The sequence below is a fragment of the Lonchura striata genome, chromosome 5, assembly GCF_046129695.1.
Source record: "Lonchura striata isolate bLonStr1 chromosome 5, bLonStr1.mat, whole genome shotgun sequence".
NCBI classification, from domain to species: domain Eukaryota; kingdom Metazoa; phylum Chordata; class Aves; order Passeriformes; family Estrildidae; genus Lonchura; species Lonchura striata.
The window spans coordinates 52,222,364-52,327,568 of NC_134607.1; the positions used below are offsets into that span (position 1 = coordinate 52,222,364).

A 105,205-nucleotide genomic window follows, 5' to 3' on the forward strand; every position below is an offset into this window, starting at 1 on the left:
AAAAGATGCGTAGAATTCAAGGACACATGGGCAGACATGATAACCTCAGTGCATGAATGCTGCAATGCACACATTAAGTACACTAAACACATATGGTTTCATAATAATAATTGATGTAAAACAATACATAAGCATAAGGGGCAAATATACCAGCAATATAGTAGCCCACCAAAAATTCTTTCATGTCTAAAATGAGGTATTTTATCTTAGTGTTAATCCTACTTTAAAATAAAAGTAAGAACCCCAACGGTAATTATGTGGCATCCTATTGGGAGCAGCTGTGTTGCAGCAGAGCAGTCCAGGCTGCCGAGAGGCCTCAGGAGGTCGTGCTCTGTCACTAGAGGGGAGTGTGAGATCTGCTTTGCCAGCGTGGTGTTACCCCACCGCCGGTATTCATCCATTATATGCCGGAAGAGAATGTAGTCCAAGGGCACAAAGATTTAATTGCAGGATGTCTTGCTGTCGTAGAACTATTATACCTTATGATCTTTCCAACATCTGATCCTACATTTTTTTTTTCTCCTCCATCAAAATGTTTGTGAAAATAAAATAAATATTAAATCTATGAGATAACTTGTGGAGTTATGTTGGTTTTTTGCCTCTCTTGAAATTTTCTTATCAAAATCCCATTAGAGTCTGTTTGCCAACAGCAGCAAGAGAAGGGAAAATAATATCAAGTAGGTACATAGCAATTTGAAATACAAGGATGATTTGGAAAACATATGATGTTACTTTTAGTCTAAGAAACATCCTGGGGTTCTGAGGGAATTGGCAATTGCAACAGCAGAGCCATGTTTCCATGATATTTGAAAAGTCTTGATAGACTGTGACTACCATTCAGGGACTAGAGTGACACTGCCTGTAACTATCTCAGGCACTCAGGAGGGAAGGGATTATCATACCCAGAACCTGGGAACTGCTGACCAGTCAGCCTCACCTTTGTGCCCAACAAGATGGTGGAGCAGATCCTGCTGGAAGTTATGTCAAAGCATATGAGGGGTGATTGTATGAAGGTGGTTAGAGACAGCTGACATGGCTTTGCCAAGAGCAAATCATGCCCAAATAACCTAGTGGCTGGCTATGATGGAGTGACTGCATCAGGGGACAAAGGAAAGGTAAGTGATGTCACTTCTGTAAAGCCTTTAGTACTGTCCCTTCCAATGCTTTTGCCTCTAAATTGTTTTGGATTTGGTGGATGGGCTGTTAAATGGCAAGGAATTGTATGACTGCAACTAAAGAGAGCTGAGTGGTATCCTCCCAGGGGTCTGTTTTGGGGCCTATAGTATATAATATATTAATGACATAGATAGTGGGATTGAGTGCACCTTCAGGAAGTTTATGGGTGTCACCAAGCTGAGTGGTTCAGTTGAATCAGGGGAAGGGATGCCATCCAGAGGACCTAAATAGGTGTGAGAAATTGGCATGTACAAACATCATGAAGTTTAAAATTGTTCTGCACCTGGCTTGAGGCAATGCCCAGTATCAATATACACTGAGGGAATGAATGGATGGAAAGCAGTGGAGAAGGTACTGGGAGTATCAATGAATGAGAAGCTGGACATCACCCAGCAATGTGTACTTCCAGCACAGAAAGCCAAATGTATCCTGGGCTGCATCAAAGGTAACATGACTACTGGATTGAGTGGGGTGACTCTCTCCCTCTGCTTTGCTCTCATGAGATCCCTCCTGGAGTTCTGTGTCCAACTCTAGGATACCCTACATAAGGAGGATATGGACCTGTTGGAGCAGGTCCAGAGGAGAGCCACAAAAATGATGAGTATTGAAGTAGATAGATGTTTTGAGATTTTTCTTTTTTCACTGTAGGGAATGTATTTTTACAGAAGGATAAATAAGAGAATTTATCTCTTATTACTGATGCCTGAAGGGAAACACGTGTGAAAGAAAACTGCATAATTCAAGACCAGCACTTTAAAACAAACAACCATCTGGATTAGAAGCTGAGAGAGACAATTAACTCTGTCAAAGAACCTAAAGTCATTAAAATTTGTATAAAAGTGGGTGTGTTATCCAAAGGTCCTTTTTTGTTTTTTCCTCTTAATTAGATACTTTTGTGTAAAAGATACATATCTTCTTAATGACTATGGGGATTAAATCCCTTAATGTTCCTCCCTTAGTACACAAACTGCACAATAAAAACACTGACAGAGTAATATGCAGCATGTGTTGAGCTGCATTTAAGTATTTTAGTGTTACCTTAAATGCCAGACTATAACTCTTGCTCTCTATAATATGTGTGCATTATTTGAATCTCAGAAAGTTTGCAGTCACTAATTGTTTTTTGGATAATTGAACAGGTTTTACTATGAAATTTTCTGGGATAATGCTATTATGGTGTTTTATATCAGTAGCATTGCTATGTGGATGGATACCCATATGCAATTCCAAATTTAAAGAACATCTTCCTTTTTTCCCCCCTAATGTTTTAATGGATGATCAATACCAGTAAGGTTTCGTGTGTTGCCAGTAACATGGGTATGTCGGTAAATACATTTTTATTTCAATGCACTTTCATCCAGCTTTTCTAAAAATAAGTAAAGCAGTTATTTTTTTCTAAATAGATATGTAGTATGCTGTCTCTTTGCCATACAATACCTGAAATTCTGTCATGTTGCGAATCATGGAATCAATACATGATTCCATGTGTTGGAATCAAGTTACTTTAGCAAATTGTTTGGTAATGTTCACTTAAAAATCAAAAACTATTCCTGTGTCTTACTGAATTCATGAGAGCTAGATCAGTTTTGGAAGGATTTAGTACAACATAGCAAATTTATTCATGCTTCAGAAAATGATATATAGAATGATTTAGGGCATCTTCACTTAGTACTTAGGATCATTTATCTGCTATAACGTGGATGTTAGCTGCAAAGGTGAACAATGAAAACTGGTGAATTGTATGGAGATGCCTAGTTTGGTGAAGTATCTCTTTTGGTATGTACTAGAAGGCATCATTTCACCTAAAGGAGAATGATCTAGGGAATAGAATAAACATGAACAAAGAATTTAAAATGAGAAATCTAACTAGAAAAATGAGCTCTTGATATCAGAGCTTGCCTAAATTTCCAGGAAAAAATGTAACTGCCCAAGTGGAACTATATTATGCACGTTTATAGGTAATTTTATCAAGTGGCCTTTAAAAAAAACCAACTCTTATAACTCTGAATTTTATTTATTTTCAGGAGTAAGTATTCCCTGGAAACACACTAGTAATTTCTTAGAGTACTGAAATAAGAATTGTGAGTTAGACATTAATCCTGTTTGTGATTTTTCTATAATCCTCCATAAAATGAGTTTCTTTAGAGTGCATGTTTCAACAGCAGTCTTCAAATAGCAGTAAAGCTAAAATAAGTGCTTGAAACCAATGTTTGCAACTGCCAGGTACAAAGTAAGACAAATGATAACAATTGTAATTACAAAAACAAGTGAGGAAAAACAATATGCCACAATTATTGAAAAATAAGGAACCTAATGACTCTTGAACAACTGCAGCTATAACATCAGTGATGTTAATTTCTTCTGCTAATTGCTTTCTGAGGGGTGAGGTCTGACCCACCAGAGATTCCAGGTGCTGAGCACAGGGCTGTGCTCTATGCATTTGTTTGGCAATGTTGTAATGCCAATCTCCCAGCTCCACACCACCCATGCATCCTCTTAAATGATCCTTGACTCTGTATCTCATGAGCAGTCCAGAAATTACTTGGGCACTGATTTAGAAGTGTCTAAATGCTCTCTCCTCTGCTGCCACTTTGTGGCATCTATCTAAGGATCGAGTCACCAGTTTGTTTTACCAGGGTTGAACCAGACTTCTCTTAGTATGTTGAAAAGAACTAAGAGACTTTGGTTCTCTTAGGTTAGCTACCTAACCTCCAGTGGCACAGGAGTCAGGCAGCAGTGGCAGCTGCTTTATTCCAGGATAGCTGCAGAGAAGATACAAGAGATAACATTAAAAATTACATCTGTGTTCATCACTACTTTACCAGAGTAGGGTGGGGACTTGTGTCTGGACAAGGAAAGCCTGCATCTGAACTCTTTTTTTTTTTTGCTTCCTTTTTTTTTCTGTTGCAGCACTGGCTGCTTGGGCAGGAAGAACTTTCCAGCATGACAGTTGGCAAACCCACAACATGACGGACTGCCCTGCCACAGATGCTTCCTGCTGCTACCATATAGATTTTCTCTTGACTATTACTTGTGTGCCTGATGCAGAGAGAAAAATGGAGTGTTAGTAGTTTCAGACTCTCTTGTTTTACTATTAAATACATTATTCTGCTTGTGTGCTTGTATCAAGTACAAAAGCTGACACTATAGATGAGACAGCTAGACACTTGTCTGATTCCAAAATGAGTGGCATTGTTACATCTTATCAAATCATGCTTATAAAATGGTAAAAATCTAATCAATAGACCCTATTCCACTCGTGAGGCATGCACATATAGTAGGTCATTTGGGAGGTAGAAAGTCCGAACTGCAAATACCTTACCCATTCCATGCATTCTTTTTTAAGATTCCATTATCTCTCTTGCAGGAGGGCTGTATTCATACAAAACTGTATGTATGTCAGCTTGTTTCAACCCCTTCTTGCAGTGGCTCTAATATTGTGAAATTTTATGCTGCTCTGAGAATAATGACAGGTTCTGTTTCAGAGAAGGTAAATTCCTGAGTGGCTGAGCAAGCCATGTACTATAGAGTGGAGTGAAGCAGAAGGAGGAATCTGCTTAGTATCACAAAACGAAGGCAGGAAGAATGCCCCTAGTTTTCTCAGTAGAACAAGTTTTCAGAAAAATCCCTCAGGTTTCCTGTAGCATTCTGTTGTATTACAGAACATTAACTGTTTTTATCATCTTGCACATTACTAATTGCAAGCCTGCAGCATATGGACACACTATATGCAGAATCTCCATCAGAATCCAGTTGCAATTAACAGTACAGGTACTATGGAGACTGGTCCTAGCTGCAGGAGGAGCCAATAGGGCCACATAGGAGACAAGATATGCAGCACATTGCTGCACTTCCCTTTCAAAGTTACAAGGAAAACCTGGGTGCCACAACTTTTGCAGATGCAGTAGCAGGAATTGCCAAGGAGCATGGTAGAGAAAAGCCAGGCAGTTTTCCATCAATATGCTGTAAGGCTGCAAACTAAGAAGTATTTCCACACCACACAGTCTTTCTGAATGAGATAAAATACTAAATTCAGGCTAAAATTATCAGAAGGAAGCCTGTTGGAGATGAGAGCTCTAGCTTACTCTGTGCGCTCTTTACTTTTTTCCTCCTAATTCTTACTTAAAAATTGTTGTCTGGCTATTTTCACTCTAGTTTAAGAGAGTTAATCTTTAACTAGGTTTATATTTTGAAGAACATAGCCTGTCAGTAGTATAAGCAGCTTATTCTTGCATCCATGAAACAGACACTGCCTTTTCAGTTCCCCAGCTGTTTCCAGAAAAGGGTCTTACACGATTGTTACAAAAGCTGCCTCTAAGATCACTCCTGCTGCAAGGAAGTATTCCTGCATTAGTATTCAATATGATCATGAAACTTTGTCTTCACTAAATATATATGAACACTTGCAGATAAGCACATTTTACACATGGTGACACACCATTTAATTATACTATCCAAGTTTCATTTTGGTATTCTAAATAAAAAAACACTAGATTAAGTTTCTTGCACCAGTTTACCAAGAACAGTTTGTGTTCTAGTTTTGTTACACTCCCTCAAACCTATCATCACTTATGTGAAATCCTACAGTGATCCACAGTGGTTGTTAAATTTTGGTATTCAGTTCACAGCACAGATCATCATTGGTTCTTCTCTCAACAAAAACAAAAGTAAAGGTGACTGAAATACTCTAGCATAAGTAGAGGGCATATTTAGTGCCTCAAGCTGGATAAATCTGCTTTAAACCACAACCTTTTCAACTTTATATTCTTCTCTGCTGCATTTTTTGCTGTGCAGAGAACCCCATCCCACATCACGAGCCTGCAGCAGCAGTTTACCCAGAAATGGCTCCAGTGTGGTTGACCACACTGTCACAGAAGTTGTTGAAATGCACAACAGAGGGAACATTGCAGGAAGAGAGGAGCAGTAACCTGTATAGCATCACATGCTACATCCCCACTCTGTGAAAGGCTCAGTTTCAACCCAGTCACATCCCTGCAATGAGGCAGAACAATTTGCTTATAAAAGCTACAGCTTATGGAAAGCCAACAAGGCTGAATGTACAGATACTTATAATTTGAACTGCTGGGATAGCAAAAGAGGTCCCCAACACTAGATCCTCATTGACAGGTGGCAAAGCTTGTTCAAAAGCTTGGAGATAGTAGACCAACAGGCATGAACAGAAAAATGACAAATTTCCTTCTTAGAAATGGCTAAACCCTTCCATTTCATAACATAAAAGTAAACCACTTGAGCTGTATAATTTTATTAGGGTGCTTAGTACATAAATAAATTTTTCCATTAAGTTTCCACTGAGGCCTGATTTCTGAGTTACAAGAAAATCATCAAGACTTGCAAGACTAAAGCAAGGCAAGAAAGCCACAGGATTATTTCTGCGTTTTTTTGGCAATATCTCAGATGCAGTCAGTTTGGAAATAGCTATCTATGGCTTAACTGTTGGACTTGGATTGATTCCAAGAGTGATGTTCCAAATTTGGTATATGATAGTATGGATGAGTGTGTCCCAGTATTTCAGTCTTTTTGACAATGATTGTCAGAGATGAAGCATGACCTTTGAAAATAAATACTGAGGGGGGTCTATTGGTTGTGCTGATTGTCTTTGGGAACAGTAATGAAGAAAACCAATGGAAAATCATATTCTCAAGTGGTATTTTATCAGCTCATACTCCTCATCCAGTGATCAAAAAGCCTGTAGCAATTCTTCATTCAAATATGTAAAATGCTGATTTTGTAGATTGGCATCAAGCTGACGATCACTTAGTTGATATTCAGACTTAGACTTTTTATGGCCCTTTTGAAAAAAAACTGAAGTCAGTGAGATTTAAAGTTATAATTACTGTATTCAAGTACTGACATGCCTATAAAATTGGCTGGGCATCACAAAGGCTTTAAAATGGTAGTTCAGAATACTTTTAACCTCCTGCTATAGAGTTATCTTTTATTGAATCATTAAGACTTTTGAAATGAAACATGCTTCAATATATTGACTCCACAGATGAAAATTCTAAAGATTCCTGCACCTTTAAGGTATAAAGCCATTATACAGCATATTGGAAGTTAGTGTTGTAGGTACTCCTCCTCTAAACATACTTGTTTTAAATATGGTTTAGTTTCAAAAGGAATGTATTATTTCTAAAAAAAAAAGACCATGTTTCTGTTTTGCAGAAACTCAGCTATTTTTTCAATAGTTAGAATGTCAAATTTTGGGTTGAATAATCTCATTCCTATAACACTTGATCAGCCAGGCAGGTAGTTTTACTATGCAGGTTATGCATAGACTCTTGGAAACTTTTTCGTATTGCAACTTTTTTAAGATCAGAATGGCAGTTTCATAATGTCTTCCTACATTAGCATGAAAATTTTATAGACAATTATATGACCACCAATATAAAGAGAATCCAACTCTGATATAACACTAAGTTCTTTAAGTGTAGCAAAATATTTCTGAAACTCCAGACAGAAGAAGGGAGCATTTGTATGCAAGATCAGAACTGATAATGGCATTTCATTTAATTTCACCTATACTTTGCTCAATTAGATAAAAGCCTGTAACACCACCACTCCATGAACTAAGGTAAGGAGAAAAGTTAGCTTCTCAATTCCATCTAAATTATGGTCTTTTCAGTGCTCTTTGTCTTGATCTATTAGAATAATATAAATTTCATTAACTTTATATGCTTAAAAGAGAACCTTCTTTTTTCAAAATGTGATCTTAAACGCTTGAAACCAGAAAAAAAAATAGTAGCTTTGAGAAAAAGGACCAGGTTCTTTCAAGAGAGTCCTAAGTAGAGAGCAGGGCAATGAAACCACACAAATCTTCAAATAAGCTGGAATTTAATTTCCCTTAGAAACGGCTGTTATTTTTTTCTTTCTACACCTGAAAGAGGCAAATAACAAATTGAGAAATCCTCTCCTTGAAGAGAAGCTGATTTCCACAGGTCTGCAGCTTTCTAGAGGTTATGTTAAAATCTGTGGGCTTTCCTATGAACAGCCAGTCATCATTCAAAAAGTTTTACTAGAGCAGAAGTGATCCAAACTCTGCTATCACAGTAAGGATTACAGCAGGCAAATATCAGCAAGCCTTTTGGTCAGGTCAGTTTAAGATAAGTGAAAGAAAACAGTTGCTTCCTTGATTTGCTTTAGGTTTGATCGTTCCAGTGACTGATGTCTTTGTTGAATTCCATCTATGTATAGATATATGTATAGATATAGCCATGAGGATAATGAAGAAACCAAATAGAATTATACCTCCAGCTCAAGAATTTCAGGATCAGAAATTCTGAGGTTGGCAAGGACCTTTGCAGGTTATACTCCAAACCCCTGCTAAAAGCAGCATCAGCTACAGCAGGTTGTTCAGGGTTGTGTCTAGCTGAATTCTGAGTGTCTCCAAGGATGAAGACTCCCTAACCGCTGGGTGTTTTCTTGTGTTCAGGCAGTTTCAAAAGTACTGTCACTTTTGACTGGCTGGGAAAAGCAGAAACTAACTTCTTATAATGGCATCAATTGAACTATGTTCTGAATCTTTATGGGCTAATAAGCCAAGCCATTCTGGTGATATTTGGCCTGCAAATTTTTTTGGGTTGAAAAATTTCGTAATGGACCTCATGCTATTGTTTTTCTAATTGGAGAAAAAAACTGTCTCTTTCATTCTTTCTTTTTCCAAAGCCAGTTCTTTCCATAGATCTTGTTGAAAGAGCTCTCCTATGAGTTGCTCTGGGCTACAGCACCAAAAGATGCTACCATATAAGAAGTACTCCCAAAATTTACTGAAAGTGGGTGAGATCTTGAAGAAGAAAGCAGAAAAGAAGATAAAAAGGCAAGATAGAAATATGATAAAAGAGACAAATCCACAACTGCATATCTTACCCCTCTGTCCTTCACTGATTCCCTATAATCATCCTTGGCAGACTGGAAGGGGGAAGACAGGAAAGAGTTATCAAGTTGTAATTCATGTCTATATACTGCTAGATTTATTAGAACAGAGCCTAGTTGATTTGGCAAGAAGAAGCTAAGAATGACTCATCTTTTGGGGAAATTAAAATATGACAAAAAAGGTACCTTCTTCAAAGTTTTCTTTTTATTTAAAAACACTTGTTTATTAGAATGCTTTTTGAATTATTGTCCTTAATAAATTAAACTGTTGCACTGATCAGAATATTAACGGCCATTACATGGCAAGTGATTAAAGAGAAATCTTCCCATCTCTAAAGCAGTGTTGTCCAAAACAAAATCCTGGTTTCTACCAAAATATCATTTTGAATAATTTCCTATTTCAAGCATTCTGTGCCAGACTCACATATCCTTATACGGTCCTATTGCATAGATCTGATTTTTGTAAATTGTTCATTTTGTAGATTCTCTCCTAAAATACATAGCACAAAACACTATGCAGTAACTGCCAGCACAGTATTCAAAATAAGCTATGTATTTCCACACGAATATCTGCCAAATACAGGCTTACCTTCAGATCTTGCAACACCCTTAGGTCATAACTGAAGAGGCTTTATACCTAGCAGCCATCAGAGCAACCAACTTGTGGAAAACTGAGATAGTCAAGTCAAGTCCTGTATTTGTAATACTGAAATTTTCAATGATAACAAACATATGTTCTAGGGTTTATTTGTAGAGTGGCTTTGTGCTTTTTATTGAATCTTAAATCAAAAGCTTTGGGAGCCTTTTCACACAGAGCATTTGAACTGTACACCCTAATTCTCTACAAGAGACTGAGAGCTTTAAAACAGGAAAAGCCAGTATTCATTTTGTGCCTGAGCAGTTACTGTACAGTGAATGCAAGACTGTGCCTTTGCCAAGGAGGAAGACATAGAGAAGTTTTCTGTATGATCATACTTACAGTCTTTCAGCATAATTCTCCCTGCAAGAGAGGCAGCCTAGGAAAGCCAATGAAGATGTTCAGAATAGTTAAGATACTGCTACATTTGCAAGGACTCAAAGGGATCCAGAATACATACTTCCATTTTAGTGAGCAACTGCTGTTTCAGGTTTGGATTGACACTTGTTAGTACATCGGAATGTGAGATGATGTTCCAGTACTCCAGCATGTACACATCCACCAAAAGCTATTAATTCCCAGAAATACTCCTGTTAGTTTTTTTTTCCAAATTTAAATTCCCACCAGCTTCTGTCTGGAGCAAGTCAAAGAACCCTTTTCAAACAGTTAATTGTATGGATTTTATAGAAAACTCTAAGTCAGGTGTATACCTAACAGTAGCAAAGGGTCACTATACAGTGTGCTACCTTTTACATGTGTAGTTTCAGTTGTCTAAGACCATCCCATCATTTTCTTAGCAAACCCTCATCTTTGAGCACAAAGGACAAATAGTGCCTGTAGGAGGCTTCTGTTTTAGAAACTAAGTCATATCTCCTTGATGGATGCTGCAGCCTCCTGAGGAAGGTAGTTAGGTATTTCTGTATACAGTTCAGGGGAGAAGACTGGCAAGAACAGCTATAAGGCTCTTTATTCTGGCCCAAAATTTCTCATTACATGGTCCTGGAATAAGCAGGCCTAATCAGTCTGGAGATAAATTGGAGCTAGACCCTTCATGCTGGCCGGGCTCATCCCACAGAGTTAAGGTACTTCAGTGAGGGCTTGAAATCTGCAAGATCAGAAGAAATGCACTGCTGGGGGAGGGGGTGCAGGTGGAAAAAAAGCAGCAACCCTTTAAACCAAGTATTTGCATCAGAAAAGTAGTACAGACATTAAGATATCCTACTTTAATTTATGTAATGCTTATTATGATCTGGATCATTCTAGAGCTCTGCAGAGGCTAGAACTACTGGCAGTAAAAATAGAACACATCAGACCTTTGGAATCACTTTCCAATACTCAGTATACACAAGTTATCCTTCCATGAATAGTACATTTTCTCGCTTACTTCCTTCAAAACACATTGCAAAATTTGCTGTTATTCTAAGAAAGCCTTCAAGTATGTTATTTCATATTTTTTGACTGCTTGTACTTGCTATTGACCCCTGCATTTACCCACTTGTTTCCATTATTCTCTCCAGACTACTCCATGATGCAGCATTTTCCTCTTCCTGTTAAGGCCAATATAGAAAAAAGAAAAAAAAAAAAAAAGAGTCCTCTAATATTAATTACCATTTTCAGCCTTCCTTCAGAGCCTAGATGAGGTGTTCTAACATATACACAGCTATAGTAGACATCCCACCCAGGAAACCACTCCAAACCCATTTTAAGCCACCCAGTCTAGAACTGAGTTTCTGTTCCAAGGCACTATTGCTCAACCATGTACACTATATATCATGACCTCTTGAAAGCAAATGAGCGTAAAATTGTAGCAAGAGCTGTTTTATATAACTGGCATGCATTTCAGGTTTAAATCACTACTGTACTGACATTCAAGAATTTCAGTCCCCATACAGACTGAGATGAACAGCACTTTTATTTATTTCAGTTACAAGAAGACAAGTAAACCTTACAACCGGAAAGGCAATGAAGGCCTCATGAGCCTAGTGAAAACCATTTCATAATCTACGCAATGTTATGATTTCTTGAGATCACAAAGAAAGCATACCCCCCTCTTAAACAACTTTTCCTTATTTCTGTAAGGATGTTTCCTGTAAGAACAGCACACTGATGTTAACAGAATCAAGAGGGACCAGCGATGTACAAAGCCTACATTCACCCTCCCACCCCCCACAAAAGGTTTAAGTGTAGATTTTATTCCAAAAAAGATTAACATGCAGTCATGATCACACCTAGAGAAGAGGGTAAAATTAAAGTCTGTTTTGAAATGAAGTCAAATCATTACTCATTAATGAAGTTAAATGAAGATACTTTTCCACATGGCAGTGTAATTCACAGATAAAGAAAACTCCCTTTAAGCCAGTGCTTATCTGACTTCCCTAGTAAAGAGAAAATAGCTTACATAAAAACTGACCGCCCCTACCAAGCACTCTAGATAAGAACTATGATGTAAGAAAAGTGCTAGAAACATGTGGGAGAAATTACTATACAAAGTGTCAAGTGCAACCCCCCCCCCCCCCCCCACCCTCAACCCCCTTGCCTAGAATTCAGTGTATTTACTGAAGTACAATAGAAAAGATGGAATTCAGGAGTGGTTGACAGTAGGATACAGTGCCACAGGTTGAACAATATCCACTAAAGGACAACCCCAAGCATGCATGTACCCCAACACAAGGGAAAGATGTGCTTGAGCTTCCCAATGTGCTCATTTCTGCAGATAGCTCCACTATTATCTCCTTCCTCATTACCAGCTTAATTCTTGCAGTCCTTTGTAGGGACCACTTAAAAAAAAAGTCCATAATTCTGGATTATTTGACAAAAAAATTAATTTGCTATTTTTAAGAACACAGAGCTGGAAAAAGAAAACCTTACAATTCATGTCTTCTGTTGTTCTTATAAGTAGTATTGGACCGAGAAAAAATGAGGAAGTGCCAGACCAAGTACTGTTTCATCATCCGCTGTCTGAACAATACAGTAGAGGCAGACCATAACTTCTTCAGTCAATCTCTAGTCGATCAGTTCTGGTGCATTTCACCTGTGCTTTATATGTCAGTTCTCAGTCTCCCTCACTTAAGCAGTCAGAAATACATTTATTACATGGTACTCACAGTAAGTCTCAGAATTTCAGGCAGACCTATTAATTCCCCAGGACTATCGTTTTGGCTCAGTGAAGACTTTTGAGTACCTTAACTTACATTCATTCTGGAGGCAGCCATCATGATTCCATTTACCCAAAGAGCTATTTGAAGTGGGGCTGTTACCATCTTGAAATTGCAGTTTAAAGGTAACCAGTAACACAAAAGAGTACCTTCTGTATTTGCAGTGAAGGAGCTGAGAGAAAAAAATCTGTAAGAAACCATTGCTGCAATTTTATTTTAACAAAAGGGCAGATTTATTCATGTTTACAAACAAGTTTCAAAAACAAAAAGGAGAACATGTATGCTACCCACTAACAACCTTTCAAAATGCCAACAGCCCTCATGCTGCATGAAGGATTCTATAGATTAGAAAAAAATCACAGTTCCACTCACAGTTCACCAAGACAGCACTAAACTAACATGATTAGACAAAAACAAAGGACTAAGATTCTGATGTATTTTGATTTAATCCATTTTGCCCGAGATAACAGAAATATTTCAAGCAAGTTCCATCACGTATTGATGTCCTGCATTAAACAATCCTACTAAGTTCTGAACAAAAGTTATTCATTAAGTTTCTCAAAATTTTTAAAAATTAAACAGTTGTTTCAAAACCATTAAGTAGTAAATGTATTTAAGAAACTAATTAGGACAGAGGCCATAACTTCATTAGAACACCACTGCTCATGTTTTTACAAAGCATTAGTGTTATCTATTTGGCTATTAGTAGTAGCAATTTATCTACAATATTTAACAAGGTAAATTGCAGGCAAAATTTAGTACAGTTTCAATAGAAACACCCTTTTCCTGAAAATACAGCAGTATTTGAAGGACTAGTTTTTTTGGTTTTTTTTTGTTTTTCGTCTTCTCTGCATCATTTATAAGGAAGCTTCCCATCTATGAACAGGAACAAAAAAGTATCTACAAACCTTGTAAACAGATCTGTATCATTTATAAACATAAATAATCCAAATTATTAACAGCCAACAGCAGAAATTAAAGTATCAATTCAATGATCCAGGGCCTCCTTGCCCTTCCCAGCTTTCCCCTCAGAAAAGGATCATGATAAACTAAAGCTCTGCTAACACACTCTTCAGGACCATTCTTAGTACAACAGATGATCCACAGGTCACTTATGCTGAGTTACTGTTTATCTGTCAGAGTTCATTATTACTCCCACCCCCAGAAAAGCACCCTCCAGTCTGGCAGAAAGCTTTTTTTTTAAAAAAATAAATCTACATTCGTACAAGTGTTTCTTCTGTTGAAGTCCAAGACAAGAATATCATCTTGTCCATCATAATGTGTGAAGAGACCCAGTTTCAACTTCTTTACAATGCAGCTAGTGTGTTAACATTCAGCTTACAATCAGAGTGATGTTTCCAAACTATGTAGTGGGCTCCCTGGGGATGAAGAGGTAGCAGACTTGTTCTTGTCTGTTGTAAGGTGAATTCCACTGTCAACCGCATTGTTATTTCTATTGGGAGAGGGAGGGGGACTAGAGTTGCGTTTTGTTGGAGCATCATCTTCAGCATCAGTATCATCAATTAGGGGAATATGAGGCTCGGAGTCTTCTATTCTAAACTCAGGATGCGTCATAAAATTGTGAATTGAACTTCGTGTCTCAGGTTTCTCCAGCCCCTCGTACAAGGAGCTACGAAATGCATTCACCACTCGGATCTGTAAACAAAATAACAATATTGTTAAAATGCTGCATATTTCCTGAGAACGGCATGGTTCTTATGAGTTTGAATCCACAAACAGCTAGACATGAGTGAATCAAATTTGTATGATGCAGTGGAACTTGCAATAAACTGTAAAAAATGAAGAGCATTTCAGTAGAGCACTGCCAGTCTACACAGTAGGAATAAAAATTGTGGAAGTACTGCAAAAAGCAGAAGGGCCCTAAAATTCAGACATGGCACTAGAATTGTTTAATTATTTAACACGGGCTAAGCATTTTTCAGAAGTGAGGCCGACAAATATTTACTTATTCAAAAATTAAATAAATCTCAATGAGTGTTTTATTGAATATTTGGGTGAGATTGGAGGGAGGGAAGGAGAGACTGAAAATAAGTTAGGGGATAAAGGGGTCACTAATTCTCATGCTAGGAATTAGGATGTCAACTGACTATGAAAAAGCCAAGCAAGTGTAAGCCAATGTCACAATGAACGAACATTTACAAAGTCATGCAAAAAAGGATACCGCTGTAACGGCTGTAAATATTCGAGTATATAGCCATTTACCACTCTAGAGAAAGCTCCTTAGTGAACAGTGCTTTGGAAACTTAAGACCAGAACTAGGAAATTGAATACTGTATTGTACAGCTTAGTAGCCAGGACAGGTTGTAACTTTGAAGAGACTACTTAAGTAGCGCCAAGTATGAGAAACGCAGGATGATCAGCCTTTGCACAAGTCTTCAATTTACATTGAATTCACGGACGCAGTTCCCAGGCTGAGGACTGTTTTGTGTCTTTTTCTTGTTTAATATTTTCTGAATCAGAAAGCTATGCTAACAGATTTCATAAATAAACCTTTCATAGTTAAATTAGATACAAAAGAAAGTACAGCTTTATTTTGCAAACTGTGCATGTCCAGGCTGACTTGAATTTAAGCTTCCCAAACTATTATTTGAATGATGAAACCAGCTGCCCACACCCCCCCTTTCTCCCATGCCTCGTGTTTCCCTGATCAACTAGGGAAATTGAGGATTCATTCTTGAACTGATAAAACAAGTAAGGTGAGGCAGAAGTCATTGACTCATTTATACAACACTTTTCCCAAAACAGTTTCCCCCTCCTGTTGACTCTTTATACAATTCTCAACATCCTAACCCTGAGCAAGTCTCCAGCAAAGCAGTGTGAAATAGTGTTAAATAGTAAGCAGCAGAGCAACTCTGTAGTAAACAAGAACTTGCTGTTACAAACAGCAAGTCAAATTTAAAGCTTTTTTTAGCACATCCAAGATGACTTGTTTCAAGCTGAGAAACACATCATGACTACAGCTTCCAGAGTTCCTCAAGAGAAAAAAATAAAGTGACTCCCAGGTGAAGGAATGAAGCTGGAAGGTCAAGCAGATCAAGAGCAGACACTAGAAAACAGCTAAGATACACCAGGGAAGTTTGCTGTAAACAGAGTAGGGCTCCCCAAAAGCAATATGTTAAATCAAATTGGTTATAAATGGAACCACTGCACATGATAAAGTCTCATGTCTCGACTGTGTACTTTGAAATCTAGAAATAGCATAGTTTCCCCACCTCTGCTCCCTCAGACCACTTGCATGAAGAATTTTACTCCAAAATGATCATGTCCCCATTTTTATACTGGAGGTACATGCTGGGCCCAATTAACCATGGAGGCAAGGGAAGAAGGCACAGGGAATAAGGGGAAACAGGGATGGGGCACATGATCAAGGGGAAGGACATAATTACCAGTAAGGGGAGGACAGAAAAGAGAGCAAATGTGCTGTAGAAAAGATTACAACAGCAGCTAGTACTTTACTGCTCTTTGCATGAAAAGAATTGAGCAGAATGTCAAGGAGATGATGCATTATACGAGGTTTAAATAAGTCCAGCCAGCTGCCGAAACTGGATTTACACTTACCAAGAAAATTAGCAGTGACAATACCAGAATGAAAGTTTGCAATGACTTTATTTGGCATGTTGTATCCCACTGTGCCATTTATGTGTCAAAATGAAATATGAATGTCTCATGGCACTGTTTGTTCATTGCTTACACATGAGAATTTAGAACATCAGCAGCAATGAAAAACAATTATAGCTTAAGAAGACAGCTGTAATTATCACAGAATATGTGCATACCCACAATAAAGGCTTGGTTCCCATGCAGAATGCATGCTATGCAAGTGGACTAGATACTACAACTACAGCAAGCCTGGGACCCTCAGAGTCCAGCCACAAAGGCAGAAATCAAACTTTCAGCACTTTAAAAGGGAAAATACAGTGTTTTGAAGGCTCTATTTTCAACAACTCAAGATAATTAAACTAGAGGCATAACTATAAATAATTCATGTAAGTGAAGTGCAAACAAGACAATTTGTTAAGTGTAATTCATACTGTCATCAGGCCTTCCTCATATTAGTACCAGAATAGCAAGGAATGCAGTTGGCACTCCAAATCCTCTTAACCAGATGGCTGCTTAAGAGTTGCAACCTTACTTCATAGGAACTATTTTCCAACAAGCAGCTCTAAAAAAGAGACAATAACACATCTGCTTCCTGTTAATCTACATGAGTTCTCAGAAGCTGTTCTTCTGGAGGGTGTAGCAGAAGGCTGCAATGGTGAGGATAAAAAACTAGTTCTCTGCTATGGTAGCTCTGTATCTGCATTGGTCATTTGATGCAATGAGATGCTGCAGTGCCCAGTAGATTCTGCTCAAATAGCAGCATGGAATGACATTGCTCTCTAGAGAATTCTGAATGTCTAATTAATGTTCTGGAGTGTAGTTAGGGATACAGGTTACTAATTAGCATTTTAACTAGGAGATGCAATCCTGTGCATCTTTAAGTGTTAAATCTACTTTTCATTTTGTGTTCTTGAGGCATGCAAATTTGTGAGTTGAGCTTCTCAGCACTACTGCTAGGTAGGGAAATACCTGTCTTGCCACTGGAGAATAAATACAGAGGTAAATACTTGTGCAAGCTCACACGTGAACTCTGGCCAAGCCCAAAAATAATTAATTAGAAAAAAAAAAAGTCTGAAGATTTCACCATTTCACTTAAGACAGCTCCTGAAATTAAGGGTCTTCATCCATCTGGCAATCTGAAAGTTTAAGCAGGGAGGGGAAGGGGGAGAAGAAGCCCTCTCAGAGTTATTTTAAAAAACCAGTAATTTAACCTGTCTCTAGGAAGTTAGAGAAGAAAGTTAAACATGTATTAAGATGGAAAACTGAACAAAGATACTGGCTATCAGTATTCAACTACAGCTACTAAGCATCTTCTGGCTCCAGAGTTTAGGCCTACATCCAAGAGTAAATAAATCTCCAGCCTCTACAGAGAGGAAGGCTGAAACTGAAATGCCGCTTAGAGCACAAGATAGAGACAGTAGAATTGAGATGAGACAAACTTCACTTTCACTGATGGCTTATGAACTGCTCCCAGAAGAACCTAGAGAGAAAAAGAATCCTTCAGATTTGAATTAAAGTTTTGCCATTTAATGCTTAATTTTTTTTCCTTTTTATATAGCTAATTCATATTTCTTCTGACTTGTATGCATTTTAGAAGCCTTGTTTCGCCTCCTGAATCCTGATGTTGAAAAAGTTGTTATTCAGTAAATAAGGTCCAATGAAAACAGAGATTCATAAAGTTCCTTACAGGCTACAAAGAAAATGCATTTAGTGCTCCATGTTCTAACAATATTCATATCTTCAAATACCATTTGCTTCCAAATCAGCTTGCTTACTTAAGCATTGTTTGTGCTGCAGTACAAGAGATCTATTTTTGTTGACCTGGGTCCATGATTATACAGTATATTCATTTATTCAATGGAAGTCATCCTAAGAGGCATATACTCGAAAATTTACAACAGTTTTCCCTTTTTGTCTTAAAAATCCCTCTGTACACGAATGGATGAAGGCACAGGATGTGCAGGCTCACAGCTTTCACATTAAAGTCTTTTGTTGAAACTGTTCCACCTGTTCTCAGCCCTCTAAGAAAAAAAAGTCTTGAGGACTCCACTTTGTGGAAGAGCTCTATAAAAGCCTGAACGATGATTTTAAGTACTAAGGAGAAAATGAGAAACGTTAGGTATGTGAATTAGGAAATGTTAATTTCATGCACTTTAGGAACACACACTCACACCCCACAGTAGTAGAAGCAGTAGTAGAGGAAAACACTACATGTGTAGGGGTAGAAATATTTGTTACATCATGGTGCTGGCTGGCGATGGAGGGTTGCCGCCTTAGAGCCCCCTGAATGGTACTTCCACTCTGGAAAGCATTCACTACATCCATCTGCAAGGAATCAGAGATTGTGACAGCTTGCTCAGCAAGAGAGAGAGAGAACAAGAGAAAGGACCATCCCATCTATAACACACAAAAAGTAAAGAAAAAAAGGCACTTTTTAAAAACAGAGCAGATACACAGGCAAGAGTTGCATTTAAAGCTGAAGAAAACAGAGGACCCTGAGAGATTACACATCCATCCATACCCCCCTTTTGACAGTCTCAATCACACCAGTTAGAACAGCCACCTTAGTAAAAAATGGAGAAATCTCCCTCATAACACCCATTGCATCCTACCTTTTTTAAGACCATACCTGAGTTTGTATCCTGTTTAAGCCCCTAAACCACAAAATCTGACCACGACGCAATTCTCTCTCAGCATGATCAATCTCCTCTACATCTTCTGCTAGCTCTTCTTCAGGAATCTCTTCCTTTTGTGTTCCATGACCAGCTTCTTTAAGGAATTTCAGTCGGCTGGTTGGAATTGTTGAAATCAACTAACAGTGGATGAAATACATAAATCAGGATTATTCTTTCTTAACAAAAAAAAGAGTAATACCAGTCTTAAGGCTTAACAGATATCCTGCATACAATTAGCAAAGTAAAAACTAGATTACATAGATAGGATGAGTGCATCAGTGTAAAACAATCACTCCAGCTGAATAGCTACAAAGCTGTGAATATACTTAGTACCTCAACCAAGGTGCAAAATTAAACTTGGACTACAAAACAGCCTTGCCAGAGACAAAGAATTCCACATTAACATTACATGACAATGCCAGGAAGGAGCAGTACTGAAGCTACAAAAGCCATTAATCCTGTAGATTGTTCTTGTATCTAGAGCTTTTAGAGTTTCATCAGTTTGATGAGCATGACGTGTCACCTCAAGTGGGACCTCCATCACCTAAAGTAACCACAATTAATTCAAGAAATACAGGAGAGACATTCACTCATTTGTGACCTGGGAGATATCAATCCATTTGCAAGGTGAATAATGTTTCTGGAATTGTATCTATCTCAAACTGTTACTTTGCTACTTGGTGTATAGCAATCTATATATCTTAAAGAAAAACTACATATGGTTAAGGGAGTCATTTTTGGTACATTATATCTAGCAGATTCAGATCAATTCCAAGATTGCGTTCCTTGATCATCACAAACCTAGAAGATCATTTCTGCAGCTGCAGAGGAAAAAAATCTGCTCCAAAAGCAACATAAGCAGCCCTTTATGCTGAAACTGCTACTATGAATGCTCCCAACTCACACTTCAGTTTCTATTATTCTAAGAAAATTAAAGCTCTTTGACTTTAATGAGATGCTAGAGCAGCATGAATGGCAGTAGAGAAGCTTTGCCCTTGCAAGATACTTTGGGTCAAAGGTATTTCAAGCCATCTCGATTCTCTTCTAGGAATCACCTCAGAGTGACTCTATTTGATTTTTTTAAATAATTAATTTTCCAAAGAATCTTGTTAAAAAGCTTAGTCACTTTTAGAACATATGTCTATGTATGTATTTACAACTAAAATTCATCCTACCAATTTTATGGTGCAACACGAAGTGTCTTTTACTTAGTGGAAGGAAAGAAACTGTAATGGAAAACTCTTCATGTGGTATGAAAAGTTTAGACAACTATGTCATTAAATAATAGAAAACTCTGTAGCTCTAAAGTTTCACGTAAATAAGCTTGCTGCTTACAAGCACTGTTGTGCATGCAATAGTAATGACACTCAGGGGGGAGGGGAAAGGAAATAAAAGTCCAAATGTAATGGCTTACTACTAGGTGGGAAGACTTTTCAATTATGCCACAATTATGCAAGTAAAGATTAAAGAGAAAGTTGGTTTGAGTTTGCTGCATTTCTAGCTACTCCAGGAAATTTTTAAATCAAGAAAATACTGCCTAATTTAGCAATTTTGATTTTTCAAGAAAATCATTAAGCACCAAGTTAAATATATTTTAACATTAGCATGTTCATTGCATTTTGTATTTTTACCACATTTTCTAGTGCTCATATTTGGCTGAAGATAATTTAATATTTAAAAGGCAACTACAGCAGCTTCCAGTTAAAAATTGCTAAACAAACCAGCCACAGGATCTAGTCACAAAATGTTAATAGTTGACCCACTCTGAGGAAGGAATATTCAACTAAAGACTTTCTATATCTATTGAACAAGTAAATTGTAATTAATATTTACTGTTAGTCTTCATATATTCATACAGTCCACCTGAAATATCTGAATTCTAAAGACAGTGTGTTTGCTTTTTCCATTTAAAGTATACTGTTGCAAGTAGAAATTCGGCATTTTGAAAAATCCTAGTTTACCTGGCCCCAAAGTAGTGTGCCCATGCCCAGGAAAATGGACCACAGCCACTGTTCAATTGAGAGTTCTGAGCAACTGAAAGGCTTTCCACCAAACTGCACAATAATTATCTGTGAAGGAAAACATGATTAAACTTGTATCAGTGACCTGTTACTAGAAAATTCCCTAATGCTTTAAGATCACAACCGACAGCTCTGCAAGTGAACATGGGACTTCCCATCTTGTTAAGCATATTTTTTCACTGTCTCAGCAGTTCGAGCCAGTTTCCAAACCTATGCCATTCTTCTGCTTTTCAGCATTCCAAGAACTACCCATTCATTCTTCAGATGTCACACTCATGAAAATTTGCTGACTCCTCAATTTTGCTTGCCACGTTTTTCCCTTTATTTCACAATTACAGCATGTATTTGATCCTACAAATATATAGTGATTACTTTTGCTATGAACACCCATCTTGGAACTAGATCCAAGATTCATAAATTCATAGATTCATAAGACATGAAATATCTCAGAAGTAATTCTACAGGATATTACTATTTATCACATCAGTGTTAAATATCAGACTTTAAATCACCACATGTAGTAAATCTTAGGGGAAGGGGAAAGAGTTCTCAAAAGCTAAAATTAAATGAGATCCTACTGCCTTAGCTATTACAACAAGCTGTACAGGCCCTAATGAGCAAGGTATCCCTCTGCATAGGAATTATATGCATGAAAGTCTGCCCTGGAGAATCAACAATTCAAAGCAGCAGGGCAGCTATGAAAAGGAGACAGTCTTGACCATTAAGTAGGACACCTGACAGCTGAAAAAGCAAAGAGAATCTTCTGTTATTAACTCCAAATTAAATACTGAGATAACAAATCAGGAGGTGGGAAAGCATTCAGTCTGCCAAATTTATAAAGGGAACACAGTGGCAGTCAGGAGTAACTTCTCAATGTTTGGCTTAGTTGCACAACAACAGTCAATCTGCTGCATTCGTAACCCCAAAAATAAGAGCAGTTTCTGAAGAAGTGTCATCTCTAAAAGTCTAAACCTGAGAAAGTTCCCTGACTTAATGCAAAGCAGCAGTGCATACGTTTCCAATGCTTAAACTGATGTAACTTCAATCAATTTGATGTATTATCAACTCTAAGGAGAAGCTTAATATGTAGGTTATATGTCCCAAATAACTTAATGCAAAATGAAAATGGATTCTGAAATTAAATAGCATATTGATTTGTTTGTTATTTCTTATGACTAACTAAAGTGAAGGCTATTTAGAGGGTGAAAATATTTCTTGCAAACTATTTTTTTTTAGATTCATGTTTAAGTTGGTGTTTCTCAACACCAGCATGTGAATACAATCAACTGAAGATCATTTCATTTCCTTTGTTAATATGTAGTGAGTTAACTAACTAGCTTTTATGAGTTTCCCTATGTCTTGGAACAGAAGGCCCCTAGACATCTGGGGTTTTTTTCACTTAAAACAGTACTTCTACAATATATACCAGTAGGTATCACTGGTTCCTGCACCAGTAAGGTAAAAACTGATATTTAAATTTCTAAAGCTTATTCATGTCCTAATCTCATTAAGAACATAAAAGAAGTTGCTTTTTTTCTATAATTGTTTAAATGGATTCTCGTTCAGATACACAGGTAGATATTATAAGAAACATTTTATAGGAAAGATTTAGGGGCAAGGAAGAGGTGAATGAACAGATGACACATACAATTTCTTCATATTTTGCCAAGAGTTTAGAACACTAATATAAAATTGAAGATGTAGGAAATTCAAAAGTTAACTACAAATACAATATTCCAGCATTACCAGCTTCAAATAGGTTTGAAAATTCCATCAAGCTGCACTTACAACTTGCTTATTGTGTGCTTGACCCTGGAGGTTTTCAACATTGCAGAAATTGGATCTTAGGCACTAGTTGATTGGCATTTCCAAGGTAAGCAAGTACATCAGTGCACTAAACGCATTTTCTCCCCACCCTCCAATAATCTGCTTACCTGCACAACAAATGTCCCCAGCACAATAGAGCAGAAGATAGCGTTGTTAAAGATTCCTTCAAAAACATTTCTTTCACCATGAATCTTTCGGGCATTAATTTCATTAAAAAGCTGCATCATCACAAATGTATTAAATACTATAGTATAATGCTCTGAAGGAGGAGCATGCAGAGGTGCATTTCTTCCACTATCAATATCAAAAATTTTCTCACCTGTATATAAAAGACATTTATTAACAGCTTGATTAGTGTCTCTACACACACAGCAAAAAAAAAAGCTTTAAAAAACACCTCTCTACAACATTCAGAATAACTTGGTAAAGTCTCAGTATTCTTACCAGCAAACAGGAGCGTGAAGACCACTACAAGCTGGTAGAATGCATGACCCAAAATGTTCTTCATCATTGTACGAGAAATCAAAGGTTTGTTTCTACCATAAGGCTTCCGCAGCAGAAGAGCTTCAGTGGGTGGTTCTGTTGCCAGGGCAAGAGAAGCTAATGTGTCCATTATGAGATTTACCCACAGCATCTGCACGGCTTTAAGTGGAGAATCCTATAAAAATAGATACATAAACCCTCCAATAGAAGTGCAGAAACTACAGCTATTAAAGGCACCTATCAGACAATATCAGCATGTTTTGAAGAGCATTATGATTTTTGGACTACTGTTTAAGTGAAAATTTGAACTCAAGAATTCATCAATCATGACTCTTTCAACCTTTATTAGCTGAAACAATTCCCCACTGGTACGTACTTGTGTTATGCAGGCTCCTGTAAAAGCAACAATTACTGCTACTACATTGACAGTAAGTTGGAACTGAAGAAATTTGGAGATGCTGTCATAGACATTTCGTCCCCACATAACTGCTTTAACAATACTGGTGAAGTTGTCGTCTGTAAGGATAATATCAGAAGCTTCTTTAGCTACATCTGTTCCAGCAATACCCTGATAGAAAAAGAAAAACATGAAATATAACAGGATGCATTGACTTTTTATGACAACAGCTCTTACGTCATTTGGATGCACAACATCTGAAGGACTCCTTTAATGTAAGCATACAGAGGTGTATTGAAACAAGTTCTACTTGAAAGTCTTAGGAAAATGAAAACAAAGTAATGCTCTCTTTAAAATAAAGACCTTGATGTAAATTTGAGAGTTGACAGTAAAGACAATGTAAGTTCTCCCAAAGAAATGTCACTGAAACCTGTTCAAGCTGAAGGCCACCAGATGGTGCAGTGCTACAGTTCAAGCTCTGCCCTAATTATATTGTTGTATGGATTCCAGCAGCACAGTAGGATGGTAAACACTACCAAAAACCTTCTGCAGAAGGGCATTGGCATTGAACAGTAGACTATGTAATGCCATTGCATATGCATTGCAACATGACATTCTTAAATTTTAAGCACCTCTAGTCTCCTACAGTACCCAAACAGCTGTGTACTGCGTAATGATGCCTGAAGACACCTACTTAAAAAAAAAAAAAATCTTAATTTTTCTTTTAGCATTCAAAATCCACTAGCTCAATAGCAGATTTAATGATCCCTATTCTTGATATATTATTTTGTCAAGGAAATGAGTCACCTGCACAGCTATATGTACACCGTAAAAGGTACCTTTAGATATCATATGGTGTATTTTAAGTGCTATTTAGGTAAGCAGAGAAGATAGTTCCTTACACAGATGAACACAGACAGCAACTGCAGGAAACATTTAAAACAGATAAACAAATCTGCCCCTGACAGTAGTAACTACAGCAGCTATACAAAGATACTTGTTACAAGACTGTTACAGCCTAGAGAACATTTCATATGTAGCCGTCAAATTTTTAAGTTATGTTTTTGAAAAAAGCTCCTTGAGAATGATGTGAAATATCTTTCCCATTTCTTCTCTCAAGAGTACAATCTGAGTCAGTGCTTCTTTTTCTGCATGTGGTATAGGAAGAGAATGGTCTTCATTTTTTCATTCCTTTCAATTTTTTTTCAAGCTTTAAGACTACAGTGACCTGCCATGACCAAAGAGTACCTCTTACATTTAATACTGAGAAGGAATCCTGTGGCAAAAGGAAGCTTGAGGAATCTGTCTTACTCTGTGTCTTGAAAGAAAGCTGAAACCCACATACTTAAGGCACGAGTCTATGCAGGCTAAGCACTTAAAAGCCAAGACACTGGCAGCCATGTGAAAAGGCAGCTGAGAAAGCCATGTAATCTAACAAATCATCCAGACAAGTGCAGATCCTACACTATCATAAAATGTTATTGCTTCAATTGTACTCCAGATGTACAAGATATGGCCTCCAAAGTAATTTTGAACATCAACTGGCAGTCTCTTTCATTATCATCTCCCTGTTCATGAAACAAGGTTCTTTAATCTGAAGTGATTTGATAAGTCATTGATAAAATAATGAGGATGTAAAATAAAAATCCTACCATAGCAAATCCAACATCTGCTTTCTTCAAAGCTGGACCATCATTGGTACCATCACCAGTTACTGCTACAACTTGCCTCTGGTCAAAGACAGTGCTGTCAATTATACCTAAAATAAAATTACATACAAGTGTTACAGTTCTGAATAACAACACAGAAAAGACTTAACCTGAAAGAGAAGAAGCACAGGAAAAAAATCCAACTTTACTTCGAAGCTCAGAGAATTTTTACCCACCTTTTACTAGAGTGTGTTTGTCAGTGGGAGAAGATCTTGCAAGAACACGAAGCTTTGGCCAAATTTTATCTATTCGCTCTTGCTCTATCTGCAGGAAGAGCATTGGTTATATTTTACACACATAGGAGACTTAGACTATCTGTTGATCTACTTGATGAGAGAGTCAGTATTCTTACCTCGCCTTTTTCATTGCGTATTCTCCTGTTAAAGTCTTTGCCCTCTAAACACAGGAAGTCTTCACCGGGATTCAGAATACCACATTTCAATGCAATAGCACGAGCAGTGTTAATGTTATCACCAGTGACCATACGTACAGTTATGCCTGCACGCTGACACTTTTTTATTGCATCAGGTACCTGTAAAGAAGGGAAAAAACCCCACAGGCTGAGAGACGGTACATTAGTTAAATAAATGTAGACATGTGAGTGAAAGGAATGTTTATGGCTCAGTACAGGATACCTGTTATTTTAAAATGAAGACTGTAGTTATGGAACATTTACAAAAAAAAAATGAAGTAGAGTACCACAATTCTTCTCGTAACAGCCACACAAGCTGCGATTCTGGTAAAAGGCTTTGTGCCACTGCTATGTCTGTTCTCCTCCCTCCTGCAATTTTTCAAATACTGCAGTATTCAAAAGACCACAAAAATCCTCATGGCATATTAGTCTGTACTGAGTACTGGCATTTTATTTATGATTATGTGAAATAAACCACAGCTCATACTCCACTACTTCATCAATAACTTTTACTGTAAAGTGACAATAGTGCAGATCAGCCCAAATTTCCACGTGCATATGGTATAAAAGGTTTCCCTATTGAAAAACCTTACACCTCAAGACAAGCCATACTCCTTGCACTCAGTTCTCAGGTGACAAGCTCACCTCTCTCCACCCCCCATGAGAAGTGGGTAACAAGAACAATGGCTAATCTTATCCAAACCAAAAGTCCTAATACTCCAAGTGGTAAAAAAAATAACAAGTTGTTTCATTTACTGAGATCCTGCACAGTAAGTATCTTAAGTTATTAGTTTGTACAGAGCTTCAGCAATACAGCATAAGTGACATTAAGTAGTTTTAATCTGCTTTTATAGCTCCATTAACTTCCCCTTCAAGAAATTAGATTTTCATTTATTAACTATGCTTAAGGCATACAATTGCAGTTCAGTTCCTTGTACTCCACATGATGAAAAACATGAATCCCATGAAATAAAATCACTGCAGCTTTGCTGGTGACCCTACCTCAGGTCTCACAGGATCTTCAATCCCAACAACAGCAATGCATGTCAGCCCAGTAACAATATCATTTTCGTTGTCCCATTCTGGCTCAGGCTCCCCTGCTGGGAAGTCTCTGAATGCCAGGCAGATGGTTCTGAGACCTTCAGAAGCCATTGGCTCAATTACAGTTTTCACAATATCATCGCGGTCCCTAGGTCTAAATACCTTTGGTTCTCCATTAGCACTCAGTATTTTGAAGCACCTGGAAAGAAAAGTTTGAAGAGTTATCAAATTTTAACTAGAAATTCAGCTCACTGAGCTTATCAGTCAACTGCAATAAGTTTCTATAAGCTGTGTTTTTGCTAGACTCAAACACAAAAGCACAAAAAGCCAGTAGGGTATCTTTAAGGTAATCTTCTCCAAATGCACTTTACTCCTTCAGTTGAAAAACATACTTTCTGTAGAATGTTAAACTGAGCCTATCATCCTAGGATGAAAGTAATGCCCAACAAATTTCACATACAAACATCAGTCACCTCCCAGAAATATCCATTTCTCCACTGTATGTAAACAGACTGTTGTCTGCACTGGTTGAGTCAGGCAATCCAGTTTCAAGCTCACCAAAATAATCCCATCTTGTTAACAGCAATACAGTCTCAGAAATAAGTACACTTTCAGAACATGCATGCGCTGCTTGAGCAGCTGCAAGCACTAAACTTACAGCACTATAAGCAAACTGCTACCCTTAAGAACAAAAAAGTTTGCAGCCCTTCCCCTTCCCCCCAGTCTAAGTGCAGAGAATTCAGAGAGCATCTGGTATGTGAGGCAATGTGAAATATTAAATTAAAAACAAACATTGAAACTGATTTTTAAATGTTTGTATAGGAGACTAGATTCACCACTATGCACTCTAGCATTTCAATACATGCTCTCCTAGTTATGTTTCTTCATGCCAAAAATGCCACTGCTTTCATGGAGAGTATATATATTTCATTAATATTGATGCCATGAATATAACACTACCAATGATTTTGAACAAGAAATTAAATTTTTCTCCTATGTTCTTTGCAAAGTTTTGCCATAAAGTAACGCTATTATCCATTAGTTTTACAAATTAGTACTACTACAGCACCTGAAAAAAAAAGGAATTCAATACTTTCATTAAATATCAAGATCAGACCTTGCAGACCCGCAAATATGAGAAATGTTACACTCAAGTGTACAGGATTTAGGGAATTCCCTAAAAGTTTGTACCTAATACAGAAAATAAAAATGAAGCAGTCCCTTAGAGCTTCAAAATTCATATCATAACAGAAATTCAAAGTCTATGTGACTTTTCTGATTTTACTTATCTATTCAAATGTCATCAGTCACTAAGGATATCTAGAATTAGCTGCAATCATAAGGCTGGTGACAAATTCAAACATTCCAAAATGACTAAATACACATAAATAAATTCTATGCAAAACTGCACTGGAACTCACTTCAAATATTTGACTTAGTGATAAGGAAAGAAAAAAGAAAGTGCTCTACCTGAAAGCATTTCTGCATTTCTTCTACACTCATTAATGACTCATTTGTGTCTTATAAATGTTCATGTTTAAGTTTCAGTATTCAAGTGTAGTTACATATGCTATAATAGAGAAGGAGCAGCACAACTGACAAAACAGATTACAAGTACTGCATAGGAAGGAGCTTATGATGGCTAAATCCTTGTCCTATTCAGTCCATACTCTGAAGTAGTTTCCCACTTAGACACTATTCCTATAATATCCAAATCAGTCTAGGTTTTCTTGTTCTTTGCCAAATGCCCTTATTATTTATTTTATTATTTCAGTTACTAAGTCAACTACGTGAGTCTGGGATGGCTGAGTTCTAGCAACTTCTACAGTTCATTTGTCCAATATTATAAGCTACAAAAAGCTTCAAAAGGTGGAAGTAAGGTGAATATAGGCAGACCTATTCATTGATAAGGTTTGGCTTAAAATCTAGCTATGCAAAAACAAGTACAAATTTTAAGTTCCATATTAAGAGGAACAAGAGTCCTTTAAAGACTGACATTTTGCTCTGAGCACAAAAATTGAAGAGAAGGAAGAGTTAGTATTTTTTCTTTAGTACATTAGTACTTTCCTAGGCAATGCATTGGGGAGCTATTAACAAGCAAAAATGCAAATTTAACTCATTAATATAATCAGTTATGTGCTCCTCAGACTAGAAAGAGTTTGACCTCAGAACCAAAGTGGGCCTGGCTACCAAATGCTGTTCCCAGAGAACATGATGCATACATGTTTGACGCCTCTCCACACCTAGTTAAGAGTTACCACAGCTGTCTTCACATCTATAAAGGTTTGTCCCAGTGGTACCTAATCTCTCTCTAAGTCTAATCTTATCCTAATAAATCCTTTATAGGTGGGCAGATGGATAAGGAAGCAATTGCTTTGTCACATTAAAACCCCTCAAGTTGCTAGAACATTCAAGTTCAACCTCCTGTTAAAATTATCAACTTCAACATAAAGTTGCAAAGTCTAAGCAGTAATATGCTAAAAGTAATCACTTTTCAAAGGTACAAGCCCTTCCTGGAATTTACGCATATCAACTGATGGGACTTTACTATAAGGCAGGTGAGCATTTTGTTCAATCACACCTAAAAGTAAAATAGCTTAACTAAAGCATGAGACCATCTCATTTTGGTTTTTTGTTTTGAGGGGTAGGGTTGGGGTGTTTGAAGTAAAATAACTAAAGTGCTAATGGCCCATCTTACTGTAGAAAGTCAAACACCTTAAGGAAACACAAGGGTATAGGACTGCTGCACTTAACTGTGATTAGAGAAACAAAAATTTCACAGACTATGTCACAATGTTGTTTAGCATGTTAGTCTCTCCACCTATCACAACATTTAGTGAAAGTTAAAGTGCTGAATCACAGTAAGAGTTGTTCTTACTTTTTAAGAACTATCTCAGAGGCACCTTTACTGAATATCCGGAAACTGCCATCAGAGTTTTTCAACACAGTACTCATCGATTTTCTAACAGAGTTGAAGGTGTACACTTTATACAAATCCTCTTCTGGTATCTCATTTCTTACGTCCTGATAATCACGTTTTAAATCCAAGAGCAATCCCAGCAAGGCACATTCAGTTTTATTTCCAACATGACGTGGTAGGCCACCTTCTTTTTCAGGAGGCTGCAAGAACAGGAACCATCACTGATTAGGTTGACTTATAAACCACTGAAGCACAGCACTTAGAAAACAAGGAAGGACAAACTTAGTTCTGGGATGGGGAAGTTTTCTTTTTCAGTAATTACTTAATAAATTCCTATGAGTCATAATCCAAAGTTATACTGCTGCTTTTTAAAAGTACATTCTGTACCTATTTAGGATCTTTCAATCCTTCAGAAAACACCCATTAAGTTTGTATCAGTCCCAACATGACCTTTATAAAAGAAATTTTCTATTACTTTAAATATTTATCTGATCAATTGAGTGTAGACCCTGAACAATTGTTTTGGATTTTAGAAGTACAGATAAGTTCACATATACTGACTTCAGCAAGATAAATGGCATTATTTCTGCTGAATTAAAGCATTCTCTCCTGTAATAATTCGTCAATGACTTAGACTATGACCACATCACCTGTTAGCCTTCTTCTGAAAAAACTAAGTCTTTAAGCTTCTTAAGTCTCACTACAAGTTCTGTTTTCGAGGCCATGGCCTATTTAACTGGAAAGAATTCAGAAACAAGTTTCCAATCCTTTAATACCAGAAAAAGTTTCTTATCTCAACATGTGTGATATGCACATATTAATCCTATAAGGAGTATTTTTCTCAAAATATTTTAGCTTCTATACATGTAACACTACAGTGTTTTGTGCAGCAAAAAAGGGATGAGCACTTAATCTGACATATCTCAGGTGGCTAGAACTGAACTACATTAATCATAAGTCAGTGGTCCATTTTCATTGTTTATAGCTGCAAGATTTTGAATTTGACTGTACTGAATACTCACACTTAGAAAATACTCACTTTAATATGCAGTTTAAGACATCCAATTCTGGGTGCCCCAGTATGAGAGATATCAACATCCAGCTGTAAGTGCATCCACGGCACACAAAGATAATAAGGAGACTCAAGCACCTGACATATGAGGATGAGCTGAAAGGGCTGGAACTGTTCAGTTGGGAGAAGACAATGCTCTGGGAGAGAAACTTTTTGTTCTACATTGAATGCCTGAATAAGGCAGGTGGTTGGAACAATGGTAAGGACTGTCTAGCCAGACCTTCCTACTGCTACCCAGTGAGAGGACAACAGGCAATGGATAGAAACTGAAGATTTTGAAACTCCATTCTAAGATAAGGAAACGTCTTTTACTCTGAGGGTGATACAATACATGATCAAGCTGCCCAAAAGGTTGCAAAGTCTCCACCCTCTGAGATTCTTCAATCCTGAGTGAGTGTCCTGAGCAATGTGCTCTGCCTGACTCCACATTGATCAGGAGGAGTTGATTCCACATTGATCAGAGGTTCTCTCAAGAGGTCCCTTTCAGCCCTCTGGTTCTGTAAAGCAGCTTAACTCTACTGCAGTGGATGTAATTCAGTTAAAATTGTAGTAATAAGGGACTTGGTCAGCTTACATACAGCTACGTTGTTCTTGATTTAGAAAGAGCTTTAGAAAACAGACTGTGAAACTCTTGCTGTAACTCATTGTAGAATTTCCATATTGTTTCAGAGAAATCAGTGCTGTCAACTTTATGTGCTGCCTCAAGTACTGCTATTGTGGAAAGTCTTGCAGATGTATCATTTTTATTGGCTGATAAGTAGCTTTTGAACCGAGTTTTCACTGTTATTTGTGTACAAAGCATCCAAAGTGGAGGCTTCTACAAAACCTTGAAATGCTACTTCAATTACTAAATGCTACTTATTTTTATTGCCTGAAGAATGTAAGTTAAACAACATGTTGGAATAACTACAGCAAGGAAGCTGTGTAACAGTCCATTAGTCTTTCATTTAAAAACATTTTGTAAATTTCAAACAAGATTTTGGCAAATACGTTACAATTCTAAAGTTTACAAACTTACACAGCAGTATCTGGAATAAAAATCCATTAAAATCCTTACCAGTAGTTATATTTTTCATTATATTTTATTTAATGCATTATTCTTAAATATGAATTTGAGTTAATTTTAACACAAATTTCAGTAGCACTCAAATCCAGGCAAAACACTCTTTAAGTGGGGTAAACAGTCCCACTTATAAAAACAAATAACTGAACTTGAAAGGAAATTATCTTGGAATTTTATCTTTGAATGATCAGTTCAAACTGAAATAAGCTATTTTTCCCATTCAGTTTCAAATGAATGGCTGAGCAATTTACAGCAGGTACAAAATACCTTACCATGCACTGTACCACATATTTACACCAAAATTTCCTGTGGCCATCAGACAATTTGCATCTTTTGAGGAAGTTACTCTGTTATCTTGATGGAATGAAAAAATCCACTTACCAGTATTTTGGAAGTGTAAGCACAATTAACAGAAATTCCTGTCACAAGATAAGCCATAGTTTTCTCTGGAATAGCTTCTGGTTCTGGAATTTTTTTATAATGTTTTTCATTGATGTAGGCTTGGACCACTGTCATTCTGTTCATAGTCAATGTTCCAGTTTTATCTGAGCAAATAGCTGTTGCATTGCCCATAGTTTCACATGCATCCAGATGTCTCACCAAGTTATTATCTTTCATCATTTTCTAAGGAAATAAAAGCAGTTAACAGCAATCCATAACCATTACTTTACTTCAGAAATAATCATTTATGGGATCTAGTCTTACACAACACTTTCAGAAAACAGTCAATTAAGTCAACTGGCATATTTCAGAGGAAGAACTTGCAGCTGTCACTTTCTGTATAGATTCCTCCAAGTCCATTATGTCACAGTAAACCTCATTTTGAACAAGATACATAAATACAGTCTTAATCTCCTCTACCTGCATGTCACACTGACTATTAATACTATTCATCTCTTAGCAGCAAACAATATAATAATATTTAGAAACTGAGAAGCTTATAACCATATTTAGAAATTGAGAACAGGTGAAGTTTGAGCTTTACCAGATACAATGTTTAAAAAGTATTTCTGCTTATGAGAAAAGTCTATAATGTAACTTATTAGATCTATCTGAAGATCAGATAATACAGATTTCAAAGATCTTAGATTCAGACTTATAATCAAATACAAAGTGGGAACTTAATGTTTCAACTAAAATAGTGAGGATTACATGAGTAACATAGGTTAAATATCACTTTAAATTATTTCCCTAACAGACTTGTATAGTATTTTCACCTCTAAGAGGAAGCTGAATTGCAAATTATACAATAAGGCCACTACTAGTAAGTGCTGTAAGTTATGAATTTAGAACACAGCCTAAGCACCTACCATCTTTACAATTAGATTTTAGATAAGTAATCAGTCTCAGCATGCTGATGCAGTAAGAAAATTAAGAAAACACAGAGCTTAAGTTAAAAAACATGCTGCTTAGTAAGCAGAAAACAAACTATTCAGTCTTCAAAAAAAAATTAATCTGGAAGCTTTCATAGCAGTTGTTTAATGCATCAGCTAGGTACAAGTTTACACAAAGTTCAACTACAAACTGTAAGACATCTGTTTTTTAAGCAAATGCTACAATGCATATGGCATACTCCATATGCAATACTATATGCAATACTGAACCCATTCATCTTGTTCTGGTGGCAACAGGCTGGCAATGCTCACTGCTCGTCAGTGTGTATTCATTAAAAAATGAAGAAAAGTAGTGCAGAAGAATTCTTATGCAGTTCAGAAAACAAGAAAAGCTTCTTCCCAGTCTAACATATATATAATATATACATACATATATATATGTAATATATATAATATATATACATATATATGTAATATATATGTAATATATATATATATGCAGCATTTGCATTTAACAGCTGATGAATATGGCCACCTACCTTGAAAAAGTCTATTTGCCCTCTATCTACTTACCTTAACAGAGTAAGCCAGAGATATAGTGACTGCAAGTGGAAGACCTTCTGGTACCGCCACCACCAAGACTGTAACTCCAATAATGAAGAACTTCACAAAATACTGAATATAAATTGGGGTACATTCAGCAAGCCAAGGTCTCTTCTGAACCCAGAAGGTATCAATTACAAAATATAACACAAGGATAATGACTGTGATTGCAGACATCAACAAACCTTGTTAAAAAGAGAATAAACAGTTTTAAGAAAGTATCTCAAATATTTGGCAATCCAGACTGTAGATACATGCAAATACTTCTGCCCTTATACAAGCTAGATTAGAACTAAGGTTTCAAACAGGCAAGTCAAAACATGGAGGAAGTTCTCAGAGGTGTTCCAGCTTCCAATGCAAGTATTTCCTCATGCATTTCACCTAGAAATTCCTAGAAATCTTTTTTTCTCCAATTTAATTGAAAAGCATGGAGCTAATTAGTAACAGGACAGACCAATATGTAAAGTAAATTGACTAAGCAGAACAAGAAGTGAAAAAATTCAGGAGGTCTTCACCAATGTTATGCTGACTGATTCAGTAGAGTGCTTCGGTGCAGTTTCAAAGCAGGAGGACAGGAAAATCCATGCATGAAGTAGATGAGTATTAAGGCTGTGTGGGGAACTACAATGGGTCAAAAGGTACATGAAGGAAAACAACACTTCTTGGAAGATATTGGGAAATAAAAATCTTTGATGAGGACAGTAGTTTACAGTGCACATAAAATGGAATTTTTTAATCTCACTGAAAAATTAACATCACCATACACAATTGCCAAGTGTTACAGCTAAGAGTTTCATTGCTCCATTTCAGGCTGTAACTGTCTAATCATGAAAATGCTGAAGTCAGCCCTTCTTGAGCTGTGGGCTGGGCTACAAGTGTTCTTGAAATTCCTTCCAGCCTGAACCTTTCAACAATTTTACATGGACCAAGATAAATCCTGAAATATTTGAATTAAACAACTATGCACCAGATAATATAGCCTAAATTTTATACTTAACTTCACTGTTGTTTTAGCCTACTCTCAAGCAGCAACAGTCTACCAAATATTTTGACAAGGCAGCTGAATATTAGCTGATAAAAAAGTAGGAAGTCAATAAAAATGTTATGTATCAGCACAGTATATGTTAAGTGGAAAATTCTAAGCCTCTGAAAGCATAGCGATAATCTCGTTGACTGTACCACATTTTCCAGGCTTACAGTTCACTTAGTACATTGCTAAATGCTATATCTATCCTAAAAAGACCTTTTGTAGCATTTGTCCAATGTTATGAAGCTGGAATGTACCCTCCTAGAAGCTAGCACTTGAAAGCCTGACTCTATTTAACTAAGGAAAAATAAAAGCCATCCACATAACATAGTCTGAGAGGCCATCAGCATACTCAGGCACAGCAGCATACTTACATGCATTAGAATTTTGCACTTAAGTAGCCAGCCTTGAGTGGTTTGATTATTTTATCTCCTCACAAACTATGCATGGTCCAACATTTTTAAACATGACATCAACATAAGGAGAGTACTGAGAGATTGTACCTGCTTTGCCAATCTGAACTGCGAGCTTTGTGAGTTTGCCTTGGAGAACTGACTTTTCCTTCTTTGGCAAGTTTGCTTTTTTCTTGTCTTTCTCATCTCCATCTCCACCATCCTCACTCTTCAGTGGCTGCATTTCCATGGCTGCACCATCCTGAGCTTTAGCTAGAAGTTAGGATGAAAAAAAGTTTAGCCATTGGTGATTTTCCCAAATCAAGGATACCTAAAAATCTTAATATGCAGCTCCACTAAATATAATAGCACTGAGTATTATTTTGTATCCAGAGAAGACATAATATACATGAATGTTTAAATAAATGTATTGAGTATAGGTGATAGAATACCACGTTCAGTGAAGCATTTGTTTTGGGCAGATTCACTTATGCCATCTTTACATAAGCACTTTGGATATAAGCATTCAATAAGCATTTTTATAGGGAAGTCTGTATTCATCTACACTCTTAGAAAACAGATTTGCAAGAAAGAATCAGAGAACCTACATTTACCTTTGTTACGGTTTTCAACAGCTCCATCTTGCTTTTTACCTGTCAGAGAGGGGAAAAAGTTGTGTTTTAAGCTGGTTTGTGCATAATTCATTCTTTTTTTAATGTTTTTATATAGTAACTACATTACTCTGCTAAAACAGGAAACTGCATTAAAAAAAAAAAAAAGTAAAATATGTAAGTCAGCTCACAGAAACAACTCATGGCTCTTTTTGGACTTCACTTTTCCAATACAAGACTGCTGCAGTCTACCATGGTTAAGTTTGCACGAATTACTGATACTGACACTTGGCTTGTGAGGAAAGCTTCACAAAAGACCCTGACATGTTTTTCTAGGAAAGATATTTGTGACAATTAAGTGATTCTGGTGGCCTCCATCTTGCTGTGTTCTTCCAATACTTGCCACCAGTATCTGGCTACCTCTGTAAATAAACTGAAGAGTCTCACTTTGAGAAGCAGTGCTTTTGTACAATATTGCAGAAGCTACTGTGGTATAAAATATTCATAAATCCATAGCAAAGTTTAGTGGAGGTATGGCACTGGATTACTATTTACACAAACATAAGCAAAAATCTGTAGGCAATATACCATACATCACTGTGAGAATAGCTGAAGTTCATAATAAAATAACACTCCTACTTGTGATCAGAAATGGAGCTCAACAAAGAAGGACAGCTCAATAAAGAAGGACAGTGAAATAAAAGAATTTAAGAAGTGAAATATTAAAGGTTGGAAGACTAACACATCATGTGTTTTGGGGGGCTTAGAAAGTGACAAACTTTATTTCTAAGTAGAGGAAGCAAGGGTTATAATTACTGTTTGTGATAACCTAAAATAAAAGCATAAAATTGAGAAACTTAGAACAAAACCCAAACATTTTCAGTATTACTGCTAATTCACCAAGTCTTTGGTCTTAGGTTATGTAGACTGAAATTTACAAGAGTACACAGGTAGAAGAAAATCAAGTTGTCAAGCATCCTGTCTGGCATAACATTTAATACCTCCACTACACTATTACTGTAGACACAGTCTGATTTCTATACATAAGATTCCTCCTAGTGTTCTCACAACAGCTGAACAGAAAAAAAACCCCACCATATTCACTTTCTCCAGAAGATGCCACCTCAGACTTCTTAAGAACTTATCATTGTTTCCTGATTTTGTATTTGTTCTCCCCCACTTCCCCACTTCCTCTTTCAAGAACGAAGTTCTACATTTGAGTTACTTGTAACTCCTTGTACATACATTTGCTTTCACTCTGAACCATGCCATGCAAAGCCAGCTAAATATAGTCCCTTTAATCTCCTTAACATTCACAGGGAAGTTAATTTAGTTTAACCTGAGTTTTGTGAAGGAGAATCTTATTAGGCACCTAACTTAAGGGAAAGAGGAACATATCTATCTTGGGAGACAAAAAACCCCACAGTGCTTGTGTCCATAGAGACACCTAAACACTACTTGTCAAAGAGACTTCTGCTTTTAGAATGATAAACACTGGCAGAATATTAATAAAAACTATAATCCACGGCGTATCTCCTGTAGCAACTGGTACTGTTATTTGTTTAATTCTCCTTCCTCTGTAGGGGAAGAGCACACGACGGCAACTGTTTCACACTAACGACTGCAAGTGTTGCAGGTCAGCTTTTACTTTTCGCTGTCATGCTGGAGCTTGAAACTAACTTGGAACGTTCAATTCTTCTTGTAACAGTTTTTTTTTTTTTTACTTGTAAAGAAACTCGCTACTTTTTTTTCAAGTTTCAAGAAGGGTTAGAATTGTAAAGTATTTGTGGGTTAGGGCAAGACAAAAAAACTTCAATCTCAATTCCTGCACAGAGCACACACTTTAGCAATTGCCTGTTGAGTTTAAAAGTCTCTGAGAATATTAAACACATTTCTGTGTGACTTTTCATTATTGTCTTGTATCCCTCTGCTAAAAAAATAGTAACTTTGGTTTATAATTTAATTTTTTGTTCTAGTGCCAAGAAGCCCTAGACTTAGCCCCATCCAGAAGACTGCATAATGGTTTATGAAAAACTATCCATGAAGCTCAGTCCTGAACATGTCTTGTGAGCAGTACTATCAAAACATTACTGCATAACATTTCTAAGCTTTGATTCTCAAGATAAAGGCTAAGGTTAGATAAGTGACCTTATAATAAGGAAGACAGCCCATTTAATTCTTTACAGAAGGGCTCCAAAATATGCTCAGTTACAAGCCCCTCATCCTTCCAAAAACTAAGTTACAAGGAATTTGTGTTGTGTATATCGCTGAGCATTCAAAATTTCAGCTCTGAAGAAAAGGAGTGGCAGAAATGCCACTCAAAATATCACAGAAAATGTCTGCACATTTTTTCTCATAATCAGTCATATATGTTTAAGTTATCCACAAGCTCAGCAGTATGAAAGACTTAAGCTTCTCTCCTTCAAGTGTTATAGAAGAACTCCCTACAAGGGGCATTTTCTATCTGTCAAATGCAGAACTAGATACTTACTAGGTTGAACTTCATAACAACTTGTTTTACATAAACAAGTATTTGCTATTAGACATCAATGTACCTTGAAGTTACACAAGATGAGATGTTAATTATTTATACATTTATACATACATTATGTATGGCTAATTAGGAATTGCAAACTTTCCAAACTCTGACTGAACAATGAGATCTGAAGTTTAACTAAATTCCATGTGACAAGAATTAGCAGTAGTAGTGCACTCTCAGGTCACTGGACCTAAATTGTTTTTCCTGTGAAACCTACAGAAGGTATGATTTTTTAAAAAAGCTTTCTGGCTTTGGATGACTAGAAAATGTTTTTATCCAGTAATATTCAAAAGTTCACCACCATCCCCGCTCCCATACCAAGGTATTTAAGATTAATATTCCTACTTTTCTTTTCCTTCTTTTCTTTTTCCTTCTCCTTCTCTTCTTCATCTCCACCAGCCCCAAGTAAGGTAAAGATGATTCCAGTCTGAGAGTTCACACCTACAGCAGTAACCACCATTCTTCCAGAGCCTTCCATCACATGTGTGCCTGAAAGATTGAACCAGGATTTCCACTGAGATGTGAGCAGTTATATGGCAGGGTACACAAGTACTTTGAGGAAATAAGCTTTTAAACTTGACTCTGTTGAAACTCTGAGCTGTGTATATGTACCTCTGTGCTCCCCTAAAGCTTTAGCTGCTAAAGTTATCTGGAAAGTAAACTCATAAGCAACTATACAAAATGTTTGTCACTTTTGTATGTCTGATCACTCCAACAAAGTTCTGTACTTTTTGGACTGGTTTGGGATAGTTCTAGGAGTCAACCTAGACAAAAAAATCAATTTGCTAGTTTTAACCACAAAATTTTAAATAACCAGCTTACTGCAGAAACAAACTATTTAATTCAAAAATTGCCAAATGCTACACACCTGACAGCAGCATAGGATCTCTGTCCAGAGATTTCTTGACATGATCAGATTCTCCAGTCAGCGAGCTTTCATCAATTTTGAGGTCATTTCCTTGAATGAGTACACCATCAGCCGGTAAAAGGTCACCTAAAAGAGATCAATGGGTTTGTTGACTGCCATTCCTTTTTTAAAAATAAAAGAAAGTTCAACTTTAAAAATTTGTTTACCATATTTCACTTGTGCAATATCTCCAACAATTATGTCAGCTACTGGTATTTGGATGACTTGGCCACCTCTGATGACTGTGAATTTCTGTTCTTGTTCAATACGGCTCTGCAATCCCCGAAATTGTTTCTCTTTACTCCAGTCATTGAAAGCTGTTACTAATACCACACAAACTACAGACAGGAGGATTGCTGCTCCTTCAATCCAACCTGCTTCAGATTCCTCCTCTTCTTCACCAACATTTACTGATCCACATACTGCAGAAAACAGGTTTTAGATTTAAGAAATTTCACAAAGATATTTCAACAATGAAAAGTTTTGGCAAACAAAAAACTTAGAGTTGCTAAACATTTTCCATGCTAATCTGCTGTGCAATTTCACCTTTATTTCCCTAAGAGTAACGCACAAAGAAGCTAAAGAACCTGAAAGCTAGAGCAACTTGAGGAAGTTAAACCACACTGTTAGCTGAACACAAGAGAAGTTGATATAGTTTCCCATCCTAATTTTGTTAAATGATGGCATAAGAATATCAGACTGGTAAACAACATTCTACTTTGTCAACATATACCACTTCACATTTGTCTTTACAAACCAGATATCACTGAAAAAATTGAATTAAATAAAGTCCCAATCCCTTTATTTTCGGTTTAGAAGTATAACTATAGCTTCATTTCTTAAATTATTAAGTTGCCCGTGTCATATCACAAATCAAGGAAACTTTAAGACTTGCTGACTCCCCAGAGAAAGCCCATGACTGCAAATTATAAATTGCTTAAATATTTGAGGCAAAGCTAAAAAAACCTCACTTGCACAGAGACTGGATTTCAAACAAGTCCTTGTTCCTGCTGCTTGTAATTTACCTTTGGTCAGAATCATACCAGATCATGACCAAGGAAATCTCATGTTGCCCTTTTAAGGCAAGCTAGAGTTTTAGTAATGTGCTCTCAATAAGGAACAATAAGCTGCTTTTCCACTGACTTACTGTCTCCTATCAGATTTACAGTATAGGCATGCTGAACCAGGAAAGTCAGTAGTATAATAATAGTAGATACCTACTTTTCAAGAAGTTTACTTACATGATTCATTCCCTCCTGGAGGCTGGTAAAAAGAAAGGCCCAAGGATACTACGGCTGCAATTTCTAATATAATTAGTGTAACATCCTGTAGTGCTTCCCATACTAACTGAAGAAATGTTTTTGGCTTTTTAGGAGGTATAAAGTTCTTCCCAAAAACTGCTTCTCTCCTTTCTATATCTGCTGGATTTCCACTTAAACCTATTTAACAATAAGACAAAGTTAGTGACACTTACACACACTTCACCCTCACATTAGAAGTGACTGAAGTTTCCCACTCATGGAATCAAGTCCCACTCCATATTTCAGTAACAAATCCAAAAAAAGCCACATCTCAAACATAACTATGTAAGTAATACCCTTAAATCAGAATCACTATAGAAAGCCAGCTATATTTTACAATTCTCACCTTGCCAAAATAAAGTTGATGGTCTACCTGCTTAATATGTCACTTAATATGACATAGGAACAGAGTAATAATAACACACATACCTTCGTTCAAAGTAAACAAGTTTGCAAGACAAGATCATTAGTAGAGTTACTACTACTGAGACTGAGTAGCACCATAAAGCTTTAGCAAGACCACAGCCCGTGAAGGCAGCTCTGGTTCCCAGTGTAGGGATTCTGTATTCAGACACAACATCCTAGGATCCTAAAAGTAATGTAACATTTATAATGAGATGTTTATTATAATTAAAAATGTAAGTATTATAATTATTATCTTTCCATCATCATAATTATATAAAATACTATTAAAAGTTTTGAAGCTCTCTGCAGACATCATAGGGACAGATGCAACCACTTTATGATGCTGCTTCCACCTGGAGTGGTGGTAGTAATTTGTTCATCTGAAGCTTCACTTTCTATCTACTCTCACACAGAGAGAGCCCATGTTTAGCACTATGCCAGGTCTGTCACCTCAGTTTTGTACCTATCTTCTTTCTTATATGGCATATGTGAGTCCTCTTCTGTCTCAATTCTTGTACTATCCTTAACAAACACCAGCAGACAAGAGTGAGGGGCCTACATGAAAAGCTACAGCTACAGCTTGGCTACAGCTTGCCAAGATCTTAAAGGAATAAGAATAAAGGAATAACAAGTATTTTCAGTGCAAACTCATGCCGTCAGTGTCTTCTGTGAGCACATCTCCTGGCTACTCCTCTAAAAATTTCCAGCTGACTAACCCACTATTCAGAATTAAGCTTATTCTTCAAATCAAAATTGCCAAACTTCAAGGCATGTTCAGAGCAAAGGTCTAGATACTTTAATCATATTGACCCCAAGGTTATGATTAGCCCCAGCTTAAAGACAATTATTTTCTTAGTAGCAATTTTTTTTAGTAGCTAACCCAACTGCTTAGTGATAAAAGCATTGCAAACATGCTAGGTAATAAATAAGAACAGCAGACACTGCAGCTGGCTTTCATAATAAGGGGGTATTTAACACCTCTAACAGATATTTCCAAGAATCATCACACATTTCAAGAAATTTGCAAAGGTTACTGAGCTGCAAATCTCAATTTTAAATACTAACAACTGCTATGGAATCACTTAACTGAAAAGCAAACTATATGCAGATCTCTTCAAAAGAGAAATTAAACATCCTCTGTGTACATGACAAACTACATTTATTCTAACAATCTTCAATTCACCTTGAATTCATGTCTTTGAAGGTTTAATAGAAAGGAGAAATTATACTCATTAGCCATAACCTTACACTTCTTGCAGTTCAAGCTTTAAGGTGCTTACTTTTACTCTCAACTCAAAGAGCACTGCAAGACTATTTTCAAAATCAAACTATACATTACAGGATCTACAGAAACTCAGGATAGCATGGTCATTCCAAAAGGCCGGGCTGTATTGCTATTTTGCAAAAGATACTACTTCTCCATTCCTTTAATATGGCAGAGTTTGGAAATTTATTTACATAATGTTAGCAACATCACTCTTCCTCCCTTTCCAAGGTACCACAGTGCAGAACATCAGAAGTATACAACAAAGGTCTCTGAAAAATGAAAAGTGTTTCCAAATGAGACTATATAAAATCAAGCTACTATCAGAACCACTTAGTGAAGATTAGTAAATAAGCCTAGCAAAGAAAAACCATTTGTATTTTTAGTATACACTATAATACACCATGCACCATTACTGAACTTGCTACATTTACCAGACAGCTGGCAATTTCACAGTTCACAATCTACAATCATGAGATCAAAACTACTGCTATTATAGTCTTAATTATGTGTCTTAACTAGGGCAATTTATGCTATTTGGGGTTAAGTTTGAAAAATATTAGCCAAGGTACTAGTTAATAGATACATCAAACATTAATTTTGCACATTTGCATACATGTAATCAGTAAAGTCTGCTCAGTGTCATTTTTTAAAGTAATACTGGTGAAGGATTGTTCCCATTTCTCATTTCAAATCAGATAAGTTTGATCCAAATTTTGCCTGAAAATAGACGTTGTCTCACATGGTCAACAACTTCACAGCAAGAAATAGAACAAGCTGAACTCATCCACTGTGCACCATGTCAGAACTACCTGTACTTTTCCTGTGAAGCCCCCGGTAATTACATAGCGGTAAGAGTGTCATGTCATAAAAAAGCATCTGATTAGGAAAAGGTGTCATAGGGCCTTGCACGTGCACACACGAGATTTTAGGGAGCTAGTATTAGCCTAATGCATAACAGTTTTCTGTAAGGTCTTCCCTAGACTTTTTTCCATTAGTATTGTCGCCCTCTCTAAACTTATGGTTATAATTCGATAAAAGCAGACACCTAGTTCTACCTTTACAAGAGCTCTCCAGTACTACCTCCAGAAAGTTTACAGCAGGTTACCTGACAGAGAGGCTGATTCTCTAAAATTTCATGTTGTGGTTTAGAGCCAAAATGACACCTCTGTTGGACGTTCTGTTCTAACTCAATTAACCTTTTCTGAGCCTGCTAACATGTTCAGCTGTTGAGTCTTTGGTGTATTTATGAGCTTCTCTCACACTTAAAGGATGACACCTTTTTATTAAGTCAGCGACTGTATGTAACTGATTGTGGTGTACATCTAAATGTCAAATCCTTTTGAAAGTTAAAGGCCTTGATCACACAGCCCTCAGTACAGCACAATCAATATGCAGGAAAGGGCATCCAACCCTTGAGTTTTAGTTCACTGACATGTGACATGCTTAGTAACCTGCATGTTTGTTATATTAAGAGACAAAGTGAATCCTGCAGTATACGAAGTATTTGGTGCTATGTAAAATTGTATGTCCACCTAGATTGCAGTAATAATGGACCTTTAGCCTTGCAGATCACTGTACAACAGAATTCTACTCTCGCTTCAATTCCCAACTGTAGAAACTTTTCCTTTCATGGAGAAAGGAAAACTGCCTTTCAATACTATGCAACAGGTCAACAGGGTAACAAGAGCCAATTGCTCCTGAGCAGTGTTACACTGCCTATACACTACAGTGCTTCACACACATGCACTGTACTTTACAACTACCAAGGAACAGAAGTTTGTACTGCTCAAGTTTTACAAACTTTTTCATCCTGAAATTGGTCTACTCTCATTCACTGGTAGTTCAGCCATGTCAGCTGGCTACTTTCAGGTAAGAGGAACCCTGTTCATCTACTGATAATTTTAGGAGTTTGGAAATCTGGCTTCAAAAGCAGATCAAGCCAAAACATGCTGAATGCAGATGTACCCAGAGGTACCTTACGGCATTAGTAGGCTGTTCTTGGTCCAAGAAGACAAATCTTTCCATAGCATTTCTGAAGAACAGAAAGCAACGGCTCTCCAGGATTAAGACAGCAGGTACTTTACTGCTACCAACATGACACCACATCTGCTAAAATCTATGTGAGTTCTTCAGTGCAGAGACACTACAATTTGCCAAAATCTGAATTTTGGTAATTCTCAATTGCTCTCAACAGCAGGACTTCACAATAAGTTTCAGTTAATGTTTCTACATATTTTTACTTAAGTACAGTTTACTGCTAGTATACTACAGTATGTAGATACAACAGTACCTTATGAAGGATGATTTCAATCTTTCACAAATACACTTAATAGTTTTCATTTACTTTGGAAGAAAGCAGTAAGAAAAAGTCAGGTCTTAAGGAGAACTTCTGGAAGGTTCTCAAGAAGGAAACTAAATAAATTTATTTACTTATTTCTTCACATTTGTACATTCTATCTTGGAGTAATAACTCTAGATAGCAAAAGCATGTTGTAGCCACATATTACAGAATGCTACTAAGTCCAACATGGTAAAGACTCCATAAGAGATGCTTACTTCTAGGGAATAAGATTGTATAATCACTTTGCAAACCTTCCTCTAAGAGTACATAATCAATGCTTCAAGTTATATTGATAGTTATTTTGCATAGCTCACATTAAATCTACAGAAATACTGCAGATTTAAAAACTAGATCCTGCTATTACGAATCCAACATAACACCAACAGAAAACATGTAATCAGTTTTTAAAATTGCTGCATTAGCAAATCCAAGAACTAGGTAGCCACACAGAAGCATTAATAAGCCTTGCATTAGAATATTAAAACCCAGTGCTCTACAACAGCATGATCTGAATTGTGAACTCTAGGTCATATGAACTATTCAGAAAACTGATGCTTTCACAGTGAGTTGAGCACTGCTATGTTGCATTACTGTTTCATATGTGGATGCCTACCTCAATGAACTTTGTTCCAAGTGCAACTTCATTAATACAACATCTCACATGCAGCTAGACCAACTGAAAAAAACTTGCTTTCTTATTACCATGGCATACTTCTGTCTTAAAGGCACAAGAAGCAATATTTTGTATGGTAACTAAAATGCTTTTACAAACTTTGTTCTATTAAAAAAAGCAGTTTGCTGACTAAGACTTTTCCTAAATGGAGCTTCTTCAATAAGTGCTAAAATTTACTTACCTTCATTTGGTGAAGTTTTCAACTTTGTACAGATGCCATGTACATCACCATAGCATTCCTGTATTTTATGCAGTGCATCTGCAGCTCGAAGTTCCATAAGAGAACGGAGCTCTGCAAGAGTAACTCCAAAATCTCCATGATTAGCTTCTTTTACAGCATTTTTTACGCTGCTATATGCAACTGAGTTGTTTGCCATGTCACCCATGATGCATGCAGTCTTTAGCGTAGACAGTTTCCAGCAAGGAACAAAATTTCAACTTAAAATATTTCCAAAAGGAAAATAAATCCTCTGGGTATGAAGACAGTCAGGAGAGCAGACACATCACCCAAGCAAGAGAGCCCGTCTGGAGAGATATCTCTGAGGTCGTCCCATGGTGCGTTCTGTTCCCCAAAGCCAAAAGGTATGTACAGTCTAGGGAGAGAATAAATACACATTCAGTTACATAACAGCTATACTGAAATGCATTGTAAGACAATCTTTACTCTTTGCACTAAGGTTACAGAAGAAATTTATTTTTTTAATTTCCTATAATATTTTTAGTTCGCATTCCGCAGGCAGGAGTGACAAGGAAGAAAATGGATGTTTCCCATCCCAAAACAACCTTGCATTATTGGATTTCCTTAAATCATTAACTTTGTAACAACTGTTGCCTTTAACACTGGCATTTTCCTTCAAATGTTCATCATCAAGCAGCAACCTTTAAAAATACCTAAAATTAAATCTGTTTCCAGGGAAATGGAAACATCTACAAGTGATGTCACATGGGGAAAGAACATGCTCAGGTTAAAAATCCCCACTTTCCAATGATGCCCTCACCTCAGAGTTTGGAAGAGCAAGCAGTTTTTTGTTCCCATTTGTGCAAAACTCAAGAAAAAACTACAAGACTAAGCTAGCCCACACATGAAGTACTTTCGTATTCTAAGTAGGATTATATCTTCAGGCAGACCTAGCTCTTAATAAATTTTACATCCATACAGTTTTAGCCCTGCTCCAGCTCACTTCATCACAACTCAAGCCTTGCACAATATCTCCATTAAAATCTTTGAAGAGAGGGGAAAATTGCACAATATCACCTTTCTGCAGAAGGGATGACCAAACTGAGAGCAGTTCTTCCATCTGATGATCTATGTATTGTAGCTGAGAAATTATCATCTAGCCACAGGACTCTGAACTTGCACAGGCATTCTATACATAATCCCTGCTCAGATGACATACTTTGCACGTACACATGTTGCTACACAATGGTGCAGTGCACACATAAACTCCTCATGCCTGTGTAAAGATTTGCTATGTGCCAAAACCAGACTTCTGATCATGTAAATCAGCTTTATTGGCATAATGAAGTGCAATGAGCATGTGTAACAACATATTCCCCTACAAAACATGACTGCCAGGCACAGATGAACAATAACTTGGACACTTCCAGGTCAAGAAGACCCTCAGGTGTCATATGCCTAGCAAAGGCAAAAATAGGAAGGCAATGCATCAGCAAACAAAAGATTTCTAAATACTTCCCTGCCAGCTTAAAGTACTGTTTGGCTGAACTGCTGAGTTCATGTTGAAGTAAAGGTATAAGAACCCAATTACCAGAAATGTAAAGTCTTGGTTCCAGGAAAGACTCAGATTTCTACTTTGGAAATAATCAGATGTAGCTACACTAAACCTACCATTTAAAGCACCATGACAGAGTACTTTGCCCTGAACAGCCACTGACACTGTAAACCCCTGAACTGCTGTCACCTGACCACAAGTGACAGGCTCATCTCTGGCAGAACTACAACATCTAGAACTGCAACTGCTCTTCTCTTCCTGTCACAGGAGATTCTAAGGAAACCACTGTCCATGGCTGTTTTCCAGAAAGTGACAAAAAGCATAAATCAATCAATATTCACATGCATAAAATTTCCAACATTCTATAATACCAAAAAAGTTCTTAAATTTTATTAACTAAAATTTTAAAATTAATTTTAAGATTTAATTTTAAATCTTCATTGTTTTCTCTGTTACTTGCAAGAAAATGTTGCAACAATTGAAGAGTCCAAGATGATGATGTTAACCTGCATGCTAGGATACAGTTTTGATTAAGACTCTAGTGAGTTCTGTTAGAATATCCTGCAAGTGAAGAATTTCACGCAAACCATGTATGAAAGAGTTTTCTTTAAAGAAGACAGGCCAAATTGTTATCTAATGCCCAAAAGCTGGATGTTGTTGTCCAGCTGGTAGCCTAGGAGGAATTATCAGCTGGCATCTGATCATAAGCTATGACAGTATAACAAGAAGCAGATCAGGCAAATGAGTTTGTATAGCTATGGAGAAGATGCTGCAGCTGCTAATTAGGCAAAAATAGACCAAGCAGAAGGCCCTACAACCAATTACAACAAACTTGATTCAATTTTAATTAAGAAAAGCTCTGTTCAAGCCTCTGGCAGGAGCCCTGTACTCGATGCCCAAATACATCCAAATCCAAGAGTGAAGGGATAGGAAAAACTACAGCTCTAGTCACTGTTCACTTGTTATCAAAAAGTTTTAATACTTTCAATCTCCATATATATCCATAGAGTGGGCCAAACTTGCTTTTATATGCAACTAAACTTAAGAGTGGTAACTCTGCCGAGTCATAACTCAGTGTGCTTTGTACTCCAGTTCTAATCTCTCTATGCATCCATATCAATTTTTACTAATAAATAGTAATGAGATTAATCATTAATAAGTTTATACTGAAGGGGGTCCACATATGCTCTAAATGCCATCCCAACATACCAATCAACTCATAGGGTTCACAGGGAAATTCAATAAGCATTCATTAACTACAAAAACAGTGCAATTCTACAGATCAGGTCTAGTAGTGATACAAATTATTTGGTGACTTATGTAATCAAAGAACTCTGGAAAATTGAAAGGAACAGTGTGAAGATTTCAAATTCTGAATACTGAACAAGTGCAGTGTTGCTCCAGATCACAAAAATTTAATTAAACATTATCAATTTTTACACAAAATCAGACCAGGATCTGCTTCAGTAGACATTTTAACAGAGAGAGCTTCTTGTCATACAGGTACAGGATGGACATAGCCTAACACAGATTTTTCTGTAGGAATCAAAAAAAAAAATTCTTTAAGAAATATCCTTAATGCAGTTTTGATGCAAAACCTTGCAACATTCAGTTACTGTTACAGCAAGTTCCAAGAGTCTGTTTTTGTAATATTAGTGGCGATCCATAATGAAACTATTATGACTGCAATTTAGTAGCATTAAAGAAAGTGCCATTTTAAAGCTACAAAGATCATTTAACAGTATTTATCTTCTCAACTAATGAAATATTTTGTTTTCACCAGTGTTTTAGTTCTCAAGTGTTACATCAGTCATTTGAAATAACTAAATAGCATGAGCTCTGAAGCACTATAGTTTAAAGCAACTCATCTCAAACTTCCAATCTGTTAATACCTCAAATTTTAAATTCAAGAAACAGTTATCAAGCTGAAACACATTTATACACCAGTGAAGTTCCAGCCTATTTAAAGTTTAATTCAGTTGAAGTTTTGTGTTAGTGTCCAGCTTAAACAAGCTGCATACAAAATGATTAAAATGTCTGTCTTTCATTAGACACATCAGATTTTGGATAATACTTTATCACCAACACCTGGTTCATCCCTTTATATCAGTGAGACTAAGAATAACTTAAAAGCTATTCTCTGCCACACTCAAGTGACTAAAAAACTTGAACTGCAGAGGCACATTTCAATAGCAGCACATACTCTCATAGGGAGGATTCAGATACTTATGTAAATCCCTCCTTGCTGCTCTTTGGTTGTAGTAACCTCACTGATACATCATATCATTGTACATGCTTATGAGGAATAACTTCCTTACCCAAATCAAATCACTATTTATTGCTAAGGGACTGTGTTTTGTTACCAGACAAAGACACTAATTCAAGCCCATAATCCATTAAACAAAGATTAGACCACTTTGCCAGTGTTGGAAGCTCAACAACATCATAAGTTTCTGTAGTTGGACTGGAGAAAGGAAAAGCTCTAAACAGAAGTCTTCGTGTAGAGATGCTTACCAAAGCATGAAGAGACTACAGATTACTTTTCTATTTAGTGCTACCAGAACATTCTGCACTGACCAAATTAGAAACTGCAACATGTTTTTTGAAGTGTTCCTGTGGTGGCACAATTACTATTGCCCAGATGCACAGAACGTAGCATACCTTAGACCTCTATCCAAGCTTTTCCTATGATTACATTTACATTTAATACTTGCTTCACTAACTTACAAGGAAATACAATTTTCTTAATCAATATTAAAACACTTAAGTGCACTCATACCTCAAGAGTCAAAACTTCAGCAATTATGAATAGTTCAATTTAATTTATACATCTGCTTGAACAGTATGCATTCGGATATTGGGCATTAACTGGTAGCATTTGACCTTCAGCAACAAACTAAAACTGGGCCCTGTAATATAGGAAAGGGCTTGCAAAGTGATTATCTCAGGAAAGACTTTGTTTAATCTAATTTGTTCAATGAATACCAGACAGATCTGCCTATCAAGAAGCTGTTGTGATAAAAACTCTCCCCATATGTTTCAGTTGTCATGCCTTTTAACCTGCCTACAGCTTCAAAGATATTAAAAAAAATATAATATGCTTTTGCATACTACAGTTTGGGTGTGAGCCACAGTTTCAAGCCATCACGTAACATTGCAGGGATGTGGGGAAGAAAGAAAGGAAGGTCTGCAATATCATTATAATGGAATATTATTATAATGAAGAGTAACTGTAACTGAGAAAGTAACCTGGAAATCAAACTGAAATTGACTGAGGTCTTGTGCTCTGAAGGGTCAAACTTCTTACTCTAAAAGACAGATTCTCCCACCTACTTGACAGGCTACAGAAACTCACCAGCTGTTTCACAAGGAACATGAATGAATGCTGATGAAGCAAAACATTAATACAGAACAGTGTGCATTTACAAGTCTCTATTCTGTAAGTTAAAATGTGCCTAACTGAACAAATAGGAGTTAAATCATTTCAGTGCCTTTCAATTGTTTTAGAACAAACATCTCCAGACAGCCTGGTTTATGAAAAGACATGTACGAGTAGACTGAAGAACTAAGAGGAAAAGGGCACAAACGAAGTTTTTAGCATACCACCTTCAGCCTTAAATATGCCAACAGTGTTGCAATGACAAGTTTCAGTTATTACAGCTTATGTGCTATAAACTGTAAATTCAAAGGTCACAACTTTTGTTTAGTTTTCAAAGAGAAATCTGATTTAATTCTGAAGCCTAATCTCCCGGGAAGCAGATGTACTTACCTATCTGAAATAAAAACTGGCCTAGATTCTGCATTGGATCTAAACACTTTACAGTACACTGGTACTGTCCCTGCTCATTGCAGGGAGATTAGACAAGATGGCATTTAAAGGTCCTTTCAAACCAAATTATTCTGTGATGTACAGCACTTAATCTAAGGGATTTCTGCTGCCTATTGTGATTGACACTTGTACAAATCATGTCACCCATTGGTGGTTTCTTTCCTTTAAGATCCCAAATTTATTTCGTATTGAAATTATAGCAAACAAATTGGGACTACAGTCTGAAGTTGGTTTGGTAATAGTACAAATTACACAGGTTCTGCATAATTTTCCTCCTGGTTTGGTAGTAGCAAGGAAAAATTGCATGTCTTGAAGGCGAGCTATTATGGCATGGACAAAAGCTTCTCCTACAAAGCAGTTTGGTCCACAGCCTCTACCAGAAGCTCAGCAAGCAAGCAGACATTTTATTATGCCATCAACCATCTGCACATGCCTGCATTGCCCTGCCTTGTCCAAGCCATGGCCTCTCCCCACTCACTAAACAACTCAGTTCTAGCTGAAGTGACACCTGGATTAAGAAACAAGATCAGAAAGTGCTGGATAGAATAGTCTGAGTAGGAAACTATTTTATCAAGTGTTTAAACTAATGATTAGCTTTCTGAGGTAACCAAATAGATATTACTGATCCAAAAATAGACAGTCTGATGGCAATATGAAGGACTCCAGAAAAGCCTATGACCAATTTCAAGAAGCATCAGACTTTGAGACATACTGGAAAATCCCAGAGGACAATACCAATGTGATCATCATTAAAGAAAGCAACAAGTGTTCCATATGTTTGAAATACAGGCTTTCACAGTCACTTATTTCATATCACATTGCTGGCTTGTCCACAAGATGACAAAATCTTAAAAGACAAAACCATGCAAAAGTGTCAAGTTTGTAACCACTTTAAACACTTTTCTGCAATCCACAGCTATGATCAACACTCAGGCAGCTTCTCTCTTCTCTGCCCGGAGGCCCTGAAGCTTCCTTCTCTGTACTACTTTTTCCTAAGCTCATCTACTTTCTGCTCCGTGATGACCCTATAAACTAAAGGCTACATTCAAGAGGACTGTTTGCAATACAAGGTTACTCCAGTTTAAGGCTATCATCCCAGTGGAAAAAAAAAGTTTTAACATCTAGATGGGATTCTGTCCCATCCAGAATCATTTTGAGTGAGCTTAAGCACCTAAAATGCATTTACTCTGTGTGTCAGTTTCCTCATCTAATTTGAGGTGAGTGAAGCTGCCAAAATTTTGACTAAGGCAGCTGATGGCTGAAGGCAACCCTGCTGGTGTTTAAAATGCAAGAAAAAAAAAGTTCGCCCAAAGCCCATCAATATTGTCCTTTCCTTCAGATCCACGGAGTTCTAAAAAAGATGACTGAGGATTTTAAGTCTCTTTATCCTGCACACTTTAGGATAATTATGCTGTAAACTAAGTTCTTTTAACAGATCTGTCATATTAATAGCTAAATATATAAACCTAAAAGTGGTTTTTTTTTTTAATGTAGTAAAGTCATCCATTAACAAATATTCACATTACTAGGTTCATCCACAACTTACCACACTTTTCTCATCAACATTTGTCAAAACCATATTGACAAAAATTACAAGACAAAGATGAACTTTTATAAAAAATTATAGGGTGGTAGTATGGCAACCAACTCACTAAAATTACACCTCATAAGACTACAGAGTTAACTGGCATTCCCAAAGTGCAAAATGTGTTCTGGTCACAAACCCTGACAGGTGTGTGTTAAATGAGGCATATGACATCACTATATGCAACTAAATTTCAAGTAAAAGTAAAGTGAGATGGTACCAAATTTCATCCAACAGATATGGAGCTGGATTCATGGATTTCAGATACTTGTTGCATTTAGAGCTCAGCGCAATGCATCCAGCTGGTCAGTTCTCAAAATGTCAGCAAACCAGCAGCTGACTTCTTTTCACCTTTTTTTTCACAGAACTTATATTTACCATTTCATCCTGATTTGAATACTTGCCATTTTTTCTTTCAGAAAGTATTATTTTATGCTAATATCCATTTATGCAGAGCAGTAGGCATTTGACTGTGATCATACTTCATGACATCAAAGAGATGCAAAAAGCTCTTTAGATTTACAAGCCTTCAGGCAAAAGGCAAAAGTCCATTCTTACTTGATTTTTCTTGTATTCAGAAAACTTCAAAGAAATTTAAAATTAGTCTTAAAATTACTAGGAAATATTTATGCCTATGAGATTGAGCCGAATTACTTCCATAAAGACACTCTGTATATAACCAATTCCTTTCTATTAGAGCAATAAAATTAACTTTGGCAAAGTTTTAAGGCTTTTTTTGCTACTTTGGACTAGCTTACTGCTAAGTACAAACAGCACCACAAAATAGTCTATATGCTCATTGAACCATAACAGGTAATATATAAAATCATGATATTAATGCAGTAAAGGATCCATTTATGATCCGCAAAATTACCATTCTAACCAAGCAAGGGATTGGAATGTAAGAAAAATAAAACAAAAACTTCAGGTCTGGTCACCCATCTCAATGAGCCCACACTATGATGCTAAATTGGATACGTGTTTTGTCCTCTTGTGGTCAAAGTTTAAGAAGCTTCCTTCTTGGCCTGTAACAATCCAGTTTGAGAACCTTCAACTTCGGATTTTTCACAAGCCTTTTGGAAATACCAGACCACAGTATACCCTTATCCTCAAAGAGACTGACTTCTTCAGAAACCTATAGTTTGAAAACTATGGCACTCTTTCCCTGAATGTCATTAATTCCTGCCTGCCAGAAATACACTAAATAAACTGGCTAAAAGAGTAATTCTGAGAAAATCCTTTTCAAAAACTGCAATTATGTTTGCCATCTTCTCTTCCTAAGGAGACAGAGGCTTTTTAAATTCAAATATCATAACTAGTCCACAATTGAGCAGCACTTTAAGAAATACTTCACAACTTTGCTGCTCCTGCTGGTTATGTCAAGGGGTTCAGGGGTCCTTTTGGTTTGTGTTTTCTTTTGTTTGGTACGGGTTTTTTTACCTCAATATTTGAATGTGAGAATCCAGTGTACAGTTTTGCAGAAACACAGGAGTGAAATCTCTTGCAAAATTCTTTATTATGATTATACTGGTTATCCCTTTAGCTCTTTTTGTTAAGGTTTGAGAGCTTAGCTCACTAATCCACTCTACTGGGCCTCCTCTTTCCGGTACAGTGTAACAAGCATCTTCCGTATGCTTCACCTCATGATATTATCTGATATATTTTATGATTTTGTAAGACAACACATTGCTTTATCCTTCAGGGACATCCCTAGTTTCAAAACTAGTCTTTTTTCATGGTAATACTTTTCCATCTCTCTAATGTCTGACACCCACTTAAAGGCTAAGTAGTCATGCTCTCTGCACTGTCACACACTTCTAGCTACTCCAACATTTCTCATTTATACAGGGTTGGTTGCTGGTCTGGTATTGTTTTACACACATTGAAGCATTACTGCAATATAGCTATTGGCACCTCTCTGTAGAATACTGCTCTGTGATCAGTACACACATAACAATCCCATGTCCACCATCCAATAGTTAACACTTCTTTCAGGAGTTGGTTTCTTTAACATAGACAGGGAATATATAAGCAGTGCTAGTAGACAGAATGCACACAGCTGAGATTTCCATCACAGCACTTTGTAACTCTCAACAAAGCAGCAAGTCTCTCACATCCTCAGGTGACCAAAGGTATGGCTGTGCTATGGTGACATGTTGTAACACTCCCACTCACAGAGGTCCTGAAGCAGCTCTCATTATTAGACACTAACAACACTGCAACTTACACCTGCCACTCTTATCATTTTGCAGTGGGAAAAGCCATCGGCTCTGCCAACTGCATTAATGAAGTAACAGAGTATGGGAGCTCTGCTGTTGCAACAGGCACAGAGGCAACCTTGGGCCCAGAACACACACTTCTTGTGTGCTTCTCTACTCTTCCTAACAGCACCGCAACCTCTGAGGGAAGGTATTTCATTCTGGGTCCTGTTCTAAGTCTATTTCTCATGGGATAAACAGCATTCCAAACTGTTTTAGCACTTCTTCCTTTACTAATGCTTTTTCTTTTTTTCGCTTTCTCCATGTACTTCTATGATCTTTAAAAAACCAAATATTTTCCTAGTCATGAAATCTGCCCCCCTCCAGGATCCGAGAAGCAAGAAAGTACCATGCCGTGGTTCCAAGCCTGCACCCTCCCACTAGCTGTGATGATAGTCATGGTTCTACACCTGTGAGTGGGCTACTTGTAGCTGTGTGGTGCAGAATGCTGTCATCCAAAAAGGACCTCCCCCACCTCAGTGGGAAAATTTAAATAGCAGCATTTCTACTGTCTGAACAAATTTTCCCACAAGTCACCAGGAGGGGTTCATTTATTTTACATTCAGCTAATTACACTCAGCTAATGCTAGAAGCCTCTTTATCACGGAACTATATGGCTGCCACCTTTAAGATAACATTAAATCTCCCTTCAAGGAAAGGTTCCTCTTCCCTCTGTTATTTCAAGTTGCAGTGGGTGGAGCAAACCCAGGATACAAGACAACTGAGTTGCCATTAAACCATAGCATGGCACATAACTTTTCAGTGAAGGGCAGACAATATTTGTTAGGACTGAACGACAAAATGCACATGACTGTCAGACAATGGCTCAAGCAGATTTCATAAATTTAATTAATTTCTCAGTTTTGGTAGGCTATATAAAATTGCTAGACAAACTGGCTATGTACAATTAATAATCACATCTTCATTTCTGAAATCTTCAATTGTGATGTACATCACTGTGCATAACTCTTTAGGTTTCTGACATTACAAAGACATCAGTGCTCAATTAATTAATTAGAAAAAAGAAAGAACTCAGGAAAAACACAAATAAAACCATGCTCCATGATAATATTTATAAGTCCTATGCCACACAGTAAAGGAAATCCCTTCTCCCATTCCCATAAGCCAAAGGCTTTAAGTCTTCACTAGCACTTTGCAGACAGCTCTGCTTACAGTCTAATCAGCAATCATTCAAGTTATGAGGTGAACCAGGTGTCTAATTTAGTTCTGGCACAACTCCTCTAGGTAGGGAAAGGCCATGCCTTGAAAAGGTTGTCACAACCAGCTGAACCTACTCTGTGCTGAGGATCAGCTACGAGATTCCCTTCACTCCCCTGCCCTATCAAAACACAAGGCTAGCAGAAGTGGCAAACCAGCAGGCACACAGATGCCTGCAGCATAACTACCTTTAGCACACACAGCAAGGTGTCACTCTTCTGATAAGGTAGCTCTGAATCCTCAGTAGCAATTGCTAGTTTAACAAGCTTAGTATTTGTCCTTCCAAAAGATGGTATCTGGATTGAGACCCTAATGCATTTAGGGTCAGCTGCAGCAGACCCTCAGGGCCAAGAGCCTACCCACCCACGAAGACTACAGGTCATCATTCTGTCTTGGCAAAGTCAGACATATTTTGTCCCTTCTACACAAAGCTACTTCCCACAAGTGTTTGTTTTACAGTGACACATTGCAACAGTGTGCAACTTTAGCAATCATGTTGTTTCTAGTAATACCAAAAGCATACAGTGTCTCTGAAGAAAGGGAATGGGGAAAGGCAGCATCAGCTTCTCCACTCAAGTGACAAACTTCAAGCATCCTGCTGAATTTGTGCATGTTATAACTGCTGATGGCACAAATTCCTTAAATAACCAAGATTTGTATGTTCAGCTCACTGCTTCCAACAGACTTCCTCAAAGGACCAGTGTCATTGCATGTCTGACTGTATAACACCTCAGCTCAGCATGAGATACTTTCTCTGAGTAGAAGCTCACACACCTCTGAGTAGAGGCTCACAGACCTTGTTAAGTCAGAAGCCAACTATATTTTTAATCTAAACCATGCAACTCAAACTTCTCTTATGCAGCATATGCAGATAAAGCAGAGTAAGAAAGACAAGAGCTTCCTCTAGCCTGAGGCTAGTAATACGCAGTGAAAGCCTGTTTCCCCAGTGAAGTGACTGAGAAGATCAAGTATCATGACACAAACAAAAAATGATGCAGCACCATGAAGCAAAATATAGCACAAATTACCCAAACTCCCACAGTTAGGGACTCAGATTTTCTGAAGGTTATTTTGGGAGATTCCTTCTCTGGTCCAATTAGTCCACTTTCCCAGGCAAACTCCTGTATCCCTGTTTTCCTCAAAGGATGCCATCAGCTAGTTTCTCAACACTTTCAATAGACCCTTAAGCTTGAAGGACATGTAGCTTTGAAGAGGAGAAAGCAGTATACTAGGAAGCAGCTGTGCTAGGACTGTTCTCCAAAAACCTGCTATTCAGTCCCATTAAGGATGATTTATTTTTAGTTTTTCAAGGAAAATATAGAAAGAAGCCATCTGAAAACCTCTATAAGTATTGTTTTTGCAGCCTTAAAAAAATATCCTACCCAATGTAGACAAGTCAGAAAAAACTGGTGCAAGTGTGTAATTCTGCTAGTAGCAAGTAGCAGACTTGTTATTCACACTTTCAGACCTGAGGTAAGGAAAACACTGGTAAGGAAGATGAAGTGAAACTTAACGAAAAGTCCTACACAGTGAAAACCAACCATACACCTCATTTCAAATTTGTTATAAATTTGGGTCGTTTAAGTTAAGCACTAATTCAAATCTGTACACCATGACAAGCAGATTGATAGCCCAGTCCTAACATGGTCTCTAACCTGTTAACTTTTTAGTTTGATTTCAATTCCATTATTTTACAACATTTGTTTTCCATTTCCTCATTTTCTCAAGGAGATGTTTTAAGAGAGACAAAAATGCATACCAATAGACTCCTAAATTTCCATGTTTATTCACACATTATAAGCAGCACAGCTTATAAAAAATGTTCCCAGTTCACCTTCAGACAAAAAACATCCATTATACTGAACGTTTATATGTAGTTTTGTAAGTTGCACTCAGATTTATTACCAGTATCTAGTAGCTTGCTCTACATTACTAATAGCAAGTTGCTACTTTGTGTGTCAGACCCCTGAGACAGGAGTCAAGATTTTTGCACATGTATCCATTGCCTTTGAAATCTTCTGCTCTAACCAATACAGCATGAAATTAGGGTAGAGGCTGGTTTGTTTGGGTTTTTTTTTTTTTTTGGGGGGGGGGGGCTGGTGGAATAACTAATTTTGTTGGCGTTTAAGCAGTTATCTAATAAAGGAAGTCAGCAATGTGATCAAAGAGTATACAGTCAGAATCCAGAATCAAACCAAGTGTAAAAGAACAAACAATTTTAGGCAATTACACAGTTGTCTATCAAAGTCACAATCTAGTTTGATGTGATGCTTCAGGCACATAATTAAGCTAAACAGCTTTCAAGACAGCTTTCTTTCTTAAAACTGAAAAAGTAGGTAGTTACTAAAACTTTGCCTTGTTGTTGAGCAATTATTATTAAAATAAGCCATCAGCTGTCACAAAGTATTTTTCACAGAGCAAATATTTTCAAGTATTTAAACAATTGCATCATGACAAAATTGCCCACAGGAAGCCTAAACCAAGTCAATGTATTATTTTAAGATATTTTAAGATCACGATTCTCTGACTCTTTAATTTGGAGATTTCTGAAATGTACTATTAGGCGTTCCTAAAAAATTGATGCATTTTCCTGTCCATGGAGAATCCTCCATTGTTCTTGTTTGACAAGACCAGGGTTGAAGGCAGTCATTGCCAAGCTAAATTTAATGGCCTAGATTATGGCGGTCCACAATTTTTGGTTTACTTAAAGCCCTTTCTCAGTACAGCAGTGCCTGAAGACATCTGTACACAGCCACAGGTACACCCAAGGAGAAATTCAACAGGAAGAACTACAGTGGCTGCACTGAATTCTTAATTGAGTTTGCACAGTAGTTTTACTGTTCTGGAATATTTGACAGTTATGAATTATACGAGTAAAGTGTCTGGACAAAAATCTAGAAACGCATCTTGTAGGGTCAATAACCCAGAAAATCTCCTCAGACTTCACAACCAGAAGTCAGACTCCACATCACAAGGCTCAAAGGTTCTTGTTCAGAGATGTTTTGAACTGGCAGTAAAAAGGCAGTTTAAGTTATTATTCCACTTATCCGGTTACTGACCAGTATATTAGGATGGGTTAGACTCTTGGTTCTATGAAGCTGTCACTGAATTCCACAAACTACAAATAACCAGAGCATTAGTATAGTAGAATAATAATATCAGAAAACAAGATAACAGAATGAACTACATTGGCATGTATAGAGGTCTATTGACTTTCAAGTGCAATTGTTTTGATTATGTTCCTAACACATGTATATATACCAAGACTTCATTCAAGCCCAAATTTCTTCAATTTTGGCTGAGAATTTTTGTATTGAATATCTCTTCACATAGAAAGAAACAAGTAGTCTCAGAACAAGCAAATAAAGGTATGTGGCATTCTAATTTACGGAAGTAGATAACTTATTTCTCCATGTGAGGCTTCTAATCATAGCTCTTCATGTACATATAGAACAGAATACCTATAAAAGTGGAGCTTAGATGTATAACTAGATGTACAAGTATTTTAATGACTAGCCCCATCCAATTGTTGATACACAAAAACAGATCAGACTACAATTACAAAGGTATATACAACACCGGTGTTTACCATTATAGCAGGAGATAGCATCTGAGACACCTGATTGGCTTTCAGCAACTATTTGTTGACCCATTTTTCAGGAAAATCCCTCTTCTATTCATTAAACTTTCCTTAATTCAGAATTACATATAGGCATATTTGTAGGAGGTGCTACTCAGCTATTTAAGCTCATGAAAGCTACTTATGCAGAGCCAGCAGAGGGAGTACAGACATCATTTTACTTATCAGCTGTGAAAAAGATACCTTGTAAGAAAGTACTAAAAGAGCTATGCCTGCAAATCTAATGCACTTCATTTAAAGCATGCCAAGAACTTCCTTGGTCTTTCATAGACATGTATGTCAATGGGCAGTAGAGTTGGTGTTTTGTTTCTGATCCTCAACCAGCTGTCACATCTTACAAGTCTTATACCTGATGAACGGCAGGAGCAACGCTAACAAGTTTTAACAAGTACCGTAAGGTCTGATGCTTCTAATGCATTAAAGGAAAAAAAAAATCCAAAAAACTCAACAACCAAAACTGTAATTTAGCTGTAATTCAAGTTTTTATTCCTATGGATTCCACTGTTTCTCAGTTTCTGAAAATCTAAACTGTTTTGGTTGTCCATTTCTTAGAAAACAAACTTCACTTGGAAGACAAGCCGAAAGAAAGACTCAGAATTCAAGACAGGCTCAAGCAAAGGAGCCCTGAAGGCACATAGCAGTGTTGGACTAGAAGGTAACAAACTGAACCTTTCTGCTGATATTCAGATGCACACACCTCTTGGCAAATCTGGTTTTGCACAGCCTCTGAGGCAAGAGCCCTGCTGCTTTATTTAGCATTTCCATTGATCAGCCTGCTTTTGAGTTGACAATTATGACTGAATGGTGTTGACACAGTGGCGGCTGTGGAAACACTTTTAGAAACAGAAATAGGCTTTGTGCAGACAGATTGATAGCTTGTTGCCATCATCTCATGGAGGTAAACCCAAAACTCTAGGCCAACATACCTTGGTATGAGGTATGAGACAACATACCTTTGTGGCAAAAACTCCACAAATAGACATCCACGTTTTTTAGTCTACAAAATTGACAGGATTTTTTTTTTCTTAAATAAAATTTACATTTCTTAACTTGTTGGTATGAGGCTAAGCTAATATAAAAAAATGCAATAAATGCTTTTGTCTTAAAGTTTCCTCTGCAAGAACAGCAAAATACTCCTCCTCCCAAAGATAAATTTCCATCATCTTAAACTTCATATGAACTTTAAAAAGCTTTGACAGCTTTAATCATTAGATTTTGATTACTACCTACCGAAGAAGAATGTGCCTGTAGCTACATAATTTAGCCTTCACTTGTTTCAGGTTTTAAAAATAGAAGAACCACCCTTCAGCAAATTTGATGGCTGTTTCTTCTCCTCATCTACAAGAAAGTGTTCACTTCTCAGCTTCATTTTCACATGGCAGATTCACAAAATTAGTAAATCAGAGTGGGCTGAACTGGTCCCCATCTTACAGAGCTTACATGATATTTTATAGCTGACTAAAAAGTTTTACCTCTATCATGCAACAAAGCCACCTCACAGTTTTGCTGTTGAAATTCAGAGCTCCTTCAGTGTTCTGTTTGTGTGCTGTGCCTGGGTGGTTCCCAGGACTCCAGCTACGTTACTCAATACATTTTATGCAGATCAACTACAGCAAGGAAAGCCATGCTTCTTCCATCACAAACATAGTGACGTTCAAGTGTCAGGATGCATACCAACCACTCTGATCATTCCTTACTTACCCAAGTTATTGTAGTCTCTTGTGACAACAGTGAAGTTCCTACAGATACATTAAGTCTTATATAGATAGTAAAAAATGACTTTTTTTTCCAGCAGAATGGTTATCTAACTAGACTCACCACACAGATAATCCAATGCCAGTGCCAACTCGAAACAAGGCACAGAACTACACTGAACCTGCTTGGGTGAAGCAAATATGAAACCATACTCGCAGGAAATATACCACAAATTCTAATTCATCCGGCAACTAGAGCCTTGCTAAGCTCCCAACTATGTTCATAACACACTTCATATTTGAGAGGTTGACATTAGGATTCTAATCAGCAAGTTAAGATACATGATCCATTTATATAAAGTAAGTAGGGTGTGGAGGAAAGGGCTGAAAAGCCCCTTGAAACATGAGCATCCTTCCTCTTGGTGAAGTTTCTACAGCAAATCCCCCAGAATTTCATACTTTAGCATTACTACAGCTGCCTTTAAGGATCTACAGATGCTTGCTGTTATCTCAGTTTTTAACCTGAAACTGTTGCATTTAGTACAGAACTGAACAACTACTAATTCTAGCATAAATCACTCCCCACGATTTAGTACTTCAATAATTGGTAATAGCATGCAGCAGATGCAAGAGCTTTTTTTAAAAGTCAGTGTTGAAATTGTGCTCTTCCCCATCACCTGTTTTCACCACTTGAAGGGTCCATCTCAAGTTCTGAAGCCTGTGTGCATTTTGTGGGTTAAAACTTTACATTCCTTCCATCACATGCAAGATTCACCTTACCAAACTGAACACCTACCTCTAAGGTAGGCACTTCAGACACTTTTTGTAATTAGGCAATGGATAAATTAAAACATATATATAAAAATATTAAATTTAGCCACCTAGGACACGATCTAAAATAGTCACAAGTATCTTAGATGTGCTTGCGTCGCTTCAGCAACAGAAGCAACCCAGAGTGACTTGTTTCAGTTTTTTAAGACGCTTATGTAAGTGGCCAGGATTGCTCTGCCAAAGTTAAGCACAGTCGGCTGGGCTGAACTCACATATCAAGCAGCTGCACTACCATGTCAGAGCAGGAGGAAGGATGTGGCTTCACAGTTAGTTTAGGAATACCCAAGCCTGTGCTCCTGCCAGAAGGTACAGCCCTGCGCCAGCACTGCCGCTCACCTGACCTCAAGGTCAGGGGACAGCCCTAGATGAGAAGCGGTGACAAGTAAGACAGCAGCAATACCAGCGGTTCCTCCTGAAGGTCACAGTGACAGGGACTGTCCCTTCCAGCCAGCACAGGCTTCACCAGCTCAAGTCAATCATGGAAGCCCTTCTCCACACCCCCACACTCATCCTGGGAAGAAGACCAGCCTAGCTGCACCTTTCCTGCAAGGCCCCACTACAGACCATCACCAGGGTCCCTCTTTAGCCTTCCCCCTTCCAGGTCAAACAAATCCACATCACTCTACTTCTCTCCACATACCACCATCAACCCTCAGGAGAGGTGCAAAACAAGGCACCAATTTTGGATGTTGCCTCACAAGCATGGCTAAAGGCAAAACTCACTGGTCACACTCTTGCTCATAGTGGCCATCATGGGCCAGTCCTTGCCAGCACAGGAGAGCCTTGCAACTGGCTCAGGCTCCCCATCCTGCAGGGTGACCAAGACCTTTCCTACAGGCATCCTCATCCCCATGGTAGATTATAGGTACAGGTGCCAACCAACCTCAGCTCTCCTGTTCACCCTCACTGCAGGAATCTAGGCCATGCAGTAGCCCTAAAACCATGTCACCATTTTCAGCTACTGCCAACTGTGACAGTGAAGGGGAAAGCCCATCAGAAGTGTTTTTACTTTGTCAGCTCAGTAATGATCAGGAGGGGCCTTGAGCACTCCCCATGAGGAGCTTGAAATTCGCCTGTTTTATAATCCCTAAAATTTAAAATTGCTGCCTCAAAGTAACATGTATTAACTTTGTCCAGTTCAAAGCATTTTGCCCAGCGTTACATATACAACCTTATCCTCCATAAGAATTTCTGTAGCCTTAGATTTGATTATTAATAGAAGATAAATATAAAGCTTTGAACCTATGCAAATTCAGTGTTGCAGGTGTTGCAGTTTTGTAAGGAGAGGTTCATCTGTCAAGAACGTTACAACTATCTTCCAAAAACATATAAAGTTTTTGGAAACTTTACAAGCATACATCCCTTGTATTTTTCCATCTGGTAAACCAATTTCTTGTGTTAGAACATAGCACAACACAGCTTTAGGGTGTCAGACTTCTCACAATCAAGACAACTTTTTCTAAACCATATTGCTAATATGGTTTGAGGAGCTGCTGTCCAGTGCCCAGCAATACCAGGATCAACAAGAAAAAAAGAAGCCATACACAAAATATTCATTCACATGTTACTTAGCATGTAATACTGCTTTATATGCTGGCATCTAATTTTGGATGTGTCTGCTTGTACCAAAGTTCTTTCAAAAGGTTCCCATAACCTGTTATGCATTGCAGAGTAACTCTACATAAAGGATAACTCAACTAAGTTAGTGCCTCCACTACCAGTAAACAACACAACTACACACAAATCCAGAGAAAGAAACCACACCTTTCTCAAATCCTAGAGAATTTAGACCTTTATTCCCAAATCTCTTTTAACTCACTCAAGAAATAGAGCTGCAATTTAGGAACAAATCCTTAGATCTGCGATCACCACAACAAGATCTACCTATTATCAAAATGCATCTGAAAGCAGACTCTGAAGATGTCAAGATGTTTCACTATGCAAAGCAAGCTCATTGCAGAATAAGAAAAATCACTGTCAATGTTAACTACACAGATTTCAGAGCAGAAGTAGGTGAACAAACTAATGATTTACGTTATTAATAAAGCAGAAGTAAAGCAGTTGTGCTAGCAGTGGTAAATCACCTTCCCTACTCTCTCCAGCTGTCAGTCTCAACTATGCATATTTGAAAGCCATCTGGCACAGACCCTGACAGCCGGTTTAAATCATTTCATGTTTCATACAACCTCAACTGAGTGAGGCTGGTAGACACTGCCCTAATTTAAGTATTGATTTGCATTATGTTCCATAGGCTTCATGAAGTTCTGCACCAGTTTCATTCCCAAGTGAAGAAAAACTGGCAGATCCAAGCAGCATAAAGCAATGTGATGTGCAATATCAATGATGATAGCAGTAGCATCTGGATGGAAATAAAAAAACTCCTTTTCAATATGCATATTAAGATCCTGATCTACTATCTGCTCCATCTAAATAACCAGAAGAGATTAAAAAATACCACCCTTTCTTAAACAGTTTAAGTAAGGGCTAACCATACCTGTCACCCATTTATTGCTACTATCAACTCATCCCTTTACTATCAACTACCCATTTATTGTTACTATCAACTCAGTCTTCTCTATGTAAAAACATTAGAAAGTAAGTCTGGATGCTCAACTAAGCAAAATTTCTTTTACTCCACTGTATCAGAAACCACCTAGGCACATAATTCCTGTGTTTTTTAAACCCAAATATACTTTTATGGAACATCTTTAGTTAAAAACTGGCACTCAAACCACTCTCCCATCTACTGTCAAAACAATAACTTCAAGTTCTCCCATGTGGAAAGGTTAATACTCTCCAGGGAATGGTTTCACATGACTACTGCACAAGGAGGAACATTCCCAACCACCAATCCAAAGATTCATGTTGCTTTCCTCATGTGAGCCTCGCTTCTCACCTTGGAGAGACTAGCTTGTGCACAAAGATTGTGTAACAAACCATCTAGTGGTGCACTGAGTAGATTCAAAGTGGCAGAGATGGCACAAAAGAGGGGGGAATTAGTGCAGTTAGCCTAAGACAGAAATGCAAGTAGCCATGAGGTCACCTCAGCCTGCCCATGAAACTTTGCACTCACAGTGACAAGCCAAATAGGCAATTACAAATTATGCTCTCTCTGTCCTCAGCCTCTTGGATTATGCTGACCAACCAGCAGCTTCAGAAGGCCATCATAAGAGTCTGGTAAAACTTTGGAATATTAAAAAAAGCATCAAACATATTAACAGAAGTGACTAACACATCTTTTGATAGGTACTTAAAAGACTTCTATGTCTTGAAATACCTTCCATACAAAACCAAATATTTTCCAAGCTTTTGGAGAGTCACAGTGACCACCTTCAACTTTTTAGAACACTCTGCAACAATCTTTTTAAAAAGTGTGCTGTAGCTGCAAGACTTCTTTATTGCTAGTGGCTTAAGTTCCTTATTTCAATAAAGACCATAGCACTATGGTTGTTTCTTTCTACAGTGGAAAAACTCCACCAAACACAGCTAATGATCTTCCTCCTAGCACCATATGGAATCACCAGTTGTTCTATTTAAAATCTAGACAGAAGCCAAAATACACACCACAAGCAACAGCTCCTTGTATTTGCAGATACACAGGGGCAATCCTGAAAGAGCCATGCAGATAAGTCACCAGTCACTGGTCAAATAACAAGTGCAGAAAAAGTTCTACATTAGGACACATCTGTAACACTTCACTGAAGAACACTTGTGTTTCTTTCACTGGTGTATGTCATGTAAAGGTGATTAAGTTCATCTTTGATTCAAAAAGCTTTAAATTAATATGAAAGTTTAAGTTTTAATGACAACATAAGCAGGAAAAGAGCACAGCAGTATAACCCTTGGGGCGTGTCCCAGGAGTTAGATAGTTGCTTAAAGCAGAGCAGGCTGAATCATCTTTCCTGCCTTGAGTTGGGGTTTACTTCTATCAACTGTGCCGAGCATGGTACATCCTGGGCCTCCTCTGTACAGGACCAGACACTGTACACCAAGTGGTGAGAAACCAATAGTGTTGTTTTCCCTGCTGCTACCTTATCTTTCTGTGAATATAAGGGCACAAGTGAGGGTAGCAGATTACAAGTGATAGGCTCTCAGAAGTGTGTTTTAAGAACATGGTGTTTCCTGTGCTCACTGGGAATTAAGGCAACATCCAGCTCATAAACAATATTAAGAAAAATGAGACATGCAAAGCACTGAAGTCCACTGCAAATAGGAAGCCATGCAGAAAACTACCTAACTCTCATCTACAAAGCAGCATCAGATTATAGCCAGCAAAAAGCCAGGGCTACCTACTGCTAGTGCTGAGACCAGTCATGCTGTAAGTGGCAGAACCAGCCAGACTTAATGACCAGCACTAGTTTACCAAATGTCATCCTCAAAATGGATCTATGCACTCTAACTGCACAGTGCAGTTGCAAGCACCAGAAAGGAGGAATATATTCTCTTTTTCAGTCCATTCCCCTTCAAAGTCAAGGCAAATGTTATTTGTCTACTCTGTAACAGCAATTACATATTATCTCTTACTGGACAAAAAAATAAGTTATATTTATTTTCAAAGCTATTTCTGATTTATTTATTAAATGCCTCCTACATTTTCCTTACATTTCTTCTCCCACGAGACCTTTGAAATACCAATTGAGAAAGCCTCATACCTACTTTGCAATTCACCAAAATTAAACTAATAACACCTCCTGCTGTCATCTGTCAGAGCAAGATTTATAAGTGGCAGCAGAAATAATTTTCATAACATCTACTGGAGTACCAATAGCTTGAACAGACAGCTCCTTCAAAGATACTGCTCATATTGAGTGAAATCTGTCATGAAAACTAGAAATTCATTTTCATTAACTGTATTTGAAAGCCTAATAATTTCAAAATAAAAGACAAACTGGACAATACCATGTGTCTGTGTAGAAATTACATTCTGTCTGAGTAGGCGCAACTGTTCCAAGGTGGGTTAGTCTAATATTTTGCCTGTTGATTTCATTGTACATATCACCTCCTGGAAATCTGCATTCTATACAGCTCAATATCATTGCTTACATCTTCTGTGTGAAACTGCTGAACACATTTTTATTTTTCACATCCATTAAGAGAGGTTTGGAGGGCTTCATGAACAAAAAAATCTTACTTTTTATCACTCTGCTATTAAATTAATGAACATGGTCTTTCCAGCTAACTGCACCTAAGTTAGGAGAACACTAACATTAGGTATTGAAAAGAGGAGGAATCCCATCTTTATAAAGGCAAGCTATTTTGAACAAATTAGTAAATCTTAATGCTCCTGAGACATACCCATCCTCAACATAAAGTATCATAGGTTCACTTTTTCTTTCGAACCAGCAACAGTATCACCTCATCTTTCCTGCCTCCCTTGTCCTTCGACCTGTTAAATTTTGCAAGAAATAAAAATGTCTTCAGAGAAAATGTAACCGTTTTGAATGAAAAAGCCAAGAAATCTGCTGGAGACTTGCACACTCTAGAAAGCCAGTAGGCAGAGCAAATCCTAGCTTTTTAGACACAATTCTGCAACTCCTAGATGTTATCTACTTTTTAATTAAAATACTCTATAGAGAAAGATCCTTATCTCCTGAACTGCAACTTTTAACAAGTCTTATTATTGCTACTTAATTCAAGTAGATAATACAGATTTAAGGCTCTTACTGCAATTTTATTGACCCTTTTGTAATAAAGAGTGCATTTCTAGAACACAGATCTATAGATTCAAGTAGTCTTCCTTATTTCTCAAAAGATATTTACTTTTAAATGCACAAGACTAATCATAGCTGTTCACTATTCTGCATTAAATGTTGCTAACTGAAACCTGACTTCACCTTTAAATAAAATGTGAATCCCTTTTTATACTAGTATTCTTTTCTCTTTAAAACCAGAAGAAAACATATAAAAATAAAGAGTTCAAACACTGAAAGACATTAGTGAGGTCACATTTCAGTGGTAAAGAACGCCATTAATATTTAGTCTACCTTAATGGAAGAAATTCGAGTTAGAAGATACTTTAGGTTATCTTGTCTACCCTCATGTCAAGGGAGAATTTCTTGCTATGGCATGTTGCTGTTTTGCCAAATTCATTTTGAACTTGTCAATTAATAGTAAGTTCCCAGCTCTAAAATCATAAATGTTGGTGAAGTTATTCTTCCAAAGCATGTGTTTTTGAGGTGATTTTAGCAGATCCAGCCTATGTCTCTTCCTTCCTAGTGTAATCTCATTATTACCTCCCATTTATCACTTTCTTCTTTCCAAATAAATTCAAACAGATAAAAATAAAGATAATAGAAGTAATTACTAGCCCTTTGTGCCTTTGCTACAGGACACTTTCAAGTCTCTGAATTTCCTTTGAAGCTTTCTACAAAACAATTTAGATGTTTGCAATTTTAACAGCTGACAGAAATTCTCTATATTTTGTGGTCCACAAAAGAGTGACTTTCTAAAAGAGACTCTTCCTTTAGACTACAGTGGATTTCAATTTGCAGTATTACCCCCAGATTATTAGCCGAATATGTGTTACATGAATGGGGACCCTTTCCTTGTGCCATTATCTGTATGTAATGCAACTTTGTGTAAGAAACCGGTACAGTTTACTCAATGCTAATGTGACAGAAGTCTTGTTTTCTGCTTTAAATTCCCGAAACCATTTGCTTCATATGCAAAAGTAACAGTATGTGTGCTTACAAATAGTACATCCACAATTCCCTTTAAAATTAGTTTTGACTTGCATAATTTGAATGATCCACATGGCTTTCCATGCGTTTTTCTTTGAGTGGATAGAATTAATAATGTTGCGATTTAGCACTGACATGGTAACATTGATTGGGAAAACCTGCAAGTATCTGTACACAAGACAGGATTCACATTTCCTTCAGCTAACTCAGCCTGGGTCAGTTACCATAATCATCAGTAGGAGCAGCAATAAACCGAACCACACAATGATGCTCTTCCAGACCGAAAATTTCACATGGAAGTGTATGAGTTTTTTTTCTCACTGAATTCAGTGACCACTTTTTCCACTGACACCAAGAGTTTCCATTCATTATGCCATAAGTATTAAAGCCCTAGTACATTGGAAGCTATTCCTGCCAGAAGAGCCAATGGTTTAAAGATACACAAGTTTACTTCTATTGGAATTCACAATTTGTGGTGTTTGGAAGAAATCCTTGAAAAGTGCCAACAAACAGCTGAAAAAAAAAAAATGGCCCTGGCTATAGCTACAGCTACCACCTTCTGAACACACAGTATCATGAACCAAGGAATTGGCACGTTATCTAACCAACACCTTTCCAAGTACCAAAATACATTGTTTTAACCCAAATTCATTAGGACCCAGGAATGTTATAGAGATGCAGCAGCTTTCCTACAGGCAGTAGTTTTGGTAGTTTTCCAAATGCACGCTCACTTCATTCCCCAGGAAGTCAAGATTGCCAGCCACTAATGATGAAGATATTTCACAAGTACAGTGGGCTTGGAACTTGACTTCTAAGAAGGGCCATGATTTGAATAATCACCTAGCCAGTCACCTCTCAAGCACTATGAGACGAGATACCAGCAAACATTCTCAGAATGTCGGTTTCAGACACAGCATAAGGTACTGTCACTAGTTCCTTCTGAACAGACCTTGAGAAGAAAGCCTCAACAACTGAAGTTATAAATGTATGAATGCCATATATAACAAGTACTTAAGGGTTTCTGTAATGTGGATCTTAAAATGACAAGGAAAAAAAAAAACAAAATTTTGTTTCTGTTCATGTCTCTCGTCATCAGCTCCTTTAAAAAGTCAAACGTAAAAAAGAATTTGTGGAGTATGGATCGTGCACAGCACTACATAGCCGCCTATTACAGCTGAACTAATACACTGCCCCTCAGGCTGCGAGCCCTGGGACAGACTCAACCACATCTCTCCGTTCCTAAACGCTTCCCCGTGCTCAGGCTGAGCCCCTTCCTGCCCCTGGCGAACACGATTCGCACGGCCCCTCTAAAGAAAACACTCCCGGGGACAACAGACCGCTTTTCATGAGATCTTCCTCTCGAAATCCTAAGTCCTTCCGACTTCAGCCTCTAACGACTGACCATGGGGCTCGGCAGGAAGCCAGGGCAGACGGCGGCGTGGACACCCACCCCACTCCTTCCCACGGCGAGCGTTGCCTCCCGCGCTCGGCACCGGCCAGCCATCCCCGGCGGAGGCTCCGGCCCGCTCCCAAACTCACGTGGTGCAGCAGCCAAAGGTTACACGCACCGCCGGGACGAGGATGACACCGCCGTTAGAGGCGCTTCCCACCGCCAAGCGGCCCCGCGCGGTGACAGGCTCACCCGCGGCCAAACGCCCGCGAGGGCTTCGCTCTCCCGGCACCCGAAGTAGCGCCGCATCCCTTCCTCGTCCGCGCCGGTCGATGAGCAGCCCGGCTAGGCATCGATAAATCAAACCAGCCCGTCAGCTCCGACGGAAAGCTGGGCAAGATTCAGCCGTGGCCAAAAACACCGCCCTGGGGGCGCAGCGGGCGGGCGAGGCCGCGCGGGTGCTGGGCTCCCAGCCCCCGCGGGGCGGCGAAGTGCCCGGGATGTCGGTGTCGTGCTGCCGCAGCGGGCTAATCCCGGCTACTTAACCCGGCGGGCGGCGGGGCCGAGCACCACCTTAATCCACGACGTGAGCGCGCCCGCCCGCCAGGAGCCTGCAGGGCCGTGGCGTGCCGGCCGTGTCCAGCCGCGGGGTCCCCGACGGTGTGGCGGTGCGCTCCCGCGGCGGCTCGGACCCGCACTCGCTGCCCTCAAGGTCACGCCGTGCCCCGGCTGCAGGGTGGCGGCCAGGTGCATGCTCCGGTTACCTGCGGGGAGAACCGGCGAAAGCCCAGGAGCCCAGCATCAAGCCCCTCCGGCTGCGCCGCCCCACCGAGGGAGTCCGGCCACGGCTCGCAGCCCCGCGGCGGGAGCGGAGCAACGCTGCACCTGCCACCACGCCGTTGCCCGCCCCGGTCGGCCAGCCGGGAGGAGAACCGCCCCGAGCCGCCGCCGCGCTTACCTCTGCGCCGTGGGGCCAACACGGCCGCCGGTCGGGGGCCAGGACGAGGCGCCCGTAAACCTGACGCCGCCCGCTCGTTCGCTCGCCGAGCGCACAAGGTCCCCGCGCTCCCCGCCCTGCCCACGGCCGGCCGGCCCCGCCGCGCCGCCCCCGCCCTGCGGCCGCGCGAGGAGGGCGGGAGAGGGGGCGGGGGGGTGAAGCGGCGACCGAATTGGGGAGGGAAGGAGGGAGGGAGGGGGCACCGGCGCGGGGAGAGCTGGGGGAGGAGAAGGAAGGAGGGAGGGAGGGAAGGAAGGGGGGGGCGCGGACCGTCCGCCCCGCCCCCGTCGCCTCACCGGCAGGAATCAGCGATTCGCCCTCCTCGCGGGCGCTCCCGCCGTCGCCGCCGCCGCCGCTCCCCGGGGCCCGCCCGCCTCCTTTCCCCCGCACGCACCGGGCAGCGCCGAGCGCGCCGCCGAGCCCCTGCGCCGCAGAGCAACCGCTACAGGAGCCGGGCGCCACCGGGCAGGGCGGGGCGGAGCGCAGCGATCCGCCCGCCTCCCGCCTCCGCCCGCCTGCCCGCCGCGGTCACTCACTCGCCCGCGCCCGTCGCCCCCTCCTCTCCCGGCGCCGCGGCCACCGGTCCTCGCCGCCTCCCTCGCCGCCTGCGGAGTGCGGGCCACGTGACGGGGCGCCTCTCTCGGCCGAGGAAAGGGGGGTCTCGACGTGCGGACTCTTCAATGGGGGAGGCGGAGGCGGGGCCCCGGTAGGCACGGCGCCCGCGGAGGCGGAGCCCCGCGCCGCTGCCCGCCCGCCGCCGCCGCCGCCACTGGCGGGCGGGAGGCTGACGCGCTTGTTTCCATGACGTCGGCGGGCGGGGCCGCGGCGTTTGATGGAGCCCGGCGGGCTTCGGGGGTCGGTGACTTTGCCACGAGCGGCTCCCGCGGGGCGGGGCGGGGGCGGGGCGAGGTGTCGCGTCGCGTCCCTCCGCCCGCGGGTCGCGGGCCGCCGCCAGCGGGGACGCGGCCTGCCGCGCAGGGGCGGAGATCCCCCGACGGCGGGAGAGGCCGCGGTCCCACGAGGGGGGGCGGCCACCGTCCGGACCGGGGCGCGTCTATTGCCCCGGTGGGCGGGGGCCGTGCCCGGTGCCGGAGCCGTCCCGGGGGCGGTGCCGTCGGGGGAGGCGCCCTAAGGGACCGCCGGGCGCCCGGGGCGCGGTCCTGCCCTGCCCCCGGGGGCGCGGGGGCGCCGCGCAGTGCCGGGCCCGCCGGGGCAGGCGCGGTGTCGCCCCACGGCCTCCCCCTCCCGAGAGCAGCCGGTGGAGCCGCTGGCGGCTGCTGAGCAGCGGGCGCGGGAAGCACGGTGGAGCCTGGGCGAGGCTCCGCTGTGTCTGCCGGGGTGCGCTGCAGCAGGAGGTTCCTGTTGCGTGGGGCCGCTGGCGGGTCCGGAGAGGCAGGAACCAGCGTGTCGCTCGCTGCCGACGGTGGGCATTAGGGAGCTCCGGATCCAGCCTCCCGTCAGGCGTGTCCGCCTCTCGGGGAACCCTGGCAGCTCCCTCAGGAGAACGGGGAACGTGTGGGGGCCGCAGGTGTTCAGCGCTTCTCGGTCTCTAGCCGAAGGCTCTTTGATTGGAGAAAGAAAAACAAATGGGGTTATCAAGGTTTGAGCCCGAGTGAGCTGTCCGGGGAGACGCTGGAAGGGAATAACAGGGCTGGGAATTACACTGGAAAAGAAAACCCTGATTTCAGTTCTCTTCCAGTGCAGTAGACCTCCCACCGCCCCCTCCCCCCAACGAAAAATACTCATCCATAAACTATATCATTCTATAACCTATTTGTGTGTGGGTTTGAGCTGTGTTTTGACATCCTCCACTCTTCTCTGTTGGACATCTTGCTCGAGTGACTGGCCAGCTGCATCCCAGGCTGTCAGGTTCTTTGAGCCTGCCATAAATACCCTGATTTACCTTCGTTATCGTTCAAATCCTAGTGCTGCAAAGGAAATGAATGGAGAAGCTTATGCAGCTCTACAGTCGCAGATCCGAGATGATGCAGAGCCTAGAGGGTTAAAGCAACAGGATGAAGTCAGCATAAAGCAGCCCACAAGGACTGGCAAATAAATAAATCATTCGAACTACGCTATTATTATGGCTTGCCTGAGGTTCATTGTCTCTTTCTTACCTGAATGTCTGTTACATTTTTCTCATTGCTCAAGAGAAGCGATCAAAAGGGACTGTGAGCAGTAAATGGCTCCTGCCCATTTTGAATGTTGCTAAAAATACAACCTTACCTCTCCATATCTAGAGGTCAATTGAAAAATCAAAATAATGAGGTAAGCAATCCTGCAGACTGCTTGGATTCCTCTTCTCTGTTCAGGAGATTTCTTGAATTTCTTCCCAGAAGGAGAATATAAATCTATCTGAACATATATGAAACAAATTCTCTTGCATTCTGTTTGCAGTTCAGCATCCTCCTCTGCACTTATGGCTGTAGCTCATTGAGGTTTCCTTCCCCAGGCACTTGGAAATTGCATTTCTCAATACAGCTTTGTAAGACTGGCAGATGTGTTCTGCACATTTCTGTCATATCTCCTGGCTCTTGGGCAGATAAAATTAGCTTTGGTACAGCTAAGAAGGAGATTATGTGTTTAAAGTAATACAGTTTGGGTACATGTCTGTACCTGCTTCCGTTTGTCTTGAGGGGAGGCAGGTAGGTTATGCTTCAGTATTTTTTCTATGAAATGGGAATAATATCCTATTTTCTTCACAGGAAGGAAGCAAAGGTGGGAGGGGTAAATATCATCATTATCTTTTATAATAGAATTCTCTAAGTGGATACATTTTTCAAGGCACACAATAGTCACTTAATGTTCCTCTTCATTGATACACAGGGATAGCATAAAAACATGCAACACATTGACTGGAAATAAGGAGAAATTTCTTATATCTCCACAGAATCTTCTCCCTGAGGACTTAAAATTTTTCCAAATTAATACTCAGTATCCAACATGCTTCATGATTTTTTAAATTTTATTTTCTTTTTGTGAAAAAAAAAAGGTGCTCCTGCTGTTTCTAAAGATTAGGACATATAATTGACTAACAGAAAGCATTCCCTATAATGTAGGTCACCAATAGTATAAAGCAAGCAAAACCAAGATGCAGAAAGGAATATTTCTGGAAATCTTTCATTTAACTTTTGAAGAAACAGTACCATTTAAAGAAAATTCACAGTGGTTTGCAGACCATTTGGAAAGGCCAGATTTGATGAATCAGTGCCAGTACTTCAGCTTATTCCATCACCAACATGCTAACAACACAAGCATCAAACATTTTAATAGACACAGAAAATGTGTCACAGCAAATATAAGTAGATTGCCTATATCTAATCTACTTACTATGAGACTTTTAACTAAAGGGTAAGAATTAGAGTATTTGGATCATTACAATATTCGGTCAAAAATTATTAAGGTGATCAGATCTAAATGCCCACCTCACCATCCTGTATTAACTAGGGGACTTTTGGCAAAATACCATTATGAGCTTGTTCTGAGAAGAGAGAAAACAGGCTTTTCATAGTTCGTGTATAGATCTTAACTTTATCAAAACTGTTGACTGTTTTGCTAATGCTGATCCTGTTCAAACTCAGTCAGTTTATTAGATTGGATGGAAGTGGAGAGCGCAGACAAATAATGAGAAATTAGGGGAATATTTGTGTGAGCAAGGAAATATGAGTGTCTTAAGCTTCCACAGGTTTTGCAGAACCAAATGTTTCTGTACAGGTACACATCTCCCAGTTAACATTCTTAATTCAGTACTACTTTTGATTAATCTCTTCAGTCCACCATGAGAAGACTCCTGTTTTCCATGCTCCTGGCATGCCCTGAGCTCGTTCCTAACAGGCCATGGAGGCTACATCTTGTGATTGTTTGAGGCACTCTAAAAGATCAATCTGTTGCCTAAAACACTAAACAGCCACCTAGATAGGAAAACAATAGACCACTCACTCATCCTTAGATGGCACAATGACCAAATTGCTCTATCATTCACCCATGCAGCCTAGCAATAACCTTGTGTAACAAAACAGTATTTCCATTTCATCCTGAAATCCTCCACCCCACCCTTAGGAAAGAGGCCTATCTGTAAACATTTGCATTTTTATCAGCTCAAAATTCTTCCTCTTGACTGTTCTGGGAACTCAGGATTGGTGCATAATGCGCTTCCTTTTGATAATGCATATGATAATTTCAAATAGTTGATTTTATTTTCTCTATTCAATTTCTTTCTCAACAATTTTGGATCATTTGGTTTTTGTTTTTTTTTTTTCATTAATTTATGTTTTATGTTCTACTGTTATACTGCAGGGTCTGGAGGGTTAAAGATTAAAAGAATAAACAAAGAATTGCAAGGAGTAACAGTTATTACACAAATCGGTTTTCATGTATATTGTATATTAAATATATCAGAAAAAGATACACTGGACTTCATATATTAGCTGTTTCTGCTTTACCTGTTCTTTTCAAGCACCTCTGCAGCTCAGCAGTCCTAAAGCTGATGAAAGAGTGGAAAGGACATCCTGAGCAAGGGCAGGATGTCTACATGAAAATTTAAAAACAAACAAACAAACAAATATAAACCAACCCAAAAACCAACAAAACAACAAAGCATAAATCCTGGAATTGATGAAAAATTTGATCAGTTAAAGAAATTCAAGCAGGCATGAGAGAGAAGGGGGAAATAGAGCTTGGTAGGATAACACATCTATAAAGAACACGGGGAAAAAAAAGAAACATTCATGAAGATTTTCATGATAAGCATAAATAATTAGAACACAGATGGTGATGGTGATGACATAGTATTACCATGGCGGCCTCTCTGTGAATGGATGTATGTTATCACTCAGTAAATAACTACTAAAAATGCATCCAGACACCTCCACAGAAGTGTCTTTTCCTATGTAGTACTTCCCCAGTTTGGAGTTAATACTTTCTCCCCCATGGTAAATCCATTCTTGAATTCATAAAGGATGGCCAAAGTTTCAAGCAAGGCTGTCCTTGCAGAAACTGGAAGCAGTTTTGTCCAGTTGGCTAGAAGGATTTGTTAAAAATAAGCTACTGTTTTCATTTCCCAGGAAATGCTTTTAAGCATCAACTCACAATACCTGTCCTTGGTATGGACAAACATTGCTCTTGCAGCTCACCTATCACCCCAAGACTCAAAATGATAGGAGTGTCCATTGTACTTACCAAACTACAGAAGTCTTTTTGGGGGATTGTGGTATGTACAGTTCTGGATTGAAATAAAAATGTTAATTCATTAGGCTGATGATACTCTGGGTGGGTTTAGATATAATACTTTTTAAGCCTTCTAACTCATCTGATGAAGGTGTGGCCTTATCTTTGAAAGCCTCTTTTCAGCTGAAAATAGTTTGTGAGGCTTCATTGATTTCACTCCTTTTTGTGACCTATTCCAGTTCACGCTGACTGAATATCTTGTTTGTAAATTGTAAAAAGGGACTTAATTTTTTTCCTCCTCTCCCCAAGATAAGAAGTAAAAGGAGTAACCAAACTATCTCTTTCTCATCAACATCACTGGCCAATCTGACTCACACTTCTGACTCACAAAAATTTGTCTTACAAAGAATAAATGTAGACCCTCCCTGATCTCATCAGTGCTGGGTTACTTCAGCAAACATTAGCATTTCTCCTCCTTGGCAATTTTTCAAGATGAGTTTGAAATATTTAAGAGTCATTAGAGGTAACAGTTCCCATTCTGCATTTCTTTCAGAAAATATGCACTACCTTATTTGTACTACCTTAGTCAAAAATTAATAATTCAAATAATAAATAACTACCAGAACTTAGACAAAAACTATTATTTGTTTACTTTGTTGATCACATACAGCTCTAAATCATCTTGTCTGGTTTCAAGATACTAAGGAAATCATCCCACCTACCTAAAATTGCTTTTGAAGAATATTACTAATGACCTACTTCACATTCATTTTTAATAGTTTAAACCTCTGGGCTCAGCTTGCAAGACTTATTCAGGAATAATCTTTTGCAGATTACAAGTACAGATCTGACAATTATCAAGGTCAAAATTTGGAGATCTATGAAAAGGAGTAGAGATAAAGTATCTAGTCTGAAAGCTTCAAAACAAATAATTCTCCATAGCAGTATAAATTATAGCAAAAGTATTTAAAAAATGCTTATATTTGTGTATATATAAAATCAAGTATGCTTGCAGTTTTTAAATGGAAACTATGGGCAGTCAAAAGAAGAAAGTCTTGCCTTGAGTGTTGTTTCTATTATCAGTTGATAATAGAATCATATATATTAAGGTAATTAGAAACAAACTTTTAAAAATAATTCAAAATGTTGCTTGTCAACTCATAAAAATGAAGAAAATTAACTAAGATTTTATAGCGCAAACCATATTTCTATTATTTACCAGTAGAAAAGATCAATAGAGTTTTCCTCTAAGTTCCCTTTTGTCAATAGGATAATATGGCAGCCTTGTCTTGAGCTATTGGAGCTTGAATATACCATGTTATGGGTACTTCTAGTAACAGTACTGCTGTGGGTTGTCTTCAGGCTACAACATGTTAGGCAGAAGTAAAGGCAGTTTGTTTTACAAGAGAAGTGCATTAAAAGATAGAAAAATATTTTGTTCGTGACATGCTGGATTCAGTGAGAGCTGCACATGCTTAGTTATTACTAAAGCTGATGTCTATTTTAGTAAAAATATCTTGGATTACTAAAATATATTTTAAAATAATATCACATGTAAAAGGCTTTTATATCTATTCAATATTAGATCTACAGTAATAGCTAAATTTGTTTATTTATTGTGCTTCACTCAGCTTGATGTTAAAAACAACCGGGCCGTTTCACTGTTCAACCACTTCTCTGTGTCTTTCATGTTCAAGCCCCCAAGCCCTGGCAGTGCCTTTTTTATGAAGTCTTCACGCAGAATTGTCCACCAGGACAGCAGAAAGAGCCCACAGCTGCTCTGTGAAACTAGTTAGGAGTAATTGTATGAGATGTCCTTGACAGCATAAGTAGTGGCCTTTAAAAATGTTGCAAGACCAGCTGGCCTTAGGAAGAAAATGATTGTGGGTCCATTAACAGATGTGGTTCATGGAGTTTCTTAAGAATACAAGTTGCAGGGTCAAAGTGCCAGAACTATCACAACCTGTTTTGAAAATGTCAAAAGCTTTGATCTTTGTAAATACTATATGTTTATCTATCTCCCACCTTCATGTGGTTCTGATGAAGTTCATGATGCTCTGTCAAATTACAGGGAAATATAAGCACTTGGAAAAGGCTCAAGAATACCTCTCAAAGATGTGGTATGTATAAATAAGTATAAAAACATACATATACATATAGAGATCTTGCTTTAGAAGGAAACTCTAATTTGAAAAGATGTCTGGCTAAAACTCTGGAACAGTATTATAATTAGCAAAACAAAAATTTAAAAATTGTAAGACAACAGTAAAATGACCATAAGTTCTGTCAGTATTAGAAAATCCACCTTGCTACCTAAGCCAAAATTGTTCCTTTCTTTATTGCTGTTTATTTCCTCATGCATATATCCTTATCCATTTGAGTTTTGCTGTGAAGACAAACAAAAATAGCCATCTTAGAAAAAAAGGGGATCTGATGATTTTAGATGGGAACCATACAAAATGTTGCTGGGTTTTTTTGTTTGTTTTTTGTATCATTTGTTTATTTATTTGTTTTACAAAAGAAACCAGAACTCTTATGGTAAACGATGGAATTCAACCACAAGAAATGAAATCAGCAAGAGTAAATTAAGACCTCTGTAGCCAGAAAAAAAGATAGTGTTGTACAGATAAGGTTTGTTTGGCTTTTTTCTCTTTTCCTCTGATCTGTTCCTCTTTTCTGAATTAGATTAAAAACTCCATGAAACATTAAATTGGCAGGCAAGTAAAGCTAAGATAAAGCACCTCTCTTAAACCCATAATGCCAGGAAATTCAGAGATGTAGCTATAACAATACTCTTACCCCATACTGCAGTACTTTTAGAGTGTGGAATTTCCCATTGTTGACTGAGACAGATAAAAATCACATAATTTTTTGTCTCCCCTCAAAAATTTTTGTTTTGAGGCTGAGGAGTAGTTTTTAAATAGTTTACTACAACATTTCTCTTTTCCCCTGTGATGTGTTCTCCACATTGGAATGTAATCTTATATTTTTGGGTTTATGGTTGACAAAAGTAAATACAGCTATGTGAGAAAAAACAATTATAAATCATATAAAATAAATAAATAAAATTAATTAAATAAATATCAACTAAAAATAATACGAATCTTATACTTTTATTAGATCAGACTTTTTTCTTGTCATTCTTTTGCAAGCTCCAAACAGAATAGGCATGTAGATTACTTGAACTTGTGCATGCCTTTACAGGTTTAGGACATAAACTGCCTAAAGGAACTCACAAAATTATATTACTTGTGCTGTGTCAGGGAGTTTCTGTATCTCTCAGTATAGACATTATCTTCCATATACAATATTTAAAAGTAATTTCCAAAACTACAACCTGTCCTTTGAAAATTTAAAGTAGTGCACTCATATACCTTACCTCATCCTTACCAGAAAAAGGATTGTTTGTTGGTTTTTTTCCTCTTAATATATTTCAATTTTATTGCAGGCCTGAAATACAACAAAGAAGCATGGTGATCTGAAGCCTCATGGTGTGTATCATTTTCATCAGGGTTACAAGGATCAGCAAGTGTTTTTAAAAATAGAAATCACCAAGCAAGTCCAACTTATTTTGTTGTTCAGCTTCCCCACTTTTTACCTGTGGCCCACTGGGTAGAAAGGATGAACAACTTTTCTGAGTGCTCACCTCTTTAATGAAGTGGTAGGAAGGAGGGAGGAAGGAAGAAAATTAAATAATGAAGTCCTGGTTCCACACACCCTTACTCAGCTAGCACTTTGAATATGTTGACCTATTGGAGTATAAAGATTTGGAAAGACATTTATTAATTTTTAAGAGTAAGTGGAAATTAGAGAGGTAATGGATCTCAAGCAGCTCCTGAGTCATTGTATCTTAGATATTCATTAGTGGACTGGTGCAATACAGCCATCTCCTATTTTTCAGGGCTGCTTTTAGAGTAACTTTATCAGTCTACAGGAATTAAAAACTAACTGAACAAAAAGTACAAATAATTAATCATATAAAATGCATTCACCTGTGTTCCAATTACTTTAGTTTGTATTTTGAGCCATCAGTGAAATAAGAGGTGTGACGCATCCAAGTGTATCTAAATTATATATCAAAAATAATTTATTAGTGTTTAAGACAAATATTTGTATACCATAATCTGTATGGTAAGGTATGTTTCCACTTGGCCTTACTGGCACAAGTTTTGGGGTATTATTATGATGATGATGACGACAATTTGTTTTTAAACATGAGTCATGAGGTTTCTTCTGCACGCTGGTTATGTATTGCTTCTTTCTTTGTGATAGAGACTGACTGTTTTCTACTTTTGGCTTACTTTTCTATTGTTATTTCTAAATTGTGTACATTCATCTGATGACTGGAGGATCTGTTTAATTAGTCCAATAATTAAAGAATAGTTGTCATATTTGTTGTTTATTAAATGTCTTAGGAGAAATAATTTTTAGTGTTTTGTACTTTCATTATTCTACAGTGTTCTTATACTATGATATCTGTTATGCATAAATCAGATTACAAAGCAAAAAAAAAAAATTAAAATATAATCAGATGTCCCTGATGAAGGAGGAGCTTTATGTTGTCAAAATGAAATGCATGAATGAGCAAAAGGTAATATTTGTGAAAATTGTGGAAGACATATCAAAGTTTCATGAGAATTGAGATGAGCTTAAATAATGTTTATGTACATTGGTAAGCAAATATGCTTACCTTTTAGTGTGGTTAAAAAGGCAAGAGCCTTCTAATGGATTCTCAGTGAAAGAGATTTTAAAAAAGCAAATTATCTAAATGCTACATAGTACCAGTTTAGGTGGTAAATAAATAAAGCAATATTTGCCAGAATGAGTATGGCAGAGTAAAGCTTCTTACAGTCCAAATAAATGCTGTGAGAAAAATAACCACATTTTATTATTTTCTCCTCTGATCTTTGCTGTTCTACATAGTTAATATTTACCCTAACAATGGGTTTAATATTGCTTTGACAAAGAGAAGATATAATGAAAGGAAATATGCATCCACCATTAATATCAGATTGTTCTCTAATATAAAAAATTCAAATGTCCTTAATAAAATTTACAATCCTAATTTTTACAGATAAAATCTAATCTACAAAGTGATATTAGTTATTGTTTTTACACTTTGTTTTTTATATTGTTGACTCATTAAATTTAATTTTACAAGTTAATAACAGTGTTGTATTTTATTAGTATAGTTTGATATAATTGCTACTCCCTATTTAATGATAGTGTAACTTTGCAATTAAACAATTTGCTTTACCCGCAAAAGGTCTCTGTGATACAGTCTTTTTTTTTAGTCCACTGAATTGCTGCCAGTTTCTTGGTGAAACACTCTCTTATCACATTCTCTTATCCTTTTATTTAATGCCCACTTAAGTGTTCTCCTGAACTTTGGATGTTTGATGACAGGTTTGCAAGGTCCAAAACATTTGATTTGTTAGGCATTGCCCTTTGGAAATGGAAAACACATAAGAAAAAATAATGTCTCTGAAGACTTGAATCAAATATGAGTTGTCTCTCATAGCCTATATAAACATATGAGGGCTATGCCTCTGCAGGATAATGATGAGATGCTTTATGGGACAATAATTCAAGTTTCCATTTTTGATGATGGATGGTTGTCTTCCTTTAATTGTACCTCTCTTATAGAATAAATTATGTGGTCTTTTACTACTCAGTGTTGTAATATCTCTCTACTAACTTACATAGTCATTTAAGTGTCCTATCTGTAGTGCAATGTCTGCTTATCAAATCTGTAGTCAGTACCACTAGTATAATGGTTTGGAGCACTGTGTCACATCAGCATCACAGCCTATCTGACAGAGACCACTGCATATTTCTGAGGTTTTTCAGAGACACTGTCTCCTTGTATGTTGTCAGAGCTTTGTCCATGAAAAACCTTTTTCTATCCTAGCAGCTTGAAAATCTTTAGAGTATTCCCTTTAGGAGAGGGGGCTTGTACAGTGGCAACATCCATCAGTTCCTTTTCAGAAAAAACCCCAACAAACCCCATCATGTAGGTGACATTGCACTGAAGAGCTTTCTGGGAATTGTTTACTAAAAATGATCTGCCAGATTGTTTATGTTATGGGGAAACAAATGCTAGGGAAAGAATAAGGCAAGAACTGAAAAAGCATAAAAACCTAAATCTTGAAAGTAAATCCCTTGTATACTGAGCTATATGAGGGTAACAAACCACCCTTAGCTCTGTTTCACCCTTACCTCTCCTGAAAGCATTCTCTGCTAAAGTTGAGAAGGAAGACTCACCTATATGTCTATCTGACCATAACATTTGGCTATTTATAAATTCATTGCTATTTTACTTGTACCTGTTCATATTCATAGTTCTTCAGTAGCCAACAAGAAGTAACCAGAACACATACACATCAGCACAGTTTACCTACTCCAACTTGAAATGTTTGCTAATGGCTAGGATGGGCTCTTAGTTTTTCTGCCTTTTGCTTAGTTTTTACATCAAAGGCTGCATATTACATCCAAATTTTGATAATATAAGGCACTACTTTAGACAAATTGCCTCTGTGGGTAATGCAGAAACATTTTTTATTTTCTAGGGCAATTAATTAGGCATCTACAATGTCACTCCCACACTTAATCTCCATATGTTCAGTTATCATGGGCAAAGAAAAGAAAGAAGAAACTGAAATGAAAACTCATAGCTACAACTTGCAATGTATTTTTCAGACACCTAAATTTCTGTCAGCTTGCTGGGAAACCATAACCTCTTTATTACATGCTTAGCTAACAAGCACATATCATTGTTTCTACACAAACAATGGCTCTGTCACTTTTCATCATATATTTAAAATAGGGGGAGGGAAAAAAGTGTCACTGATGAGATTTTTGTCCTTTTATTCCATGCAGTTTAGGATAGTTACTGTTTACCTGTGAAATACTACATTTGATTTAAATAGTGCGTTGCAAGTTATTTGTCTTGTGATATATTGTCTTTGATTCATTTAACTTCTTGTTTCATTTTCTTGCAAATTTGGAAAACAAAATCTAACTTCCTTGGTATTTTTTCTGAATTGCCAGAGTTCTAATAGGTCTTGTTGAGGACTCTTTTAGACTTTTTAAATTAAATATCTTGTGTAATGGGTGGACGCAGGAGAAAAAATAAATACGGAAAGGACGTCTGAACTACTGAAACACTTTAACACACTTTAAGAACTTGCAACTGGTGAAATGCAGCAATTTCAACCTGTGCTTATGTATCCTTGGCCTGATACATTTGTTTTCTTTATGCAACATTCCTGTGTTTTAAGGCATTAAAAGTGTTGCTACCCTTGCCCGCAGTGTTTCAGTTGCACTCAGTCTGGCTGACCCGTAGGTACGAGAGGACAGGATTTAATGTTGCATGGGGTCAGCCTGGGATGGATTTACTTTTCCTGCTGGCAGCTCCCCTGGTGCCGTGGTGCCTCTTGGTGCTGGAAAGGTGTTGATAACATGCCAGTGTTTTGGCTACTGCTGAGTGGTGATGGCACAGCACCAAAGCTGTGTCTCCAACATTCTCCCCTCACCAGTAGGCAGAGAAGGGGCCAGTTCTTGGGAGGGGACACAACCAGGACAGCTGACCAAAGGGATATTCCATAACATGTGGCATCTGCGCAGCAATGAAAGCTAAGAAAAAGGGGATGGAGGCATTTATTATGAGGTATGGTCTTTTGGAAGAACCACTTTTACTTCCCAGAAAGTGACTGGACATCTCCTGTTGATGGGAAGTAGAAAAGAAATATTTTCTTTTCCCTCATTACTATTCATGACCTTTACTTTTTCTTTATCAACCCTGAGATTAGCTCAGTTGTTTAGGGCATGGTGCTAATAACATTAAGGTTGTTGATTTGATCCCTGTATGGACCATTTACTTAAAAGTTGGACTCAGTTATCCTTTGGAATCATTCCAACTCAGAATATTCTATGATAAACTGCCTTCTTCTGGCCTGTGAGGTTTTTTCTGCTTAATTTGTTTTGCCCTTATCCTGCCTTGCTGAGGAAAGGAAGTGATAGAGTGACTTGGTGGGCACTTGTCATCCAGCTGGGATCAACCCACCACAACCAAAGAGGCACAAATCTTGCCCAGCTAGCAAGTCACAAACTCAGCCCTCCTTCTAGGCTGGTGCCCATGCATCCTTAGGATGCTTACTGTACAGGACTGGCTGTGCTAAGGAGTTTTCTTCTCCCAGTTTTTGGAAAGGACATGAAAAACAAATCCTACAGAGGCAGTTGAACCATGCTGCTACTATCATTCTTTTCTCTACAGCACTTCAGTGCACAGCAGGTACTTGAAATCCATAGTTTCAAGTACCGCATATGAATCCTATATGAACTTGTTGACCTGGATTTTATAGTTTCAGTAAATAGAACCACATTAAAGAGGAAAGAGTCCAAGGCTTTACATAAGAGTTCTGCTTGATATGCCTTATCTGTGACAGGAAAATTCCATGACTTTTCCATCTTTCAGGTCTCATTTTCAATTTCTGCATTTCCTTAGGTCTTGTGATCTTATTTCTTATTTAGTGTGGTTTAATGTTTTCTTCAAGCTACTATCTGCTTTCTTGTATTTTTATTTCCAGCTGAGTAATTCATCAGGCATGGCAATAGACCACTGAGACAGAGAAGACTGTTTACTTGTAACCACACCTGTGCTCTTTTTTGTTTTTCCTTTTCATTTGTAGAGATGGAAGAAGGATATTGAAATTTAACCAGTCTAAAAGCAACCTTTTCTCCTCCTTCTCTTTCTCCCTTCTTTCTCCCTTCTTCTTATCCTCCTGTCTTTCTCCTTTTTGTCCCACCCTTTCTCCCTTCCTCTCTTTTTGTTTTTCTTCTCTTCTTCCCTATCTGTAGAACTACTAAGGAATTCAGTAAGATTACTGAACTGATTGTAACTATACAACTATATGTTAATGGAATTGTTCTTCTGTGTAAGGGTAAATAAAAGAGACACTGAGTGAGAAAATTTCCATGGAAACAATATTTCAGTAGCAATGAAATATATTTCTCACCACAATGTGCTAAAAATAACTTCACAAATAACTTCATAAAATTGGACTTTTTTATTGATAGCATGGCAGGAAAAAACATAGTACTTTTTAGCTGGAGGATAATATGCCTCATTCTGAGTTCTGCATCACTAATTCTTTAATAGGATAACTTTGCATTTCCCAACCTACTTTTTAAAGCCTATTCTGATGTTAGTTATTCCTATTCATCTAGACAGAAGGATTACACAGCAAAGCGGGCTACAACGTGTTCTTGGTTGCTTGCCACTTCCCAAATTCTGCATTGTGATTCTTTCATAGCAATCTTAAGATCAATTTTCCTGGGAAAGAGCAAGCAGCTTGTATCTGCACATTCTTCGCTATTGTAAGGAAGCTATGTCTTCTTTTACCCTACTTACAATTTTTATGGAAAGGTTGATTGACAGTTCCTCTACAAGGTACAATAGAGCAGTTAAATTGGATGAGCAGTCCTTTGTGAGAACTCTCATTGTACCATATATTTTGCTTCTTCTATCACTGGGTTTATGAAATTCCCTTTTGGATCTCAGTTTTATGTTCGTATCTCCACTAGTCATGTACATCCTTAGTTTTTGGTTTCTTTTTCTTCTGCATCTAATTTTCAAGTACAACTATAAAAGCATATATCTGTGATGATTTGTGTCACTAATACTGCAAATTGTACACAACTGGGTTGCAGACTGAAAATCTCTTTTGTCCATTAGGGTTGTATGGTTGTACTTGTTTTCCTTTGGTGCTTCAATTATTTCAGTGAAGTAAAATTTCAGTGGAATTATCTGTATGGTTGGTGTAGCTAACTGAAACCTTGTTGTTATATGGGAATGAGTTAGTTTCTATAGCATAAAGTAGAACTGTAAAGACTACTTGGTCAACTGATTTGTGGAGGAGGGCTTTGTGATCATCTGATGGGTCCTCTCTGACAAACAGAATGAAAGGCTTAGAACAGAAGGAGTGAATGTAAATACAAACACTTTTTCAATTTTTTTTTTCAGCCTATTTAAGCAGAAATTTTCTACTAGAGCAGTTTGAAGGAAGAGGAAATGTTTCTGTCTTGTTGCTGACTGCTGGGTCTTCAGGAGTATAGGCTTAGAATTCCTGTATGTAGGCCTGATACTTATATAGAAATCTTTGGCTGTTTGTTTTCTCCTTTGAGCAGGTAAAATTGTGAGCTTGTAACAGTCATGCAGAAGGGCAATTCCCCATAATTATTTTCTGGTTTTGTTGTTGTTGTTGTTGTTGTTGTTTTGTTTGTTTGTTTGTTTTTTCCCTGAGAAATGTATGTTTAAGCTTATGGTAGTTGGAACTGGATCTTATGTAGACATATCTGAGTTTTGGCTCTTAGAGGAAATGTTATAGTTGGTCTATGTCCTTATCTGGGAAAGTAGCACTTGGACTCCACTCAGATGGTGGAGTCTCAAAATGGGGGTCACTAACTGCATCTCCTCAGTTACATGAGAGTGTTCACAACTGGGCACTTTATTGGATGCTATAGTGGAAAACAACACAGATTATGCTCTCGTGGTATTTTCTCTGCCAAGGACCTGCTCCTCTGTGGTTATTTGTGAGCCACTCCCAAGAAGAAGCAAGTTAATAGCTTAAGTGCATTAAGAAATGGCCTAAAGAAAATTAGGGAAACTATGACAATTCAAATATGTAAATACTTAAGCACAAACATAGCCTTCAGGAAGTTAGGGTTAATAGACCAAGACTACATAGTCTTCTCATATAATGGCAAAGCAAATTTATTGTTCTTTTGAACATGAAATTATGGGAAAAATAGTTTGAGATGTAAGATGGGACATGTAATAATGAAATAATAACTTTTTCATATTGATAAAAAAATTATTGTAAAGATGAATGTATTTTTCTTCAACATTTTGTCCACCTATGTAGTAACACTTACTTTTAGATTAGAACAACTGAAAGTTGAATATTTGTGATGTATTTCTGTATTGGTGATAAAGAAAAGACCTAAAATTTCTATCCTGAAGAAGAAATTGAGACAGAATTTGAAATGAATGTTTGACTGAAATAACAGATTGAAGGGTTAGTACATACTCTTATTTACAACTTTCAGACAGAATTAAGTGAACACAAAGGCTAAGATCATTGAAAATGGCCAATAGTGAGGTGAAAAGAAAATTAAACCAGTTTTAAATGGAATTTTTAGGTTAGGTAAGGACAGCCTGAAACCTTGTTAGCCATACTGCACAGGCTTTCATGGCTGACAAAATAGATAGGGTCAGGACTCATCCATCTTGTCAGTCTGAGATACCTTTAGTCTACTAATGGCCTTTTCTGGAAGAGTAAATTCTTTTTTAAAATAGTCTTAATATGCAGGGTGATTTGATGCATATATGTTCTAATTAGGTATATACGCATTGATTAAATTACTTTAATTTCCTGGTGCTTTGAAGTTTTGTGGCAATCTCATTGGTGATCATGCTTAAAAACACTTGCTTTGAGTAGACTGTCTTCTCTATGCAGTGGATAAAAAGATACCATGATCTTCAGCACTTGCAGTCAGAACCCCTTTTAAACAGGTTTTGGAATGTCAGATTGAACATACCCTCCTGCCTGTGATCCAAAGCAGTCACCCATGTGAAAGGTTTTCAGCCTCTATTTGTTTGTGCTCTTGGCTCTACTGGCAGGGTAGGTTTTGCACAGTTGATTTAAGCTGTCAATAAGCAGTTTGCTACTGTTAAAGACACTGGTAGCAGCTTAAGCAGGACATGTAGACCATAACTTAGAAACTTTCAATTTAAGAACCCGTTACATGACAGTTATCTTATAGACGTATTAAATAGTATGTAGCATGACAGACTTGAAATGGGCTTGTAGTAATGAGCATCTTATGCAATTATTATCTTAACTAGATCACTTTCTTTGTGTTACCTGAGCCTAGATCCAGAAAAGCATATATTTATGTGTGTCTTCACTGATTGTTCATTTGACCCCTCTGGTGACCTCCAGCTAAGGTCTAGTAGCCATTTACATTGCATCTAGTAGCTATTTAAAAACCATACTAACCATACTAAGGTTTACTCTAGCAGAGTCTATCTTCATTCTGTAAGATGTGAATGTCCTCCCCAGGGGCTAACCTTGTTCTGGTGGAGTTTGGAAAGTGGATCAATGCTGAAGTGCTATTTATGGGCTGCAAAAGCAGGTACTTAATTCCAAAATATGGAAATTCAAACTTGCCATTGCCTGTCACCTGTGTTGCCTGCTCTTATCAGCAGAATTCTGCAAGTGGGAGTAGGTCTGACCTGAGTGTGCTCAGAGATACTGAAAAGCTCACAGGACTGAAAGGGTCACTGGAATACATAAATTAGAAATTGATTTCCAAATCATCTAGCCTAGCCCACTGCATGTATTCAAAGAATGCAACTGAATAAAACCTGCTTTAAACCCCAGCTGTGATGATGAATCTCCGTTAACTGCTAACCTGATGGTTAAACCTCTCGCCTGTTAGATACGACGCACGACTCTGGTTTCCTTTTTTAGAAGATTTCAGCCTTTTACTTCCTGGTGAAATATCAGCCCCTGAGATATTTGGTTCTTGTAGCCTCTTCTGATGAAAATTAAGAAAGAAAAGTAATTCTGTGGAAATACTAGTGTTCATCTAGGTGAGGCCACATCCAGGATGCCAACACAACTGATGGGTGCCTGAGCACATGTTGTGATTCTCATCCCAGGCTGATAAGGAAGGCTCTTTCTACTTGGGCTGCTTCATTTTTTCAGTTCATTCATTCTTCTCACAAAGGATATGAGATTTTCTTTGTCCTGTGTTTCCCAGAAGCGACTTTCTTCTGCTCTGTTCTTGCAATGACAAGAGGATTTAAATTTTTTTTTAAGTATTATGGAATATTACTATTATTTGGGATAGGTTGGTTGTTTTCCTTGTGTTTATATAAATAAGCAATCAGGGTTTCATGGAAAGCCAAAATGAACCGGAGAAGACAGTCCAATTTAAATGAAAGGATTGCAGGCACTATTAACTCTCCTCCAATGTGGTAGCAGAGGTTGCTTGAGGGATGTGGCTCAAATACTGCCAGAGATCTAGCTCTCCTCAGCACAAGGAAATGCTGCAAACTGGTCCCAGTGCTGCTAACAATTGTATTGGTCCTCAGGTGCTGGCAGCATTTAGAGCCATGGGGTAAACAAAGCTGCCAGAATTTTCAACACTGTTATCTACTTAGAGCAGACCTAATCAACACTGCTTAAAATGCTAAAGGGCTGCTGTGCTGTGCTGTACTATAGCTCCCAGCTTTACTGAGTAGACAAATCAGTCAAGATTTTGGGTTTTGAACATGGTTTAGAGCCCTTGCAGCTAACAGAGTGTAGTAACACATTTAACTTCTCCTTATGAGCAGGGATGATGGTAAGAACCATAGGAGGCTTGGAAGGAATGCAAGGGGTGTCATGTGGTGGGCCCTGAAGAAAACCTGATCATAATCTTTATCCAGGCAGGAGGCTACAATTTGAAAATTGCCATTAGTCATCATCAATGATGTAACGCAAATCTTCTTTTATAGCAGAATGAAAATGATTGTATGTTGCTGTTGAGTGTCACATCCACAATTATATGTATTTTTTAAATTAAAAGTTAGTAAACAAACTGCTCTTCCTAACTTTAAGGTAGATAATGAACCAGACTGTATACATATATAGTCCTGTGGATTTCAGTTGTGTCAGAACACACTTGCACAGTTTTAACCCATAAATAACTCTATTAAAATCTTTGTATTCCCTGTGACATAAATCATATTTTGATCTGTAAATCCTCACACATGGTGCTTTGCACTGTTAACCCAGGTTTCTTTTCAATATGCGTTGTACTGCAAAGTAGAAAATTTCTTTTTAAGAATCAGAGATTAAAGAAATGTGTTATCAAGCAGAACTGGAAAACTGCATAGTGCCTTCTATTGTATCTTATATGACATAAAAATATATTTTAATATAAGATAATAAGGACACAAACCTTAGTGAAAGCTCTTGGCTATTTTGGTAATACCTTGCCTATCTGATTTGCTATGTTTGCTTTAGTTTTTATCTTACTTTTTCTGAATATTTATTATCTTTTAATATTAATATATTAATCTATTTTAAGTTTTCATTTTCTTTATGTTATTTGTGTATCTTTCACACTATATTTTGTCATAACATTATCAGAGTGTAAAATTTAATAGCTTGATTGGAATTTTTTCTAGCTTGTTAAAAGAGATTCTTGGGGAAATTCTCATTTCAGTTCAACTGGCATTTCTCTTTCAAGTTTAGGATAACATTCCTAAAAATGGAGATTTAGTCTACATAGAAATTATTTGTCACTGACCTTTTGTATTGCTACTCCACCAAGTTCAAAGTACTGCAGTTGCCTTTTTTCCAAGTTTAATTTGTTGCTAAGTTCCCACTACCATGTATGGTGTTATTGTTTCACTTATTCTTTGTACTTTTTTTTTCTGACTAGATTTAGTGCAATGATTGAAAACAGAAAAGTTCTAAGCACGTTTTGGGGGGTACTAAAGCAGCATTTAATTTCTGGCAACATATTGTAGGTATTATCTCAGCTGTGTTGCAAAAATACTTAATATGGGTAGGAGGAAGGAAGATGAGAAAGAGACAATCTTGGTTTCCCTTACATGGTTGTAGAAGACAGACAAGGCTGTGGCAGAAGCAAATAATGTCTCTTTTATAGCCTGTGCAAAGATTTTTGTGAGACCACAGGGTAGCTGCTGTCAATTTGCTCATCCTGAAATAGATGTTGGAAAACAATGGAGAAGTGGGAAAAAAAGGTCACTAGCTGGTCTGATGAATTAATATTTTACCTGCAAAAATGTGCACCAGTTGACTTCCCTTCCTCCTTTACTGGCACAGCAACTTATCTCAGGAAGATGATGTGAGTAGCATAATGCTTCCACAAAAAGCCTCAAGTACCCAGAAGGTTAAGTAATTGGTTTTTTCTTCCATGCTTTGCAAAAAAAAAAAAAAAAAAAAAACAACCAAAAAAACCCTAAGCATAGTTCCAAACATGGAGGTCTTCCAAAGGTAAACTTTAGGCAGTACAGATGATGGAAGAAGTTCAGGAAGAAGAAGGTGTGAACAAAACCTGGGTGAGATAGTAAGGCTGCAGTGAAGTATTGAATTTCAGATATGCCTTGAAAGCAAAGAAAGATGTTTGGCTGACAATGAGTGACAGAGGAAACAGCATTAAAGAAAGAAAAGTTGAAAGGGGCAGAAAGATAAAATAAATTAGGAAAGAAACCAAAGCTGAGTGTAGGGACACAAAGGGTCACTTGAACTTTTACAGTTCTATTACACTTATTATTTATTGCATGTATTGTGTTTTACCCTGTCAGAATGTCCATCTCTTCAGTTATCTGGCTCTTCAGTGTCATTCTCCACTTTTATTTCCTTTTGGAATGTGTTATGTACTAAACATTAATTTCAATATTTGTGTTTAAAGCCACTAGGCAGTACCAATTCTAGTCTGTCTTTTCTCTTTTCTGATAGAGGAAGGCAAAAGCAATTTTTTTCTGTTTGTTCATGAAACCAAAATGAACAAGGTTGAGATCAGAGACTTGTGACTCAGAACTTGAACAGCAACTACGTTTTAGCTGGGAGAAAAAAATACATTGATCTGAGACCTGGCTTGGCAGGTTTTACATTTTCATTAAATATTGATATTCAAACATCATCTTTGTTTACACTGCATGCTGCTTCCTCTAGGTTTTAAACAAGGTTGATTTTTTGCAGATTGTGTTGAAGTCAGAAGTTCATAGCAACTTGTTTATATGTGGTAGGAGTTTGTCAGTGACTTTTGAACAATATGGATATAGTCTGGTATTGTTAATGATGCTTAAAAGCTGTGGGTTCTTTATATCAGATTTCTGACTCCAGTTACCTTAAGGATGCTTCTAATTAAATCATAGCCCAATAAATAATCTGCATAATGTCATGCTATGTGTGGACAATGCACAAGGGTGCAAACAGTAAGGACACCAACATTTGAAATGGATTTAATCTGCAGTCTTGTTCTAGTTGTTAGTATTGTGTTTTCTTTCCAGTGAAATATATTCTGGTGATTTAAATGAAATCAAAAGTTGCTTGTGTGTATAGTTCTTAGGTTTGATTTTCCTGTTTTCAATAAATTAATAAATTTGCGTTTGTATTTGCTTTAGGGCCTAGGGAAAGGCAGAAAGAAGGCTGAGAGAAAACAATTTTAAGGTACCATTTTTTGGAATTGTGAAGATAAGCAATGTCCTCCTTGTGTGTTTAGGTTTCCAAATCAAGGTCAGATCCTGTCTTAAGGATCTTACAACAAGTGAGTTGGCTGCTGTTGGCTATTGCTGCCCCGTGGATGGACATGCAGGAACTGCACAACTGAAGTAACTTGTGATATGACTGCAGACAGGTTTCACTTGAGGTGCTTCCCCATTTTTCTTCTAATAAAATCACAGGAGAGATAATTAAATCAGCACTTTTTCACTTCTCAGTGATATCAGCACCCTGTGAGTTCATGGGAGCATAAAGTTCAGGATACCTTCACAGTCAGCAATTTGAGAGGCGGTGCATGTGTCATGGTGATAAAGTTTGCATGTTGCTAAATCAGTGTAGATTTATGTGGTTCTGACTGCCACGGAGATGAGAGCATGGAGCTGTATCATGAATGCCTATTTCAAGGGCATTTGACATTGAAAGCATGTTAGAAGGCATAGGCATATATAAATCCATTTTCTATCTTCCCATAGCTACTCAGTCAGAGCTCTTCTTGCTTCCATTGTGTGCATACAGTATTGGCTAACCCTATTGTCATCTGCAGCACTAGGGATGCCTATGTCACATCACATATAACCACTTCTTATATACAGATGATGCTGGGAGATGTTACCTACTTACTAAAAGGAAGCTGGTTGAATATGGTGCAGTTTCAAGTTACTGAGTAACACCCAGATTATACAACTGAGAAACACCCATATTATGCAACCACAGCCTCCTACCACCCTCCTTTCAGAAGGCACACCAATTGCTACGGCCATCGTCCACATTCTGTGTTCTACTGGACTGGACTAACTACTTTTCCCTAAGAGGGCAAAATTAATCCAAGATACAGAGATATCTGTTAAGAAAGCTTGATGGACTATTAGAATAATTTGTCAAAGGAGACAGTGGATTTTCTGTTCAGTTCTTACAGACTGTTTTTCTGTTTCATAGACATAAAAGTAGTTCAATCAAAAGCTCTTTCCAGAAATTAGTTGGATTAAAATTGATGACCTAGATTATCATTGTGAATATATTTGTTTTGTAAACAGAGTCTACGCAATAATCTGCTTATATCTAGATGCAAAGAATAGGTAGGCATCAATGTAATTGAAGTAAAATAAATCTAAGCATAAATGCAAACTGCAAAAATCATCCCTGAAGTCAGGACACCTATTCCAGTGTAAACTGGCACAGGTTTGCAGTGAATCACAAGCAAGTCATAAATACTGTTCCAAATTGAAAGTATTCATACGGAGTCTTGATATCAAAAGCAAGGAGTAAAGGTGAGTTACTATTATCAGTTCATTTTGTTCGCCACAGCAATGACTGGTGGTGGAGGGAAAAAATTACTTGATAGCTTCTCATGAGTAAGTTTTTCCATTGTATCTTTTATGCCCACATGCAGCAATTGAAGATGGAATGAGTTATAAAATGGTTTCTGAGCTTGCATGCCACTGGCAGGCTCAGGGCAGGGGTAGGTGTGTACCTGCTTCTGCCTGGGGCTGAGCTCTGCATGCTGCCATGCAGGGAGGGATGCCAGGATACACTGCTTTCCCAGGGGTGCTCCTGCTCTGGGCTCCAGATTGGACCTTAGGACCCATCACCAGCATCAAATCTGTTTACAGTCCTAACAGAAGCCTAACATTTGAATATCAATTGTGTCAGCCAGGAGACCTGAGAAAAGCAGGAGAAAGAAGGCTGAGTGAAGCCTGGATATTCTGTACTAGGAAAAAATGGGCAATAAATTAACCATCTTGCACAGGAGTCACAGAAATCTGGGCACCCAAACAAAGAGGGTTGTTTAGCCAGTCTTTCCACTGGACAAAATAACTAGTATAGCTAATGCCCTGAAGACAACCACCATCCCTTCCACTTGTTGATATGTATCTGAAAGGGGTAGAGGGAAAGGCAGGGTGAAAGCTGGGGCATCATTCACAGAGCAGACAAATCTAGCTTGTCTGTCATTAATTCCATGTACTTGGTTTATTTGCATGTTAGCTTTCATCTCTAGGTTCATTAATTAGTTGTTTGGGCTTTTGTTTGACACTGCTGAGAGATATCTTGCATCTGTTTCTTAAGTCGAATGTTTTGTGGGGAGAAAATCCTCTCTGACTGCATGTAGCATGCAAACTCAGCAGCTCAGCTTTTCTTTTTTCATGCTTCCCTGAAACATCAGACAGCAACATTCAGAGTACAATGACAGGGCAGGAATCAGCCTAAGAAGAGATGCAGTTCTAGTTTCTTTTCAGCTGGATGAATATGTTTTTGTCACTTTCAACAGTAAGTTAAACCACGTTTCTGTAAGTGTATTACAATTGTGTGACCCTGACAAAAGTAAGGTATAGAAATTAATGTACAAAGCCAGCCTGACCACTACTCTTCAACAGTGCAAAACTGGTTGATTAATCTGGGTTTACACTGCTTTATATTGCCAAATAAAATAAAGCTAGAGTTGATAAAAACTAATACCTAAGATAATAATTTAAAAGATATAACAGGACACATTTTCCTGTAATATATGGTTGTTTGCATGTTTCCCTACTCTTAGGAATACATCCTAAGACATGTGATAGCAATGGGAATTTCAGTTACTATGTGCATTACTTGAAGAGATCACACGATTTTGTTTGGACTTGAGAGAAAAGAGCAGTCAGAAAGCTGTTCTAGATTAAAGAGACTATGGAAAATATATTTATAGCAGTTATGTTTGACTGACATAAGATGTGTCATTGCTCAATGCCCAAGGGGAACACTCCTATTTTCTGGCGTGATTTACCTATCATAATAAAGGCCATGAAGAAAGCAATGAGACTTGAGCTAATACAGAATTGTGAGTTTGAGTCACCTTTGAATGTTCATATGTCTTTGCCTACAACAGTACACAGTAAGTCGTATAGAAATTAGTATAATTTCTTGACTGCAATAAGTTCTGTAATGCCTACCCTCAGACATAAAGTGTACAGTTTGTGGCCTCTTCAAGGTAGCATGCAGGAATGGAGAGGCAGCTGGGTGTAAAATAAGACCACAGTGCAAGCTCATAAGCAAAAAAACACTCAAGTTACTAAGGCTTCGGTGACTTTAATGGCCTTTTTATTCTTGAGCACTTGTGCTAGAAAGAATAGAGAAAACATGCATTGACTGAGAATTCATTTTGCAGATGTGTGAACTCTTTTCTGCAAAATGCTGTTTGATCAGTTTTGACCGCACCTTTCCTGCCTTCTAAAAAAAGCTGAAAACATAAATGAGGAACTGTGGTTAGAAACTGACAACACTTATTTGGTTGCATGGTTACAGGATATGAGCATATAATGAATGTTAGGGTAAGTGGATTTATGTTATTATCAGTTCTCAGTGTTTTGTGAGGTAGTTTCTATGTACAGTTTCTAGAAATGGTTGTGTAGGTGAACAGAGACTTAAACTACAATTTGTGTTTTGCTGAAAAATTGGTGAGTTTAATCAAAAAGGAAAAGGAATGACTGAAATAGTAAGTAAAGTTCTATATGTTGGAAATGAGAATAATGTTTACATCTTACTGTAATTTCATTGGGTCATTAATGGGATTTGGCTCTGCATTTTTTGAGGGGAAAAGGGAATGAAAGGAATCAAAGATGTCTTAAAGTAGCAATTGCAGAACATAAACTGTGCACAACTGTCCCTGAATATTCTTAGTATCTTGAACCTTGATAACATCTTTAGAGCATCCCTGGCCTTTAGGTTAACTATGGTTTGGATGTACTTAGCATTCAGTATGCATGGTACAGCTGCCTCCACTTACAAATATTTCACAATCTGAAAATAAAGTACCTTTGAAAAAATGGACACAAAGAGTAATATCAGAAGTTTGGCATTTGAAATGCAGTGTAGGCTCATATATCTATACTAAATAGAATAAATTAAAATAAAGAATATAGAAATAGACCTGTATGACCTGAACAGGGTCCTCAAATTATTAATGAACTTAAGTTTCCTGGAAAAAGTACCATGCAGGGACATGCATTTTGGTAGTTAACATAATATCCTGTGAGAGGGAAGGGGCTACTCAGCTTCAGCTCCCCATTGGGTACATTGCAGGAATAAAAAGTAATGTAAAATTCAGAAAGTTTCCTGGAAACAGATGATATAGTAATCCTTCAAACAATATGCTGTTGATTTAGAAACAAAATGGAGCAGCAGCTGAAATGAAAGTAAGGCAACAGGACAAAATGTCACAGACACTGTTGTGTAAATCCTAATGGTATTTCCAGATTGTTCTTATCCTCATTGCAGTCACTGATAAGTTTGTTGGTTGCTCTCAGAAGGATGAATAGAAGCAGTCAGGGTGTGTGTAAGTACTGAACCTGTCTAGCAAAACTTTACTTTTTCAATGGCTTAGATTTGTGAGGGTTCAAACTATACAAAGCCTCACTAGATCCCCAAAATTTACTTGCTTGCAGGGAAAGTGTTGACTCGTTATCCAGTGGTCACGATGTGTTCAACCATACAGCTATCAGACTTGGATGAAGACATCTATCTATTCAATCTGTCTGTAGAGAGACAGTAATAACATGGAGTGCCACTGTAGAGCTGTCTTCTCATTCTTACCAGCACAGTAAAAGAAGCATAAGACATTTCTCAACAGTCCTAAAAGGGCATTTTTTGCAGCAGGCTATTATACTGTGCAAACAGGTATGACACTCATTGACTGAAATAGAAATAGGCTGATTTATGTAGCAGGTGGCATTTGAAAAAGAAAATCTTCTTGCAGAAGTCTGCACTGCTGCAAAACTCTTGGAAAAAATTGCAAGCAGGCCAATAGAAAGAGAAAAAGCCAAAACATTTTAAGATTATTACATTAATTTTGCGAAGTATCAATGTACATACTGCTAAAATGAGTTGTCAAAGATGGGCTAATGACAAAATGATGTATTAGATGATGGAATTAAAACCAGGTGCTTGCTACATTAAGAACACTTGATAGTTCAATATCATCATCTATATATTTATCAGCATAGTGACTGAGATGGCATGTAATTTGCTTCTGAAAGTACTCTCCTGCAATCCTTGGGTCTTCAAAAGCCATTAAAGCAAATTAGCCACAAAAATCTAGAGATCAAAAATAGGCTGCCAAATAGCTAGGCATGCATTTTCAAACCCATAGGTATAGTAAAACCAGATAAAAATCTTAATGTGTCCCTGCAGTTGCAATCCATGGCAAACATCAGGTCTGGCAATGGTTATATTATAATTGAAACCTATGCAAAAAAATATATATCTTCAATAGACATTAAACATTAAGTTCAGTAAAAGTTAATGTTTTTGGTTGGTTTTTTTTTTTTTAAAGTGGCAACATTTTGTTTGGTTGTTTTTTTTAAGCAATACAGCTGTTACCGGTACTCAGCAGAAATTGGATGTAGTTTAGGAAAGTTTATCTGCTTAATCTAGCTTTGGTGTATACAAGCATGCATGTCTGTAGAGTCTGCAGTATTAAAGACAAGAAAAACATTTGGCAGAGAAGAATTATCTGAAAGGGCAGTTACAGACTGCATAATGTTGGTAAAGAAAGCTCACACTGTTTATGTCTGCACCATATGGCCCTTGTGTTTATGAAGCAGTTCAATACTTATCTTATTCCTACCCAACATTCTCTTCCTCTTATTCTCATCTTCACTTCCTTGTTTATTTTTTTCTGTTAACATCAGCAGCATTGTCCATGGACAAGACAGGCATGAGAACAGGAGTTTCATATGAAGCTGTAATTCCCCTTACTGTTTTTTTAATTATTATTGTTGCAATAGTCAGCATCTTAACTACTGAGAAGTATATACAATCTTTAAACATGTGAACATAAATTCCTCAAGTGCAGTTGGTAGCTGAGTTCATTGGAAGTATGCTAAAAGGGAATAGGACCACTTGTGCCTAAAGAATTAATCCAGAGGAACAAAAAAATTCACCTATTGGATTGGGTTGATGGTGAGCAGTTAGATGTTAAATGGTCAACAGTGAAGTTTAACAAAACCATCATACAACTGAAGAGGGACACTGATTCAATCAAATCAGGTTTGGTTTATTTGCTGCTAACTTGGCTGATACTGGTTGCCAGCCAAAGGAATAATGAAATCCTGTTGCTGCTGCATTACTGTCCTTGCCTAAGAACTGCTGATTATATTTGCTACCTCTACCCCATCTTATATCAGATAATTAAGATATACAAGCAGAAACTGTTTCATATTATCCTTGTGTTTCATATTATCCATGGGCCTTCCCTGGCACTACCAATGCTGTTGAGAGAGGCATTATTGGAAGTACCAGAAAGACTGGTTCAACAGTAGGATCAAATCATGTTCTATTTTAGAGAAAGGCTAACTTGTGCCAACCATTTATATTTCCTCATCTGTGATACCCCTGTTATCAAAAACGTACTTCCAATTTATTCTAGCTCTAGGTGAAAATCATATATATTTATGGTTAGTTATTAGAATAGTGTATGTACTCAAAATAGGATTAGTATCTCATTCCTTGTAGGTGCAAATGCATAAAAACCACTGTTCTGCCTGTGTAGAGTTTTCATGATTAGCTAGATGGCTGGTTATTAGAGACATATGACATCCATATTTCAATTAAGCCAAGCCTTTAAATTCATTAGCTGACATTCCTTAGAGATGTCTCTACATAGAGATCTTTGGGTTCACACATGCTAACCTCTGTTTAGTTTTAAAACCCACTGAAAGCCATATGTAAAAAATGCAACAAAACAGAAATGCAATTGTTCCTTGTTTGTTAACTGAGTCCTCTTCAATAATGTGAGCCACCTGTCTCTTCACTGGATCTCCAGTAATACTCTACAGTCTTGAAATTTGCCCATTCTGGTATGGAATTAGTTTCTTCCTTAAGCTACCCTCATGTCAGTACCTGATGACCTGACAACTATTCTTGTCCATTTTACTTTCACGGGGGAAATAGCAGATAGCATTGATAGCATTTCTATTCTGACCATTGACCATTTCTATTCTGCCTGTAATCTGTAGAACCTCCTCCGCCCAAATGCTTTGCCTGCTGAGATGAAGAAAGCCATTGTTTCTTCTTCTTCTCATTACAGCTGATCCATAACACCTTGTATTTGATTGTCTTGTCCATTGCCACAGAATGCGTTTTATTTATTTGCCTCATCAGGTATTTGTTCCCATTCTTTTAAAACCTATCACAGAAGCACAGCGCTCAGAATAATCTAATTACCTTATCATGCGTCCCATGTTGAGCCCCATGCTATACTATTGAGGTGACTACTGTCAACTAAAATAGGTAGTAGGTTAATGCTGGCTTAAACACAAGTTTTTACAGTGCAATAGAGGTGCTCTGCTAATATATGTTATGTCATTCAACTTCCAAAATACCTGATGTGATCTTTCTTTTCCTTTTCAATTTGAAGAACAGCTGCTACCCAAACTGAAGAGAACTGTGCTAGTAATTACTTTTGTTAAGACGCTTTATGGCTTCTGTCTTAGAAATTTACAAAGTCATTATGGAGAGCTATGCTAAAGAATTTCACCATGTACTTTGCTTTAAGTGCAAAATAAGGTCAAATATGCAATTTCATATGAAAAGTGATAAGTTTGATTAGCCATCCATGCAACAACTGTTTAGGCAAAATAAAACTTGCTATTTAGAGATGCTTTTTTTTGTGTATATGAAATTTTTCATGACATGAATGATATTGTTATCTTGATTTTGTAATTGAAGACCTACACTTGAAATTCAAATTAATTAAAGATAATATGCAACAGAATCATACTATGTTTAAAGATCAAGTAAAGTAAGAAATTATTAGAATCATCCTGGAGATTGCTTTGATAACCTGGGTGGAGGAAGGGGAGGGATGGTAAAGAGGCAGAGTGGGCTGTGTTTACATGGAATTATAGGCATTGAAGATGAGCTGCCATTGTGACAGTGCAGCTAAAAATACTGGTGTGGCTCTTAACAGTAGAAATAAATGAAAGAAATAAACCCCATTGCTATGGAGCTATGGAGACTCTTATCACCTCAGTGCTCGTGCAAGCAACTTCTACTGGAATAATGCATCCATTTCATGTGTCCGGAAGTCAAGAGAAATATCGGAAACTGAGAACAAGGGAAAGGAAGAGTTATTGGGAGGATAATAAATGTGTTAGCAAGGCAGTTTTCAGTAGGCACTTTGTCTGTGTTTGATGTAAAATGTGTTCAGTTCTGAATTAATGAGCATGTCGGTTTTAGGGTTTGTGGGTTTTTGTGTTTTTTGTTTTGTTTTGTTTTGTTTTGAGAAAAGATATTTAGGTATCAGAATTATTTACCTAGGTGGATTCTTCATCACTAAAGCTTAAATAGAAAATAGTTTATGAGACGGCTTATTTGTTTTTGAGTTTTGTTTTTGTTTTGTGTTTGTTTTTGTTTTATTTTGGTTTTTGGGGTTGTTTTGTTTTTGTTTTGTTTTGTTGTTTTCTTTTGGTTTTTCTTTTGGTTTTTGTTTTGTTTTGGGTTTTTGTTTTTGTTTGGTTTTTGTTTTTAAATATGCTGTAATTAAACCAGAAACAGTTTGGGAAAAGTCCTGTAGCCTAGCAGGGATCAGAAATATCAGTCATTACACTTGGTGGACTGCTAGACAATTCCTAGCTTGCATAACTTTTTATTATACTAAGGAGAAATATGGGAGTAGTGAGGGATGCTAATCCTGTTCCTACTCAGCTCATTGGGGTGATAGAACTGAAGAATAAGAAGAGACATCAGCTCCTAATTTCTGTTGTTACAAAAGCAATAGCAAGTATTAATATTTCATCATGGGTCTGAGTGACATTGCATGTCTTTTTCTCAGCCGCAAAATTCTTGAAAACCAATGACTGGAATTTTCAAATTTTCTTAAAACAGAAAACCAATATCTTCCTAACCTTCTCCTTTCAAAGAGACACTTGAAAACAATGCAGAGTTTCACCCTGAAGGCTAAGAAAGTGATAGATGAAAGAAGTATGTTGCACATACATAATTTAAAAAATAGTTAGGTTTTTTTTTTGAGAGAAGCAATTAATAAATTTTGCATGCTTGATGTTAGTAGTGCTGTCACTAACACACTTGATTAATACACTGATCTGGGTGCTAGACAAGTGCTTCTTCATCTGTAGACAATGCAGAAAAGAGCAGATGCCACCCAGTTCAGATCACATGAGCAGGATGTTGCTGTGGCTCAACAAAGTAGTCTTTAATACTGAAATCACTTTAGATTCTTGGTAGAGGAGTTTTATGGAGTTTTTTGGGTGTTTTTGCTTTTGTTTTTGGTTTTTTTTATGCTTGTGAAAGTAATTCAATTGTGAATTACAGTAAAAGCCTCCAAAAAAATTTCTGAATCCAGTTGAGGCTACAAACAGCCCATAACAGTAGGAGATAAAGGATGGATTCTCAAAGAAGGGACAGACTCCTTCCAGCACTGCCCACTGCCTTACACCACCTTCTGTCCTTAATGGTGCTGGCCTCACCAAGGGCTTGCAATAAAAGCTGACATGACAGCACTCATTAAGTCTGACTGGCTCCAAAAATTTTCATTGCCTGTTTGCTTCTTATGCTCCAACCTGGACTCATAAACTAAGGCAATGGCTTCCTAAGGCTGTTCAGTAATTTAACAAGGGGCCAGTTCTTCGGAATGTAGGCTCCTCCGATGAGTTAGGGACTTATGAGTTATACATGTCCTTAATTAATAGTTAAGATATGAGTCTCAATTAATAGTCTTGGTGATGAGACCTGAACCACAAGTACTTTATTTGGTCCTTTGCTATTGTTCTTGGAGAAGATATTCCGTATCTTAACTCAACGAGGTGACAATGCACTGAGTTTTAATGTTGTATAACTCATAATAATAATTTCATATATTGCTATTTCTTTTTTTTTTCTCTACATTATCTTTGGATAGTAAATAAATAATTTAAAAACTTAAAGACATTTCAAAGAATTTTTTTTTAGGCAGGGATAGCAATTTAAATTGATCTTACTTTTCTGACTTGTTAATTTCCAAATGTTTTTCTGAATGTTTTGGAGTTACTTGCATGCTTTTTTTTGAGTAGATATTTTTAATTCTTGTCCACTGGGGGAAGGCTCTGTCTTGATATACTCAGAGTTGCACATAGTTGTATGGCCAGAGGTAGCAAAATCAGAACAATTTATTTTGTACCATTACTTTCATATATATATATATATATATATATATATATATATATATATATATATACATACATACATATATATATATAATCATTAGTTAGCAATTGCAAACTAGTTTATACTCCAACTGTAAATGTGTGATTCCTAAAAAGCAGTCCAACTAGAAGATAGCTTGAGACCTGCAAATTGATAATATGAACATGAGTTAGTCAAAGTGAGTAAATCAACATCTGTGTAAGGTACAATACAATATTTTTAATGTATGTTATATCTCAAAGTAGATCCTTAGTCAGCCAAGTTTGTGAAAAAGCTGTGAGAGGAGAAGCAGTGGACTTACACAGAGCAGTAATTATATGATATTCAATCTTGCTTAAAGGTCAGGTCCCTGGGCTCATGTCCAGTCACCCCAAGGTTTTCAAGCAGTGCAAGACAATGAGGAATCTGGTTTTAGTACAATCTAATCCCTGTTGTTACAGACTCCTACTCCCTTCTCCTTACAGCCAGAAATACTAAATCGGGAATAGACAGCTCCTACAGCACTCATATCCATGATTCAGCCTAAGAGAACTATCTTAATTGGAGATTTGGATTATGAGGAAATCTGAGCTCCACCCTTATGGATTCATCCTATTCTGGGTTGGTGGAGTGGTCCTCATGAATCTCTGGCTGTAGTCTTGGGCAGCCAGAGACACGTTATTCCCAAGGTGATCCCAGACTGAGGAAGATCAAAAAGGAGATTTAAGAGCCTGTTCGTGTGTAAACCACAATCACAAATAGCTCAAAGTTCTTCAGGAATGTGGAAATATCTGAATTGCATCCCCTGGAAGCATCAGACTTGGACAGGTCTTCCAAGCTGCCAGAGGAGAGCTTTGAAGTTGGTGCACCTTTTTTTAATGCAAGTTAAATAACGTATCAATTTTGCCAGTGTTATCTTCTGTCTGGAAATGGTGCCACCTACATTTCTGTTCCTAACCCCAGGTTGTCCCATACTTTCGTGATTGCAGCCACAGGTGAAAGCATCTTCTGATACTTCATTCTTAGCAAGACCTGCAGATCTGGATTTCTATGATTTTTAATACCCATTTGTTGCCCTGGCTCTACTACTGTGAACAACTTACTCCTTTACCTGTTTGTAGAACTTGCCCCAGCTATAGTGCTATTGAATATATTATAATTCTTTAAGTAATTCTAGACAAGTTGAGAAAGTAGTCAACATCCCCCATATGCCGTATTCCATTGCTACTGCTCTTCCACCCTTTTCCTCATGAAGTTTTTAATACTATGGAAGCAGAAAATGAAAGCTTTTGGAACCAGATGACCTTGATATTACCTAGACTAATGTTGCTTCATTCCTTCTGTTTCTATGGTTTTTTCTGCACAATTAAAATTAAGGGTTTGTGCTTATTATTGCTGACAAAGATCCCTCTTCCTCTATTCATGCTGTAAAGGTTTACCTAATGACTTCATGAGAGGAAGAATTAAGGCAACTGTGAGGGAAGAATCGGTTCAGAGTGAGAAATATCAGTATCCTGGAGACAAAAAGGATTCCTCATATTCTATGCTGCATAGGATTCTTATTTTAAGATCTCTTCCAAGGCTTCAACACACATAGTGTTCCCAGGAATATATTACTGAATTGCCCATGTAATTGTTCTCTGACTGCAGAAAATATGTTAAATGACTGTGAGAAGCCCTTCTTTAACCTTGTATGTTAACACAGCACAAAGGCAGTTTTTCAATGTAGAAGACACATGAGCTTCTGTCAAGAAATGTCAAAGCTTTATTTTGAAATATGTATTTCTTTCCTATACTGGTGTCTTAAGTTCTGGATGGAATTCATACTGGCAGAATTTTTTTGCAAATGTGTGCATGTGCATATTAAGATATTCACATGGTTTTGAGTAGCGGTGGAATTATAAACCTTGATACAAAGGAGGCTAAAAAAGGATTTCAGTGTATCTAAGTAACTACTGGAATGCTCAATTCAGAGTTTAAATTTTCCAATATTAGTCTAGTTTTTAAAATTAAGTTCTTTGTGATAATATTGGTCAGTCACTTATATGGAGCTAAAGTACTGAGAACAAACAAAACTTTAAAATTGGAAGAATGATGCTGTTTGTAATTTTGAGGTAACTACTTTCAGATCCTTAAATAGACCTATTTTTTGAGAATAGATCTTCATCACTTTATGGAAAACTGACATCTGTAAAACTTTTCAGTGTGGATACCAAAACACTG

The 105,205-nt window shown here is 38.0% G+C and overlaps 1 protein-coding gene and 1 long non-coding RNA gene across 8 annotated transcripts; one reads left to right on the forward strand and one right to left on the reverse strand.

Moving 5' to 3' along the window:
- Window positions 1-11,597: 11,597 nt before the first annotated feature.
- On the reverse strand, window positions 11,598-73,345 carry ATP2B1 (ATPase plasma membrane Ca2+ transporting 1). 7 transcript variants are annotated; one of them, XM_077783554.1, is made up of 22 exons: window positions 73,258-73,345; window positions 45,681-46,092; window positions 40,754-40,951; window positions 39,680-39,934; window positions 39,474-39,599; window positions 38,951-39,094; window positions 36,070-36,108; window positions 35,567-35,728; window positions 34,007-34,221; window positions 32,481-32,723; window positions 29,923-30,164; window positions 27,006-27,243; window positions 25,944-26,123; window positions 25,768-25,855; window positions 25,535-25,641; window positions 23,862-24,053; window positions 23,447-23,660; window positions 23,110-23,321; window positions 21,116-21,223; window positions 19,109-19,291; window positions 18,651-18,804; window positions 11,598-14,514 (listed from the first exon to the last, which is right to left on the reverse strand). In XM_077783554.1, the coding sequence occupies exons 2-22, from the start codon at window positions 45,883-45,885 to the stop codon at window positions 14,489-14,491; spliced, it is 3,531 nt and encodes a 1,176-aa protein (XP_077639680.1). In that variant the 5' UTR covers window positions 45,886-46,092; window positions 73,258-73,345; the 3' UTR covers window positions 11,598-14,488. The 7 variants fall into 7 exon arrangements, with proteins under 7 accessions (XP_077639680.1, XP_021383679.1, XP_021383678.1 ...); XM_021528004.3 differs by lacking the exon at window positions 73,258-73,345 and adding an exon at window positions 71,891-72,053; XM_021528003.2 differs by lacking the exon at window positions 73,258-73,345 and adding an exon at window positions 71,651-71,764.
- On the forward strand, window positions 72,114-73,979 carry LOC144246326 (uncharacterized). The gene is made up of 3 exons (XR_013340021.1): window positions 72,114-72,209; window positions 73,281-73,622; window positions 73,752-73,979. It is a non-coding gene; the product is annotated as an uncharacterized LOC144246326 (long non-coding RNA).
- Window positions 73,980-105,205: the final 31,226 nt, after the last annotated feature.

Excerpts from the sequence above, each read along its gene's own strand:
- ATP2B1 (XM_021528011.3), bottom strand. The coding sequence starts at position 45,885 with ATGGGTGACATGGCAAACAACTCAGTTGCATATAGCAGCGTAAAAAAT. Across the intron at positions 39,935-40,753 it reads TCCAGGAGGGAATGAATCAT|TATGTGGATCAGTAAATGTT; the intron begins GTAAGTAAACTT and ends TGTTTTCTGCAG. Across the intron at positions 34,222-35,566 it reads AGTTCAGATTGGCAAAGCAG|GTTTGTTGATGTCTGCAATC; the intron begins GTACAATCTCTC and ends CTTTTTAACAAG.